The sequence below is a fragment of the Hemitrygon akajei genome, unplaced genomic scaffold (genome assembly GCF_048418815.1).
Source record: "Hemitrygon akajei unplaced genomic scaffold, sHemAka1.3 Scf000195, whole genome shotgun sequence".
Classification (NCBI taxonomy): Eukaryota; Metazoa; Chordata; class Chondrichthyes; order Myliobatiformes; family Dasyatidae; genus Hemitrygon; species Hemitrygon akajei.
The window spans coordinates 81,123-225,301 of NW_027332080.1; the positions used below are offsets into that span (position 1 = coordinate 81,123).

At 45.6% G+C, this 144,179-nt stretch overlaps 1 protein-coding gene across 1 annotated transcript; it reads right to left on the minus strand.

The window, feature by feature from the left end:
• Positions 1-17,050: 17,050 nt before the first annotated feature.
• Positions 17,051-88,810, minus strand: LOC140724352 (E3 ubiquitin-protein ligase TRIM39-like). The gene is made up of 5 exons (XM_073038802.1): positions 88,714-88,810; positions 86,945-86,967; positions 86,739-86,857; positions 75,536-75,912; positions 17,051-17,107 (listed from the first exon to the last, which is right to left on the minus strand). Exons 1-5 carry the CDS (start codon positions 88,744-88,746, stop codon positions 17,051-17,053), a joined length of 609 nt encoding a protein of 202 aa, XP_072894903.1. The 5' UTR covers positions 88,747-88,810.
• Positions 88,811-144,179: the final 55,369 nt, after the last annotated feature.

The following is a 144,179-nucleotide window of genomic DNA, read 5'->3' on the forward strand; positions in this document are numbered from 1 at the left end:
GGTGGCGTGAAACGCATTCCATTCATCTCCCACCGGACAAACACCCGGATCACCCTGGCGTCAGGCAGGTGGCGTGAAACACACTCACTTCATCCCCCACCGGACAAACACCCGGATCACCCCGGTGTCAGGCAGGTGGCGTGAAACGCACTCCCTTCATCTCCCACCGAACAAACACCCAGATCACCCCGGTGTCAGGCAGGTGGTGTGAAACGCACTCCCTTCATCTCCCACCGAACAAACACCCAGATCACCCTGGTGTCAGGCAGGTGGCGTGAAACGCACTCCCTTCATCTCCCACCGAACAAACACCCGGATCACCCTGGTGTCAGGCAGGTGGTGTGAAACGCACTCCATTCATCCCCCAGCGAACAAACACCCGGATCACCCTGGTGTCAGGCAGGTGGTGAGAAACGCACTCCATTCATCTCCCACCGAACAAACACCCGGATCACCCTGGCGTCAGGCAGGTGGCGGGAAACGCACTCCCTTCATCTCCCACCAAACACACACCCGGATCACCCTGGCGTCAGGCAGGTGGCGGGAAACGCACTCCCTTCATCTCCCACCAAACACACACCCGGATTACCCTGGTGTCAGGCAGGTGGCGTGAAACGCACTCCCTTCATCTCCCACCAAACACACACCCGGATCACCCTGGTGTCAGGCAGGTGGCGTGAAACGCACTCCCTTCATCTCCCACCGAACAAACACCCGGATCACCCTGGCGTCAGGCAGGTGGCGGGAAACGCACTCCCTTCATCTCCCACCGGACAAACACCCAGATCACCCTGGTGCCAGGCAGGTGGCGTGAAACGCACTCCCTTCATCTCCCACCGGAGAAACACCCAGATCACCCTGGTGCCAGGCAGGTGGCGTGAAACGCACTCTCTTCATCTCCCACCGAACAAACACCCGGATCACCCTGGCGTCAGGCAGGTGGTGTGAAACGCACTCCCTTCATCTCCCACCGAAGAAACACCCGGATCACCCTGGTGTCAGGCAGGTGGCGTGAAACGCACTCCCTTCATCCCCCACCGGACAAACACCCAGATCACCCTGGTGTCAGTCAGGTGGCGTGAAACGCACTCCCTTCATCTCCCACCGAACAAACACCCAGATCACCCTGGTGTCAGGCAGGTGGCGTGAAACGCACTCCCTTCATCTCACACCGTACAAACAGCCAGATCACCCTGGTGTCAGTCAGGTGGCGTGAAACGCACTCCCTTCATCTCCCACCGAACAAACACCCGGATCACCCTGGTTTCAGGCATGTGGCGTGAAACGCACTCCCTTCATCTCCCACCGAACAAACACCCAGATCACCCTGGTGTCAGGCAGGTGGTGAGAAACGCACTCCATTCATCTCCCACCGAACAAACACCCGGATCACCCTGGCGTCAGGCAGGTGGCGGGAAACGCACTCCCTTCATCTCCCACCGAACAAACACCCGGATCACCCTGGTGTCAGGCAGGTGGCGTGAAACACACTCCCTTCATCTCCCACCGGACAAACACCCGGATCACCCTGGTGTCAGGCAGGTGGTGTGAAACGCACTCCCTTCATCTCCCAGCAAACACACACCCGGATTACCCTGGTGTCAGGCAGGTGGCGTGAAACGCACTCCCTTCATCTCCCACCGGACAAACACCCGGATCACCCTGGTGTCAGGCAGGTGGTGTGAAACGCACTCCCTTCATCTCCCACCGGACAAACACCCGGTTCACCCTGGTGTCAGGCAGGTGGTGTGAAACGCACTCCCTTCATCTCCCACCAAACACACACCCGGATTACCCTGGTGTCAGGCAGGTGGCGTGAAACGCACTCCCTTCATCTCCCACCGGACAAACACCCGGATCACCCTGGTGTCAGGCAGGTGGTGTGAAACGCACTCCCTTCATCTCCCACCGGACAAACACCCGGATCACCCTGGTGTCAGGCAGGTGGCGTGAAACGCACTCCCTTCATCTCCCACCAAACACACACCCGGATTACCCTGGCGTCAGGCAGGTGGCGTGAAACACACTCACTTCATCCCCCACCGGACAAACACCCGGATCACCCTGGTTTCAGGCATGTGGCGTGAAACGCACACCCTTCATCTCCCACCAAACACACACCCGGATTACCCTGGTGTCAGGCAGGTGGCGTGAAACGCACTCCCTTCATCTCCCACCAAACACACACCCGGATTACCCTGGTGTCAGGCAGGTGGCGTGAAACGCACTCCCTTCATCTCCCACCGAACAAACACCCGGATCACCCTGGCATCAGGCAGGTGGCGTGAAACGCACTCCCTTCATCCCCCACCGGACAAACACCCGGATCACCCTGGTGTCAGGCAGGTGGTGAGAAACGCACTCCATTCATCTCCCACCGAACAAACACCCGGATCACCCTGGCGTCAGGCAGGTGGCGGGAAACGCACTCCCTTCATCTCCCACCAAACACACACCCGGATTACCCTGGTGTCAGGCAGGTGGCGTGAAACGCACTCCCTTCATCTCCCACCAAACACACACCCGGATCACCCTGGTGTCAGGCAGGTGGCGTGAAACGCACTCCCTTCATCTCCCACCGAACAAACACCCGGATCACCCTGGCGTCAGGCAGGTGGCGGGAAACGCACTCCCTTCATCTCCCACCGGACAAACACCCAGATCACCCTGGTGCCAGGCAGGTGGCGTGAAACGCACTCCCTTCATCTCCCACCGGAGAAACACCCAGATCACCCTGGTGCCAGGCAGGTGGCGTGAAACGCACTCCCTTCATCTCCCACCGAACAAAGACCCGGATCACCCTGGCGTCAGGCAGGTGGTGTGAAACGCACTCCCTTCATCTCCCACCGAAGAAACACCCGGATCACCCTGGTGTCAGGCAGGTGGCGTGAAACGCACTCCCTTCATCCCCCACCGGACAAACACCCAGATCACCCTGGTGTCAGTCAGGTGGCGTGAAACGCACTCCCTTCATCTCCCACCGAACAAACACCCAGATCACCCTGGTGTCAGGCAGGTGGCGTGAAACGCACTCCCTTCATCTCACACCGTACAAACACCCAGATCACCCTGGTGTCAGTCAGGTGGCGTGAAACGCACTCCCTTCATCTCCCACCGAACAAACAGCCGGATCACCCTGGTTTCAGGCATGTGGCGTGAAACGCACTCCCTTCATCTCCCACCGAACAAACACCCAGATTACCCTGGTGTCAGGCAGGTGGTGAGAAACGCACTCCATTCATCTCCCACCGAACAAACACCCGGATCACCCTGGCGTCAGGCAGGTGGCGGGAAACGCACTCCCTTCATCTCCCACCGAACAAACACCCGGATCACCCTGGTGTCAGGCAGGTGGCGTGAAACACACTCCCTTCATCTCCCACCGGACAAACACCCGGATCACCCTGGTGTCAGGCAGGTGGTGTGAAACGCACTCCCTTCATCTCCCACCAAACACACACCCGGATTACCCTGGTGCCAGGCAGGTGGCGTGAAACGCACTCCCTTCATCTCCCACCGAACAAACACCCGGATCACCCTGGCTTCAGGCAGGTGGCGTGAAACACACTCCCTTCATCCCCCACCGGACAAACACCCGGATCACCCTGGTTTCAGGCATGTGGCGTGAAACGCACACCCTTCATCTCCCACCGGACAAACACCCGGATCACCCTGGTGTCAGGCAGGTGGCGTGAAACGCATTCCATTCATCTCCCACCGGACAAACACCCGGATCACCCTGGCGTCAGGCAGGTGGCGTGAAACACACTCCCTTCATCCCCCACCGGACAAACACCCGGATCACCCTGGTTTCAGGCATGTGGCGTGAAACGCACACCCTTCATCTCCCACCGGACAAACACCCGGATCACCCTGGTGTCAGGCAGGTGGCGTGAAACGCATTCCATTCATCTCCCACCGGACAAACACCCGGATCACCCTGGTGTCAGGCAGGTGGCGTGAAACGCATTCCATTCATCTCCCACCGAACAAACACCCGGATCACCCTGGTGTCAGGCAGGTGGCGTGAAACGCACTCCATTCATCTCCCACCGAACAAACACCCGGATCACCCTGGCGTCAGGCAGGTGGTGTGAAATGCACTCCCTTCATCTCCCACAAACAAACACCCAGATCACCCTGGCGTCAGGCAGGTGGTGTGAAACACACTCCCTTCATGTCCCACCGGACACACACCCGGATCACCCTGGTGTCAGGCAGATGGCGTGAAACGCACTCCCTTCATCTCCCACCGAACAAACACCCGGATCACCCTGGCGTCAGGCAGGTGGCGTGAAACGCACTCCCTTCATCTCCGACCGAACAAACACCCGGATCACCCTGGCGTCAGGCAGGTGGCGTGAAACGCACTCCCTTCATCTCCGACCGAACAAACACCCGGATCACCCTGGCGTCAGGCAGGTGGCGTGAAACGCACTCCCTTCATCCCACACCGAACAAACACCCAGATCACCCTGGCGTCAGGCAGGTGGTGTGAAACACACTCCCTTCATCTCCCACCGAACAAACACCCAGATCACCCTGGTGTCAGGCAGGTGGCGTGAAACGCACTCCATTCATCTCCCACTGAACACACACCCGGATCACCCTGGTGTCAGGCAGGTGGCGTGAAACGCACTCCATTCATCTCCCACTGTACACACACCCGGATCACCCTGGTGTCAGGCAGGTGGCGTGAAACGCACTCCCTTCATCTCCCACCGAACAAACACCCGGATCACCCTGGTGTCAGGCAGGTGGCGTGAAACGCACTCCCTTCATTGGACAGCTCACATTCCAGTGCACCCCTTATCTCTAACCATAACACAAACACTCCTTCTATAGAAAGAACATTGTGTTAGCAGTGAAACAGGGTGCTGCACTGTCCCCTCCAACATTAATCATGTTGCTTTGACATTGGAATGATTTGCCACCCCTTCATGCAAAGCACACAGACTAACCCAGGTGTAAATGGCAGTGACACAGCTCACGAAGGCGATAGGTGCCACAGTCTGTTCCCTAGGTGCTCCATAGGCCAGCCTATCTCGTAGTCTCCTGTTCTTTGAGACCTCCTTACCCCATCATCTACCTCTTCAGGTTCAGAAACTCCGGTCCACATGCCGAAGCCGCCCCCGGTCTGTCACTCGTGCCCTCCTGAAACTCGGACCCCTCTGCCACTTGGCTGAGCCCCACTTCATTCCTTCCCGGCGTCCCGCTGAAATCCAGTCTGTCCACAGATAGACATCCCCCCACTCCTCCGATTTCATCTAACTCACCACTCACCGTGAGAAGGGTTAGGAATCTCTTCCTAAATCAGTGGCGAGTTTGCAAAGGCACCATTTGATCAAAACTCCTCTCACAAAACGCTGGAGGAGCTCGGCAGCTCAGGCAGCATCCATGAGAAAGAATAAACAGTCGGCGTTTTGGCCCGAGACCCTTCGGCAGGGCTGAGAAACAACGGGGAATCAGAATCAGAATCAGGTTTATTATCACCGGCATGAAACTTGTTAACTGAGCAGCAGTTAATCATGCTGCTGTTAAAATGAATAAGTAAATCAATTACAGTATAGTATACTGAATAGATTTTTAAAACGTGCAGAAAACAGAAATACAGTATATTAAAAAAGTGAGGTCGTGTCCAAGGATACCATGTCCATTTAGGAATCGATGGTAGAAGGAACGAAGCTATTCCTGAATCTCCTAGTGTGTGTCTTCAGGCTTCTGTACCTCCTACCTGACAGTAACAGAAGAAAAGCGCATGCCCTGGGTGCTGGATGTACCCAGAAGAAGCCAAAATAGAAAAAAAATAACGGGTGGGGAAAGAGGCTAGCTAGAAGGTGATAGGTGAATCCAGGTGGGTGGGAAAGGTCAAGGGTTGGAGAAGAAATAATCTGATCGGAGAGGAGAGTGGATCAGAGGAGAGAGAGAGAGAGAGGGAGGAGGGGTAAGTAATAGGCAGGTGAGAAGTAAAAGGTCAGAGTGAGGAATAGAGGAAGGCGGGGGTGGGGGTGGTCTATCGGAAGGCGAGGTCAACATTCATGCCATCACAGGGGTCTCATCGCGGCACAAGAGGAGGCCGTGGATCGACACGTCAGATCGGGGATGGAAATCACTAGTAAAATGTTTGGCCCTGGGAAGTTCTGCTTGCAACGGATGGCGTGAAACTGCTCGTCGAAGTGTTCCCCTAATTGATGACGTCACGCTCAGGATAGAGGAGCAACGCCTTATATTCTGTCTTGGTTCCCTCCAACCTGATGAGCTGAACCACAGCACCATTCTTGTCTGGTGAATCCAGATCCCCAAAGGAAGCTGTCTCTCCATCTGAATGATGGTCTTTTTGACCTCCTGAAGACCAGTTTTTGAGTAACAGTAATGATCCGCTGCTCTCCTGTGCCCACTTCCCCAGCTGGTCTCCACCCCACTGTAACCTCAGACAACCCTCACTTCCCCCACCCACCAGTTCTGGTGCCATCCACAATCTCTCTAATTGTTCGATCTGCATTCCCCTCCAAATCATTCACACACGTGACCAGCACCAGTTCACTGCAAGGAGACAGAAAGAAGTGAGAGTAGAGCTCAGCTCAAACAAAGAAGACAAGCGAAACAAAGAGCAGGAGAGTGGTGGTGGAGGGGAACTCGTTGGGTCTGGTGTCCAGAAGGAAACGGAGAGCTCTGTGACTTTCCTGGTGGGAGGGGGAGGTGTACATGAACGGGGTATCCACAGTGACAGTAAGATGAACGTGGCCAGGGAACATGAAATCGTCCAAAAAATTTCTCCTGTGTTGCTTGGATTTCCAGCATCTGCAGATTTTCGCCTGTTTGTGACCAGGAAATTCCGTTTGTTGTGGACAGAGCAAAGGTACTTGACAAAGTGGACTCCCGATCTACATTGGGCCTCACTGACGTAGCGGAGGCTGAACCAGCAGCATCAGGCAGAGTAGATCAACCTGACAGACTCACAGGTGAAGTGTTGACTCACCTGGAAGGACGAATGGAGCTGAGGGGGAAAGAAAATGGGAGCGTGTAGAACTTCCCTCGCTTGCAAGGATATGTTCCAGGAGGGGGATTAGTGGGAAGAGACGAATGGAATCCTTGTGGAAAGCAGAAAGTGGAGGGGGAAAGTAAAGATGGGAAGGTAGGAAGAGGTTTAGTGAAGATCACCATGCAAATCGATAGGTTTACTAAATCAGCCAGTGTGAATGTGTTTTGTGACCCCCGCCACCTGCCACGGTCGGTGTCTTTCTCGGGTCAGCTGTCACCTGAATGCGCCGAGGTGGACGGTGGAGGGTTTTACAGAGATGACGAGTGGCGTAGGGGTGAGGCGGGTTTACAGAATGGTGATGGGTGTAGGGTCAGAAGGGTTTTCACAGATGGTGAGGGCTGCAAGGATCGGAGGTGTTAACAGAAATGGGGAGTGGTGTAGGGGTTGGAAGGGTTTTCACAGGGGGTGTTGACAGAAATGGGGAATGGTGTAGGGGTTGGAAGGGCTTTCACAGAGGGTGTTAACAGAAATGGGGAGTGGTATGGGGTTGTAAGGGTTTTCACAGAGGATGCTAACAGAAATGGGGAGTGGGGGTTGGAAGGGTTTTCACAGAGGGTGTTAACAGAAATGGGGAGTGGTGTGAGGGTTGGAAGGGTTTTCACAGGGGGTGTTAACAGAAATGGGGAGTGGTGTAGCGGTTGGAAGGGTTTTCACAGGGGGTGTTAACAGAAATGGGGAGTGGTGTGAGGGTTGGAAGGGTTTTCACAGGGGGTGTTAACAGAAATGGAGAGTGGTGTAGGGGTTGGAAGGGGTTTCACGGGGGTGTTAACAGAAATGGGGAGTGGTGTAGGGGTTGGAAGGGTTTTTCACGGGGGTGTTAACAGAAATGGGGAGTGGTGTAGGGGTTGGAAGGGGTTTCACAGAGGGTGTTAACAGAAATGGGGAGTGGTGTAGGGGTTGGAAGGGTTTTCACAGAGGGTGTTAACAGAAATGGGGTGTGGTGTAGGGGTTAGAAGGGTTTTCACAGGGGGTGTTAACAGAAATGTGGAGTAGTGTAGGGGTTGGAAGGGTTTCACAGGGGGCGAGGGGTATAGGAACGCTTCTCCACCACTGTGGAAATGTACTTCACTTGTCGCACCAAAATGGCCTGTAACCAGCTGGAACCTGTGTTGTATCAGAGAGCTTTGCTAATAATGTTCGTGCAACATGATACCTGAGCACTTGAGTGCAGACCCGCAGCTGTGATTCAGCAGACAACGGAGTGCACCCTGTCCGTGAACTTGTGTCCATCGGGGTGACCGTAATGTCTGTGTACCTTTTGGACAAAGCTATTACCAGTTGTTTTGCACTGCTAATCGTCCCTTCTGCAAGGGAAAATAACAACACTTATGATCGATCCACTCGGTGTTAGTTGTTGTTGGTTTGGAAGACGTAGTGAAAAGCTGCTGAACACCATCTCCTACCTGGACACTCACTCTTACCTGCACCCGCAGCTTCCTCCGCATCGCTTCGCCATCTCACCACTACACCGCTCGTCGTAGGAACTGAAATACTCATTCCGTCCATTGAGTCTTCTCCACCACTCGAATTTCCCTCTCAACTCCAGACTGCTGCTTTCTCCACGTCAGCTTCGACACCGTTATTAATCAACAACCCACCATTTATTGACTTAGAGTTCGGACAAACTTGGGCTGTTTTCTCTGGAGTGAAGGAGGATCAGGGTGACCGGAAAGAGTTTGATCAGATTACGAGAGGTATAGACAGAGTAGATAGCTGCCATTTTTAACCTTCTGCGTCACAATGTCTAATTCCAGACAGCATGCATTTGGAGAGATGAGGGAGCTGTGGAATTCATTGCCACGGACGGCTCAGAGGCCAAGTCATCGGGTTTATTTAAAACAGAGGCTGATCAGTGCTTGATCAGTAAAGGTGTCAAAGGTCATGGGGAGAAGGCAGGGAACGGGGTTGAGGAGGAAAATAAAAGACACTGGGACAGGGACAGAAAAAGGAAACATTAGAGGGAGACGTGTCAAGCACAGGGAGATGGGACAGACTCCGATAGGGGTTCTTGTCCGGCACGGAGCAGTGGGGCTGATCACCGGTTCATTTTGCACTCTCGGGCCTTCACTGAGACCATTTCTCATCAGTACACGTTTTACAAACAGTACATTTCAATGTTCAAGTTCAAAGTAAATTTATTATCAAAGTGTGTTAACCAGATGTTATCGAACAATTCCGTTTCTTGTTGACAAGGCAACTTAACGCTCAACCCCAGCCTGGGGGAGGGAATGGGACCAATTCCAGAGGGGGAGTGTTGCGTGAGTCTGGGACTTTGTGAAGGAGTCCTAACTCCATCCTCTTCATTCCGCTTTTCCCTTCCCACTCCACTGATGTGTTTGTGTGTGTGTGTGAGAGACAGAGAAAAAGAGAGGGAGAGACAGCGCGAGAGAGAGACCTCACACTGCATCAACGACGTGCTCTCCCCACCAACACACTCACATTCCTCTGTACACAGCAATCCTCACCAGCTCGAATGATCCAAAAATCTTATCCCCTCCCTCCTGCACCAACTCTTTAGCTACGTGTTAAACTGTATAATCTTCTGATTCCTGCCACATCACACAGATGGCAGTCCTGAGATCACAGGACTGGAGGAGCTGCCCTTTCAATTAGCACCTCACTCCCTGAACTCACTTTACAGAACCTCGTTACTCTACCAGCCCATATCATTGTTACCCACATGGACCACGACCTTCACTGTCCCCCCTCCTGAGGAATGCTGAGCACTCGACCTGAGATGACCCAGATGCCAGCATGCAAGAGGCAACAGGTCATCGTGGAATTTCATTCTCACCTACAGAACATCCTGTCAGTTCCCTGAGCTAACAAGCCATGTATCACCACAGCTCACCACGTCTCCCCCCTTCCCTTCTCAGTCTCAGAGCCAGACTAAGTGCCAGAGACCCTGTTGCTGTGACTTTCCTTTGCCAGGTCATCCCCCCATCCCCGACTGTACCTAAAGTGATACCTGTGTTGTTCAGAGGGATGGACACAGGGGTAAACTGCACTCTCTGTTTCCCCCTTCCCCTTCCTCACTGTCACCCAGTTTCCTGTGCCGTGCACCTCGGGTGCAACTACCTCTCAAATGTCCTACCAATCACCCCTTCAGCCTCCCGAATGATCTGGAGTTCATCCAGTTCCAGCTGCAACTCCTTAATGTGGATTGTTCGGAGCTGAAGCTGGATGCCCTTCTCACAGGTGTAGTTATCAGGGACACAGGAGGGTTATTCATCTTTTAACATTAGAAAATTAATTAATATAATTTATATTTCTTCATCTCAGATACCAGAATGTGTCATTTCTTAGATGCTGGAAAAGCGTTCGATAGAGTTGAATGGCCATACTTATTTAATACGTTGCAGAATTTTAATTTTAACTTGAAATTTATATCATTGATTACATTATTATAAACCTTTGGCTTAGGTTCTTACCAATAATCAAAATTCTCCTTTTTTTCCGTTGTCCCATGCTACGAAGCAAGGCTGCCCTTTAAGTCCTCTATTATTTGACATTGCTTTGGAACCTTTAGCCGTTGCCATTCGTGAATCACCTAATATTTTTGGAATTACCTGTGGGTAAGGGACTTATAAGTTATCATTATATGCTGATGATTTGTTACTATACATATCTGACCCTGAGAGATATATTCCTGCTATTTTATCCTTCCTTGCTCAGTTTAGTAGCTTTTCTGCCTACAAACTGAATTTTAATAAGTGAATTATTTCCATTAAATATGCAAGTTTCAATCTATAAACACGTACCATTTAAAGTTGTCACAGATCATTTTATTTATTTGGGTATTAAAATTACCAAGAAACATAAGGGTTTATTTAAAGTTAATTTTTTACCTTTAATTGATCAAATCAAGCAACTTGTTACCAGGTGGTCCCCATTATCTCTGTCATTGGTTGGTGGAATTAATGCTATCAAGATGATAGTATTACCCAAATTTTTATATTTACTTCAAGCATTACCAATGTTTATTCCTAAATCTTTTTTTGATATTATTGATTCCAAAATATCCTCATGTGTGGCAGAATAAAAAGCCTAGATTAAGTAAGAAATATTTACAGAAGCTTAAGAAGGAAGGTGGTTTGGCTTTGCCAAACCCAAGATTTTACTACTGGGCAGTTAACATCAGATAATTAATATTTTGGACACAAGAATCGGTCATAGTACCTTGCCCACAATGGGTAAATTTGGTGTGTAAATCTGTACAAGACTTCTCATTGTTTTCTATTTTAGGATCTTCACCTCCTTTTGCTGTATCTAAACTGAATAAACAAATAACTAATCCTACAGTTAAACATACATTAAGAATATGGTTTCAATTTCGTAAATTCTGCAGTTTGAATAAGTTTATCTTATCAAGCCCTATTATATCTAACTTGTTTTTCCAGCCCTCTTTTATGGACCAAGCCTTTGTGTTATTGAAAACAAAAGGTATAATTTGTTTTTGTAATCTATCTTTAGATAACAGTTTTATGTCCTTTGAACAGCTATCCAGCCTAAATCTCATTTTTTTAGATACTTGCAAGTTAGAAATTTCTTGAATGTTCCAGTCTTTTCCGAAATTATGTCCAATGGACATTACAGAAAAAATTCTAGCTCTGAATCCTTGCCAGAAGGGTTTAGTAGCTATCATTTTTAATATGATCATGAAAGTACAGCCAGGAGTATCAGAAAAAATTAAGAAGAAATGGAAAAAAGAACTTCACTGTCTTATACCCACAGATAAGTGGGAGAAAATTTTACAATTAGTCAATTCTTCTTCTATTTGTGCTAAACATGCCTAATACAATTTAAGGTTGTCCAGAGGGGTCACATGTCCAAAATTTATATTCTCATGTTAATCCAACCTGTGATGAGAATGTGGAGAGGGTAAGGGGTATGCGTGGGGGGGTGGACGAGGGGTAAGTGTAGCAAAGTATGCGTACAGGACTGGAGACAGTATGTCATTGGGGAAGCGTAGGAAGACAGGGAACATGTAACTAAAATAGTGTACCAAACGGATATGGCAACCACAAAGAAAGGGGAACCTTGCCCCCGCAAGACAATGTGTCTGGCAAAGTATCTGAGCTATATACCTATTTCGAGTGTTTTGCTTGCGTCCATACTTATTCCAAGTATTTCGCGTGCTTAGCTATACGATAGCCAATCAATCGATGAATTTGAGTCGGTTACCATATTTACGAATGTAGTGCCCCGTTTTTGGGTTTAAGTATGACCTCTGTGAACCGACAAATTGGGAGCTCGCTACCTTACGCCCGAACTCCTCTCTAATAAAAACCGCTTCAGAGGTAATTTCGTGTCTCTGGTGTTTTTTCCTCAACTGAGCAGGTTAATAATATCAATTGAACAGTGGCAGATGTCATTCTGAAGTCGCTTCATTGACCCACATGTTCTGGTCTTGCCCCTGTTTGCAAAATTATTGGAAAAATATTTCTGGTATTATATCAACAGTTCTGAATATCAAATTGCAACTGCATCCTAATACTGCAACTTTCGGTTTACCAATGGTGGATAATAGTTGTTTATCCCCCTCAGCCTGGCGGATGATTGCATTTGTTACATTAATGGCTAGAAGATATATCCTATTGAATTGGAACAAAATTAATCCTCCAACTATATATCAGTGGTTTTCTCAAACTATTCCTTGTTTGAGTTTAGAAAAAATTAGAAGTGTTGTCTTTGACCCTTCAGTTAAATATGAAGAAACTTGGGGAACATTTATTCAACATTTTCATATGAGCTAAACTGACTTTTCCTAAACCTTACTTTTATTATCCTTAATTATTCGGATGGATGTGCGGAGTTATTGACGCTACTGTGTATAATTGATATAATGCAATGGCCCATGTCGGTTAGGTTTTTTTCATTGGGGCGGGGTTCTTATTTTCTACATTTCTTGCAACCACTATGAGTTTGGGAGGTTTTTATCATCTATTTGTATTTATACCTTAACCTGTTAATTATGTACTCTCAAGCTCTTTGTATTCATGTTTCATTTATGTTTGTTTAAAATCAATAAAAAGATTTAAAAAGAAAGGACTATTCTGAGGAAAGGGTGGAATAGGCGCAACGGGCCGAATGGCCAGACACGCTCCTGTTACTTATTTTCTAAAGCACGAATTTTCCTTTGCGCCTTGTTCTCCCTTGGTTTTCAGCCGTTCGGATTGCACAGGGGAGCGGTGAGAGCTCCGGAGATCCATCGGCAGCCGCTACGGGGCAGCTCCCGTCTCCCAGCAGGAAGGGACGGGTTTGCGAGACAACTCCAGACAACAGGCCCCGATCCTCGGCGGGGAAAGGCCGGGCGCCCTCCGTGTAGCTGAAACATCTCACGGAATCTCCGCTGGTCTCTTCAGCTCTGCCTTCGAAAGGATTCACGACCCGCCGGTGGTGCAGCCGAAACCCGAGGCGCAGCTCCCGGTCTCAGGCCTCACTCGGTCCCGCTTCTAAACTGCAGCCCGGCCGGGCGCTCAGCGTCCCGCCCACTGACACCCCTCAGCCAATGAGAGCATCCCTCTCCCAGCGGTGATCACTGATTGGTTGTGAGTGTCTGAGGACGGGCTGCTGCTGGGAGCTGGAGATGTCAATCACAGTTTTTTTCTCAGAATCAAAGCAAGTTCCCCGAAACTCAAACTTAAAAGTAAATTTTATTATCAGAGTACAGATAAATCACCACATACAACCCCGAGAAGCATTTTCCTGCGGACATACTTAGAAAAAGTATAGAATAGTAACCATAACAGAAGCAGGCAGTGAAAGATCAGCCAAAGTGCTGAAGGTAACAAACTGTGCAAATGAAAATATGGAGAAACAGGATAAATAACAAGAGCATGAAATAACCGCAGCGGCTGCTGATGGATCTCCGGAGCTCTCACCACTCCCCTGTGCAATCCGACAGGCTGAAGGCCAAGGGAGAACAAGGTGCAAAGGTAAACTCGTGATTTAGAAAATAAGAATCAGGAGCGCATCAGGTTGGATTTGGCGCTAATAAATGTTGAACAAGGGTTAATTTTAGTGACATTACTGCAACGCAGAAAAGAGAGACTTAGGAGGAGATGGTATGTACGACCATTGAACGGATTGAGGCAGAAGGAGGGTGAATTTTCTGTGCTTGTCCGGCCACTGAGAGACATGGACGAGGAAATGCATTTCAAGTGTTTTCAGATGTCGGGAGCAAGATTTGACGATTTGGTTCATCGTCCGCAACCATTTATTTCGCATCAGTGTCCACACAGTATGCATATAGACAGGAGGAAATGCGGTGCTACCAAGCGGACCAATCACAGTTGTTGTGGTCTGCGTTGCCGCGACGCGCAGTTACGTTATTGGAGAGGTGCCCGTCCGGCTATGGCGTAGGGTACAGTGTAGGATACGGGGCTACGCCGAACCTACGGTGTTCATTTAACGCAGAAGTATAAATCGGTCTTTAGACAGTCCATGACGCGTATTCTTATATGTTGCCCGTTTAATGTGTTTTTTGATCCCACACTAAACATAGAAATGGCCAGAATTTCCACTGAACACTTCCAGCAAAACCTTGTTCATTCCCCGAGTCTGCAGCGCGCGTAGTGGACAATCGTGGTACTGCAGGGGATCAGCAGCTCCCCGAAATAGAAAGCATTCTGAATCAGGAAGTGCAAACACGAGGAAATCTGCAGATGCTGGAAATTCAAACAACACACACAAAATGCTGGTGGAACTCTGGTGCTCCCCTCCCCCTCAACTTCTTTCTTTCTCCTGAGGCCTCCCGTCTCATGATCCTTTCCCTTCTCCAGCTCTGTATCATTTTCGCCAATCACCTTTCCAGCTCTTAGCTTCATCCCACCCCCTCCGGTCTTCTCCTATCATTTCACATTCCCCCCACCCCCATTACTTTCAAATCTCTTACTATCTTTCCTTCCGGTTAGTCCTGACGAAGGGTCTCGGCCCGAAACGTCGATAGTGCTTCTCACTATATATGCTGCCTGGCCTGCTGTGAAAGCATTCTGAATCAGGAAGTGCTGGGAGTTAACATGGCTTCAAAAGGACCGGTCGAGAGTTTGAGCGAGGAGGTAATTTGTCCCATCTGCCTGGATTTCTTCACCGATCCGGTTACACTAGAGTGTGGACACAACTTCTGTCGCTCTTGTATCACACAGTGTTGGGAAAGGGGGGAGAGAAACTCCTGCCCGGTATGTAGAGAGGTGTTTGCTGACCGCACCCTCAGGGTGAATCGGGCTTTAGGAAATCTGACACAAAAAGTTCGGAATCTAAACCTGAATCCGAAAGGGAAGGAAAGTAAACGTCACTGCGTGGAACATGAGGAAGAACTGAAGCTGTTTTGTGAAACGGACAAGACACTGATCTGTGTGGTCTGTGCAGTGGCGGAGGAACACAGAGAGCACCGCTTCAAGCCGATTAAAGAAGCTGTTAACATCTACATGGTAAAAAAAAAACTAACGTTATTTTAATACTTAATACATTTCCTTTGTCCTACATAGCATCACACGAGCCTTCATAACCAACACATCATTCTCTGCAACTTGCGCCATCTCCAACGGGATTCTAGCATCTCCGTCCCACAGCCCACCTCCGCACCCCGCAACTCTCCGCTCTCTATACGGATCGCGCTCTATGTGCTGTATCGCCCTGATCCACTCGCTCCTCCCCACTGATCTCCCTCCTGACACTGACAACTGCAAGCGGGACAAGTGCTACACCTGACTCCTAACCTCCTCCCTCGTCACCATTCAGGGCCGCAAACAGCCCAGTTCCTCCCGTTTCTTTCATGGTCGATTGTCCTCTCATATTCATTCCTTCTTCTCCAGCCATTTACCTCTTCGACCTGTCCCCTCTCAGCTTCTCACTTCATCACCCTTCCCCACGTCCCCCTTCATGTTGTCTCACCCGTCACCTGTCAGCTGGTTCTCATCCCCAACCTTTTTATTCTGGCTTCTGTCCCATTCCTTCCCAGTCCTAATGAAGGGTCTCATCTCGAAACACCGTCTGTTTATTTCCCTTGAATAGATGCTGCCTGACTCACTGAGTTCCTCTGGCATTTTGTGTGATAATCGGGTTTAATCACCTGTTTCTTATGATGCATCTTTGTTTCTATTTCCTTCACTCTCTGACTTCCAGGATCAGCTAAAATCTTCCTTAGACTCTCTCACAAAAAAGAAATCAGACTTCCAGGAAAAGGAGCAGCAACAGAAAAAGAAGATTTCTGGAGTTCGGGTGAGGCTTCCTGAGCGGAATTTCTGATATTACTGTCGAGTTTTACTCCATTTAATGCAGAATAGCCGAGTATCTCAGCTCCAGTGACCTGGGTTCGATTCTGACCTCTGTTGCTGTCTGTGTGGAGTTTGCATGTTCTCCCTGTGGCCATGACATTTTCAGACACATCCCAAGGACGTGCTCGATGAATGGTTAATTAAAGTTAACCCTGTGAGGGTGGGGGAGGGTGATGTGAATCAGGTGGGAGTAAATGTGTCAATGGGGAGAATAGGTTTCAGGAAAACGTGATGGGATTGTTTCAGAGCTGGCATGGACATTAATGGATCAAATGGTCTCCTTAATGTCATCAGGAAATACACACAGCAATACAGTAAATTAATCTTCACCTTTCATTCGACAGGAACAGTCACACAGCCTTCAGTCCCACATCACATCCCAGTTTGCCGAACTGCGCCAGATTATCACTGAAAAAGAGCAGAGCTTACTCAAGGATCTCAGGAAAGAAGAGAAGAGGATTCTCGACACAATGGAGAAAAATCTTCTAGCTCTTCAAAAGAATATAAGGGTTATTCAGGAGGAAATCAATAAGTTAAAGGAACCGATGGATCAAAAAGACAGTGTGATGTTTCTCAAGGTGAGGGGTTATATTTCAATTTGTTTCTGTCAAAGGACACTAAATGAATAGCGGTATATTTGAAATAAACACAGCACAGCGGCCAATTCTAACAAATCAATTGCCGCTGCTGGTGTCCTCATACAGATTGTTCGACCTGTATGACGCACACGTCAATCACACGAATAATCACCTTCCAAAATGTCGAAGATTTGTATTCGATCCTTTATCTGCAACATACAATCATGAAGCAATGAAACTTCAGCATAATTAATCGTAAATTAATCAGCAACTAAGCGGTTAACAAAAGATATGATATCCATCCGTCCTCAGCTCAAAACTGCCCAGAACAAAGCACGAATATGTAACTTATTCCCTTCACTATTACCACACAACCCCCACACGTGACTAGTTACCATAACAATCACGTGACACAGAATACAATGCAGACAATACTACCAAAGATAGAAAACAGATGCGTTGATCCTACACACAGCATTTACAAATGGCAGTAAACTGTTTTTCACCAGACAATTGATACAAGTATTCAGGGTTGTTGTTGTCCCAAAACTGGACTTCCACAACTTCTGTACATCCCAGGACAGAATGTAATCTTTTTGAAATCATTTACTCTGATTATAACACAGAGCTACTAATTGTGTCCTTAATTATCACATTCAATATCCTCTAAAAATCCCATTAACACCCAGTTCCAGTCACAGGCTGTGCGTGTGTCTGGTGTGGTGAGTGTGGGGGTCTCTCTGTCAATCCATGAGAACAAAGAATGTGACCCACACATCAAATATCCTGTATATCAGGTTTTTGTAAGATTAGGGAAACTTTCAATGTTTCTTTAAATTTTCAGATAAGTTTCACATTAGAAACGTGGAAATATAAACATTGAAAACCTACAGCACAATACAGGCCCTTCAGTGCACAATTCTGTGCCGAACATGTCCTTACTTTTGGAATTACCCAGGGTTCCCCATCGTCCTCTATCTTTCTGAACACAATATACCTATCCAGGAGTGTCTTAAAAGACCCTATCATATCTGCATCCTTTACTGTTGCCGGCAGCCCATTCCACTCACTCACTCAGCACTTTCTGCGTAAAATTATTACCCCTGACATCTTCTCTGTACCTGCTTCCAAGCACATTAAAATTGCGACCTCTCGTGTTAGCCATTTCAGCCCTGGGAAAAAGCCTCTGACTCTGATCAATCTTCTCACCATCTTATACAGCTCTGTCAGGTCACCTCTCATCCTTTGTCGCTCCAAGGAGAAACGGCCGAGTTCACTCAACCTACTCTCATAAGGCATGCTCCCCAATCCAGGCAACATCATTATAAATCTCCTCTGCACCCCTTCTATGGTCTCCACATCCTTCCTGTCGTGACTCAACCAGAACTGAGCACAATACTCCAAGTGCGGTCTGACCAGGGTCCGATATAGCTGTAACATTACCTCTCGACTCCAAAACTCAATCCCATGGTTGATAAAGGCCAATGCACCGTATGCCTTCTTAACCACTGAGTCCACTTGTGCAGCAGCTTGAGTGTCCTATGGACTCGGACCTCAATGTCCCTCTGATCATCCACACTGCCAAGAGTCATACCATTAATACCATAGTCTGCCATCATATTTCACCTGCCAAAGTGAACAACTTCACACTTATCTGGGTAAAACTCCATCGGCTACTTCTCAGACCAGTTTTACATCCAATCAATGTCCTGCTGTATGCTCTGACAGCCCCCCACACTATCCACAATACCCCCAACATTTGTGTCATCAGCAAGGTTATTAACCCATCCTTCCATTTCCTCATCCAGCTCATTTACAATAATCACAAAGAGAAGAGGTCCCACAACAGATTCCTGAGGCACATCACTGGTCACCAACCTCCATGTAGAATATGACCCGTCTACAAACACAATTTGTCTTCTGTGGGGAAGCAAATTCTGGTTGAACAACTCAATGTCCCCTTGGATCCCTTGCTAAATTCCATATACACTACATCTACTGCTCTACCTTCATCAATATGCTTTGTCTGATACTCAAAAAATTCAATCAGGATCGTAAGGCACGACGTGCCTTTGACAAAGCCATGCTGACTATACCTGATCATATTATGCCTCTCCAAATGTTCATAAATCCTGCCTCTCAGGATCTTCTCCATCAACTTACCAATCACTGAAGTAACACTCACTGGTCTATAATATACTGGGCTATCTCTACTCCCTTAAGCGAATGACATCTGCATCCCTCCAATCCACTGAAACCTCTCCAGTTCCCATTGATTATGCAGAGATAATCGCCAGAGGCTCAGCAATCTCCTCCCACAGTGGCCTGGGGTACATCTCGTCCGGTCTCCATCAGAAACAGTCTCCTCCCACAGTGGCCCGGGGTACATCTCGTCCGGTCTCCATCAGAAACAGTCTCCTCCCACAGTGGCCCGGGGTACATCTCGTCCGGTCTCCATCAGAAACAATCTCCTCCCACAGTGGCCTGGGGTACATCTCGTCTGATCTCCATCAGAAACAATCTCCTCCCACAGTGGCCTGGGGTACATCTCGTCCGGTCTCCATCAGAAACAATCTCCTCCCACAGTGGCCTGGGGTACATCTCGTCCAGTCTCCATCAGAAACAATCTCCTCCCACAGTGGCCTGGGGTACATCTCGTTCGGTCTCCATCGGAAACAGGCCATTCGGTCCATCATCTTCTATCAATTTCCCTGCTTCAGAATTCTCCTCTCACCTACTCACCACACCCAGCAACAGAGTACCGAACTCGATGGTCCCTCACGTGTTTATCCAGTTTCCCCATTACATTCAATCTCTGCTGTTCTGCTTCAACCACTCCTGTGGCAGCGAGTTCCTCTTCACTAAATTTCTTATGGGAATTATTAAAATCCATCTGGAATTTCATCTCCCACAATTCTTCCCATAAATAGAGGTACATCACCCCCACCTCTCACAATTAAATCCATCACTGATCTTAAATTCCTACATCTTATCACCCTGATGTCGTATCCAGATGAAAATGGACAACCTGTCCTGTCTTCCCTGTAAGTTTCATCCTCTCAGTAATGGTCTGACATTCAGAAACTTTCCCTGTAATTTACCCCGTGGTTCTGTATTGTCCGTGTCTGTGAGAGTGACTGCAGGAGTGGAATTTTCAACACCCTGTAATGATTTGGATGAAATACAGAATATGGACAATAAGTCCAAGTCTAATCAGATTTGTGTTTGATTTATTTCAGGAGGAAGCTCGTCGAAACAGGAGGTAGGACATGTTCTTTATTGAAAACCTGTATAGTTCAAAATTGCAGTTTATAACCAGCAGTTTAATATTTACAGGATTAATGACGATGTCCAGGAATTGTCAGTGACAGATGAGGCCCTACCGGTTGAAAAATTCGATCACCTTTATTTGTTGAACACAGTGCTGAGAGAAACACTTGATGCCATTAATCGAGGTAAAACTTACAAAGATTCATTTCTCCTTGTGCAATTAAGTTCCAAGTTGAAGCAAAGATTGGCTGTGATAATGGACTGAAGGGGAACTGAAGTTTATTTCACATCAACCGCACCGACTGGGAGGCATCACTGTCACATGGTCAGCTGGAGATGTCAGACCCCTGGACACGACAGCACAGGGTCACAATACAACCAATACACGGGACTGTCAAATGAACCACTGTGTTCCAATCCCAAGCAAATGCACTAACACGCCAAGACATGAATTTGAATCCTACCACAGGAGCTGGGAATTTAATACTGACTTGATGATATTGTAGGGAATAAAAGCGGGTATCAGTGCGGTGACCGGGATTGTCAGGAAAATACACAAGTCCTTCGTGCGGTGTGAGTGCAGACTCTGACTGACACAGGTCTTCACCCCAGCCCCTCCTGAACCCGCAACTGTCACTGATGTTAGATGGAGAAGTGGGGAGCTGTAGTGACAGGGGACTCATTCATCAGGGGACTGGACAGGAGAATCTGTGGACGTGAACGGGACACCCGAATGGTATGTTGCTTCCCAGGTGCCAGGGTGGGACGACTCGGATCATGTCCACAGCATTTCCGAGAGGAAGAGAAAACAGCCGGATATCTTGGTACATATTGGTACTAGTGACACAGGAATTAAAAGCAAATTGGTCCTGAAGAGAGAATTTAGAGAGCTCAGTAGAAAGCTGAGAAGCAGTACCTCCAGGGTTGTAATTTCTGGAATGTTGTCTGCCCCACGTGCCGGTGTGGGTAGGAACAGGACGTTTTGGCAGATAAATGTGTGGCTGAGAAGCTGGTGCAGGGGGCAGAGCTTCAGCTTCTTGGATCATTGGGATCTCTTCTGGGGGAAGTACGACCTGTTCAAAAGTGACGGGTTGCACCTGAACCCGGGGGGGGAACAATATTCTCTCAGAGAGGTTCGATACAGCTGTTGGGGAGGGTTTCAACTAATTTGGTGGGGGGGGGGGGTGGGAACGAGAGTGAAGGAACGCTGGGTAGGACTGATGGTAAAAATACAAAGATAGCGTGCAGTTAGACTGTCAGATAGGGCGGACAGATGCGAGTACAGAATTGCAGTCAGCAGGGTGAATATCAGTGCATTAGGGACACAGAATCAAAAAGGGTAGCAAATACAGAACTCAAAGTGTTAGATCTCAATGCATGGAGTATAAAAATAAGGTTACAGATTGTCGGGTGTGATGTTGTAGCCATCACGGAATCGTGGCTGAAGGATGGTTGCAGTCGGGAGCTGAATGACCAAGGTTACACAATGTATCGGTGGTACAGGAAAGTAGGCAGAGGGGGGTGACATGGCTCTGCTGGTAAATCAGTAGAAAGTTGTGACATAAGATATGAAGATGTTGAATCCTTGTGGGTTGAGTTATCAAGCTACAAATGTAAAAGGACCCTGATGGCAGTTATATACAGTCACCCCAACAGTAGCTGTGATGTGGACCACAGGTTACAACTGGAAATAGAAAAGGCATGTCAGAAGACAATGTTATGTAAGTCATGAGAGATTTGAACATGCAGGCCAACTGGGAACATCAGGTTGGTAATGGATCTCAGGAGAGTGAATTTGTTCAATGCCTAAGAGATGGCCTTTTAGAGCAGTTTGTCCCTGAGCCGACAAGGGAGAAGGTGCTCAAAAAGCTGAAAGACCTAAAGGTACATAAGTCACCCGGACCACATGAACTGCACCCTAGTGTTCTGAAAGAGGTAGTGGTAAACAATGTGGAGGCGTTTGAAATGATCTTTCAAAAATCATTGGTGCCAGAGGACTGGAAAATTGCAAATGTCACTCTACTCTTTTAGTAAGGAGGAAGGCAGCAGGATGACAATTATAGACCAGTTAGCCTCACCTCTGTGGTTGGGAAGAAGTTAGTGTCAATTGTTAAGTCTGAGGTTATGGAATACTTGGTGACCATGGACAAGATAGGACAAGTCAGCATGGCTTCGTTAAGAGAATATCTTGCTTGACAAACCTTTTGGAATTCTCCCACCTCCGACTCTGTGGGAATGTTACCCCATAGATCACTCATAATTGGTACATTATGACAGGCTTTCGGGTACATGGAGGCACATGACTAAATAGGGTAAAGACAGCATGCCTTCCCTTAGGGGAAATCTTGCCTGACAAATCTGTTGGAATTCTTCGAGGAACACAAAGCCAAGATAGACAAAGAATGATTTGGATGACAGAATTGTTGCCTCTGTGGCCGAACTTGCAGACGATATGAAGATAGGTGAAGGGGCAAGTAGTGCTGCAGAAGCTCGGAATCTGGGGAAGGACAGAGACAGATCAGGAAATGGGCAAATAAGTGATAGATGGATTATCGGGTAGGGAAGTTGTGCATGCTCTTTGGTAGAAGGAATAAAGGCATAGACAATTTTGTAAACAGGGAGAAAATTCAATTATCAGAAATGCAAAGGGACTTGGGGCTTCAGTTGCAGGATTCCCTGAAGATTATCTTGCAGTTTGTGTCAGTGGTGAGATTGGCAAACTCAATGTTTGCTTTCATTTTGAGAGGATTAGAATACAAGGGCAAGGATGTAATGCTGAGGTTTTATAAAGCATTGGTCAGACCACGCTTGGAGTATTGTGAGCAGTTTTGGATCCTTTCTGTCGGAAGAGATGTGGTGGCATTGGAGGGGGTCCAGGAGGATCACAAGAATGATTCCGGGAATGAAAGAGTTAACATATGAGGAGTGTTTGATGGTTCTGTGCCTGTACTCACCGGAGTTTAGAAGAGTGGCTGATTTATTATCCCTCTCAACCCTATTCTCCCGCTTACTCTCCATAACTTTTGAGACTCTTACTAATCAAGAAGTTTACTTACCAACTTCTGCTTTAAAAATCAAACAGGAGAAAATCTGCAGATGCTGGTAATCCAAGCTACACAGGTCCTGATGAAGGGTCTCGCCAGATCTCCCTGACACCTGTCTGGAGAGAGTTGATTTTGGGAGGATGTGGGTGGGTCGAGAACGGTAAGCACAGCCTCCGACTATAGGGATGTCCATTTAGGATAGAGATGAGGAGGAATTCCTTTATCCACAGGATAGTGAATCTGCCACAGGCCAAATAATTGAGTATTTTTAAAGCGGAGTGACACATACACAAATTGTTGGGGAAACAGCTGGCCAGGAAGACTCTATGGAAAAGAGTAAACAGTCGACAGTTCAGACTGAAACACTTCATCAGGACCTGTGATGCTTAAGGGTCCCTGCAAATTCATCCCACTTCCTAATGAGGGGCTGCGGGAGATGGGGTTGTGGGAAAGGGGCAAAGTGATCCCCATCTCCCATCTTTGTCCCCCTCCAGCTTCTCATTACGTCTACACACACAGTTCACCCACAGGCTTTCCACCCTCCCACACCTGGTTCTGATTCAATCTGCCGTTCATCTCTACCCTACTGGTTCCCATCATCACCTCCTTTGCTGTCTCTAACCTCCACACTCCCCCACTTCACACTCACAAATGAATGTGAACATTGAATGAAGGGTCTGTTCCTGTGCTGTACTGTTCTCTGTTCCCTGTTCAGAAGAATGAGAGGAGATCTCAGGAAAACACAAAATTCTTTCAGGGCTCGACAGGCAGGAGTCAGGGAGGATGTTTCCCGTGTCTGAGGAGTCAAGGGTCAGGAGTCACTGTTTGGAATTCTCAGCACCCGTGGGCGTGGAGGGGGGTTTGGGGGTTCTTAGCCATTCAGTTCACGGAGCCATCGCTGTACAGCATAGAAATGTGCCCTTCGACTTATCACCTCTGTGCTGACCTATTTATCCATCTACATTCATCCCATTGGCCAGCATTAGGTCAGTCTCCCTCTGTGCCTTGCCTATTGAATCGTCTGTCCTTGTGTCTCTTACACACAGAGGACTGGAGGCCATTGACCTGCAGAGGTCGGTGCTGGGGCAGGGTTGTTTGTCATTCATATTAATGATTTCGATGAGAATGTAAGTGACAAAGTTGGTAGGTTTGTGGGAGACACTAAAAATCATGGTGTAGTGGAGAGAGAAGTGGATTATCTAAGTTTACAACGGGCCCTTGATCAACTGTAGAGGTGGGTACAGTAACAATGTTTTAAAATACATTTTGCCAGGGACGTGTATCGGAAGGTGGAAAGGAATAATGGACAAATGGGACCAGCTCATTAAAGCAAGCTGGTCAGCACTAACAAGTTGGGCCGAAGAGCCTCTGTGACCTCCTGTTTAAATCCATTCACTCACCCCCTTCCCATCTTAATCCACCCCTTTCCCGCACTCGTTTCTGCTGTCCATCTCCCCTATTTACTTCTGCTCTTGAGGGAACATGTCGACCTGAAACGTAGACTGTCCATCTCTCTCCACACATGCTGCCTGACCCGCTCGGTCCCTCCAGCATTTTGTGTCTGTTTGATCGGGAAATCTCTGCCCTCCGTCCCGCGGAAAACCAACGGGGAGACATTAATTGTTCATCCGCTTTCGTCGGGTCAAACCACGGGAAAGGTTCGTGTCGGCCACCCGACTGCACCTGAGGCCCAGCGGCCTTTCCCCGATCTCGGGGCCAAGCTGCCCGAGTCTCCCCACGGTCCACGGGGCCGCGCTGCCTATATCTTTCCCCGATCCCCAGGTCGCGCTGCCCGAGTCTCCCCCCGATCCCCGGGTCGCGCTACCTGAGTCTCCCCACGATCCCCGGGGACTCTCTAATTCTCTGCTTCTCCCCCCAGTCTCTGTCACCCTGGATATGAAAACAGCGAATCCGCGGCTCGAGGTATCTGAGGATCGGAAGAGTGTGAGACGGACCGGGATCTGGAGGAATCTCCCTGACACCGGGGAGAGATTCACAAGCTGGGCTTGTGTGCTGGGATCGGAGGGATTCACATCGGGGAGACATTACTGGGAGGTGGACGTGACGGGGATTCGGGACTGGTGGCTGGGGGTCGCCGCAGAGTCTGTGCAGAGGAAGGGAGAGTTCAGTCTGAGACCGGAGTCCGGATATTGGATCATTAGGCGGTATAATGACGTCTTACATCGGGATTGTGATGTGTTCGGTGATCTCACCTTCCGCAAGTCCCGTCTCCCTGCTGGTCCCATCCCCGGGAGGGTGGGAGTTTATCTTAGTTACGAGTCCGGGACAGTTTCATTTTACAATGCGGAGACCAAGTCCCATCTCCACACATTCACTGGGAATAAATTCATGGGGAAACTTCATCCTTTCTTTGCGACCTGGGATGGAAACCAGTGGCTGAGAATCTGCTCCGGTTCCGCTCCGGGTCTGTAAACGGGTCGGGTCCCGGGACCGGCATCAGGATTAAGTCCCAGTAACTATAAACGTGCGGAGAGTTCAGCTAAATACGTGGCTAAGGAGATGGTGCAGGAGGGAGGGCTTCATGTTTCTGGACAATTGGGCTTTGCTCCCAGGAAGGTGGGACCTGTTCCGACGGGATGGTTTGCCCCTGAACTGGAGGGGAACTAACATCCTTGCGGGTAGATTTACTAGTGCTGCACCGGGGGGGGGGGGGGGGTTTAAACTAGATTTGGAGAGGGAGGGGAACCAGAGTGTTAGAGCAGATAGTGAGGTGGAGGAGGATAAAGGTCAAGCGAGGACTGCATGTATAGACAGAAATCAAAGGTTTGTACATTAGGTTGTAAATTAATTTTCAGAGCTTTAGATATTGTAGAAAATAGATTTCCAAAAATATTTTAATGAAGAACATGACCAGAACATATGTGAAAAAGTGGCTACTTCAGTTTTACACCTATCACAATAATTGTCTATGTTAGGAAATATTTTGGACAGTCTCTCCTTTGTTAAATAGTAACAGTGAACAATTTTGAATTGAATTAAACACTGATTGGCACATATTAAAGAAGAATTGACCATCTTCATTAACAAAGGTCATATTAAGTTCTCTCTCCCAAACTTGTTTAATCTTTAGTTATTAAGGGGATCTGTTTTTTTTTTTGCAGATTTATTTATTTTTATTTTCATTTATTTTGTGATGGTCGATTGATGACTTTTGAAGAGTTAATTAGCAAGTATTCTCTCTCTCATACTTACTGCAATATCTTCAGGTTAGACATTTTTTACAAAAATAATTATCTAAGTTTCCATATATGCAAGAATCTGATTTGTTGGATAATATTGTGAATGAGAATCCTTTAGTAAGAGGTTCCATTGGTAGAATTTATAATTTATTTTTAATACATTAATACAAAAAGATAACCTCCCACCTATGGTTTATTTATGATAGAAATATTTGTTGTTTCAGACATGATAGAGGGGGGGGATGAAAGGGGGAGGAGTGGCATTACGAGTCAGGGAAAACATCACAGCTGTGCGTAGACAGGGCAGCCCGGAGGGCTTGTCTACAGAGGCCATATGGGTTGTCCTGAGGAACGGGAAAGGTGTGACCACACTAATAGGGGTGTATTATAGACCGCCCAATAGTCAGAGAGAATTGGAGGAGCAAATCTGTAGAGAGATAGAAGACTGGTGTAAGAAACAGGAAGTTTTAATAGCAGGGGATTTTGACGACTGGGACTCGCACAGTGTAAAGGGGCTAGATGGCTTGGATTAAATGTTTTCAGGAAAGTTTTCTAAATCAATATATAGAGGTACCTACAAGAGAGGATGCAATACTTGATCTCCTGTTAGGGAACCAGACAGGTCAGGTGACAGAATTATGTGTAGGCGAACATTTTGTGTCCAGTGACCATAATGACATTAGTTTCAAGTTAATTATGGATAAGGATGGGTCTGGTCCTTGAGTTGAGGTTCTAAATTGGAGAAGGGCCAATTTTGTGGAAATGAAAAAGGATCTAGGAATAGTGGATTGTGATAAAAAAATTTCTGGCAAGGACGTGTTCAGTAAGTGTAAGGCTTCAAATGGCGAAATTTTGAGAGTGCAGTGTTTGCATGTTCCTGCCAGGATTAAAGACAAAGTTAACAGGCATAGGGAACCTTGGTTTTCAAGGGATATTGGCGATCTGGTTAAGAAAAAGAGAGAGGTGTATAGCAGGTAGAGGCAACAAAGAGCAAATGAGGTACTTGAAGAGTATAGAAAATGTAGGAAAATTCTAAAGACGGAAATCAGGAAGGCAAAAAGAAGACATGAGGGTCTTCTATTTACTATTTACTATCCAGAGTAAAAGGATAGTAAGGGACAAAATTGGTCCCGTAGAAGATCAGAGTGGTCGTCTGTGTGTGGAGCCTTATGAGATGGGGGAGATCTTAAACAGTTTTTTTTTTGCATCAGTATTTACTCAGGAAACTGGCATAGTGTATATGGAAGGAAAGGAAACAAGCAGTAGTGTCATGGAACATTTAGAGATTAAAGCGGAGGAGGTGCTTGCTGCCTTACAGCGAATAAAGGTAGATAAATCCCACGGGTCTGACGATATTTCCTCGGACCTTGAGAGAGACTAGTGTAGAATTTGCAGGGGCCCTGACAGAAATATTTAAAATGTCCTCAGCCACGGGTGCAGTGCAGGAGGATTGGAGGGGAGCTCATGTTATTCTGTTGTTTAAAAAAGGCTCCATTAGTAAACCAGGTAATTACAGGCCGGTGAGCCTGACATCAGTAGCAGGTAAATTATTGGAAGGTGTTCTGAGAGATCAGATATACAAGTATTTGGACAGCCAAGGGCTGATTAAGGATAGTCAGTATGGCTTTGTGCGTGGTAGATCATGTTGAATGAATCTTGTAGTTTTTCGAGGAGGTTATCAAGAAATTAGTTGAAGGAAAGGCTGTGGATGTAAACTACATGGACATCAGCAAGGCCTTTGACAAGGTCCCACATGGGAGGTTAGTTCAGAAGATTCAGACACTAGGTATCCAGGGAGAGGTTGTAAACTGGATTTGAAATTGGCTGTGTGGGAGAAGACAGAGAGTGGTAGTGGGTGATTGCTTCTCAGACTGGAGGCCTGTGACTAGTGGTGCTTAAAGTACACCTGCACTTAGAGAGGTTAAATGGGACAAGTGGGGGCGGTGCTGACCGGAAAAGACAGTGAAGATTGTTCATTAAGTTCATCTGCCATTTCTTTGTCCCCCATTACTACTTCACCAGCATCATTTTCCAGTGGTCCAGTATCAACTCTCATCTCCCTTTCACTCTTCATGTAACTGAAAACTAAACTTTTAGTATCCTGATTTATATTATTGGTCAGTTTGCCCTCATATTTCGTCTTGACCATTCTTATGGCTTTTTTCGTTGCCTTTTGTTGGATTTTAAGAGCATCCCAATAATCCAGCATCCCACTCACCTTTGCTGCCTTATATGCCATTTTCTTAGGTTTAACACAGTCCTTAACTTCTTGTCAGCCACGGATGTCTAGCCTTGCCATTTGAGAACTTTTTCTGTGGGACACGTGTATTCTGCGCCTTGTAAACTATTCCCAGATACTTCAGATACCTCAGTTCAGCCATCATCCATGCAGAATTCTCCTCCAATTCACTCGGCAAGTTCCTCTCTGATGCCTCTGTAATTCCCTTTATTCCATTGCGAGACTGATACATGTGACTTTTCCAAATCATTTTGCATATTGAAGTCCCCGATACAATTGTGACACTACAATTATTACATCCGTTTTCCAGTTCAAACTGTGAATTAATTTAAAGTCAGTCCCATAATTTATTAAAGTTTTTATCTGAAAACTATCAACCCTCCAAAGATTGTACTGAAGACTGCATTTGATTTTTCTTCAGCCTTATACACTTTACCTTGAAATGGTATGTGTTCCGACAGTTTCATAATAACAAAATATACACGACACAGAATGAAGTTTTCCAATTAGATACAAGGCATAATTAAGCATTGTGTGGGCATTTCTAAGTCGCGTCAATATCATTCCTTCCCTTGTTTTAAGCCCTTCTTCTTTAAACCCAACAGGTTTACGTATTCTGTAAAAGTGTCTGTCCTTATATCCATTATCCTACAAATCTTGCTGTAAGCCCCTAATTCTTAACACTACCAACCCTTTGGTTCTGATTTACTAAGTGGAAGGTCTATATCCACAGCTTAACATTTATCAGCTTTTGTTGCTAAACAGTCAACCCCTTCATTTCCCTCAACAGTGTGATGTGCAGGATCCATAATGTGCAGACATATAAATCAAACTTTATATATGAAATACCGTTTGAAACAAACAAACAAACAGCAGGTGGATTTCGATCCTTCCAGTAGCTCTCCTAGCTAATAAAGTTGTAAAAGCTATCATACGTTGAGCGGAAGCAGGAATAAATTGGAAATAAATTGGTAGTAAATAGCAATTACAACCTCTAATCTATAAAGCTATATCATCTGAATTTTGTCATTTACCCAGGGTATCCCATTTTCCCATCTCAGAGAATATCATTTACCATAATATTAAATAATGAAGAGCTACAAATACTGCCTTGTGGGATCTATTTCTCATAGAAACACAAACATAACATGCTGACCCGTACTTACACAGTCCGTCGAAATAAAAAAAAACTCAGAAATCTTCCCCCTCACGCCTAATTTCCATAATTTAATCAAAAGTCCTTCCTTCCACAATATATCATTTCCCTTTTCAGTATCAAAAAATACTACTATTAAGGCATCTTTATTTAATTCTGTTTTCCTAATATCATCTTCCAAACCTAAAACTGAATCTAATGTCATCTCACCCTTCCGAAATCCACGCTAATAACACAGTCTTTCCAAAATATAACTCAAGCGCTTGATTACCACACACTCCATCAGTTTACATAAATAAGACATTCACGATATCGGCCCAAACTAGAAGGATCAGATGGAGATCTGCCAGGTTTTAGAATAGGCACGACAGCTGCCATTTTCCATTAGGAAAGTAGATGACGTAACCTCAAAGCATGATTCAAAAATTTAATATTTTCACAAAAGAGAATTATATACAATTACATTTACATATCGCACCCTTTCCTGGGGACATCTGACCTGCATTATTTATTTTAAACTTGTTTTATTGCGTTTTCAAGTAATTACAGAAATAGTATATGAACAAAATATATATATATTACCCATCCCCCCTCCCCTTAACCCCTCCCCCCTAACATCCCTATAGAAAAAAAAAGAAGAAAGAAAGAAAAAAAAAGAAAGAGTGCCTGGATATTGGAAGATCCCCACATGCTCCACGGAGTTCGTAATAACTTTAGTATATATATTTATTTATTTCCCCAAATAACCAATTATTTCATCTTCGGAGCACCTATATATTAATAGACTTCCTAAATTCATACAAAGAAATCGTACATCAGTGATACTATCATTGCTACAGCTGATAATTTACTTATTATTATTTAATTATTTATGGTATTACATTGCTAAATTTCCGATTCTTGGTTGGTGCAACTGTAACGAAACCCAGTTTCCGTGTGGATAAATAAAGTATGTCTGTCTGTCTGACTTCCAACACATCTGGGTATACACTGAAAAACATATCCCTACATTGTTTAACTTCTTCACTTAAATTATCCTGATTATGAATCTCAGCAAATGACACAGTCAGTAACACAAACTTCCCTGTTTCAGTAACAATCATTTTGCCCTCATTAATCAACACTGGAATATTATGATCCCCACAAATCCCCCCATTTTCCAAATCATATCCCAAACAATTCCAAGTTTGATATCCCTTCCAATATTATCTCCATATAACCTCCAGTAAATCACCTCCTTCCTCACCACGGCCTTTGCCCTTTTATTGTTAATAATGTAACTCGGAGACTGATGCACCAACACATAAAAACTCACATTTCTCCCAATTTGCTTCTGGTCCCCGAAATAAATCCAAACTCAAACTCATAAAAACATGAAGCGTGACTGACGTTCACATAAAATAATCACCGTGTGAGTTCCCCTTTGACCGACAGCCACGTCAGCCAATGATGGAATTTTGAACACAAAATATAATATTAATGGTAAGACTCTTGGCAGCGTGGAGGGTCAGAGAGATCTTGGGGTCCGTGTCCATACGACACTCAAAGCTGCTGTGGAGGTTGGCAGTGTTGTTAAGAAGGCGTCTGGTGTGTTGGCATTCATCAACCGTGGAATTGATTTCAAGAGCTATGAGGTGATGTTGAAGCTATATTTCTACTAACCTGTACATAAGTCATTGTACCCCAACACGGCAGGGCTGTGGCCTTAGTTGGACCCCACTTGGGAGTCCTGTGTTCAGTTCTGGTGACCTCACTACAGGAAGGATGTGGATACTATAGAGAGTGTAGAGTAGATTTACAAGGATGTTGCTCTTGGATTGGAGAGCATGTCTTATGAGAATAAACTGAGTGAACTTAGTCTTTCCTTCTTGGAGCGACGGAGGATGAGAGGTGACCTGACAGAGGAGTATCAGATGATGAGAGGCTTTGACCATGTGGATAGCCAGAGGCATTTTCCCAGGCTTGAAGTGACTAACACGAGGGGACGTAGTTTAACGCTGCTTGGAAGTCGGCTCCGAGGGAATGTCAGGGGTAAGTTTCTTACACACAGAGTGGTGGGTGCTGGAATGGACTGCTGGGAGCGATGGTGGAGGTGGATACAATAGGATATTTTAAGAGATTCTTAGATAGGTACATGGAACTTAGAAACATAGAGGTTTAAACTTTGGAGAAATCCTAGGCAGTTTCTGGAGCAGGTTAAATGGTCGGTACAACATTGTGGGCTGAAGAGCCTGTAATGTGCTGTAGATTTCTGTGTTCTGTGTCAAAGACAGGCAGAGGGATTAGTTTAAATGGAACCTGGGACAGCATGGAAAGGTTGGGCCGAAAGGCCTGTGTCAGTGCCGTAAGGGAGGGGTTCTGTCCCAAACATCGACTCTATTCCCCTCAACAGATGCTGCCTGACTTGACAACGTTCTTGAAAACTTTCATTCAGTTCCGCTTAGCATTCTGTACAAAGGATGTTTTGTGCTGGAAGACAGCAGAGGAGAATCAGAAAACCTTCAGTGATAGGAGCAGAATTAGTCCATTCAGCCCATCGAGTCTGCCGCCTTTCCATCATGGCTGATCCCAGATCGCACTCAATTCCAGATATCTGACCTCCCGCCATATCCTTTGATGCCCTGACCGATCAGGAAACGATCAACTTCCGCCTTGAATATACCCACGCATTCGGCCTCCACCGCAGTCTATGGAAGAGTATTCCACAGGTCCAAAACACCTTGGCTAATAATAAAAAAAAGCTGCTTACCTCTGTTTGAAAAGGTGGCCCCTCAACTTTGTGGCTGTGCCCCACCACAGGAAATACCTTCTCCACATCCACCTTATCCAGTCCTTTCAACATTCGGTAGGTTTCAATGAGATGCCCCCGCATTTTTCTGAGTTCCAGTGAGCACAGGGTCAAAGCTGCCAAGTGCTCCTCATATTTTAACTCCTTCATTCCCAAAATCATCCTTGTGAACCTCCTCTGGACTCTCACCAATGACGACACATCCTGTCTGAGATGTGGGGCCCAACACTGTTGACAATACTCCAAGTGCGGCCTGACTAGTGTCTTATAAAGCCGCAGCATTTTCTTTTTGCTGTTACATTCATGGGGCGAGATTGGACAGTGTTGATCTACAGGGGGATCTTGGATTCCGAGTTCATAACTCCCAGATAGTGGTTCCAGTGTCAGGCAGTTATGTTGCATCTGGAGAATTGCATTCGAATACAGGAATAATGCGGAGGTTTTGGATGGTGTGTGGACAAGGCTTAAGAGGATGCTGCCTGGATAAAGTGAGATCAGACAATCTAAGGTAACTTTCTCCGGAGTGGCTGAGGCTGAGGGAGGTCTGACAGACGTGTACAGGAATGTGAGAGGCACAGCCGGGCTTTTTTCTCTAAGGAGGAAATGTCCAATGCCAGTGGGCATGTACTTCAGGAGAAAGGGGGAACACATCCTCATTGGTCCTTTTTGCACTATTGAAGTATTTTGTAATTTAGTGTAATTTTGTATCTTTTCTCTGCATAGCTGCTGTTGAAAAAAATTAGAAAAGTCAATGATGTTAAAAACCTGACTCTGAATGTTTAAAGGAGATTTGCGTTTCAAGTTTTGTTTTTCATACCCATAGTGGTGGGTGTCTGGAGTGAATGTCGGGGGTGGTGGTGGAGGCAAATGTGATAGAGGCTATTAGATACCATGTGGATGTGAGGAGAATGAAGGGATGTGTTCCTTGTGTAGGCAGAAGGGATTGGTTTAGTAAGGCATGAAGTGACCAGTTCAATTCGATCAGAACAACCCAGTGAGCAGAAGGGCCTGTTCAAGGACAAGTACTGCAAGCAGAGCAGGAAAACTGGATAAAGTGATCCCACTCAGAGAACAGACTGTGACGTCAGTGGATATACGTCGTCATCACAGTTCTCTCACCAAAGACACTTCACTGCTGGATAAAATGAAGTTTGTGTTGTTTATAACCAATGTGGTGAATTGTACTGCTCAGACATCTCATCCTGCTGAGGAAATTAAAATTATTGTGAAAACTGCAGAAAGGTATCTCGGTGTAACTGGTGTTTTGTGGGAAGCTGTAAATGAAGTTTTGTTGGGTGGGGTATCTGTATCGCAGTCTACTTGTGAACATACATAATATTATTAAAATATGTCAAGGAAATGCAATGAATCTGATTTATAATGGTCAAGACTTTAAGAATTTTATTTCTGATTTGTCAGATTCTTCCGATGTTATATCTGTTCAGGAAACCTGCACATTTTAAGTTTTTATTCCTGTGCAGGACATATATTGTCGTTTGGCTTGACAGGTTAGTTGGTAGAGGGGTGGTGTTGCCAGTTCTATAAGGAAAGGGGCAGGGTATAGAGTTGTGAATGGGACTAAAATGTATGACGCACTTGTAGGAGAAATTCTTGATTCAACAGGTATGTATGTAATTTTCTTGTGTGGAAATATTAACTTTTCTTTACTCATGGAAAATGGTTGTTGTAGTAACCATTCTAAAACCTGGAGCTCCCCGCCTGATGCTCCTTGTTATAGGCCAATGTCATTAACATCTCATTTATGAAAACTTCTGGAATGTATGTTAATCGAGAGTTTGAATTATATTTTTTGATAAAAGAGGTGATTTCACGTTTTATCAGAGGGGAATCCGGAAGGGTAGAAAAACATTCGAATCAGTTTTGTGGTTGGACGATCACATTAGGAAAGCACGGTTAAATAAAGGTGTTGTAATAGCAATATTTTGTGATATTGAAAAGGCAAATGATATTTATTGCAGGACGGCCTTCTGATTAATTTTTGAAAATGCAATTGATGGGGCTATTGTACTTTTTTCTGATTTTATTTGGACGTCTTGTAAAGGTATGGGTGGGGAGGCATGACATTAAATTGATTTTTATCTTTGGAAGATGATATTAGGAAAGCACAGTTAAATATAAATGTAGCAGCAGTATTTTTACTGTTCAAAAAGTCCGATGGTATTTATGGAAGGAAATAATTTTTATGAAATTGTGGAAATGAGGATGGAGGAGGTGATTATCTAATTGTGTAATTGGATGTCTTGTGTCAGGTACAGGTGGGCAAGTTATAGTCAGGTCGTTATGAGATAGAGATTGGGATCCCACAAGGCAGTATTTATTACTTAATATTATAATATGTGATATTTTTCTCTGAGATAAGTTTTGGAGTATTGAAATCACTATTTGCAGATGATGGCGGTTTATGGATTAGAGGGAGAAATTTCAATTTTACTGGATATAGGATGCACTCGCAATTAATAAGGTCGAACAGTTGGCAAATAGATGGGACAAGTTATGTGTTTTACAAACAGGATTAAAGAACCTGCATTTGATTGGAAATGATAGGAACTGATATGGTCAAACTCTTTAAAAGGTGTCAGTGGTAAGATTTCCAGGTATGTGGATGGATAATAAGCTGACATGGAAGCACCGGATCAGAAAATAATTGATAAATTTAAAGAATCGCTAAATATTCTCAGTTATCCCTGTGGGTATGCTGGGGTGTTACATGAAAATATTTGTTGACCAATCTTGTTTGTTTAATTGGATCTGTTCTTCATTATGGTTGTGGTTTATCGATCAGATTCATCTTCAACTTTAAATTGTTTGGGTGTGATACAAGCACAGGCTTTGAGATTGTGTTGTGGTGCATTCAGGTCTGTTTCAGCTTTACTGGTTGAAATTGTGGAGTTTGAATTTAATGTTAACATACTGGATTAATTTAAGGGGGAAGAAATGAGCATCCTGTTAAAGGTGTGTTGGAGGACTGTTGGGAACTTCAGAAGATGGGTGTTTTTAGTTTTGGGTGCCTAGGTTCTTATCACGCTTGAAATATGTGTTTGTTGGGTTGTGCAAAATGTCCCGCAGTCACATTCTCGGTAACCCCACCTTGTTTCTTTCAATGCCTTTAGTTGATTATAGGATACACGATTTAATGAAGTCTAACAATTCTGTTATGCCTGAGAATTTCAATATATACTAAGGACATTATTTAAATAGCTTAACCATTTTTCCAGAAGGAGCAAAATATAATTTAACTGGGAATGTTGCTGTTGCTGCGTTATGCGTGTATTATTGATAACAATAAAGAAACGACCTACCAGCCATTTATCAGGATTTACAACAGAATCGCTTGCCATCATTTCGTGCTTACAGTGGGTGGAGGAAATTTGTCCATGTAAAGTTTTAATTTGTTAAGAGTCCCTTTCGGTTTTGAAGAGTCTTAAAACAGGTCATTCTCGCAGCAGGTCAAATTTACTGCTGGAAACTCATCAAACATTGTTTCGTATTCAACGGATTGGATTCGGGATCTGCACTGATTTGGGGTGTATGAAGACACGGTGAGCAGTCGGGTTCTGAGGAGTCGGTGGACCAGAGGGATCTGGGAACACAGATTCATAATTACTTGAAAGTGGCGTCACAGGTAGATAGCATCGAAATGAGAGCTTTTGGCACATTGGACTTCATGAATCAAAGTATTGAGTACAGGAGATGGGATGTTATGTTAAAGTTGTATAAGACGTTGGTCAGGCCTAATCTGGAGTATTGTGTGTAGTTTTTGTTACCGGCCTGAAGGAAAATTATCAACAAAATTGAAAGAGTGCAGAGAAATTTACAATACGTTTGCTGGGACTTGAGGACTCGAGCTTTAGAAAAGGTAAGGACTTTATTGCCTTTAGTGTTGGAAAATGAAGGGGGATTTTGCAGATTTGTACACAATTATGAGTGTTGTTGACAGGGTAAATTGCAGACAGGATTTTTCCTCTGAGGTTGGGTGAGATGGGAACTAGAGGTCGCAGTTTAAGGGTGAAAGGTGAAATGTTTGTGAGGAACCTGAGTGGGATTTCCTTCACTCAGAGGGCGGTGAGGGTGTGGGAAGAGCTGTCAGTGGAAGTTATGGATTTCACTGCAGAGAAGTTTGGATCAGTACATGGACGGGAGGGGTATTGAGGGCCATGGTCCAGCTTCGTTTATAACAAATTCGGTACGAACTAAATGGGCAAAAGGGTTTGTTTGTTTGTTGTAGTGCTCTCTGACTCTGGCGGTGTGCTGTAATGGGAGAGATCCCGCACATCTGCCATCCCCACCACCCCACTCGGGATACGGTTCCCTTGTCCTCACCTACCACCCCACCATCCTCCTGGTTCAACGTATAATTCTCCGTAACTTCCGCCACCTTCAACAGGATCCCACTACCAAGCACATTTTTCCCTCCCCGCCTTTCTGCTTTCCGCAGGGATCCCTCCCTACGCAACTCTCTTGTCCACTCACCCCCCCCCCCCCCCATCCCTTCCCACCGATCTCCTTCCTGGCGGAACAAGTGCTACACCTGCCCTTACGCTTCCTCCCTCACCACCATTCAGGGCCCCAGATAGTCCTTCCAGGTGAGGCGACACTTCACCTGTGAGTCGGCTGGTGTGGTATACTGCATCCGGTGCTCCCGGTGTGGCCTTTTATATATTGGTGAGACCCGACGCAGACTGGGAGACTGTTTCGGTGAACACCTACGCTCTGTCCGCCAGAGAAAGCAGGATCTCCCAGTGGCCACACATTTTAATTCCACGTCCCATTCCCATTCTGATATGTCTATCCATGGCCTCCTCTACTGTCAAGATGAATCCACACTCAGGTTGAAGGAACAACGCCTTATATACCGGCTGGGTAGCCTCCAACCTGATGGCATGAACATTGACTTCTCTAACTTCAGTTAATGCTCCTCCTCCACTTCGTACCCCATCCCTGACTTATTTAGATTTTTTTTTCTCTCTCTCTGCCCATCTGTCTACCTGTTCTCCATCTCCCTCTGGTGCTCCCCTCCCCCTTTCTTTCTTGCTTGGCCTGCTGTGTTCCACCAGCATTGCGCGTGTGTTGCTTGAATTTCCAGCATCTGCAGATTTCCTCGTGTTTGCCATAACTTAAGAAAGCTTTTAAATGAAAACAACACGATCCAGCGTAATTTTTTCCAACATGAACGAATAGTGGCACAGTGTGCCAAATTCTAAGTCGTGTCACTGTAATAGATAGATAGATAAATACTTTATTCATCCCCATGGGGAAATTCAACATTTTTTCCAATGTCCCATACACTTGTTGTAGCAAAACTAATTACATACAATACTTAACTCAGTAAAAATATGATATGCATCTAAATCACTCTCTCAAAAAGCATTAATAATAGCTTTTAAAAAGTTCTTAAGTAGTTTACTTAAATACATTAAATACAATCGACCCCGGCACTTTAACATATCTTACTCCTGGCGGTTGAATTGTAAAGCCTAATGGCATTGGGGAGTATTGACCTCTTCATCCTGTCTGAGGAGCATTGCATCGATAGCAACCTGTCGCTGAAACTGCTTCTCTGTTTCTGGATGGTGCTATGTAGAGGATGTTCAGGGTTTTCCATAATTGACCGTAGCCTACTCAGCGCCCTTCGCTCAGCTACCGATGTTATACTCTCCAGTACTTTGCCCACGACAGAGCCCGCCTTCCTTACCAGCTTATTAAGACGTGAGGCGTCCCTCTTCTTAATGCTGCCTCCCCAACACGCCACCACAAAGAAGAGGGCGCTCTCCACAACTGACCTATAGAACATCTTCAGCATCTCACTACAAACATTGAATGACGCCAACCTTCTAAGGAAGTACACTCGACTCTGTGCCTTCCTGCACAAGGCATCTGTGTTGGCAGTCCGGTCTAGTTTCTCGTCTAACTGTACTCCCAGATACTTGAAGGTCTTAACCTGCTCCACACATTCTCCATTAATGATCACTGGCTCCATATGAGGCCTAGATCTCCTAAAGTCCACCACCATCTCCTTGGTCTTGGTGATATTGAGACGCAGGTAGTTTGAGTTGCACCATATCACAAAGTCCTGTATCAGTTTCCTATACTCCTCCTCCTGTCCATTCCTGACACACCCCACTATGGCCGTGTCGTCAGCGAACTTCTGCACATGGCAGGACTCCGAGTTATATTGGAAGTCTGATGTGTACAGGGTGAACAGGACCGGAGAGAGTACGGTTCCCTGCGGCGCTCCTGTGCTGCTGACCACCGTGTCAGACCTACAGTCTCCCAACCGCACATACTGAGGTCTATCTGTCAAGTAGTCCACTATCCAATCCACCATGTGAGAGTCTACTCCCATCTCCGTTAGTTTGTGCCTTAAGATCTTGGGCTGGATGGTGTTAAAGGCACTAGAGAAGTCCAGGAATGTAATCCTCACAGCACCACTCCCACCTTCTCCTTATACGCAAACTGAAGAGGATCCCGGGCGTGCCTGGTTTGTGGCCTCAGATTCTGTATTATCAGCTGTTCCATGGTCTTCATCACGTGCGACGTCAAGGCAACAGGTCTGAAGTCATTCAACTCCTTTGGTTGTGGTTTCTTCGGTACTGGGACAATACAGGATGTTTTCCACTGTCTGGGTACTCTTCTCTGCTCCAGGCTCATGTTGAAGATGCGCTGTAGTGGTTCTCCCAGCTCAGTCGCACAGGCCCTCAGTAATCGTGGGGAAACTCCATCCGGTCCCGCCACCTTGCTGGTACAGATCTTCCTCAGTTGACCTTCCACCTGTGCAGCCGTAATCCTGGGCGTGGGCAAGGTCTCCTGTGAGTGGCTATTTTCCTGTGAGGGAAGTAAGCCTGGTGTGGAGTTCTGCGGTGAGGATGAGATTGTGCTGTCCAACCTATTGAAGAAGTTGTTCAGCTGGTTCGCTTTCACCACATCTCCACTTATGTTTGCCCCCCGCTTTGCACCGCATCCGGTGATGATCTTCATCCCATCCCACACCTCCTTCATGCTTTTTTTCTGCAGCTTTTGTTCTAGCTTCCTCCTATACTGCTACAACAAGTGTATGGGACATTGGAAAAATTGTTGAATTTCCCCATGGGGATGAATAAAGTATCTATCTATCTATCTATCTATCATTCTATCTAATTTGCAGGTTGAGTCGCTTGTCAGGAAGGCAAATACGGTGTTAACATTCACTTCGAGAGGACGAGAATATAAAACCAAGGATGTAATATTGAAGCTTCATAAAGCACCGGCAAGGCCTCACTTGGAGTATTCTGATCAGTTTTAGGCCTCTTATCTTAGAAAGGGTGTGCTGACATTGGAGAGGGTTCACGAGAGGTTCGCATAAATGATTCCTGGATTGAAAGCCTTGTCATATTAAGAGCCAATGTGGCTCTTCATCTGGTTTAAATCATGTGTAGAATCGCGTGATCTTGTGAACACACACACACACACACACACACACACACACACACACACACACACACACACACACACACACACACACACACACACACACACACACACACACACACACACACACACACACACACACACACACACACACTGTCACATCTGCCTCCCCAGGTCTCCACTCTATTATGTGTTAGTTCAATATTCGGTTGGTTTCAAAGTGATTTCATCCTTATTTTTCTAAACTTAACGAGTACAGGCCGAGAGTCATCAAACGCTCCTCATATGTTCATTCTTTTATTCCCTGTTCAACCTCCTCAAATGTATTGAGCAGTGTTACCAAATGTAACGTTTAAGAAAGAACCAGCAGCAATAGATTACACCTGGAGTCTGGTTTTGATGTTAAAACCATTATCTTTATTAGTAACCACTTGTAATATAGTAACTTAACCAAGATAAACAAAAGTTCACAATGTTGTGTGTGTGTATGTGTAAATATAACTCCCAGCTATTGAGCTTGGGGGAATAAGGCTCAGAGTCTTGCGATGGTAAAGTAGGAAAGTTCAGTCATCCACGGAATAAATGATGGGGAAGAGATATTCGAAATGCACATTGTACTGGAGAGAGAAGGCAAGTATAAAGTATTCCACAGGTTCCACGCTGGGGAAACGAGATAACAGCCGCCGTAAATCTTGTCCGTCATCGTTCCAAACCCACATACGAATTATCACCGAAAACGACCTGTCACAGGAATATCGTCTTCCAGAGGTTACCACGCAACATACCCAGGCAAGGGTTAACACGTATATCCCACAAGATATCTCTCTCCCTCTCTCTCTCTCTCTCTCTCTCTCTCTCTCTCTCTCTCTCTCTCTCTCTCTCTCTCTCTCTCTCTCTCTCTCTCTCTCTCTCTCTCTCTCTCTCTCTCTCTCCGTCTCTGTATTTTAATCTGCACACACCGCGACAGCCTGTCACTGACGTCATAGTCCCGCCTCACTCAGGCGCTTACAGCGACAGTCCACAGTAAACGAAACCTGTGGGTTGGTAACAGCAGAGACTCTCCGAGATCTCCCCTCTTCAGAATAAATCCCATGATATTGTGTATCCCTTACAAACAATGCAATGTTGTATAATTCCAACAATTACACAACATTTATTGAATTATGATTTATTGTATTGTGTTTCACACAGCTTGTTGTCCAGGGACTGGGTTCTAATCACGCTGGGAATATGGGTTCGTTGGATTATGCAATATGTCCCACTGTCGCGTTCTTTGTAAACCCACATTGATTTTCTCAATGCCTTTAGTTGATTTAAGGATACACAATTCAAAGAAGTCTAAGGATTCTGTCCTGGTTGAGAATCTTGATTCGTCAATATATTGTGGAAAATTATTATGATATCAAAACCGAACAGGCATCTGAACAAATTACAACTTCACATGAACAAATTTCCACCACCCACTATAAGCCTAAATTGAGGGAAACAGATTCTACTATATATACTGATAAATGGTTGGTAAGTTGTTTCTTTATCATTACCTGTAATTCATGCATAAAAACAATCCCAGTTAAGTTGTAATTTGTTCAGATGCCTGTTCGGTTTTGATGAGTCTTAAAACAGGTAATTCTTGCAGTAGGTCAGATTTACTGTTGGAAACTCATCAAACATTATTTAAGACGCAGAGTATTGATTTATATTTCCACTTCTTATGGGTCCCTGCACACAGCGGTTCAGTTACAAAAACTGTTAAAATTTCAACTAGCATATCAGAAGCTAAGCGGTTGGTGGGTTAATAATTATATCGAGACTGGTAGGATAAAGGACATCAAATGAGACACTTTTACAGAATACATACCTGTTGGGTTTATGGGAGATCGGGGGTAAAACAAGAAGGTAAGTAATCACGTTGACACGACTTAGAATTTGGCACACTATGCATCATTATTCCTTCGTTCGTGTTGGAAAACATTACTCTCTGTCGTTTAGTTTTCATTTAAAAGTTTTCTTAAGTAATGGCAGTAATTTTAATTTAATTCACGGTATTGTGTCTCGTTACGTACAATCTATAGGACTTTTGAGGGGTTATTTAGGTTTCATTTGTAAAAGGAAGCAGTGAGGGATTTATGTCCCAATTCTCTACACCACACTCCAGTACAGTTAGTGGAGTGTCAACCGTCGTTTATTCAAACCCGGCCCTCGTTCTTCACTTTAGCCAATCATTCAAGGGGAAGGCGGAGACTGCTGTGATTGACAGTAGATTAGCCATCCAGCATCCGAATAGACCGTTGCCATTTTGTGGCGTCAGGCAGTGAGTTCGGTGAGCGGGAATTGGAATATATTGACATATGTACAGACCAATGAGCGAGGGGCATCCGGAGTAGTTGTTTGACTGACATCTGACGGACCCAGTGAGGTATCGACACTCCAGGACAATCCATTTACACTCCCCACCCCCTCCACCCACACGATCCCAATGTTCCGCCGCTGCTGGTCAAAGGGACAATCCGCCCGGTTATAACACCTGTGAGATGAGGCGGTGAATGTGATGAGCTGGAGCCCGAACCGGAGACACTGCGGCCGCCTCTGCCGTGTGCTCAGGACGCGGCTTTATTAATGAACTGAAGCCCCGAGGTGACCGGATATTTCACCGGCTCATCACCTGATAACGTCTGATCGGCGCAATCCCCACGGTGACAGATTGTGATTACATTAATGAATTAATATTTAACCGTATGTGGGAGTCAGCTGTCTTAACAAAGGTGACTGATCAATTGAATATGCTGCCAGTGTAAATTTGCCTTGAGACTCGTCACAGCTCCAAATCTGCACACAGCCCCACATACACATGAAGTGCGAGAATCATTTCACGGAATGGCTGTCTCCATGAAAAAAAAAATCAAAAACAGAGGTCAAAGTTCATATTGCATTTATTATTGAAGTCTGTGTAAAGGGAAAAACCATGAGATTTGTAACACCTCGAAATCCACCGGTTCCCCCAAGTCAGTGTTCAGCCCCGAATCCGCCAACACACCCACTCTTCACATATCTGCAAATCGGTGTGCACCCACAAATCTGTGCTCACCGAAAAAAACCCCACATTCAACCCTCCAGTCAGTGTGCACCCCCAAAGCAACCGACACACCTGTTACCAGCTCCTGTTTCCTTAACTCTGAGTGTCACTTTCAGAGGCTGGAGCTGGTTTCTGAGTGACAGCCGAAGAGAGAGAGAATATTTAAGAACTGTGTTCACAAAACAGCTGCCTTCTCCTGAAAAGTAGCAAGAACAAAGTTTAAATTTCAAACACACGTCCACATGCATAGTCCCCATATTCTAGTTGACATCCCCTTAAATCTACGCTCCTCCCCAAACCATCCTCACCCCGGTGTCAGTGGGTGCCCGCAATTCCACCAACACCCCCATATTCACTGACAAACCCCTATGTCTGCGCAAATCCCTGTGCGCCCCATATTCTCCAAAACGTTTCTAAGTCAGCACAATCCTCAAATCCGTGTGCAACCCCAAATCCGCTGAGACACTCAAATCTGTGCGCAGCCCTAAATACTCCCAAATCCCCGTGCACCCTCAAATGCCCAAAGCAGTGTGACCCCCAAATTCACCGACACTCCAAAATTCATATTCACCAATATACCCTGAAACCTTTGCACATCCGCAAATCAATGTGCAGACCCATTTTCATGTGAACCCCTAAACCTGCTGACATCCCCACAAGCACACTAGATTATCCCAGAGAAAGAATCATTTCAAACAGTTCACAAAATAGCTCTCTCCATCTTAAAACGATGAAAATGCAAACTGCATTCATTTTTAAAGTATTTCTGTATGTCTGCATCTCTGTGTGTTCCTATGCGTCCTCGTATGTGTCTGCCTGTCTTTTCGTGTGTCTGTGTGTGTTTGTGTCAGAGACCAGCTCGCAGACAGCGCTCGGTCTTTGTCGTGACGGCGTAGCTACTGAGAACACACGGCTATCCCGTCTACTCCACATCCCCTCCCCCGCCTCTTCTGTAGCACACAGAAAGGGAACAAACTGGCCTCTCCAGGAAACCACAAGCCTTCATCTCTGAGAGAACATTGCCGCTTTCCAAATAATGAAGAATTACACAACATCTATAATTCACTGTGAATGTCAACCGTCATCACAGTACGGGGTTGGGGCGGGGGGGATGTGGGGACGGAAGGGTGGCCGGGAAAGCGGGCGACAGAAAAGGGGGAAGATTAGGGAGGAATCTGTGGAGGAAAGAGTGGGGCAGTGTGGATGAGAACGGATGAAGAGAGGAGGACAGGGAGAAAGAGATTGAGGCTATATATATTTAGTCTCTCTCTCTCTCTCTTTCCCTCCTCTCTCCTCCACACTCCCTTCCCCCGCCTATTCTGTAGCACACAAAAAGGGAACAAACTGGCCTGTCCCGGAAACCACAAGCCTCCATCTTCCGAGAAAACACTGTCACTGTCCAAAAAACGAAGAATTGCACAACATCAGACAAATCACTGTGCGAGTCAAACGTCATCACAGTGCGGAGTGGGGGGTGTGGGGACGGGAGGGTGGCCCGGAAAACGAGCTGTAGTAAAGGAGGAACAGGGGAGAGTGTGAGAGGCAGTGGAAGCTTTGGGTAGAAAGGGAGTAAGAGACAACAAGGTAAAGGAGGAGTGAGTGAGTGGGTAGGGTAGGGAGGAATGTGCTGAGGACAAGGGTGTGTCAGTGGGGAAAGGAACGTATGAAGAGAGGAGAGAGACAGAGAGTGTGTGGAACAGAGGGAAATAGGTGAGGGGAGAGGAGGAAGAGAAAGAATGAGGGAGTGGGAGACAAGAGATGGAGAGAAAGAGACAGTGAGGGAACGGGGAAGCAGAAGTGGCAAAAGTGGGAAGGGGTGAAGATGGGGGCAGGAGAGTGGGGAGAGTTTGAGCCAAAGAGGAGGAACGAGATATTTTTGGGAAGTGGGGTGAACGCCAATGTGAAGTTGAAGGGAGTGTGTGTGTGTGTGTGTGTGTGTGTGTGTGTGTGTGTGTGTGTGTGTGTGTGTGTGTGTGTGTGTGTATGTGTGTGTGTGTGTTTGTGTGTGTGTGTGTGTGTTTGTGTGTGTGTGTGTGTGTGTGTGTGTGTGTGTGTGTGTGTGTGTGAGTGTGAGTGTGTGTGTGTGAGTGAGAGAGAGAGAGAGAGAGAGTGTGTGTGTGTGGGGGGGGGGTGTATGTGTTTGTTTGTTTTCAACAACTTTACAATCCCTGGCTCTGATCACCACACTTTGACCATGGATATCCAGTATCAATTCACTTCTATTCCCAGCAGGAAATCCTGAAAGCACATCGTTTGCTTCCCGACAACAGCCCCAACCAATTCCTCTTCATCTACACTTTATTTGGAGTCAGAGAGCACTATAACAAACAAACAAACCCCTTTTCTCATTTAGTCCGTACCGAATTGTTATTCTGCCGAGTCCCATAACCGCAGCTGGACCATGGCCCTCAATACCCCTCCCGTCCATGTACTGATCCAAACTTCTCTGCAATGAAATCCATAACTTCCACTGACAGCTCTTCCCACACCATCACCACCCTCTGAGTGAAGGAAATCCCACTCAGGTTCCTCTTAAATATTTCACCTTTCACCCTTAAACTGCGACCTCCAGTTCCCATCTCACCCAAACTCAGAGGAAAAATCCTGCCTGCATTTACCCTGTCAACAACACTCATAATTTTGTATAAATCTGCAAAATCCCCCTTCATTTTCCAACACTGAAGGGAATAAAGTCCTCAACTTTTCCTAAAGTTCGAGTCCTCAAGTCCCAGCAAACGTATTGTAAATTTTCTCTGCACTCTTTCAATGTTGTTGATAACTTTCCTTCAGGCCAGTAACAAAAACTACACACAATACTCCAGATTAGGCCTGACCAATGCAGTAAAGCCGAAACAGGGGATAACTTTACTGCACCACAACACAATCTCAAAGCCTGTGCTTGTATCACACCCAAACATAATAAAGTTGATGCTGAAGCTGATCTATAAACCACAACTACAATCAAGAACAGATCCAATTAAACAATTGAGATTGGTCAACAAATACTTTAATGTAACACCCTAGAATACCCGCAGGGATAACTGAGAATATTTAATGTTTCTTTATATTTATCAATTATTTTCTTATCCGATGCTTCCATGTCAGCTTATTATCTGTCCACATGCCTGGAAATCTTACCACTGACACCTTTTAAGGAGTTTGACCATACCAGTTCCTATCATTTCCAATCAAGTGCAGGTTCATTAATCCTGTCTGTAAAGCACATCAGTTGTCCCATCTATTTGCCGACTTCTCGACCTTATTAATTGCGAATGCATCCTATATACAGTGAAATTGAAATTTCTACCTCTAATCCATAAACCTCCATCATCTGCAAACAGTGATTTACACACTCCAAAACCTTTCTCAGAGAAAAATATTATTAATTATAATATAAAATAATAAATAGTGCCTGTGGGATCCCAGTCTTTATCTCATAACAACCTGAATTTAACATTCCCACCCATATCTGACACAAAACGTTCAATTAAAACAACTCAAAGTTAGATAGTAGCCCCTCCATCCTCATTTCCACAATTTCATAAAAATTCTTTCCTTCCATAAATACCATCTGCCTTTTGAATAGTAAAAGTACTGCTGTTACAACATCTATATTTAACTGGCTTTACTAATACCATCTTCCAAATATAAAAATGAATTCAATGTCATACTTGCCCATCCATACCTTTACAAGATGTACAAATAGAAACAATCAGAATAAATTGTAAAATAGCCCTCTCAATTGCATTTCCAAAAATTAATCAAAAGTCCATCCTTCAATAAATATTATTTGCCTTTTCAATATCAAAAATATTGCTATTACAAAATCTTTATTTAACTGTACGTTCATAATATGATCTTCCAAACCCAAACTGATTCCAATGTTATTTAAGGCAGAGATTGCTAGGTATCTGAGTAGCCAGGGTATCAAAGGTTATGGTGAGAAGGCGGGGGAGTGGGACTAAATGGGAGAATGAATCAGCTCATGATAAAATGGCAGAGCAGACTCGATGGGCCGAATGACCGACTTCTGCTCCTTTGTCTTATGGTCTTATTCTACTATTCCAAATTCCCCTCTGATAAAACGTGAAATTACCTCTTTTATCAAAAATATAATTCAAACACTCGATTACCATACATTCCACAAGTTTACATAAATGAGACTTTAATGATATTGGCCTACAAGGAGGATCAGACGGGGAGATCCAGGTTTTAGAATGGGAACTACAACAACCATTTTCCATGAGAAAAGTATTTGGCCAAACATCCAAATACGATTCAGAAAGTTAATATTTTCACAAAAGAAAATTGCACACATAACTGTTGAATCAAGATTTTCTACAAGTTCATGATACATTTTATTCCCATTCACAACACTATACTCTGCCCCTTTCCTTATAAAACTGACAACACCATGCCTTTACCAACTAACCTGTCAAGCCAAACGACAATATAATCCTGCACAGCAATAAAACTTAAAATGTGCAGGTTTCCTGAACAGATATAACATCGGAAGAATCTGACAAATCGGAAATAAACTGCTGAAAGTGTTGACCATGTAAAATCAGGCTTCTTGCATTTCACTTCAATATTTCAATCCCATTACATATCTTCACAAGTAGACTGGGATGCAGAAACCCCCACAAATCAGAGCTTCATTTACAGCTTCCCACAAAACACTAGTTACACCAAGATACCTTTCTGCAGCTTTCACAATAATTTTAATTTCCTCAGTAGGATGAGATATCTGAGCAGTACAATTCACCACATCGGTTATAAACATCACAAACTTCATTTTATCCAGCAGTGAAGTATCTTTGGTGAGAGAACTGTGATGCCGGCATATATCCACTGACGTCGCAGTCTGTTCTCTGAGTGGGGTCACTTTATCCAGTTTACCTGCTCTGCTTGCTGTACTTGTCCTTGAACAGGCCCTTCTGCTCACTGGGTTGTTCTGATCGAATTGAACTGGTCACTTCATGCCTTACTAAACCAATCCCTTCTGCCTACACAAGGAACACATCCCTCCATTCTCCTCACATTCACGTGGTATCTAATAGCCTCTATCACATCTGCCTCCCCCACCACCCCTGACATTCACTCCAGACACCCACCACTATGGGAATGAAAAACAAAACTTGAAACACAAATCTCCTTTAAACATCCTGAGTCAGGTTTTTATCATCATTGTCTTTTCTAATTGTTTTGTTTTTCAACAGCAGCTATGCAGAGAAAAGATAGGAAATTACACTAAATTACAAAATACTTCACTAGTGCAGAAAGGACCAATGAGGATGTGTTCCCCCTTTCTCCTGAAGTGCATGCCCTCTGGCATTGGACATTTCCTCCTTAGAGGAAAAATCCCGGCTGTCCACTCTGTCTGTGTCTCTCACATTCCTGTAAACGTCTGTCAGACCTCCCTCAGCCTCTGCCACTCCGGAGAAAATTACCCAAGATTGTCCGGTCTCACTTTATCCAGGCAGCATCCTGTGAAGCCTCTTCCACTCACCATCCAAAACCTCCGTATTATTCCTGTATTCGAATGCAATTCTCCAGATGTGGTTAAACTAGAGATTTATACAACTGCAGCATAACTGCCTGACAATGGAACCACTATCTGGGAGTTATGAACTCGGATTCCAAGATCCCCCTGTAGATCAACACAGTCCAATCTCGCCCCATGAATATAACAGCAACGAGATAATGCTGAGGCTTTATAAGACAGGACATGGAGAAGGACAGGACTGGACCTAGAGTTGAGATTTTTGATTGGAGAAAGGCTAACTTTGAGGAGATGCGCAGGGATTTAGAGAGAGTGGAATGGGTCAAGTTGTTTTATGGGAAGGATGTAATAGAGAAATGGAGGTCATTTAAGGGTGAAATTATGAGGGTACAGAATCTTTATGTTCCTGTTCGGTTGAAAGGAAAGGTTAATGGTTTGAAAGCGCCATGGTTTTCAAGGGATATTAGAAACTTGGTTCGAAAAAAGAGGGATGTCTACAATAGATATAGGCAGCATGGAGTAAAGGAATTGCTCGAGGAATATAAAGAATGTAAAAGGAAACTTAAGAAAGAGATTAGAAAAGCTAAAAGAAGTTACGAGTTTGGTTTGGCAAATAAGGTGGAAGTAAATCCGAAAGGCTTCTACAGTTATATTAAAAGCAAGAGGATAGTGAGGGATAAAATTGGTCCCTTAGAGAATCAGGGTGGTCAGCTATGTGTGGAGCCGAGGGAGATGGGAGAGATTTTGAACGATTTCTTCTCTTCGGTATTCACTAAGGAGAAGGATATTGAATGGTGTAAGGTGTGGGAAACAAGTAAGGAAGTTATGGAACCTATGACAATTAAAGAGGTGGAAGTAATGGCGCTTTTAAGAAATTTAAAAGTGGATAAATCTCCGGGTCCTGACCGGATATTCCCCAGGACCTTGAGGGAAGTTTGTGTAGAGATAGCAGGAGCTCTGACGGAGATCTTTCAGATGTCATTAGAAACGGGGATTGTGCCGGAGGATTGGCGTATTGCTCATGTGGTTCCATTGTTTAAAAAGGGTTCTAGAAGTAAGCCTGGCAATTATAGACCTGTCAGTTTGACATCAGTGGTGGGTAAATTAATGGAAAGTATTCTTAGAGATAGTATTTATAATAATCTGGATAGACAGGATCTGATTAGGAGTAGCCAGCATGGATTTGTGCGTGGAAGGTCATGTTTGACAAACCTTATTGAATTTTTTGAAGTAGTTACGAGGAATGTTGACGAGGGTAAGGCAGTGGATGTAGTCTATATGGACTTCAGCAAGGCCTTTGACAAAGTTCCACATGGAAGGTTAGTTAAGAAGGTTCAGTCGCTAGGTATTAATGCTGGAGTAATAAAATGGATTCAACAGTGGCTAGATGGGAGATGCCAGAGAGTAGTGGTGGATAATTGTTTATCGGGATGGAGGCCGGTGACTAGCGGGGTGCCTCAGGGATCTGTTTTGGGCCCAATGTTGTTTGTAATATACATAAATGATCTGGATGATGGGGTGGTAAATTGGATTAGTAAGTATGCTGATGATACTAAGGTAGGAGGTGTTGTGGATAATGAGGTGGGTTTTCAAAGCTTGCAGGGAGATTTATGCCGGTTAGAAGAATGGGCTGAACGTTGGCAGATGGAGTTTAATGCTGAGAAGTGTGAGGTTCTACATTTTGGCAGGAATAATCCAAATAGAACATACAGGGTAAATGGTAGGGCATTGAGGAATGCAGTGGAACAGAGAGATCTAGGAATAACAGTGCATAGTTCCCTGAAGATGGAGTCTCATGTAGATAGGGTGGTGAAGAAGGCTTTTGGAACGCTGGCCTTTATAAATCAGAGCATTGAGTACAGAAGTTGGGATGTAATGTTAAAATTGTACAAGGCATTGGTAAGGCCAAATTTGGAATATTGTGTACAGTTCTGGTCACCGAATTATAGGAAAGATATCAATAAATTAGAGAGAGTGCAGAGACGATTTACTAGGATGTTACCTGGGTTTCAGCACTTAAGTTACAGAGAAAGGTTGAACAAGTTAGGTCTCTATTCATTGGAGCGTAGAAGGTTGAGGGGGGATTTGATCGAGGTATTTAAAATGTTGAGAGGGATAGATAGAGTTGACGTGAATAGGCTGTTTCCATTGAGAGTAGGACGAGAGGACATGATTTGAGAGTTAGGGGGCAAAAGTTTAAGGGAAACACGAGGGGGTATTTCTTTACTCAGAGAGTGATAGCTGTGTGGAATGAGCTTCCTGTAGAAGTAGTAGAGGCCAGTTCAGTTGTGTCATTTAAGGTAAAATTGGATAGGTATATGGATAGGAAAGGAGTGGAGGGTTATGGGCTGAGTGCGGGTAGGTGGGACTAGGTGAGATTAAGAGTTCGGCACGGACTAGGAGGGCCGGAATGGCCTGTTTCCGTGCTGTGATTGTTATATGGTTATATGGTTATATGGACACGAGTCAGGCCACGTTAGGCCCCACATCTCAGACAGGATGTGTTGTCATTGGAGAGAGTCCAGAGGAGGTTCAGAAAGATTATTTTGGGAATGAAAGGGTTAAAATATGAGGAGCACTTGGCAGCTTTGACCCTGTGCTCACTGGAACTCAGAAAAATGCGGGGCATCTCATTGAAACCTACCGAATGTTGAAAGGACTGGATAAGGTGGATGTGGAGAAGGTATTTCCTGTGGTGGGGCACAGCCTCAAAGTCGAGGGGCCACCTTTTCAAACAGAGGTAAGCAGCTTATTTTTTTTATTAGCCAAGGTGTATTGGCTCTGTGGAATGCTCTGCCACAGACCGCGGTGGAGACCGAGTGTGTGGGTATATTCAAGGCGGAAGTTGATCGTTTCCTGATCGGTCAGGGTATCAAAGGATATGGCGGGAGGTCAGATATCTGGAATTGACTGCGATCTGGGATCAGCCATGATGGAAAGGTGGCTGACTCAATGGGCTGAATGGCCTAATTCTGTTCCTATGCCTTATGGGCTTATGCACAGAAGTCCCCTCAATCGTGATGAATCTCCTCTGCACTCTTCCAGCACAAAACATCCTTTGTACAGAATGCTAAGCGGAATTGAATGTAACTTTTCAAGAACGTTGTCAAGTCAGGCAGAATCTGTTGAGAGGAATAGAGTCGATGGTTGGGACAGAACCCCTCCCAACCGACCATGTAACCTACTCTAGAGACTGCCTAGGATTTCCTGATCGTATATCCCTCTATGTTTCTAAGCTCCATGAACCTATCTAAGAGTCTCTTAAAATATCCTATTGTATCCACCTCCACCATCGCTGCAGGCAGTGCATTCCATGCACCCACCACTCTCTGTGTAAGAAACTTACCCCTGACATTCCCTCGGTACCGACTTCCAAGCAGCTTAAAACTACGTCCCCTCGTGTTACTCACTTCAAGCCTGGGTAAATGCCTCTGGTTATCCACATGGTCAAAGCCTCTCATCATCTTATTACAATTACTTATGTACAGGTTAGGAGAAATATAGCTTCAACATCACCTCACAGCTCTTGAACTCAATCCCACGGTTGATGAAGGCCATCACACCAGACGCCTTCCTAACAACACTGCCAACTTCCACAGCAGCTTTGAGTGTCGTATGGACATGGACCCAAAGATCTCTCTGACCCTCCACATTGCCAAGAGTCTTACCATTAATATTTTATTCTGTGTTTAAAATTGACCTGCAGAAATGAACCTCTTCATCTGTGTTGAACTCCCTCTGCCACTTCCCAGTTCTGCATCCGAGGCGAGGAAATAGATTGCTGAGCCTCTGGCTAGGATCATTATTTCCTCATTGTCCACGGGAATGGTACTGGAGGATTGGAGGGAGGAGAATGTTGTCCCCTTGTTCAAAAAGGGTAGTAGGGATAGTCCGGATAATTATAGACCATTGACCCTTACATCTGTGGTGGGAAAGCTGTTGCAAAAGATTCACAAAGATAGGATTTATTGGCATTTAGAGAATCATGGTCTGATCAGTGACAGTCAGCATGGCTTTCTGAAGGGCAGATCGTGTCTAACAAGCCTGCTGGAGTTCTTTTAGGAGGTGACCAGGCATATAGATGTGTGTTGTGTAGTAGATGTGATCTACATGGATTTTAGTAATGCATTTGATAAGGTTCCACACGGTAGGCTTATTCAGAAAGTCAGAAGGCATGGAATCCGGGGATGTTTGACCAGGTGGATTCAGAATTGGCTTGCCTGCTGAAAGCAGAGAGTTGCGGTGGAGGGAGTACATTCGGATTGGATGGTTGTGACTAGTGGTGTCCCACAAGGATCAGTTCTGGGACCCCTACTTTTCGAGATTTTTATTAACGACCTGGATGTGGGGGTAGAAGGATGGGTTGGCAAGTTTTCAGAAGACACAAAGGTTGGTGGTGTTGTGGATAGTGCAGAGGATTTTCAAAGATTGCAGAGAGACATTGATAGGATGCAGGAGTGGGCTGAGAAGTGGCAGATAGAGTTCAACCTGGAGAAGCGTGAGGTGGTACACTTTGGAAGGACATACTCCAAGTCAGAGTACAAAGTAAATGGCAGGATACTTCGAAGTGTGGAGGAGCAGAGGGATCTGGGGCTACATGTCCACAGATCCCTGAAAGTTGCCTCACAGGTAGACAGAGTCGTTAAGAAAGCTTATGGGGTGTTAGCTTTCATAAGTCGAGGGACAGAGTTTAAGAGTGGCGATGTAATGATGCAGCTCTATAAAACTCTGGTTGGGCCACACTTGGAGTACTCTGTCCAGTTCTGGTCACCTCACTATAGGAAGGATGTGGAAGCATTGGAAAGGGTACAGAGGAGATTTACCAGAATGCTGCCTTGTTTAGAGAGTATGGATTATGATCAGAGATTAAGGGAGCTAGGGCTTTACTCTCTGGAGAGAAGGAGGATGAGAGGAGAAATTATAGAGATATAGTTGATATTAAGGGGAATAGATAGATAGCCAGCGCCTCTTCCCCAGGGCACCACTGCTCAATACAAGAGGACATGGCTTTAAGGTAAGGGGAGGGAAGTTCAAGGAGGATATTAGAGGAAGATTTTCTACTCAGAGAGTGGTTGGTGCGTGGAATGCACTGCCCGAGTCAGTGGTGGAGGCAGATACACTAGTAAAGTTAAAGAGTCTACTAGACAGATATATGGAGGAATTTAAGTTTAGGGAGGCAGAGTGTAAAGGTCGGCACAACACTGTGGGCCGAAGGGCCTGTACTGTGCTGTATTGTTCTATGTTATATCTATTCCTCGCTGGAATCTCTCTTTTAATTTAATTTTTCATTGAAGGCACGATACAGTACAGGAAACGTAATGCATTACATTTTCCTCCATTTTGCTTTTATACCTTACCCCTAAAAAACACCACAACGTCATCAGTGGGGCCTTCTGGGAGTTGTAGTCATTGGTCCTCGCTCGCTCCCTGTCAAAGCATGTTTCGTCAGCCACCGCAGACGTCACCGAAATAGACCCACCGAGGCGTGAAGGGGAATCACACTCGTCCTTGTGGGCGCCGAGGCCGGCGACACCGACAGAAGAGAATCGCTGATCTCCGCCATGGCGATGGAGCGGATGAGGAGGGGCTGATCATGGGCCGATTTCTTCCAGCCTCTCGTAACTCAGACGTATCACTGACCCCTGCTTTCATTGGCTGCCGTGCATGTCGCTCAAATGGGAACTCAGAGGGTGATTAGTTTATGTGAACGTCAGTCAGCCTTCCTGTCTGTGAGTTTGGATTTGGATTTATAACAGGACAGGAAGCAAATTGGGAGAAATGTGAGTTTTTATGTGATGGTGCATCAGTCTCCGAGTTACATTATTAACAATAAAAGGGCAAAGGCCGTCGTGAGGAAGGAGGTGATTTAATAGAGGTTATATGGAGATAATATTGGAAGGAATATCAAACTTGGAATTGTTTGGGATATGATTTAGAAAATGGGGGGATTTTTGGGGATCATAATATTCCAGTGTTGATTAATGAGGGCAAAATGACTGTTACTGAAACAGGGAAGGTTGTGTTACTGGCTGGGTCATTTGCTGAGATTCATAATTGGGATAATTTAAGTGAAGAAGTTAAACAATGTAGGGATATGTTTTTCAGTGAATACCCTGATGTGCTTGAAGTCAGCTGTAACAATGATAGTATCACTGATGGAGAGATTTCTTTGTATGAATTTAAGAAGTCTATTAATAATGCAGGTCGTGTTCCCAGGAAAGAGTGATATTTGAAATTGTAATTGTATATAATTCGCTTTTGTGAAAATATTAAATGTTTGAATTGTGCATCTACTTTCCTCATGGAAAATGGAAATAGTAGTGCCTATTCTGAAACCTGGCAGATCCCCATTTGATCCTTCTAGTTAAGGGCCGATATCGTGAATGTCTCATTTATGTAAACTTATGGAATGTATGGTAATCAAGCGCTTGAGTTATATTTTGGAAAGAGTGATGATAAAGTGTTTTATTAGAGTGGATTTTGGAAGGGTGAAATGACATTAGATTCAGTTTTAGGTTTGGAAGATGATATTCGGAAAGCACAATTAAATAAAGATGTTGTAATAGCAGTATTTCTTGATAGTGAAAAGGGAAATGATATGGAAGAAAGGACTTTTGATTAAATTAGGTGTGAGGGGGACATTGTATAATTTTTCTGAGTTTTTTTATTTGGACAGACTGTACAAGTACCGGTCGGCATGTTGTGTTTGTGTTTCTATGAGATAGAGAATGGGATCCCACAAGGCAGTATTTGTAGCCCTTCATTATTTAATATTATGATTAATTATATTTTCTCTGAGATGGGAAAATGGGATACCCTGGGTAAATCACAATATACAGATGACGTAGCTTTATGGATTAGAGGTATTAATTGCAATTTACAATTAATAGGTCAAACAGTGGACAGATTGATGAGGATTTTAAGCTTTCAGTCGTTAACACACTGCGTGGTTTACAAACAGCATTAATAGACTTGCACTTGATTTTAAATTATATGATTAATGTCTTGAGGAAGTGTCAGTGGTAAGATTTCTCAGTATGTGGATGGATAATAAGCTGACGTGGAAGCACCTATCAGTAAAATAATCGATAAATGTAAAGGAGCTTTAAATCTCCTCAAACATATATGTGGGTATTCTTGGGTGCAACATGAAAATATATGTTGACCAGTTATATTTGTTTAATTTGATCTGTTCTTGATTACGTCTGTGTGGCTTATGGATCAGCTTCATCTTTAAATTAAAAATGTTTGTATGTGATACAATTACAGACTTTAAGATTGTGTTCTGGTGCAGTAATGTTGTCTCCTGTTTTGGATAAACCGATTGCAATGGGACAATTGCCCTCAAAGTAACAGAGGTTCAAGTTGATGTCAACATACTGGATTAATTTGCGGGGGCAAGGAAATGATCATCCTGTTAAAGGTGTGCTGGAGGACGGTTGGGGACATCACAAAAAGAGTGTTTTTTGTTTTGGGTGGCTGTGTTCTTACCACGCTGGGAATATGGGTGTATTTGATGATACAATATGTCCTACTGTAGCTTTCTCTGTAACCCCACCTTGTTTTTTCCAGTGACTTCAGTTGCTTTTAGGTTACACGATCCGATTCGGTTCCACCTGAGAGTCTGTTGGTTCATCAGTATATTAATGAAAGTTATTATCATACAGTAACCATTTTTACAGATGAATCCAAAGATAAGTTAACTGGGGATGTTGGTGTGGCTGTTTTTGTGTGCCTGAATTGCAGGTAATGATAAGAAAAATGAATTACAGCCATTTATCAGCAGAAGAAGCAGAATTCTTTGCCAACAGCTTAGGCTTACAGTGGGTGGAGGAAATTGGTCCTTATAATTTGCTCAGAATACATTTCGGTTTTGATGAGTCTTAAACAGGTCATTCTGGTAGTAGGTCAGATTGACTGTTGGAAACTTGTCAAACGGTATTTCATATATAAAGTTTGATTTATATGTCTGCACATTATGGGCCCTGCACATCACACTGTTGAGGGAAATGATGGGGTTGACTGTTTAGCAACAAAAGCTGTTAAATATTAAGCTGTGGATATAGACCTTCCACTTAGCAAATTAGAATCTAAAGGGTTGGTGGTGTTAAGAATTCGGGGCTTATGGCAAGACGTAGGATAATGGACATAAGGACAGACACCTTTACAGAATACATAAACCTGTTGTGTTTATAGAAGAAGGGCTTAAAACAAGGGAAGGTATGGTATTGACTCGACTTAGAAATGCCCACACTATGCTTAATTATGCTTTGTATCTAATTAGAAAACTTCATTCTGTGTCGTGTACATTTTGTCATTATGAAACTGTCGAAGCACATACTATTTCTATGTGAAGCGTATAAGGCTGAAGAAAAATCAAATGCAGTCTTCAGTACAATCTTTGCGAGGGTTGATAGTTTACAGGTAAAAACTTTATTAAATTATGGGACTGACTTTAAATTAATTCACAGTTTGAGCTGGAAAAGGCATGTAATAATTGTGTTAAACCTAAGGAAATGACATATAAAGTAGCAAAGGTTAGTGGGATGTTGGATTATTGGGATGCTCTTAAAATCCAACAGAAGGCAACGAAAAAAGCCATAGGAATGTTCAAGACGAAATATGAGGGGAAACTGGTCAATAATATAAATCAGGTTACTGAAAGTTTAGTTTTCAGTTACATGAAGAGTGAAAGGGAGATGAGAGTTGATACTGGACCACTGGAAAATGATGCTGGTGAAGTAGTAATGGGGGACAAAGAAATGGCAGATGAACGTAATGAACAATCTTCACTGTCTTTTCCGGTCAGCACCGCCCCCACTTGTCCCATTTAACCTGTCTCATTACGGGTGGACTTTAGGACCCGGGGGAGCTCAGGACCCGCCGCCCGCGGCTGCTGCTGAATCCCCGGTGTTTCTGTTCGGTTGACAGATGCGGTGAACGAGTTAAAATTAATCGATCGACAATTCTCATGTCGTGTTTATTTCACTCCATAGAACCATAGAACACTACAGCACAGAAAACAGGCCATTTGGCGCTTCTAGTCTGTGCAGAAACTTTATTCCGCTCGTCCCATTGATCTGCACCCAGTCCGTAACCTCTCCCATCCAGGTATCTATCCAATTTATTCTTAAAACTTAAGAGTGAGCCCGTATTTACCACGTCAGATGGCAGCTCGTGCCACACTCCCACCACCAGTTGAGTGAAGAAGTTCCTGCTCATGTTCGCCCTAAACCTTTCCCCTTTCACCCTAAAACCATGTCCTCCCGTTTTTATCTTTCCTAATCCAAGTGGAAAGAACCTACTCGCATTTACTGTCTATACCCCTCATAATTTTGTAAACCTCTATCAAATCCCCCCTCAGTCTTCTATGCTCCAAGGAATAAAGTCCTAACCTGTTCAATCTTTCCCTGTAACTCAACTCCTGAAGACCTGGCAACATCCTAGTAAATCTTCTCTGCACTCTTTCAATCTTACTGATATCCTTCCTATAGTTAGGTGACCAGAACTGCAGATAATACTCCAAATTTGTCTTCACCAATGCCTTATACAACCTCAGCATAACATCCCAACTCCTATACTCAGTACTTTGATTTATGAATGCCAGGGTGCCAAAGGCCTTCTTTTCAACTCTGTCTACCTGTGACGCCACTTTCAGGGAATTATGTACCTGATCTCCCAGATCCCTTTGTTTCTCCGCACTCCTCAGTGCCCTACCATTTACTGTGTATGTCCTACCTTGGTTTGTCCTTCCAAAATGCAACACCTCACACTTGTCTGCATTAAATTCCATCTGTCATTTTCTGGCCCATTTTTCCAGTTGGCCCAGATCCCTCGGCAAGCTTTGAAAGCCTTCCTCGCTGTCCACAAGGCCTCCAATCTTGGTGTCATCAGCAAAATTGCTGATCCAATTGACCACATCTATATCATTGATATAGACAACAAACAACAATAGTCCCAGCACAGATACCCTGAGGCACACCACTAGTCACAGTTCCAGTCTGAGAAGCAATCATCCACTACCACTCTCTGTCTTCTCCCTCACAGCCAATTTCGAATCCAGTTTACAACCTCTCCATGGATACCTCATGTCTGAACCTTCTGAACTAACCTCCCATGTGGGACCTTGTCAAAGGCCTTACTAAAGTTCATGTAAACAACATCCACAGCCTTTCCTTCATCTACTTTCTTGGTAACCTCTTCGAAAAATTCTACAAGATTTGTTAAACACGATCTACCACGCACAAAGCCATACTGACTATCAGCCCTTGGCTGTCCAAATACTTGTATATCCGATCTCTCAGAACACCTTCCAATAACTGACTTACTACTGATGTCAGGATCACCGGCCTGTAGTTACCTGGTTTACCATTGGAGCCTTTTTTAAACAACGGAACAACATGAGCTACCCTCCAATCCTCCGGCACTGCACAGGTAGCTGAGGACATTTTAAATATTTCTGTCAGGGCCCCTGCAATTTCTACTCTAGTCTCTCTCAAGGTCGGAGGAAATATAAAGTCAGGCCCGGGGGATTTATCTACCTTTATTCGCTGTAAGGCAGCAAGCACCTCCTCCTCTTTAATCTACAATTGTTCCATGACACTACTGCTTGTTTCCCTTCCTTCCATATACACTATGCCAGTTTCCTGAGTAAATACTGATGCAAAAAAACTGTTTAAGATCTCCGCCATCTCGTGAGGCTCCACACATAGACGACCACTCTGATCTTCTAGGGGACCAATTTTGACCCTTACTATCCTTTTACTCTTAATATACTTGTAGAAACCCCTCGGGTTTACCTTCACATTATCTGCCAAAGCCACCTCATGTCTTTTTGCCTTCCAGATTTCCTTCTTTAGTATTTTCTTACATTTTCTATACTCTTCAAGTAACTCGTTTGTTCTTTGTTGCCTCTACCTGCTATACACCTCTCTCTTTTTCTTAACCAGATCACCAATATCCCTTGAAAACCAAGGTTCCCTATGCCTGTTAACTTTGCCTTTAATCCGGGCAGGAACATGTAAACTCCGCACTCTCAAAATTTCGCCTTTGAAGGCCTTCCACTTACTGAACACATCCTTGCCAGAAAAAAAACTTTTCCCAATCCACTCTTCCTAGATCCTTTTTCATTTCCACAAAATTGGTCCTTCTCCAATTTAGAACCTCAACTTGAGGACCAGACCTATCCTGATCCATAATTAACTTGAAACTAATGACATTATGGTCACTGGACCCAAAATGTTCGCCTACACATACTTCTGTCACCTGACCTGTCTGGTTTCCTAATAGGGGATCAAGTATTGCATCCTCTCTCGTAGGTACCTCTATATATTGATTTTAGAAAACTTTCCTGAAAACATTTCACAAACTCCAAGCCATCTAGTCTTTTTACAGTTTGGGAAACCCAGTCAATATGAGGAAACGTAAAATTCCCTACTATTACAACTTCCTGTTTCTTACATCGGTCTACTATCTTTATACAGATTTGCTCCTCCAATTCTCTCTGACTATTGGGCAGTCTATAATACACCCCTATTGGTGTGGTCACACCTTTCCCGTTCCTCAGCTACACCCATATGGCCCCTGTAGACAAGCCCTCCGGTCTGTCCTGTCTACACACAGCTGTGATATTTTCCCTGACTAGTAATGCCACTCCTCCCCCTCTATCACGTCTGAAACAACAAATAATTCTATCATGTATAAACCTTAGGTGGGGGGTTATCTTTTTGTATTAATGTATTAAAAATAAATTATAAATTCTACCAATGGAACCTCTTACTAAAGGATTCATATTCAAAACAGTATCCAACAAATCAGATTCTTGCAAATATGGAAACTTAGATAATTATTTTTGTAAAAAATGTCTAACATGAAGATATTGCAGTAAGTGTGTATGAGAGAGAGAATATTTGCTAATTAACTCTTCAAAAGTCATCAATCGACCATCACAAAATAAAGGAAAATAAAAATATATAAATGCAAAAAACAGATCCCCTTAATCACTAAACATTAAACAACATTGGGAGAGAGAACTTAATATGACCTTTGTTAATGAAGATGATCAATTCTGCTTTGATATGTGCCAATCAGTGTTTAATTCAATTTAAGATTGTTCATTGTTACTGTGCTGCCTTTATGGCAGTTATTTAGTTTATAATATTTTCGCTTCGTAAATTGTTAGGATTTTTTTAGTCAAAGTTAGGGTTGTTTAAATCATTCATTTGTCTGTAATACATCGCGGCTGCGATGACGTCACATCCGGGTTCGCCGCGTCTTGTGGGAAATTACCGGTTTGAGATTCACGCAAGGGTGGGGGTAACTCACTTGTGCCACCATAACGCCGGCTAGGTTTTCTCTATGCACCAAAGACACGGTGAAAGCAACGCTGTAAGTCATTAGATAATCGATATGTTGAGTTAAAATGTTAATGCCGATTCTGTTAAAAGTAACGACGGTCGGTAAGGTTTATGTTTTCGTCAGTTAAAGAGTTGGGATAGTTTGTATTGAAGTGTATCTAAAGCAGTCAAGGGAGCAGCTAGATTCTGACTGTATGCTGCACTTTAATGTAATGTAGTTATTGTAGTTTTACCTTTGCAACTATTCACAATGTAAATGTGATATTTAGAAGGAAACAAACACTGTACCAATCTTGTATTGTTTTATCAACAGTTTTCACCATACGTTAATGTGAAGAGTGAACAGTAAATGGTTAATCTTACTGCGGCCTCGTTTGCATTGGTTCTGGTTTATCTCGACGTTTACCTCGGCGTTAGGTCACATCCGAGCGAGAACGTTACAGTGAAAAAGCGGCATTATCAGGTGTTTAAAGTGCAGCCATGTCAACTCGGTCCAGCATCAAGTCGTTGTCAAAGTCGTCGTCATCCTGCGACAGGGGCAGTAGGGCATCAAGTAAGGCCACCCAAGCAAGAGCTAAAGCAGAAGCCGCCAAGGTGCGAGCGCGCTTTGCCAAAGAAGAATTAGAAGTAAAGAAGGAAGCGGCTGCCAGAAAAGCCGAAAACGAATTGGAAAGGAAAAGGGTAGAGGCACAGTTAGAAGCGCTGAAGCTAGAACGAGAAGCAGCAGCTGCCGAGGTGGAAGCAGAGTTAATAGAAGATGCCGAAGAAATGCATGATCCGGTTGACGGAAAATCTACTTCAGAAAAGATCAGATTGGAACGCACAAGCGACTATGTCCAATCTCAAATAGAATGGAAGACTCTTTCTTCCTCTCCTTAATTATTCGATAACGTCCCACTTCATGAGGAGTCTTGGAGAGGCCCGACGGCATCACGTCCATCCGAGGAAGATAATTTACCCTCGCAACTCCGCGATGAATCCAGGAATGCAAGGGCTCACGACAAGTACTTCTCGACACCGAACTTACCGGATTTGGGGAGAAGAGAGGCAAAGACCGAGTCCAGACCAGCAAATTCCATAACAGATGTACGCCCTCAGTCGCGTACCCGCGGACGTGTTCCCTCAGCCCGCACGCCACTTGCAGACGAATCCATAGCACGGTATTTCGCACGACGGGATCTCGTCACTTCAGGGCTATACCAGTTCGACGATAAACCTGAAAATTACCGTGCATGGCACACCACATTCACCAACGCTATCGACGGAGTCCAGCTCAGAGCAACCCAGGAGTTGGATCTTATGGCAAAATGGCTGGGGAAAGAATCATGCGAACAGGTGAGACGCATGCGTTCAGTGTACATCAACAAACCCGAGCTAGCATTGAAGAAAGCATGGGAGAGACTTCAGGAGGGCTACGGAGCCCCCGAAATTATCGAGGCGGCGCTATGCCAACGTTTGGGAAATTTTCCTAAGGTGTCAGCCAAGGACCACACCAAGCTAAGAGAATTCGGAGATTTACTCATGGAGATTCAAGGCGCCAAAAAAGATGGCTACTCAGCTGGTCTAGTATACCTAGACACTCCAACCGGGATTAGACAACTCGTGGACAAACTTCCATTTGGGCTGCAGGACAGGTGGTTGTCCGTTGCCTCAGATTACAAGGAAGAACACGAAGGTCGATTTCCTCCCTTCGAGTATTTCACCAGGTTTGTGTGCAAGGAGGCGAAGAAGCGAAACGATCCTAGCCTCATAGGTCCAGGAAGCAGTACAATTTACACCAAGCCAGATAAATCCACTTCGAATAATTCCAACATTACTAAACCAGTCTCAGCGCTTAAGACTGAAGTCCTTACAACTAACAACGACCCTAGGAAGAATTGCCCATTGCATATCAAACCCCACCCCCTCAAAAGATGCAGAACGTTTAGGGAAAAACCCCTTGAAGAGAGGAAGGCCCTCCTCGAGGAGAAAGGAATATTTTGTAGATGCTGTTCCTCGACCTCTCACTGTGCGAGAGAGTGTACGATCGCCGTGAAGTGCCCGGAATGTAATAGCACTAATCACGACGGGGCCATGCATCCTGGCCCGTTACCGCAAACCGACAAAGCTCCTTCACCCCCACAACAGGACGGCGGGGAGGGAGAAGCTCACTCCAGGACAACTGTTGTCAGCTCGAGCTGTACGGAAGTTTGCGGTCAAACTCAGGCAAGCCGTTCTTGTTCAAAGATCTGTCTCACTAAGGTGTACCCTAAGGGAGCCAAAGACAAGGCCATCAAAGCCTACGTAATTCTGGACGATCAGAGCAACCGCTCGCTAGTCAGTCCAGAGTTCTTTCACTTGTTCAACATTGAGAGTGAGCAGTTCCCATACTACCTTAGAACTTGCTCAGGCAACATGAAAACTTACGGAAGGAGGGCCGAAGGCTTCCAGATCGAGTCCCTGGATGGTAAAGTCCTCATCTGTCTCCCTCCACTCGTAGAGTGCGAGAAAATCTTGAATAACCGCACTGAGATCCCGACGCCAAGTGCGGTGCTACACAAACCACATCTCCACCACATCGCCAAACACATCCCAGAGCTGGATCCAGAAGCAGAAATACTCCTGCTATTAGGGAGGGATGTTCTCCGGGTACACAAGGTTAGGCAGCAGGTCAATGGACCACACGACGCCCCCTTTGCCCAACGCCTGGATCTGGGCTGGGTGGTGATAGGAGAGGTGTGCCCTGGCAACGAACACAAATCAACGGTTAACACACTCAAGACCAATGTGCTAGAGAGTAGCCGCCATTCGATTCTTCAACCCCGCATAAGTTCCATGTGCGTCCAGGAAGCACAACAAGGCTTTAGCAAGCGCAAAGTAACTGACGAGACGCTGGGTCAGTCAGTCTTTGCTCAAAAGGAGCATGATAATAAACTTGCTCCATCGGCTGAAGACGCCATCATCTTAAAAACAGAGGAAACCAAGGTCTTCAGAGACAAAGCAAATAGTGGGGTCGGCCCACTACCTTTCAGAGAACCACGCCAGTGCTTGCCAAACAACAAAGAGCAGGCAGTCAAGCGGTTCACGTCCTTGCAAAAAACCACGAAAAGGAAACCTGAGATGCAGCAAAGCATCCGATCGACCCACGAGGTACTGGGCACACTAATGGCAGAGGTCACAGCCATTATGAATGCACGACCACTCCTACCCGTGTCTTCTGACCCGGAAAGCCCCTTCATACTCTCGCCATCAATGCTCCTTACGCAGAAGGCAGGAGCTGCCCCTCCACCAGGGGACTTCTCTGATAAGGACCTGTACACAAAGCAATGGAGAAGGAACCTTCAAGTTGGAGATTTAGTTCTGCTCAGGGACAAGCAAATCGCCCGCAACAGCTGGCCAATGGCCAGGATCACTGCCACATTCCCTAGTAGGGATGGACATGTCAGGAAGGTTGAATTGAAAACTACCGACCAAGGCGATGCGACAATTTATCAAAGGCCAGTTACAGAAGTCATTCTACTTCTACCTAATGACTGATTTAGAGACTGAAGTTTGTATTAGGTTCATTGTGACCTTACGAAGGTCAAGCGGGGTGTGTGCTGCCTTTATGGCAGTTAGGTAGTTTATAATATTTTCGCTTAGTAATTTGTTAGCATTTTTTTAGTCAAAGTTAGGGTTGTTTAAATCATTTATTTGTCTGTAATACATCGCGGCTGCGATGACGTCACATCCGGGTTTTTCCGCGTCTTGTGGGAAATTACCGGTTTGAGACACACGCAAGGGTGGGGGTCACTCGCATGTGCCACTATAGCGCCGGCTAGGTTTTCTCTATGCACCAAAGACACAGTGAAAGCAACGCTGTAAGTCATTAGATAATCGATATGTTGAGTTAAAATGTTAACGCCGATTCTGTTAAAAGTAACGACGGTCGGTAGGGTTTAAGTTTTCGTCAGTTAAAGAGTTGGGATAGTTTGTATTGAAGTGTATCTAAAGCAGTCAAGGGAGCAGCTAGATTCTGACTGTATGCTGCACTTTAATGTAATGTAGTTATTGTAGTTTTACCTTTGCAACTATTCACAATGTAAATGTGATATTTAGAAGGAAACAAACACTGTACCAATCTTGTATTGTTTTTCAACAGTTTTCACCATACGTTAATGTGAAGAGTGAAAATTGATTCTGGTTTATCTCAACGTTTTCCTCGGCGTTAGGTCACACCCGAGCGAGAACGTTACAGTTACTATTTAACAAAGGAGAGACTGTAGTGGTGTGGCTACACTCAGCGCTGCAATAAACGACACGGAGTCGATAAGCTGCAGTTGCAAAAGAGGTTTATTCAAACCGCGGCCTCGCTTTAAAGCCTTCCTGGTCACGCCCTGCCCGGGCGGGAATGCTGTAGGGGGCGCGTATTCACAGTCCCGTCCCGGGCGGGAATGCTGTAGGGGGCGCGTATTCACAGTCCCGTCCCGGGCGGGAATGCTGTAGGGGGCGCGTATTCACAGTCCCGTCCACGCGTGGATGCTGTAGGGGGCGCGTATTCACAGTCCAGTCCCACGCGCGGATGCTGTAGGGGGCGCGTATTCACAGTCCCGTCCCGCGCGGATGCTGTAGGGGGCGCGTATTCACAGTCCAGTCCCACGCGCGGATGCTGTAGGGGGCGCGTATTCACAGTCCAGTCCCACGCGCGGATGCTGTAGGGGGCGCGTATTCACAGTCCCGTACCACGCGCGGATGCTGTAGGGGGCGTGTATTCACAGTCCCGTCCCACGCGCGGATGCTGTAGGGGGCGTGTATTCACAGTCCCGTCCCACGCGCGGATGCTGTAGGGGGCGCGTATTCACAGTCCCGTCCCACGTGGGAATGCTGTAGGGGGCGCGTATTCACAGTCCCGTCCCGGGCGGGAATGCTGTAGGGGGCGCGTATTCACAGTCCCGTCCTACGCGCGAATGCTGTAGGGGGCGTGTATTCACAGTCCCGTCCCACGCGCGGATGCTGTAGGGGGCGCGTATTCACAGTCCCGTCCCACGTGGGAATGCTGTAGGGGGCGCGTATTCACAGTCCCGTCCCGGGCGGGAATGCTGTAGGGGGCGCGTATTCACAGTCCCGTCCTACGCGCGGATGCTGTAGGGGGCGCGTATTCACAGTCCCGTCCCACGCGCGGGCTTTTCCCCAGCAGGCTTGGCGCCCTTTTTGGGACCGGCCTCAATGCACCACTTTGTGAGCCGGTTCGAGTGCGCTGGGAAGTGGGTCGCCACATACCCCACCCCCCAGAACCGGCGATACACACCCCAATGTCCACAGTCTGGGCCGGACTCTGTTTGGGAGGTCTGCCTCTGCACCACGATGCCGGAATCTCGACCGGCTGCGCCACGTCCACATGGGCCGGTTTGAGTCGGTCCACCGAGAAAACCTCCTCTCTTCCCCCAATGTCCAGCACGAACGTGGACCCGTTGTTCCTGATCACCTTAAACGGCCCCTCGTAGGGCCGCTGTAGCGGTGCCCGATGGCCGCCTCTTCGTACAAACACAAACTTACAGTTTTGCAGGTCTTTGGGTACGCAGGTCGGGTTCTGCCCATGCTGCGAAGTGGGTATTGGGGCCAGGTTACCGAGCCTCTCACGTAGTCTGCCCAGGACTGCTGCGGGTTCTTCCTCTTGCCCCCTTGGGGCTGGTATGAACTCCCTGGGACGACCAGGGGTGCGCCGTACACCAACTCGGCCGACGAGGTGCGCAGATCTTCTTTGGGCGCCGTGCGGATTCCGAGCAGGACCCAGGGAAGTTCGTCCACCCAGTTAGGCCCTTTGAGGCGGGCCATAAGAGCCTCTGTCTGAGGAGTCAAGGGCCGGGGTCTCTCTGCTCTCGGTCCAGCGTAAAACCCTTGGGGAGACATCAGATGTCCATCCACTTTCATCGAGTCAAACCACGGGAAAGGTTCGTGTCGGCCACTCGACCGCGCCTGAGGCCCACCGGCCTTTCCCCGATCCCCGGGGCCCCGCTGCCCGTGTCTCCCCCGATCCCCGGGGCCCCGCTGCCCCAGTCTCCCCCCCCCCCGATCCCCGGGGCCCCGCTGCCCGAGTCTCCCCCCGATCCCCGGGGCCCCGCTGCCTTGTAGATCAACACAGTCCAATATCACCCCATGAATATAACAGCAAAGAGATAATGCTGAGGCTTTATAAGACACGAGTCAGGCCGCACTTGGAGTATTGTCAACAATGTTGGGCTCCACATCTCAGACAGGATGTGTTGTCATTGGAGAGAGTCCAGAGGAGGTTCAGAAGGATGATTTCGGGAATGAAGGGGTTAAAATATGAGGAGCACTTGGCAGCTTTGACCCTGTGCTCACTGGAACTCAGAAAAATGCGGGGCATCTCATTGAAACCTACCGAACGTTGAAAGGACTGGATAAGGTGGATTTGGAGAAGGTATTTCCTGTGGTGGGGCACAGCCACAAAGTTGAGGGGCCACCTTTTCAAACAGAGGTAAGCAGCTTATTTTTTTTTTATTAGCCAGAGAGTATTGGATCTGTGGAATGCTCTGCCACAGACTGCGGTGGAGGCCGAGTGTGTGGGTATATTCAAGGCGGCAGTTGATCGTTTCCTGATCGGTCAGGGCATCAAAGGATATGGCGGGAGGTCAGATATCTGGAATTGAGTGCGATCTGGGATCAGCCATGATGGAAAGGTGGCTGACTCAATGGGCTGAATGGTCTAATTCTGTTCCTATGCCTTATGGACATATGAACACAAGCCCCCTCAATCATGATGAATCTCCTCTGCACTCTTCCAGCACAAAACATCCTTTGTACAGAATGCTAAGCGGAACTGAATGTAACTTTTCAAGAACGTTGTCAAGTCAGGCAGCATGTGTTGAGGGGAATAGAGCCGATGGTTGGGACAGAACCCCTCCCGTACGGCACTAACACAGGCCCTTCGGCCCAACCTTTCCATACTGTCCTCCTGTCCATTTAAACTAATCCCTCTGCCTGTCTTTGACACAGAACACAGAAATCTACAGCACATTACAGGCTCTTCAGCCCACAATGTTGTACCGACCATGTAACCTACTCTAGAGACTGCCTAGGATTTCCTGATCGTATATCCCTCTATGTTTCTCAGCTCCATGAACCTATCTAAGAGTCTCTTAAAATATCCTATTGTATCCACCTCCACTATCGCTGCAGGCAGTGCATTCCATGCACCCACCACTCCTGTGTAAGAAACTTACCCCTGACATTCCCTCGGTACCGACTTCCAAGCAGCTTAAAACTACGTCCCCTCGTGTTAGTCACTTCAAGCCTGGAAAAATGCCTCTGGTTATCCACATAGTCAAAGCCTCTCAGCTTCTTATTACAATTACTTATGTACAGGTTAGGAGAAATATAGCTTCAACATCACCTCACAGCTCTTGAACTCAATCCCACGGTTGATGAAGGCCATCACACCAGAAGTTTTCCTAACAACACTGCCAACCTACACAACAGCTTTGAGTGTCGTATGGACATGGACCCCAAGATCTCTCTGACCCTCCACATTGCCAAGAGTCTTACCATTAATATTATATTCTGTGTTCAAATTTGACCTGCAGAAATGAATCTATTCATCTGTGTTGAACTCCATCTGCCACTTCCCAGTTCTACATCCGAGGCGAAGAAATAGATTGCTGAGCCTCTGGCTAGGATCATTATGTCCTCATTGTCCACAGGAATGGTACTGGAGGATTGGAGGGAGGCGAATGTTGTCCCCTTGTTCAAAAAGTGTAGTAGGGATAGTCCGGATAATTATAGACCATTGAGCCTTACATCTGTGGTGGGAAAGCTGTTGGAAAAGATTCACAAAGATAGGATTTATTGGCATTTAGAGCATCATGGTCTGATCAGGGATAGTCAGCATGGCTTTCTGAAGGGCAGATCGTGTCTAACAAGCCTGATGGAGTTCTTTTAGGAGGTGACCAGGCATATAGATGAGGGTAGTGCAGTGGGTGTGATCTACATGGATTTTAGTAATGCATTTGACAAGGTTCCACATGGTAGGCTTATTCAGAAAGTCAGAAGGCATGGGATCCAGGGATGTTTGACCAGGTGGATTCAGAATTGGCTTGCCTGCAGAAAGCACAGAGTTGTGGTGGAGGGAGTACATTCGGATTGGAGGGTTGCGACTAGTGGTGTCCCACAAGGATCACTTCTGGGACCACTACCTTTCGTGATTTTTATTCATGACCTGGATGTGGAGGTAGAAGGATGGGTTGGCAAGTTTGCAGAAGACACAAAGGTTGGTGGTGTTGTGGATAGTGAAGAGGATTGTCAAAGAATGCAGAGAGACATTGATATGATGCAGGAGAGGGCTGAGAAGTGGCAGATAGAGTTCAACCTGCAGAACTGTGAGGTGGTACACTTTAGAAGGACAAACTCCAAGGCAGAGTACAAAGTAAATGGCAGGATACTTGGAAGTGTGGAGGAGCAGAGGGATCTGGGGCTACATGTCCACAGATCCCTGAAAGTTGCCTCACAGGTAGACATAGTAGTTCAGAAAGCTTATGGGTTGTTAGCTTTTATAAGTCGAGGGATAGAGTTTAAGAGTCGCGATGTAATGTTGCAGCTTTATAAAACTCTGGTTGGGCCACACAAGGAGTACTCTGTCCAGTTCTGGTCACCTCACTATAGGAAGGATGTGGAAGCATTGGAAAGGGTACAGAGGGGATTTACCAGATGCTGCCTGGTTTAGAGAGTATGGATTATGATCAGAGATTAAGGGAGCTAGGGCTTTACTCTCTGTAGAGAAGGAGGATGAGAGGAGAAATGATAGAGGTATAGTTGATATTAAGGGGAATAGATAGAGTGGACAGCCAGCGCCTCTTCCCCAGGGCACCACTGCTCAGTACAAGAGGACATGGTTTTAAGGTAAGGGGAGGGAAGTTCAAGGGGGATATTAGAGGAAGATTTTATACTCAGAGAGTGGTTGGTGCGTGGAATGCACTGCCCGAGTCAGTGGTGGAGGCAGATACACGAGTGAAGTTTAAGAGACTACTGGACAGGTATATGGAGGAATTTAAGCTTAGTGAGGCAGAGTTTAAGGGTCGGCACGACATTGTGGGCTGAAGGGCCTGTACCGTGCTGTATTGTTCTATGTTCTATCTATTCCTCGCTGGAATCTCTCTTTTAATTTAATTTTTTATTGAAGGCACGATACAGTACAGAAAACATAATGCATTACATTTTCCTCCATTTTGCTTTTATACCTTACCGCGAAACAACACCACAACGTCATCAGTGGGGCCTTCTGGGAGCTGTAGTCATTGTTCCTCGCTCGCTCCCTGTCAAAGCATGTTCCGTCAGCCACCACAGACGTCACCGAAACAGACCCACCGAGGCGCGAAGGGGAATCACACCCGTCCTTGTGGGCGCCGAGGCCGGCGACACCGACAGAAGCGAATCGCTGATCTCCGCCATGGAGATGGAGCGGAAGAGGAGGGGCTGATAATGGGCCGATTTTCTCCAGTCTATCGTAGCTCAGACTTAACACTGACCCCTGCTGTCATTGGCTGTAGTGCCTGTCGCTCAAATGGGAACTCAGAGGGTGATTCGTTTATGTGAACGTCAGTCAGCCTTCCTGTCTTTATGAGTTTGGATTTGCATTTATAACGGGACAGGAAGCAAATTGGGAGAATTGTGAGTTTTTATGTGATGGTGCATCAGTCTCCGAGTTACATTATTAACAATAAAAGGGCAAAGGCCGTGGTGAGGAAGTAGGTGATTTACTGGAGGTTATATGGAGATAATATTGGAAGGGATATCAAACTTGGAATTGTTTGGGACATGATTTAGAAAATGGGGGGATTTGTGGGGATCATAATATTCCAGAGTTGATTAATGAGGGCAAAATGATTGTTACTGAAACAGGGAAGGTTGTGTTACTGGCTGGGTCATTTGTTGAGATTCATAATCAGGATAATTTAAGTGAAGAAGTTAAACAATGTAGGGATATGTTTTTCAGTGGTGGAATGATGTGCTGGAAGTCAGCTGTAGCAATGATAGTATCACTGATGGAGAGATTTCTTTGTATGAATTTAAGAAGTCTATTAATAATGCAGGTCAGGTGTTCCCAGGAAAGAGTGATATTTGAAATTGTAATTGTTTCTAATTCGCTTTTGTGAAAATATTAAATGTTTGAATTGTGCATCTACTTTCCTCATGGAAAATGGAAATAGTAGTGCCTATTCTAAAACCTGGCAGATCCCCATCTGATCCTTCTAGTTATGGGCCTATATCGTGAATGTCTCATTCATGTAAACTTATGGAATATATGGTAATCAAGCGCTTGAGTTATATTTTGGAAAGAGTGGTGATAAAGTGTTTTATTAGAGTGGATTTTGGAAGGGTGAAATGACATTAGATTCAGTTTTAGGTTTGGAGGATGATATTCGGAAAACACAATTAAATAAAGATGTTGTAATAACAGTATTTCTTGATACTGAAAAGGGAAATGATATGGAAGAAAGGACTTTTGATTAAATTAGGAGGGAGGGGACATTGTATAATTTTTCTGAGTTTTTTTTTGGATGGACTGTCCAAGTACCGGTCGGCATGTTATATTTGTGTTTCTATGAGATAGAGAATGGGATACCACAAGGCAGTATTTGTAGCCCTTCATTAATTAATATTATGATTAATGATATTTTCTCTGAGATGGGAAAATGGGATACCCTGGATAAATCACAATATACCGATGACGTAGCTTTATAGATTAGAGGTATTAATTGCAATTTACAATTAATAGGTCAAACAGTGGGCAGATTGATGAGGATTTTAAGCTTTCAGTCGTTAAAACACATTATGTGGTTTACAAACAGCATTAATAGACATGCACTTGATTTTAAATTATGTCATTAATATCTTGAGGAAGTGTCAGTGGTAAGATTTCTCAGTATGTGGATGGATAATAAGCTGACGTGGAAGCACCTATCAGTAAAATAATTGATAAATGTAAAGGAGCTTTAAATCTCCTCAGACATCTATCTGGGTATCTTTGGGTGCAACATGAAGATCTTTGTTGATCAATTATATTTGTTTAATTTGATCTGTTCTTGATTATGTCTGTTTGGCTTATGGACCAGCTTCACCTTCAAATTAAAAATGTTTGTATGTGATACAATTACAGACTTTAAGATTGTGTTCTGGTGCGGTAATGTTGTCTCCTGTTTTGGCTTTACTGATTGCAATGGGACAAATGCCCTCAAAGTAACAGAGGTTCAAGTTGATGTCAACATACTGGATTAATTTGCGGGGGCAAGGAAATTATCATCCTTTTAAAGGAGTGCTGGAGGACGGTTGGGGACATCACAAGAAGAGTGTTTTTTGTTTTAGGTGGCTGGGTTCTTAACACACTGGGTATATGGGTGTATTTGATGATACAACATGTCCCACTGTAGCTTTCTCTGTAACGCCACCTTGTTTTTTCCAATGACTTCAGTTGATTTTAGGTTACACAATCGGATTTGGTTCTGTCTGAGAATCTGTTGGTTCATGAGTATATTAATGAAAGTTATAATCATACAGTAACCATTTTTACAGATGAATCAAAAGATAAGTTAACTGGGGATGTTGGTGTGGCTGTTTTTGTGTGCCTGAATTGCAGGTTATGGTAAAGAAATGACTTATAGCCATTTATCTGCATAGGAAGCAGAATTCTTTCCCAACAGTATAGGCTTACAGTGGGTGGAGGAAATTGGTCCTCATAATTTGCTCAGAATGCATTTCGGTTTTCATGAGTCTTAAACAGGTCATTCTGTCAGTAGGTCAGATTGACTGTTGGAAACTTGTCAAACGGTATTTCATATATAAAGTTTGATTTATATGTCTGCACATTATAGGCCCTGCACATTACATTGTTGAGGGAAATGATGATGTTGACTGTTTAGCACAAAAGCTGTTAAATGTTAAGCTGTGGATATAGACCTTCCACTTAGCAAATTAGAAGCTAAAGGGTTGGTAGTGTTAAGAATTAGGGGCTTATGGCAAGACGTAGGATAATGGAAATAAGGACAGACACCTTTACAGAATACATAAACCTGTTGGGTTTATAGAAGAAGGGCTTAAAATAAAATAAGGGAAGGAATGATATTGACATGACATAGAAATGTCCACACTAAGCTTAATTATGCCTTGTAACTAATTGGAAAACTTCATTCTGTGTCGTGTACATTTTGTCATTATGAAGCTGTCGAAACACATACTATTTCAATGTGAAGCGTACAAGGCTGAAGAAAAATCAAATGTAGTCTTCAGTACAATCTTTGCGAGGGTAGATAGTTTTCAGAAAAAAAACTATTAAATTATGGGACTGTCTTTAAATCAATTCACAGTTTGAGCTGGAAAAGGCATGTAATAATTGTGTTAAACCTAAGGAAATGACATATAGGGTAGCAAAGGTGAGTGGGATGTTGGATTATTTGGAAGCTCTTAAAATCCAACAAAAGTCAATGAAAAAAGCCATAAGAATGGTCAAGACGAAGTATGAGGTCAAACCGGCCAATAATATAAATCAGGATACGAAAAGTTTAGTTTTCAGTTACATGAAGAGTGAAAGGGAGATGAGTGTTGATACTGGACCACTGGAAAATGATGCTTGTGAAGTAGTAATGGGGGACAAAGAAATGGCAGATGAACTTAATGAACAATCTTCACTGTCTTTTCCGGTCAGCACCGCCCCCACTTGTCCCATTTAACCTGTCACATTACGGGTGGACTTTAGGACCCGGGGGAGCTCAGAACCTGCCGCCCGCAACTGCTGCTGAATCCCCGGTGTTTCTGTTCGGTTGACGGATGCGGTGAACGAGTTAAAAATAATCGATCGACAATCCTCATGTCGTGTTTATTTCACTCCATAGAACACTACAGCACAGAAAACAGGCCATTTGGTGCTTCTAGTCTGTGCGGAAACTTTATTCCGCTCGTCCCATTGACCTGCACCCAGTCCGTAACCCTCCAGACCTCTCCCATCCATGTACCTATCCAATTAATTCTTAAAACCTAAGAGTGAGCCCGCATTTACCATGTCAGATGGCAGCGCGTTCCACACTCACACCACTCTCTGAGTGAAGAAGTTCCTCCTCATGTTCCCCCTAAAACTTTCCCCTTTCACCCTAATGCCATGTCCTCCCGTTTTTATCTTTCCTTATCTAAGTGGAAAGAACCTACTCACATTTACTGTCTATACCCCTCATAATTTTGTAAACCTCTATCAAATCTCCCCTCATTCTTCTATGCTTTAAGGAATAAAGTCCTAACCTGTTCAATCTTTCCCTGTAACTCAACTCCTGTAGACCTGGCAACATCCGAGTAAATCTCTGCACTCTTTCAATCTCTCCAACCTCTCCATGGATACCTCATGTCTGAACTTTCTGAACTAACCTCCCATGTGGGACCTTGTCAAAGGCCTTACTACAGTTCATGTAGATAACATCCACAGCCTTTCCCTCACCTACTTTGCTGGTAAGCTCCTCGAAAAAATCTTTAAGATTCATTAAACACGATCTACCATGCATAAAGTCATACTGACGATCCTTAATCAGCACTCGGCTGTCCAAATATTTGTTAATCCGATCTCTCTTAACATCTTACAATTATTTACATACTACTGATGGCAGGCTCACTGGCCTGTAATTACCTGGTTTACTATTGGAGCCTTTTTTAAACAACGGAATAACAAGAGCTACCCTCCAATCCTCCGGCACTGCACCCGTGGCTGAGGACATTTTAAATATTTCTGTCTGGGCCCCTGCAATTTCTACACTAGTCACTCTCAAGGTCCGAGGAAATATCAAGTCAGGCCCGGGGGATTTATCTACCTTTATGCGCTGTAAGGCAGCAAGCACCTCCTCCTCTTTAATCTACAAATGTTCCATGACACTACTGCTTGTTCCCCTTCCTTCCATATACACTATGCCAGTTTCCTGAGTAAATACAGATGCAAAAAAACTGTTTAAGATTTCCCCCATCTCGTAAGGCTCCACACATAGACGACCACTCTGATCTTCTAGGGGACCAATTTACAATTAATTAATTTACAACCGAATGTACAAACCTTTGATTTCTGTCTATACATGCAGTGCTCGCATGACCTTTATCCTCCTCCACCTCACTATCTGCTCTAACACTCTGGTTCCCCTCCGTCTGCAAATCTTTTTAACACCCCTCCCACCCCCCGAGCAGCACTGGCAAATCTACCCGCAAGGATGTTAGTCCCCCTCCAGTTCAGGGGCAAACCGTCCCGTCGGAACAGGCCCCACCTTCCCGGGAACAAAGCCCAATTGGCCAGAAACATGAAGCCCTCCCTCCTGCACCATCTCCTTAGCCACGTATTTAGCTGCACTCTCCGCACATTTATATTTACAGGGACTTTACTCCTGACGCCGGTCCCGGGACCCGACCCGTTTACAGACCCGGAGCGGAACCGGAGCAGATTCTCAGCCACTGGTTTTCATACCAGGTCGCGAAGAAAGGATAAAGTTTCCCCGGGAATTTATTCCCAGTGAAGGTGTGGAGATGGGACTTGGACTCCGCGTTGTAAAATGAAACTGTCCCGGACTCGTAACTGAGATAAACTCCCACCCTCCCGGCGATGGGAATGGCAGCGAGACGGGACTCGGGGGAGGTAAGACCACCGTACACGTCACAATCCCGATGTAACACGTCACCAACCCGCCCGATGACCCAGAATCCGGTCTCCGGTCTCACACTGAACCGTCCCTTCCTCTCCCCAGACTCGGCGGCGACTCCCAGCCACCAGCTCCGATTCCCCGTCACCTCCACCTCCCAGTAATGTCTCCCCGATGTGAATCCCTCCGATCCCAGCACACAAGCCCGTTTTGTGAATCTCTTCCCGGTGTCAGGGAGATTCCTCCAGGTCCAGGTCCGTCTCACACTTTTCCGATCCTCAGACACCGCGAGCCACGGACTCGCCGTTTCCACATCCAGGGTGACAGAGACTGGGGGGAGAAGCAGAGAATTAGAGAGTCCCCGGGGATCGGGGGGAGACTCGGACAGCGCGGCCCCGGGGATCTGGGGGGAGACTCGGACAGCGCGGCCCCGGGGATCGGGGGGCGGGAGATTGGGACAGCGCGGCCCCGGGGATCGTGGGGGGGGGGGGAGACTCCGGCCGCGCGGCCTCGGGGATCGGGGGGAGACTCGGGCAGCGCGGCCCCGGGGATCGGGGGGAGACTCGGGCAGCGCGGCCCCGGGGATCGGGGGGAGACTCGGGCAGCGCGGCCCCGGGGATCTGGGGGGAGACTCGGACAGCGCGGCCCCGGGGATCGGGGGGGAGACTCGGACAGCGCGGCCCCGGGGATCGGGGGTGGGGGGGGAGACTCGGACAGCGCGGCCCCGGGGATCGGGGGGAGACTTGGACAGCGCGGCCCCGGGGATCGGGGTGGGGGGACGGCTCGGACAGCTCGGCCCCGGGGATCGGGGGGAGACTCGGGCTGCGCGGCCCCGGGGATCGGGGGGGGGGGAGACTTGGACAGCGCGGCCCCGGGGATCGGGGGGAGACTCGGGCAGCGCGGACCCGCTGATCGGGGGGAGACTCGGGCAGCGCGGCCCCGGGGATCGGGGGGAGACTCGGACAGCGCGGCCCCGGGGATCGGGGGGGGGGGGATTTCCGCTGGACGGAGAGCAGAGAGACCCCTGGCCCTTGACTCCTCAAACAGGGGAAACATCCTCCCTCACTCCTGCCTGTTGACTCCTGAAAGAATTTTGTGTTTCTATGAGATCTCCTCTCATTCTTCGAAACTGGGAGCAGAGAACATAGAACTGTACAGCACAGGAACAGGCTCGTCATTCAATGTTCACATTCATTTGTGAGTGTGAAGTGGGGCAGTGTGATGGTTTGAGACAGTAAAGGAGGTGATAATGGGAACCAGTAGGGGAGAGATGAATGGCAGATAGAACCAGGAGGGGGAGGGGTGGAAAGAATGTGGGTGAACTGTGTGTGTAGACGTAATGAGAAGCTGGAGGGGGCAAAGATGGGAGATGAGGATGACTTTGTCCCCTTTCCCAGAACCCCATCCCTCGCAGCCCCTCATTTAGACAGGGGATGAATTTGCAGGAACCCTTAAGCAACACAGGTCCTGATGAAGTGTTTCAGTCTAAACCGTGGACTGTTTATTCTTTTCCATAGAAACTTCCCGGACTGAAGTTCCCCCAACAATCTGTGTGTGTTACTCTGCTTGAAATATACTCAATTAGCTGGCCTCCACAGCTGCCTGTGGCAGATTCACTATCCTGTGGATAAAGGAATTCCTCCTCATCTCTGTCCTAAATGGACATCCCTAAAGTCAGAGCCTGTGCTTACCGTTCTCGACCCACCCACATCCTCCCAACATCAACTCTCTCTAGACAGGAGTCAGAGAGATCTGGCGAGACCCTTCATCAGGACCTGTGTAGCTTGGATTACCAGCATCTGCAGATTTTCTCCTGCTTGATTTTTAAAGCAGAAGTTAATAAGTAAACTTCTTGATCAGTCAGAGTCTCAAACGTTATGGGCAGGAGGCGGGAGAATAGGGTTGAGAGCGGTAATAAATCAGCTATTCTTCTGAAATCCCATGTGTACAGGCCAAGAACCATCAAACACTCCTCATATGTTAACTCTTTCATTCCCAGAATTATTCTTGTGATTCTTCTGCACCCCCTCCAGTGCCAGTACATGTTTTCCGATAGAAGGGACCCAAAACTGCTCACATTACTCCAAGTGTGGTCTGACCAATGCCTTATAAAACCTCAGAATTACATCCTTGCTCTTGTACTCTAATCCTCTCGAAATGAAAGCAAACATTGAGTTTGCCAATCTTACCACTGACACAAACTGCAAGTTCACCTTCAGGGAATCCTGCACAAGGACACCCATGTCCCTTTGCACCTCTGATTTTTGAATTTCCCCCTGTTTACAAAATTGTCTATGCCTTTATTCCTTCGACCAAAGTCATACCTGCCTAAGTTTGTACCTGTCAAACTCTACCTGTGCTACAAGATCCTTATTACGTATACTGGTGGATTCAAATAAGACCATAAGACAAAGCAGCAGAAGCCGGCCATTCGGCCCTTCGAATCTGCTCCGCCATTTTATCATGAGCTGATCCATTCTCCCATTTAGTCCCATTCCCCCACCTTCTCACCATGACCTTTGATGCCCTAGCTACACACATACCTATCAATCTCTGCCTTAAATACACCCAATGACCTGGCCTCCACTGCCGCAAGAAATTCACAGATTCACCACCCTCTGGCTAAAAAAAATTATTTGCATCTCTTTTCTGAATGGGCATCCTTCAATCATTAAGTCATGCTCTCTCGTACTAGACACCCCCACCATGGGAAACAACTTTGCCACATCCACTCTGTCTATGCCTTTCAACATTCAAAATGCTTCTGTGAGCTTCCCCCTCATTCTTCTAAACTCCACGGAGTACAGTCCAAGAGCGGTCAAATGTTCCTCATATCTTAACCCTCTCATTCCAGGAATCATTCTAGTGAATCTTCTCCGAACCCTCTCCAATGTCAGAACATCCTTTCTTAAATAAGGAGCCCAAAACTGCACACAGTATTCCAAGTGAGGTCTTACCAGGGCCTTATAGAGTCTCACCATCACACCCCTGCTCTTATACTCTATTACTCTGGAAATGAATGCCAACATTGCATTCACCTTCTTCACCACCAACTCAACCTGGAGGTTAACCTTAAGGGTATCCTGCACGAGCACTCCCAAGTTCCGTTGCATCTCAGAACTTTGAATTTTCTCTCCATTTAAATAATAGTCTGCCCATTTCTTTCTTCTACCAAAGTGCATGACCATACACTTTTCGACATTGTATTTCATTTGCCACTTCTTTGACCATTCTCCTAATCTATCCAAGTCTCTCTGCAGACTCTCTGTTTCCTCAGCACTACCGTCCCCTCCACCTATCTTTGTATCATCAGCAAACTTAACGACAAGGCCATCTATTCCATCATCCAAATCGTTGATATACAACGTAAAACGATGTGGCCCCAACACGGACCACTGTGGAACACCACTGGTAACTGGCAGACAACCAGAATGGGATCCTTTATTCCCACTCTCTGTTTCCTGCCAATCAGCCAACGTTCTATCCACATATATAACTTTCCTGTAATTCCATAGGCTCTTATCTTGTTTAGCAGCCTCAGGTGTGGCACCTTGTCAGAGGCCTTCTGAAAATTCAAACACACAACATCCACTGCATCTCACTTGTCTAGCCTACTTGTAATCTCCTCAAAAAATTTCAATGGGTTTGTCAGGCAGGATTTTCCTTTAAGGAAACCATGCTGAGTTTGGCCTATCTTGTCATATGCCTCCAGGTACTCGGTAACCTCATCCTTGACAATTGACTCCAGAAACTTCCCAACCATTTCTCAAGCTAACAGGTCTATAATTTACTTTTTGCTTCCTTGCCCCTTTCTTAAATACCAGAGTGGCATTTACAATCTTCCACTCCTCCGTAACCATGTCAGAATCTATTGACTTTTGAAAGATCATTGCTAATGCCTCCGCGATCTCCACAGCTACTTCCTTCAAAACACAAGGGTGCATTCCATCTGGTCCTGGAGATTTATCTACCCTGAGACTATTCAGCTTCCTGAGTACTTTCTCTGTCGTAATTGTGACTGCGCACGCTTCTCTTCCCTGACCCCCTTGAGTGTCCGGTATACTGCTGATATCTTCCTCAGTGAGGACTGATGCAAGTACTCGTTCAGTTCCTCAGCCATCTCCTTATCTCCCATTACAATTTCTCCAGCATCATTTTCTATCGGCCCTATATCCACTCTCACCCATTTTTTACTCTTTATATACTTGAAAAAGCTTTTAGTATCTTCTTTGATATTATTTGCTAGCTTTCATTCATAGTTCATCTTTTCCCTCTTAATGGCCTTCTTAGTTTCCTTTTGTAAGCTTTTAAAAACTTCCCAATCCTCTGTCTTCCCACTAATTTTTGCTTCCTTGAATGCCCTCTCCTTTGCTTTTACTTTGGCTTTGACTTCTCTTGTCAGCCACAGTCGCATCCTTTTTCCATTCGAAAATTTCTTCTTTTTTGGAACATATCAGTCTTGCACCTTCCTTCCTTCAGCCACTGCTGCTCTGCCGTCCTCCCACTAGTGTCCCTTTCCAGTCAAATTTGGCCAGTTCCTCTCTCATGCCAAAGTAATTTCCTTTACTCCACTGAAATACCGACACATCGAATTTCGGCTTCTCTTACTCAAATTTCACAGTGAACTCAATCATGTTACGATCACTGCCTCCTAACGGCTCCTTCACCTCAATCTCTCTAATCACCTCTGGGTCATTACACAATATCCAATCCAGTACCTCTGATCCCCTAGTGGGCTCAACAATAATCTGTTCTGAAAAGCCATCTCGTAGACATTCTACAAATTCTCTGTCTTACGATCCAGTGTCGACCTGATTTTCCCAATCCACTTGCATATTAAAATCCCCCACAATTATCATAACACTGCCCTTCTGGCAAGCCTTTTCTATTTCCTGTTGTAATTTGTAGTCCACCTCACTGCAGCTGTTAGGAGGCCTGTAGATAACTGCCATCAGGGTCCTTTTACCCCTGCTATTTCTTAGCTCAACCCAGAAAGATTCTGCACCTTCCGATACTATGTCACCTCTTTCTAATGAATGAATATCATTTCTTACCAATAAAGCCACGCCATCCCCTCTGCCTACCTGCCTATCCTTCCAATACACCGTGTATCCTTGGATGTTCAGCTCTCAGAGACATGCATCCTTTAGCCACGTCTCAGTGATGGCCACAGAATTATAGCTGCCAATCTGTAGCTGTACGACAAGATCATCCACCTTATTCCTTATGCTGTGTGTATTTAAGTATAACACCTTAAGTCCAGTATTTGATACTTTTTGATTTGATTGCACTGCAACTCATCCCAGTGGCTGCAAATTTGCTCCATCACCTGCCTGTCCTTCCTGACATCTTTACTGCTCACTATCTTAGATTTATTTCTGTTTTCCCCCTCCTCTACTCTATCATTCCGGTTTCCCATACCCTTGCCAAATTAGTTAAACCCTCCCTAACAGCTCTATTAAACATTTCCCCTATGGCTCAGGTGCAACCCGTCCTTTTTGAACAGGTAATACTTCCACCAGAAGAGATCCCAATTATCCAAGAATCTGAAGCCCTGCCCCCTGCACCCTGCACCAGTCTCTCAGCCACGCATTCATCAGCCTGATCCTACTACTCTTGCCCTCGCTAGCACGTGGCACAGGTAGCAATCCTGAGATTATTACCCTGGAGGTCCTGCTTCTCAGGTTCATTCCTAACTCCTGGAAATCTCTCTTCAGGACCTCCTCCCTTTTCCTCTCTATGTCATTGGTACCAACAGCTGGCTGCTCGCCCTCTCCCTTCAGAATATTCTGGACCCGATCCGAGACATCCCGTACCCTGGCACATGGGAGGCAACACACCATGCGGGTATCTCTACCAGGCTCACAGAATCTCCTGTCTGTTCCCCTGACTATGGAATCCTCTATGACTACCGCATTCCTCTTCTCCCTCCTTCCCTCCTGCACAACAGCGCCAGGCTCAGTGCCAGAGACCCGGTCACCGTGGCCGTCCCCTGTCAGGTCATCCCCCTCAACAGCATCCGAAACGATATACTTGTTGCTGAGGGGGACAGCCACAGGGGAGCTCTCCACTATCCGGGCATTTCCCTTCCCTCTTCTGACAGTCACACAGTTTTCTGACCCCTGTAGCCTAGGGATGACTACCTCCCTGTAGCTCCTGTCTATCACCTCTTCATTTTCTCTAATAAGCAGTAGGTCATCAAGCTGCAGCTCCAGATCCCTAACACGGTCTCCGAGGAGTTGAATCTCGGTGTACCTGACGCAGATGTGGCTATCAGGGAGGCTGGAGATCTCCCAGGATTACCACATCTGACACCCTGAACAAAGCACTAACCCTGCAGACTTGCTACCTAATTCTACAGGAATGAAACAAAGAAAGATAGGTCTACTCACCCACTTACTTCGCAGAGCATACGAACATTTTAAAACGTTAGCTAATGTGCCCTGCTGTTACCACGTCCGTCCGGGCCGATTTGCCAAGGGAGAAAAAAGAGTCTGTGCCTCGCTCTTGCCTCTTCCCGTTACCGCCTACGCCCGTTGAGCCAAAGCCCTACACTCTGCTGCCACCCACTCCGCTGCCCGCTGTATAGGGTGGTCATCTTTTTAAACTCTCCGCGCTGTCCTGCGCAGTCTCGTCGTTCTTGTGCGCAAAGTTTTTTTTAAAAAACTGCTTTCCTTCAGAATTTAGCTCCCACGCCGCCCTTCTTGTCGCAATCTAAAAAAACACTTTCAGTCGTGTATTCATCAGCCTATTCCACACTGTCCACATGAAATTCAGCAAGGCCTTTGATGTCGATGATAGACCACACTTGGAGCATTGTCTGCATTTCCGGATCCCGAATATGGGGAGGATGTCATTACACTGGACAGGAGGCTTCAGGAGGATGTTACCAGGACTGGGGACTTGGGTTAAAAGCAGAGAGTGGATAAGCTTGGGCTATTCAGCTGTAGTGTAGGATGTTCAGGTATGACCCCTTATTGAGGGAAATAATTGATAAGGAGCTTAAATAAAGTTTCTTTTTCCAAGAAATGGGAGTACAGAACCAGAGGCCTCAGATTGAAAGTGAGACAGGAAATTTTTCTGAGTGGTCTATCGGGTAACATTCTCAGAGAGACGGAGGTTGGTAAGTGGAATTTGCCCTCAGACGCTGTAGAAACAGGTAAAAATAAAATATTTTAAAATAAATTTGGGCAGGTACACAGATGGGAAATGGTTAGAGGGATGGGGGGGCAAACACACACAAATGGGCCATGCTCAAGAAGACATCTTAGTCTTGCAAATTGATGAAGTGGGCCGTGAGTTCAACATCCGTCAAACCCTCCCAGATCATCCTCCTGAGGAATCTCACCCCGGAGTCTGTCTGTGAAGTGTTGATGTGACGTCACGTCAGAGGGAGCTCAGTGACACAGAACAGACAGACTGGGTAAGGACGGCAGATTTCAATCCTAAATGGGAATTTGTGCCTATTTCTGTGGCCGTGTGTCACAGTCTGATAGTATATCCGTGTGTGTGTGTGTGTGTGTGTGTGTGTGTGTGTGTGTGTGTGTGTGTGTGTGTTTGTGTTGATTGTGGTAAATGTCCGTGTGTTGTGTATACACATTGAAGGAGAGTGTGCACATTGAAGAATTTGTATGTTGCAGTGAGTCATCACATGTCTGGTGTGTGTTGACAATATGTCACACTTGATTGAGTTGTTTAAATAAATTGAGTGTGTGTGTGTGTGTGTGTGTGTGTGTGTGTGTGTGTGTGTGTGTGTGTGTGTGTGTGTGTGTGTGTGTGTGTGTGTGTGTGTGTGTGTGTGTGTATGTGTGTGTGTGGATTGTGGTAAATATCCGTGTGGTGGCATACATATTGAAGGAGAGTGTGCACATTGAAGAATTTGTATGTTACAGTGTATCATCACATGTCTGGTGTGTTGAGTTGTTTAAATGAATAAATGACTGTCTCTGAAGAGATTGGTTTCCAGGTTACTGAGGGAAATAACAACGTGCATTGCTGAGGCTCTGACTACAATTTGCCAATCCTTCCTGTGTATGTGTGTGAGGGAGCTTTGCCAGGCCGGTTATGCTGTCTGTGCTTCTCCCGAGATGAAATCTTGACCCATGTTAATGCTTGTTGGTGTGTCCGAGCTCATTCTCACAATGCTTCAATGTAGTGGTCTGATAACCATAAGACATAGGAGCAGAATTAGGCCATTTGCCCATCGAGTCTGCTCCGCCATTCAATCATGGCTGATCCTTTTTTTCCCTCTTCAGCCCCACTACCTGGCCTTCCCATAACCATTGATGCTGTGTCCAATCTAGAACCTATCGAGCTCTGCCTTAAATACACCCAACAAGTTCCACAAATTCACCAGCTGTTGGCACAAATTTCTCTGCATCTGTTTTAAATAGACACCCCTCTGTCTTGAGGCTGTGCCCTCTTTTCCTAAACTCCACCACCAGGGGAAACATCCTTTCGACATCTACTCTGTCTAGGAATTTCAACATTCGAAAGGTTTCAATGAGATTCCCCCTCATCTTTCTAAATTCCAGCGAGTACAGACACAGAGCTATCAAACGTTCCACGTATGATAACCTTCTCATTCCTGGAATCATCCTTATGAAATGAACCTTCTGCAATGCCAGAACATCTTTTCTTAGATGAGGAGCCCAAAACTGTTCACAATACTCAAGGTGAGGCTTCACCAGTGCCTTATAAGCCTCAGCATCACAACCCTGCTCTTGGATTGAATGCTAACATTGGATTCTAAACCACAGATTAAAGTCCAGGAGCAACAGGCTCCGGGACAGCTTCTTCAACCAGGCCAGCAGACTGATTAACTCATGTGGACACAACTGAATTTCTATGTTATATTAACCAGCCTGTTGTACATATTATTTATCATAAATTACTATCAATTGCACATTGCACATTTAGATGGAGATGTGACATAAAGAATTTTAATCCTCAGGTATATGAAGGATGTAAGTAATAAAGTCAATTCAATTCAAATCTATTTCTTGTTTATTTTTTTCATCCCAATCATTCTTTCAGTTCCTCTCTGTAGATATTTAAAAGCTTCCCAATCCTCTGTCTTCCTGCTAATTTTTGTTTTGTTGTATGCCCTCTCTTTTGCCTTTACAATAACTTGTCTTCCCTTGTCAGCAACTGTTTTACTATTTTGCCATTTGAGTATTTATTTATTTTTGGAATACATCTATCCTTCACCTTCCTCATTTTCCCAGAAACTGACACCATTTCTGCTCTGCTCTCATCCCTGTCAGCATCTCCTTCCAATTTGCTTTGGCCAACTCCTCTCTCAGACCACTGTAATTTCTTTTACTCCTCTGAAATACTACAATATCAGGCTTTACTTTCTCCTTCTCAGATTTCAAGTTGAACTCAGTCATATTGTGAGCACTGCTTCCTAAGGTTTCTTTTAACTACTCACCTCTGGTTCAATACATAACACCCAATCCAGTAGAGCTGTTCCCCGAGTAGGCTCAACGACAAACTGCTCTAGAAAGCCATCACATTGCATTCAACAAACTCACTCTCTTGAGATCCTTTTCCAACCTGATTTTCCCAATTGACCTGCATGTTGAAATCTCCCATGATTATCATAACATTATCCTTTTCATCAACCTTTTCTATTTCCAGTTGTAATCTGTGTTCCCCAACCCACTGACTGTTGGGAGGCCTGTATATGACTGGTGTCAGTGTCATTTTTACTTTTGCAGTTCCTTACCTCAACCCACAAGATTCAACATCTTCCAATCCTATGTCACATCTAGCTGCTGATTTACCAGCAGAGCCACACCACCCCATCAGCCTTCCTTCCTTCGTCCGATACATTGTGTAATCTTGAACATTCAGCTCCCAACTACAACCATCCTTCAGCCTCATTTCCGTGATGGCCACAACATCATACCTGACAATCTGTAATCGAGCAACAAGATCATCCACCTTATTTCTCATACTCCATGCATTGAGATATAACACTTTGTGTACTGTATCTGCTACCCTTTTTAATTCTGCATCCCTAATGCACTGATACTCACCCTGCTGGCTGCAATTTTCTCCTCTCACCTGTCCGCCCTATCTGACAGTTTGACTGCACGCAATCTTTGCATTTTTACCATCAGTCCTATCCCTTCACTCCAGTTCCAACCCCCACCCCCACCACCAAATTAGTTTAAATCCTACCCAACAGCTTTATGAAACCTCTCTCACCGAGAATATTGTTCTCCCTCGTGTCGAGGTGCGACCCATCCCTTTTGAGCAGGTCATTCCTCCACCAGAAGACATCCCAATGATCCAAGAACCTGAGGCTCCGCCCCCTGCACCGTCTTCTCAGCCATGGTTTATCTGCCAAATTACCCTGTTTCTACCCTCACCAGCACGTGGCACAGGCAGCAATCCAGAAATTACAACCCAGGGGGTGCTGCTTCTGAGCTTTTTACCAAGCTAGCCAGATTATTTTCAGGACCTCTTTGTTTTTACTTTCTATGTAATTGGTCCCAAAATGCAACAAGTTATCTGGCTGTTTTCGCTCCCTCTCTAAATGCTGCAGACACGATCGGAGACATCCCTGACCTCGGCACCTAGGAGGCAACATACCATTCGGGTGCCCCATTCACGTCCATACATTCTCCTGTCTGTCTCCTGACAATTGAGTCCCCTATCACTACTGCTCCCCTCTTCTCCCTCTAACAACAGTGAGAGATGCTGATCCGGAAGGGGGAAGACCTTTGTCAGTCAGAGTCTGCACTCACAGGGCACATGAAGGACTTGTGTATTTTCCTGACAATCCCCGTCACCACACTGATACCCGCTTTTATTCCTTACAATATCATCAAGTCAGTATTAAATTCCCAGCTTCTGTGGTAGATTCAAATTCATGTCTTGGCGTGTTGGTGCAGTGTGCCTGGGATCAGGACACAGTGGTTCATCTGCCAGTCCCGTGTATTGGTTGTATTGTGGCCCTGTGCTGGTGTGTTCAGGGATCTGACATCTCCAGCTGACCATGTGACAGTGATGCCTCCCAGTTAGTGGGGCTGATGTGGAATAAACTTCAGTTCCCCTTCAGTCCATTATCACAGCCAATCCTTGCTTCAGCTTATAAATTAATTGTGTCTCATAAACAAGGAAAAATGAATCTTTGTAAGTTTTACCTCGGTTAATGGCATCAAGTGTTTCTCTCAGCACTGTGTTCAACAAATACAGGTAATCGAATTTTTCAACCGGTAGGGCCTCATCTGTCACTGACAATTCCTGGACATCATCACTGATTCTGTAAATATTAAACTGCTGGTGATAAACTGGAATTTTGAACTATTTTACAAATCCATACAGGTTTTCAGTAAAGAGCATGTCGTACCTCCTGTTTCGATGAGCTTCCTCCTGAAATAAATAAAAACACAAATCTGATTAGACTTGGACTTTCCACGTCCTGAATTTCATCCAAATCATTACAAGGTGTTGCAAATTCCCACTCCCACAGTCACTCACACACACCAGCAATACAGAACCACGGGGTAAATTACAGGGAAAGTTGCTGAAAGTTAGACCATTACTGAGAGGATGGAACTGACAGGAGAGACAGGACAGGCTGTGCATTACCATCTGGATAAGACATCAGAATGATAAAATGGAACAATTTAAGATTAGTGATGGATTTGATTGTGCGAAGGTGGAAAAAGTACTTCATTATGGCGAACACGAGAGGACACAGGTGCTTGGAAGTAGTACGGAGGAGATGTCAGGTAAGTGTTTTGGAATGGGTGGAATGGGCTGCCGGCAACGAAGGTGGAGGCGGATGCGATAGGGTCTTTCACAAGACTCCTACACAGGTACATGGAGCTTAGAAAAATAGAGAGCTATGGGTAACTCGAGGTAATTTCTAAAGTCAGTAGATGTTCGGCACAGCATTGTGGGCCAAAGAGACTGTATTGTGTTGTAGGTTTTTTTTGTTTCTATGTTTCTATTTATGGGGAGACCTTCAGCCAAAGATAAAATGCCAGGTGGTTCTTAATAAATCCCACAAGAAATTTAGTGAAGAGGATGTGCCACAGGAGTGGTTGAAATGGAACATCAGAGATTGAATGTAATGGGGAGGCTGGATAAACACGTGAGGGGCCAGGGAAATTGATAGAAGATGGACCTAATGGCCTGCTCATGACAGAAAATGGTACACAATCCCATGTAAAACTTATCCAAAAAAGTAGAGACAGTGAAAGTTTCCGTAATCTGACGACTGAAGGGCCTGTATTGTGCTGTAAGTTTTCAATGTTTATATTTCTACGTTTCTAATGTGAAACATAAACGAAAAATTAAAGAAACATGGAAAGTTTCCCTAATCTGACGGAAACCGGATATGGAGGATAAGTCCGATGTGTGGGTCAAATTCTTTGCTCTCACTGATTGACAAAGAGATCCTCACACCCACCGCACCAGACACACTCACAGCCTGTGATTGGAACTGGGTGTTAATGAGAGTGTTAGAGGATATTAATGTGGTAATTAAGGACACAATCAGCAGCTCTGTGTTATGATCAGAGTAAATCATGTCAGAGAAGATTGCATTCTGTCCTGGGATGTACAGAAGATGTGGAAGTCCAGTTTTGGGACAACAACCCTGAATAGTTGCATCAATTGTCTGGTGAGAAACAGTTTACTGCTATTTGTAAATGCTGTGTGTAAGAGCAACACGTTTGTTTTCTGTCTGCATTGTATTCTGAGTTACGTGTTTAATACGAAAACCAGTCAGGTGAGTGGGGACATGGTAAAAGCGAAGGGATAAGTTATGTATGCGTACTTTGTTGTGGGCTGTTTTGAGCCTGGGACTGGCAGATGTCATATCTTTTGTTGACAGATTAATTGCAATTTAATTTATGATTAATTATGCAGAAAATTCATCGCTTACATATTGTATGTTGCTGATAAAGGATCAAATATCTGTCTCCGACATTTTAGAATGTCATTCGCGGAGTGATTGGAGGTGCATCATGCAAGGAGAACACTCTGTGTGAGGACACCAGCAGCGGTAATTGATTTGGTAGAATTGGCCGCTGTGCTGTGATTATTTCAAATATACCACTGTTCATTTAGTTCAATTTGACAGAAATAAATTGAAATGTAATCCCTCACCTTGAGAAATATCACACCATCTTTCTGATCCATCTGTTCCTTTAACTTTGAGATTTCCTCCTGAAAAATCCTTATATTCTCTTGAATCTTAAGAAGATTTTTCTCCATTGGATTTAGAATCCTCGCCTCTTCCTTCCTGAGATCCCTGAGTAAGCTTTGCTCTTTCTCAGTGATAATCTGGCGCAGTTCAGCAAACTGGGATGTGATGTGGGACTGAAGGTTGTGTGACTGTTTCTGTCGAATGAAAGGTGAAGATTAGTTTACTGCATTGCTGTGTTGTATTTCCTTTTGACATTAAGGTCCATTGGGGTCCATACTACTTCTGAGACATTCCCATCAACCCCATTCCCTCAAGTTTTCCTGAAACCTATTCTCCCTCATTGGCCCATTAACTCCCACCTGATTCACACACACTCTCCCCCACCATTTAACCAGCATGTTCTTGGGATGTGTCTACAACCGTCATGGCCACAGGGAGAGCATGCAAAATCCCCACAGACAGCAGCAGAGGTCAGGATCGGACCCAGGTCACTGGAGCTGCGATACTCTGCTATTCTGCATTAAATGGAGCAAAACTCAACAGTAATATCAGAAATTCCGCACAGGAAGCCTCACCAGAACTCCGGAAATCTTCTCTTTCTGTTGCTGCTCCTTTTCCTGGAAGTCTGATTTCTTTTTTGTGAGAGAGTCTAAGGAAGATTTTAGCTGATCCTGGAAGTCAGAGAGTGAAGGAAATAGAAACAAAGATGCATGAAAAGAAACAGGTGATCAAACCCAATTATCAAAACAAAATGCCGGAGGAACTCAGTGAGTCAGGCAGCATCTATTCAGGGGAAATAAACAGTCGGTGTTTCGGGATGAGGACTGGGAAGGAATGGGACAGAAGCCACAATAAAAAGGTTGGGGATGAGAACCAGCTGACAGGTGACGGGTGAGACAACGTGAGGGGGAACGGGGGGGAGGGTGATGAAGTGAGAAGCTGAGAGGGGACAGGTGGAAGAGGTCAGGGCTGGAGAAGAAGGAAGATAATACGAAAGGACAATCGACCATGGAAGAACCGGGGGGGGGGGGGTGGATTTGGGGCTGTTTGGATCCTTGAATGTTGGTGAGGCAGGGGTTGGTAGGAGTCAGGTGTAGCACTTGTCCCGTTTGCAGGTATCGGTGTCAGGAGGGAGATCAGTGGGGAGGAGCGAGTGGATAAAAGGGAGTTATGTAGAGAGCGATCCCTATAGAGCGCGGAGAGTTGTAGTGGTGGAGGGTGGGAGTGGGCCTGTGCTTCGTGGTAGAATCCGATTGGAGATGGCGAACGGTGGGGGGATGATATGTTGTTTATGGAGGCTCGTGTCGTGTACAATAGACCAAGGGGTGAGAATCAAATTCGAGTTAGTTTTACCTTGTAGATTTTAACAGCTTCTTTAATCGGCATGAAGCGGTGCTCTCTGTGTTCCTGCCCGTCTCCACAGACCAGACAGATCAGTGTCTTCTCCGTTTCACAAAACAGCTTCAGTTCTTCCTCATGTTCCTCGCAGTAAAATTTACTTTCCTTCCCTTTGGGATTCCGGTTTAGATTTCGAGCTTTTTCAGCCAGATTTGCTAAGGCCCGATTCACCCTGAGGGTGCGGTCAGCAAACTCCTCTCTACATTCCGGGCAGGAGTTTCTCTCCTCCCTTTCCCAACACCGTGTGATACAAGAGCGACAGAAGTTGTGCCCGCACTCCAGTATAACCGGATCGGTGAAGAAATCCAGGCAGACGGGACAAATTACCTCCTCGGTCCAACTCTCGGCCTTTCGTTTCGAAGCCATGTTAACTCCCGGCACTTCCTGATTCAGAATGTTTTCACTTTCGGGGAGCTGCTGATCGCCTGCAGTACCGCGATTGTCCACTACGCGCGCTGCAGACTCGGGGAATGAATATTATGTCACTGCGTATGTTCAGTGGTAAAGAATTGTGGCCATTTCCATATCAGCGTGGGATCAGAAACACATTCAGTAGTTCCTAACAAAAATGAAAACTCGGCCATGGACTGCCTAAGCCCGGCTACGAACGGAGGGGTGTTGGGCATGGTTCTAGCAACCCCATCTCGTAAAAGCCCAGTGCGACAGAAACGTCAACTAAATCTCTAAAGGCCTCATCTCTGGGATCGGAAGGACGTTCCGCTGGAAGACGATTGAATCGTGTGGATAGAGGGGAGCCACAGGCCCGATCAAATCACGGCCCTGGGCAGAGGAATCTGGCGAGCTTGTGTCCCGGTGGCGTGATGGGCTAAAGAAGAAGCAGAACAGAAATGAAAACGGACAGAAAAGCCTGGTTCAGTCTGAGGCAGGACTGAATGGGGCAAATTCTGAAAAGAGAGGCACAAGAGACTGCAGATGCTGGAATCTCGAGTAGGAAACATGATGCCAGAGAAACTGAGCAGTGAACTACTGGGGTACCGCAAGGCTCAGTGCTGGGACCCCAGTTGTTTACAATATATATTCAGGATTTAGACGAGGGAATTAAATGCAGCATCTCCTAGTTTGCAGATGACACGAAGCTGGGCGGCGGTGTTAGTTGTGAGGAGGATGCTAAGAGGATGCAGGGTGACTTAGATAGGTTAGGTGAGTGGGCAAATTCATGGCAGATGCAATATAATGTGGATAAATGTGAGATATCCACTTTGGTTGCAAGAACAGGAAAACAGATTATTATCTGAATGGTGGCCAATTAGGAAAAGGGGAGGTACAACGAGACCTGGGTGTCATTGTACACCAGTCATTGAAGGTGGGCATGCAGGTACAGCAGGCGGTGAAAAAGGCAAATGGAATGTTGACATTCATAGCAAAAAGATTTGAGTATAGGAGCAGGGAGGTTCTACTGCAGTTGTACAAGGCCTTGGTGTGACCGCACCTAGAGTATTGTGTGCAGTTTTGGTCCCCTAATCTGAGGAAAGACATTCTTGCCATAGAGGGAGTACAAAGAAGGTTTCCCCAGATTGATTCCTGGGATGGCAGGACTTTCATATGAAGAAAGACTGGATCGACTAGGCCTATACTCACTAGAATTTAGAAGATTGAGGGGGGATCTTATTGAAACTTATAAAATTCTAAAGGGATTGGACAGGCTAGATGCAGGAAGATTGTTTCCGATGTTGGGGAAGTCCAGAACGAGGGGCCACAGTTTAAAGAAAAAGAGGAAGCCTTTTAGGACCGAGATGAGGAAAACGTTCTTCACACAGAGAGTGGTGAATCTGTGGAATTCTCTGCCACAGGAAACAGTTGAGGCTGGTCCATTGGCTAAATTTAAGAGGAAGTTAGATGTGGCCCTTGTCGCTAAAGGGATCAGGGGGTATGAAGAGAAAGCAGGTACAGGGTTCTGAGTTGGATGATCAGTCATGATCATACTGAATGGCGGTGCAGGCTCGAAGGGCCGAATGGTCTACTCCTGCACCTAGTTTCTATGTTTCTATGTCAGTCAGAATCTGTGGAGAGGAATGTACAATCGACTTTCAAGGTCGAGATCATTCATTCCGAAATGTCGATTCTCCATTTCCTTCCACAGATGCTGCCTGACCCGCTCAGTTCCTCTAGCCGCTCGATTATGTTTTCCTCCGGGTTTAAGAGAGACAGACTGGGCTGTAAAGCCGGAGTTAAGTAAATATTTAAAGCAGCTATTAAATCAGTTCATGCAGTCAGGCTCCCGATGGTTAATCCCCTATCGTGCCCCAATTTCAGCTCCAGATATTAGCTGAAAACCCCGTCTCCGTGTCCAGACTCCATATCAGAGCTCCGTGTCAAGATTCCTCCTGCTCGCTGTTCAAAGTTCACGTCTGCGCAAGCATCCCAACTCAATCTCCGTGCCTGAGTCCTGCACTTGGGTTCTCCTCAGTCGCTTTGAGTAACAGAACGAACTGGCCATTTCCGTGCTAGCTGTTCCCTTCGGCCAAAAGGGAGGGCTCACCAGTAGAAAGGAGAGTCAGACCAACATTCCCTTCCAAACCCCAAACCCGGATGCAGATCCAAGCTACTGTAAACTACCACCAACAGCCCCTGTCTCTGTCTGCCTTGGTGGACTCCGGTGCCGAGGGAGATCTGTTGGATGAAGTCACAGCTTCCCGGGCCGGAATTCCTCGGGAGCCGTTGAGTACCCCTCTGGAAGCCCGGGCACTCGACGGAAAACATCTGGCCCGAGTCACTCACTGAACAGCACCACTGTCTTTGGTTCTCTCTGGGAACCATCGGGAACAATTTCACCTAATTTCCTCTCCTCAAGCTCCTATAGTTCTTGGGTACCCCTGGATAAGCCGCCATAACTCCCACATTGATTGGTCCACTGGGAAGATAGCCGGCTGGAGTCCGTTTTGTCACTCCGCTTGTCTACAGTCGGCCCTTTCCCCTGTAAAAGCCACCGCGACCTCGTCTGCCACTGAACCCCCCGACACGTCCGAGGCTCCAGCGGAGTACAACGACCTGGGACAAGTGTATAGTAAGCACCGGGCCCTTTCCCTGCCTCCACTCCGACCATACGATTGTGCTATTGACCTCCTCCCTGGAGCTCCTCTCCCCACCAGTCGGCTCTATAACATGTCCTGACCAGAGAGTTATGGAGGATTACATTAGCGAATCTCCCGCGGCGGGCATTGTCCGACCCTTATCCTCCCCGGCGGGCGCAGGGATCTTCTTTGTGTGGAACAGGGTTGGTTCACTACGTCGGCCGTCGACTAGCGAGGCCCAAATCATAAACCATAAAGAACGAGTATCCACTGCCCCTCATAAACTCCACTTTCCAACCACTTGACGGAGCCACCATCTTCTCCAGGTGTGACTCACGAAGCGCCTGCCATCTGGCCAGAATAAGGGAGGGAGACGAGTGGAAAACGGAATTTAATATCCCTCCAGCCACTTCGAATACCTGGTCATGCCATTTGGCCTCACCAATGCCCCCGCTGATCTTCCAAGCCGTGATTAACGATGTCCTAAGAGTCTTGATTAACCGTTTTGTGTTTGTTTATCTGGATGACATCCTAATCTTCTCCAGCAGTTTCCAGTTCATGTCCGTCAGTTGCTACAAAGGCTTTGGGAGAACAAATGATTGGTTAAAGCTGAGAAGTGTGAGTTCATCCCCTGAGGGAACATCACCGAGAGCGGGCGAGTGGGAACGGATCCCGAGAAGATCCGGGCGGTGGCGGAGCGGCCATGACCCACGACACGCAGGCAACTCCAGCCATTTCTGGGCTTCGCGAACTTCTGTCGCCGGTTCATCAGGGAGTATGGTCGGGGGGCGGCGCCCCTTACCCACCTAGGACCCCTTTTCATTGGGACCCCGAAGCTGACTCAGCTTTCTCGGAGCTGAAGAGACGTGTCACCTCCGCTCCCATCCTAGTCCAACCAGACCCCTCTTGTCGATTAATTGTGGATGTCGACGCCTCCGACTCTGGGGTGGGAGCGCTCCTCTCCCGAAGTTCAGGTCCTGATCAGAAACTTCATCCCAGTGCCTTCTTTTCTCGCCAGCGGTCTCCCGCCGAATGAACTTACGACGTAGGGAACCGGGAGTTACTGGCGGTCAAACTCGCTTTGGAGGAGTGGAGGCACTGACTGGAGGGAGCGGAACATCGGTTCATCATCTGGAGCGATCGCAAGAACCACGCATACATCCAAACCGCATAACGCCCGAATTCCCGCCAAGCCCGCGGGGCATTATGTTTTGGCCGGTGCAGGTTCACCTTCACCTATCGTCCGGGGTCCAAGAACGGGAAGCCGGATGCTCTCTCCCGTCAATACATTTCCGAGGAGGGCCTTCCCAACTCTACCATTCCTCCACCATCCTGTGTAGTGACTGCCCTCGCCTGAGAGATCGAGGCCATAGTTAAAGTGGCCCAACGGACTCAGCCTGACCCTGGCAACGGACCCTCCAATCTCCTCTTTGAGCCCGATTCCGTTCGATCGCAGGTTCTCCAGTGGGGGCACACGTCTCGTTTCGCCTGCCATCCCGGGATCGATCGGACTCTGTCCCTCCTGAAGAGACATTTCTGCTGGCCCTCCTTGGACACTCCCGTTCCTTTGTCTCTGTCTGTTCAGCTTGCACCCGTGGAAAAGCCTCCCACCGACCACCTGCTGGATTGCTTCGTCCCCTACCTGTCCCGAGCCGCCGCTGGTCTCACATCACGCTGGATTTTGTTACGGGACTACCTCCTTCAGATGGGAACACTGCCGTACTCACCGTGGTGGACGGCTTCTCCAGAGCGATGCACTTCATAGCCCTTCCCAAACTCCCTACAGCTCGGAGAACAGCCGACCTTCTCGTCCATCACGTCTTCCGCCTGCACCCCTCTGACATTATTTCTGACCGGGGTCCCCAATTCGTCTCACAAGTTTGGAGATCATTTAGTCAAGCCCTGGGAGCCTCACTAAACCTGTCATTCGGACCCAAAGGCACTGAACTACCAGGAACAGGACTAGGCGTAAGAAGGAAGCAAGGACAGTGGGAAAGAAAGGACGCTGGACATGACACAGGCTCCGGACGAGACAAGGATTCCGGGCCTGAGCTGGGACTTGACGATGATAGCGGAAGCAGCACATGGAACTGGGAACTGGGAGCCTGGGCTTGGACTCCCAGCCAGAGACTGGACAAGGACCCAGAACCTGGGTCTTGCCTCGGGCTCGGACTCCAGAACCAGGCTCGGACAAGACGTGGCCACAGGACAAGGAGAGTCACTGGACTGGACGTGAGACTCCTGGACAGGACAAGGGAACCCCAGCACCGGGCTGGGCAAGGTACTCCTGGGCTGAGCGAGGCACATGACAAGACGAGAACACAACGCCGTGGCTTGAACAGGCGAAGGACCTTGGACCTGACTGGGACTGTACGAGATCCCAAAGCCTTGACTTGGTCGAGGAAGAGACAGGGACGCAAAACACAGAGCCGAGGGAGAGACAGGGACAAGGAAAACCAAGGCCCCTCCTTGGATACAGGACGTAGGCCCGTGAGTCATTACACAGAACACAGAGCCGGGACGGGACCCCTCCTTGGATACAGGACGTAGGCCCGTGAGTCATTACACAGAACACAGAGCCGGGACGGGACCCCTCCTTGGATACAGGACGTAGGCCCGTGAGTCATTACACAGAACACAGAGCCGGGACGGGACCCCTCCTTGGATACAGGACGGGACTCATTACACAGAACACAGAGCCGGGACGGGACCCCTCCTTGGATACAGGACGTGGACCCGTGAGTCATTACACAGAACACAGAGCCGGGACGGGACCCCTCCTTGGATACAGGACGTAGGCCCGTGAGTCATTACACAGAACACAGAGCCGGGACAGGACCCCTCCTTGGATACAGGACGTGGACCCGTGAGTCATTACACAGAACACAGAGCCGGGACGGGACCCCTCCTTGGATACAGGACGTAGGCCCGTGAGTCATTAAACAGAACACAGAGCCGGGACGGGACCCCTCCTTGGATACAGGACGTGGACCCGTGAGTCATTACACAGAACACAGAGCCGGGACGGGACCCCTCCTTGGATACAGGACGTAGGCCCGTGAGTCATTACACAGAACACAGAGCCGGGACGGGACCCCTCCTTGGATACAGGACGTAGGCCCGTGAGTCATTACACAGAACACAGAGCCGGGACGGGACCCCTCCTTGGATACAGGACGTAGGCCCGTGAGTCATTACACAGAACACAGAGCCGGGACGGGACCCCTCCTTGGATACAGGACGTAGGCCCGTGAGTCATTACACAGAACACAGAGCCGGGACGGGACCCCTCCTTGGATACAGGACGTAGGCCCGTGAGTCATTACACAGAACACAGAGCCGGGACGGGACCCCTCCTTGGATACAGGACGTAGGCCCGTGAGTCATTACACAGAACACAGAGCCGGGACGGGACCCCTCCTTGGATACAGGACGTAGGCCCGTGAGTCATTACACAGAACACAGAGCCGGGACGGGACCCCTCCTTGGATACAGGACGTAGGCCCGTGAGTCATTACACAGAACACAGAGCCGGGACGGGACCCCTCCTTGGATACAGACGTAGGCCCGTGAGTCATTACACAGAACACAGAGCCGGGACGGGACCCCTCCTTGGATACAGGACGTAGGCCCGTGAGTCATTACACAGAACACAGAGCCGGGAACCCTCCTTGGATTCTAGACGGGACTCATTACACAGAACGCTGAACACGACAAGACAGTTCTCAAAGCTAGGTAGCGGCAAACGGCCGGACCTACCTAGCGGAGTTGTGGACACAAAGAGTAGTTCCTAACAGGGCGAGGCTCCCGACACAGACAAGACGAGACACAGTCCCAGGCAGAGGCGAGGCGAGGCAAGGCTCCAGACACAGGCGTGGCGAGGCAAGGCCCCAGGCAAGGCGAAGCGAGGCGATGCAAGGCTCCAGGCAGAGGCAGAGCAAGGCGAGGCGAGGCTCCAGGCAGAAGCAACACAAGGCGAGGCGAGGCAAGGCAAGACTCCAGGCAGAGTCAAAGCGAGGTGAGGCAAGTCTGCAAGCAAACGCAAGGCAAGACTCCAGGCAGAGGCAAATTTATATTTAGTGACAAGCTGAACTAACTCTCTGTCTCTCCTCGAACTCAGGGGATCGACCAGAAAGTTGCTCTTGCATTTAATGTTACCTTGTCCAGAGTTCTCCCAGTACCGGGACAGGCAGCTCTCCTGGACGGTGTAACTGGGAAGCTTTTAGTGGGACCTTGTCCAGAGTTCTCCCAGTACCGGGGACAGGCAGCTCTCCTGGACGGTGTAACTGGAAGGCTTTTAGTGGGACCTTGTCCAGAGTTGTCCCAGTACCGGGGACAGGCAGCTCTCCTGGACGGTGTAACTGGAAGGCTTTTAGTGGGACCTTGTCCAGAGTTGTCCCAGTACCGGGAACAGGCAGCTCTCCTGGACGGTGTAACTGGGAGGCTTTTAGTGGGACCTTGTCCAGATTTGTCCCAGTACAGGGAACAGGCAACTCTCCTGGACGGTGTAACTGGGAGGCTTCTAGTGGGACCTTGTCCAGATTTGTCCCAGTACCGGGGACAGGCAGCTCTCCTGAACGGTGTAACTGGGAAGCTTCTAGTGGGACCTTGTCCAGATTTGTCCCAGTACCGGGAACAGGCAGCTCTCCTGGACGGTGTAACTGGGAGGCTTTTAGTGGGACCTTGTCCAGATTTGTCCCAGTACAGGGAACAGGCAACTCTCCTGGACGGTGTAACTGGGAGGCTTTTAGTGGGACCTTGTCCAGAGTTGTCCCAGTACAGGGAACAGGCAGCTCTCCTGGACGGTGTAACTGGGAGGCTTTTAGTGGGACCTTGTCCAGAGTTGTCCGAGTACCGGGGACAGGCAGCTCTCCTGAACGGTGTAACTGGGAAGCTTCTAGTGGGACCTTGTCCAGATTTGTCCCAGTACCGGGAACAGGCAGCTCTCCTGAACGGTGTAACTGGGAGGCTTTTAGTGGGACCTTGTCCAGATTTGTCCCAGTACAGGGAACAGGCAGCTCTCCTGGACGGTGTAACTGGGAGGCTTCTAGTGGGACCTTGTCCAGATTTGTCCCAGTACCGGGAACAGGCAGCTCTCCTGGACGGTGTAACTGGGAGGCTTTTAGTGGGACCTTGACCAGATTTGTCCCAGTACAGGTGACAGGCAGCTCTCCTGGGTGGTGTAACTGGGAGGCTTTTAGTGGGACCTTGTCAGGAGTTGTCCCACAGCTGGGGACAGGCAGCTCTCCGTAAAGAGGTGACTGGGATGGGTTTACATTGTGAAGTTCACTTGTTCTGAGTTATTATTCAGAGTGAACCCTTGGTCCAGTGTTTCACGTCACCCGGAGGAAGCTGTCACAGATCACCTGAACCGGTGCCCATGGATCTGCTGCCGCCTGTTAACGGATTGAACTATGCTGTAGAATTAATCCATTAACGGAGCCACGCGGTCTCTGGTTACTAAGTTGTTCCTGCTTTCCTTCTGAGACCCGTCGTAATTTGGGGTGCTGTATTGACCCGAAGATAGGTCTCGCCCCGAAACGATAGTTTTTCTATTCCATCAATGCTGCCTGTCCTGCTGGGTCCCGCCAGCATTTTGTGTGTGCATGCAGATCGCTTTTTATCGCCGACGATTGTCCACACATCGTCGTCCCTTCATACGGAAGAATGCAGGTCAAGGACAGAGTGACCCGTGTCTGATGTTAGATTAGCAGCCGTTCACTGGCTCTCTCTCTCTCTCTCTCTCTCTCTCTCTCTCTCTCTCTCTCTCTCTCTCTCTCTCTCTCTCTCTCTCTCTCTCTCTCTCTCTCTCTCTCTCTCTCTCTCTCTCTCTCTCTCTCTCTCTCTCTCTCTCTCCCCCCCCCTCTCTCTCTCTCTCTCTCTCTCTCTCTCTCTCTCTCTCTCTCTCTCTCTCTCTCTCTCTCTCCTCTCCTCTCTCTCTCCTCTCTCTCTCTCACTCACTCACTCACTCACTCACTCACTCACTCACTCACTCTCTCTCTCACACACACACTCTCTCACTCTCACTCACTTACTCACTCACTCACTCTCTCTCTGTCTCTCTCTCTCTCTCCTCTCCTCTCTCTCCTCTCTCTCTCACTCACTTACTTTCTCTCTGTCCTCTCTCTCACTCACTCACTCACTCACTCACTCTCTCTCTCTCACACACACACTCTCTCACTCTCACTCACACTTACTCACTCACTCACTCACTCACACTCTCTCTCTCTCTCCCTCTCTCTCTCTCTCGTGAACTTTACTGGCGATTGTGATCCTGTCCCGGGGAAAGTGCGGCCTCGCTACCTGGTGGCCAAGGCAGCGGCCGATTTACTGACCATTGTCAACAGCGTCATTTTGACTCGAATCAATTGGTATTGCTTTCCGTTAATTTTTCTGGATATCACCCGTGTGTGCAGTGTCCGCGATTCACTAATGTACACAGCCACAGACTGTTCTGTCTGGTTCAGCGTCACTTTCACCTTTGAACGGTTTGTCGCACCGGAAAACTGCGGATGTGGTTCTGACAACAACCGGTATACTGTTCTGTCTGAAAAACGTTCCCCGATTCTTCACATGGGAACCCTGCTGCTCAACGCTCTGACGGTCAGACACATTTTAGTGGCCAGTCGGGTCCGTAAGGGGCTGAAGGGTCAGAGCAAGGGGGAGAACCGCAGTGACCCGGAGATGGAGAGCAGGAGGAGGTCTGCGGTTTTACTCTTCACCCTCTCCGGCAGCTTCATCCTCCTGTGGATGACACTGGTTGTAAATTTCATATATTATCAAGTCTCAGGAAAAGGATTCGAATTCAGTGATTCTGAATGGATTTTTCACTACATTGGGTTTTTCCTGAGGAATTTCAGCTGCTGCACGAACACATTTATTTACGCGGTGACTCAGTCGAAATTCAGGGAGCAGCTGATCGGCGCGGTGAAATATCCGGTCACCTCGGTGCTTCAGTTCATCAATAAAGCCGCGACCTGAACACTAGCCCATGCGGCCGCTGAGTCTCGAGCCCGGGCTCTGGTTCCTCTCATTCACTGCCTGATGACCAAGGTGTTATTCCCGGGCCGATTTTCCCAGTGAAAGGCAGCTCCGGGGCATTAGGGTATTTTGTGTGGTGGAGGGAGGGGGCGTGGACGTGAGGGGTAAAGCACCGTCATGGGGACTCAGAAACTCATTGGCCCGCCATATGTCAATCAATGTACTGCTCCAGAATGCCGCCCACCATTTGGTCTGTGGATATGTCTGTCTATTCCCCTTCATGCTCAGTACCTCACTGTCTAACGTTCCCAGAGGACTGTAGGGCTAGTCTGATACTGGTTGGCTAGTCCACTGTCAGTTACTCTAATCTTCAACTTCCACATGAATAATGGTCTAACGCGAAAATACAGGGCTGGGGTATGGATAAATACTGTTTTTATTTTCATTGGTGAAAAGCCATGTCGCTGGATCTTAATCGCTGCCTCCTCTACTACCAATGACTGTCGTCAATAGCTGAAAGCTGATTATAGCTGAGAGATTAGTATCCAAGGATGCAGACAGTATCGAAAGAACACGCTGGAAGACAGAGATGGTGGCATTGTTCTGTTTGTAAAAAAAAAAACAAGGAAAATCAAACCATCAGAAAGAGGTGATGCAGGGGCGGAAGGTGTTGAACCATTGTGGATAGAGCTAAGGAACTGCAAGGTGAAAGACACTGTATAGACGAGGGGTGTCAAACTCATTTTAGGTCACGGGCCGGATTGAGCAAAATGCAGCTTCATGCGGGCCGGATCAGTCGGACGCGTGCGAACGCAGCTTTCGTTGCCTCCGTTTTCTCAGCCTGCTCTCATGTGTCTCAGTCTCTGCTATAACTACAAAGTGTTTCACTTTACAAATTCCGTTTCTTATGAAGAAGACTGCCGAATAAACACTAAAAACCCTGAAAACCTGGTACCTGAATAAACTCAGCATTAGCCATATCATACGCCATAGGCGCTTCGAATACTGGGGCCAGCTTTAATAGTAATTAGATATTATCTCGCGGGCCAAAGATAATTCCACCGCGGGCCGGATTTGGCCCGCGGGCCTTGAGTTTGACAGATACGGTATAGACCATGGAACAGCAGTAAGGATGTGACCTACAAATTAAACGGGAGATAGTGAATGCTTACCGAAAAGGAAATGGTAGAAGAGTCATGAGGAATTTAAATGTGCATGTAGATTGGAAAAATCAGGTTAAAGCTTGCTTCCTGGTAAAGGGATTTCTCGAGTGCCTTCGAGATAGCTTTTTAAGGCAGCTCACGATTGAAGCGACTGGAGGATCGGCTCTACTGAATCGGGTGTGGGGCAATGAAGCTAAAGTGATTGGAAACCTAAAAGTAGAAGAACCTTTAGGGGCAAACGAGCATAATGTTTTTGAATTCACCCTGAAGTTTGAGAAGGAGAAGCGGAAATCAGATGTGGTGGTATTACTGCAGAGTGACGGTAATCACAGAGGCGATTACAATCGGCCAGAATTAACTGGAAAGATCACCGGCAGGATCCACGGCAGGGCAGCGATGGCTGGAATTTCCGGAAGCAATTCGGAAGGCACGGGATAAATACATCACAAAAGAGGAAGAGATTTGCAGGAATGTCAATGCCAGCATAAAAGCCCAAGAGAATTGAGAAAAAAATTGCGGGAAGTTAAACAACTGGGAAGCTTACGAAAGCAAAAAGAAAACAACTAAAAAGACATTAAGAAGGTAAAGATGGAATAAGAATTTAAGCTAGACAGAGACAAAAAAAGGACACCAAGCATTTCTTCAGATACATAACGTGTAAAAGGGAGGAGAGAGTGAATTTCAGGCCGTAGGTAAACGATGCTGGAGACTTAGTAATAGGGCAAACGAAATGGCGGACTGAATCGGTATTTTAGGAATATGGGTAAAAAAGTTGGCAGATGGTGTACAGTGCAAACACGAGGAAATCTGCAGCTGCCGGAAATTCAATCAACACACACAAAATGCTGGTGGAACACAGCAGGCCGGGCAGCATCTATAAGGAGAAGCTCTGTCGACGTTTCGGGCTAAGACCCTTCGTCAGGACTAACGAAAAGTAGTAAGGGATTTGAAAGTACTGGGCGGAGGGGGAAATGTGAAGTGATAGGAGAAGACCGGAGGGGGTGGGATGAAGCTAAGAGCTGGAAAGGTGACTGGCAAAAGTGATAAAGAGCTGGAGAAGGGAAATGATCATGGGACAGGAAGCCTCGGGAGAAAGAAAGGAGGAGGGGGAGCACCAGAGGGAGATGGAGAACAGGCAGTGATGGGGAAAGAGAAAAAAAACAAACAACTAAATATGCCAGGGATGGGGTAAGAAGGGGAGGAGGGGCATTAACGGAAGTTAGCGAAGTCAATGTTCATGCCATCAGGTTGGAGGCTACCCAGCCGGTATATCAGGTGTTCTTCCTCCAACCTGAGTTTGGATTCATTTTTGCAGTAGAGGAGGCTATAGAAAGACATATCTGAATGGGAATGGGACGTGGAATTAAAATGTGTGGCCACTGAGCGATCCTGCTTTCTCTAGCGGACCGAGCGTAGGAGTTCAGCGAAACCGTCTCCCACTCTGCGTCGGGTCTCACCAATATATTAAAGGCCACACCGGGAGCACCGGACGCAGTATACCACACCAGCCGACTCACAGGTGAAGTGTCGCCTCACCTGGAAGGACTGTCTGTGGCCCTGAATGGTGGTGAGGGAGGAAGTGTAAGGGCAGGTGTAGCACTTGTTCCGCTTACAAGGATAAGTGCCAAGAGGGAGATCGGTGGGAAGGGATGGGGGAGGGGAGTTGGGGTGATAAGTGGACAAGGGAGTCGCGTAGGGGACGATCCCTGCGGAAAGCAGAAGGGGGGGGGTGGGAATGATGTGCTTGTAAGTGGGATCCCAATGGAGATGGCGGAAGTTATGGAAAATTATACGTTGCACCTGGAGGCTGGTGGGCTGGTAGGTGGAACCCTATCACGAATGGGGTGGCGGGCGGATGGGATGAGGGGCAGATGTGCGGGAAATGGGAGAGATGCGTTTGAGAGCAGAGTTGATGGTGGAAGAAGGGAAGCCCCTTTGTTTAAAAAAAGAAGACATCTCCTTCGTCCTGGAATAAAAAGCCTCATCCTGAGAGCAGGTGCGACGGAGTCGGAGGAATTGTGAGAAGGGGATAGCATTTTTCCAAGAGACAGGATGGGAAGAGGAATAGTCCAGGTAGCTGTGAGAGTCTATAGAATTATAGTAGGAAGAACCAAAGGAGAAATTATTGAGAGTAAGAACTAATTCCGCTAGACGGAGTAGAGTGGTGGTAGAGGGGAATTGGTTAGGTCTGGAATCCAAAAAGAAGCGAAGAGCTTTGAGACCGTCCGGGTGGAGGATGGAGGTATATAGGGACTGGATGTCCATGGTGAAATTAAGGCGGTGGGGGCCAGGGAACTTAAAATAATTGAAAAAATTCAAAGCCTTAGTAGTGGAACGAACATAGGTGGAAGAGATTGAACGAGGGGGGTTAAGGCAGTGTCAAGGTATGCAGAAATGAGTTCCATGGGGCAGGAGCAAGCTGAGACAATAGGTCTACATGGACAGGCAGGTTTGTGGATCTTGGGTAGGAGGTAGAAACGGGAAGTGCGGGATGTGTGAACTACGAGGTTGGTGACAGTGGATGGGAGATCCCCAGAGCTGATAAGGTTGGTGATGGTATAGGAGACAGTGGCCTAGTGCTCCTTAGTGGGGTCATGATCGGGGGGTAAATTAGATGAGGTATCAGAGGGTTGTCGCTGTACCTTCGCCAGGTAGAGGTCAGTACGCTAGACAACAACAGCTCCCCCCTTATCAGCGTGTTTGATAGTGAGGTTGGGATTGGTGTGGAGGGAGCGGAGAGGAGGGCGTTTGGAAGGAGTTAGGTTGGAATTGGAACAGGGTGTGGTGAAGTCGCAACGGTTGATGTTCCGTCGGCAATTAGAAATAAAGAGATCCAGGGCAGGCAGAAGACCAGAGCGGGGTGTCCATGAAGAGGAGAAGGGTTGACGACGGGAGAAGGGGTCATTGGTGGGGGTAGGAGAGTCATTGACAAAGAAGTAAGCTCGGTGACGGAGCCGGCGAGGATGAGTTCAGCGTCATGGCGTACCCGGAACTCGCTGAGGTGTGGGCGAAGAGGGATAAAGCTGAGGCCCTTACTGAGGACCGAGCGCTCTGCCTCAGAGAGTTGAAGGTCAGAGGGAATGGTAAAGACCCGGCACGGATGAGAGATCGGATCAGAGGGGGGAGGGAGGCTGGAAGAGTCAGTGGAGAGGGAAAGGTTGCGCTGAGAGGAAGATGGAGCCTCTGAGGGCCCAGGAGTGACGATGGCATCTGAGGGAGAGGGGATTGCAGAGTGGTGGTGGTGGAAGGGGAGAACGGCCTTTAATAAAGCCCGTTTGATTCATAGAGATAATTTTAGTTAAAATATTTTCAGAATAAAGTGATCGAAAATGGCGGAGATGAACAACAATAAAAAGAATCCGGGATTCCATAATGGGGGTAAAAAAAGAAAAAAACAACACCCAAATTATAAAGCCCGGAAAAAAAAGTCGATATCTATCGACGCAAGCCCCAGGAAAAGCATCGATGCTGTTATAGCTCTGCCTACGTGGATATAAAAAAGTAATCTCTGACTCCCTCTACCGGACATAAAGCTCATTACAGTCGACAGATATCTCAGTAAAGTTAACTTGAAAAGATAGTGTTTTTCCTATAAAACAAAACGACCTTCAATTTGAAAGTAACCTTCATAGTATTAGATAAGGGAAGAAAAACACATCCAAAACAATTCTTGAAATATTTGTACAAAGGAAAAACAATCACCATCTTTAAATTATCCAATCTATCTTTAAAACACAAGAAAAATCAAATAATTACTTAAAAGATCTTCAATAAAGCATACAGGGAAAAAAACAAACAATTAATTCATTTAAATGCTGCAAAAAGAAAAAAAAGTTCTTGAAGTACAAACTGAACTACAGCCTATCAACAGTTCTCCCACTATATCTTCTGAGGTTAAAACCGACCAAACCAGTCTTTGTCAAAAATAAAAATGAATTAAGCTAAAAACTTTCTGTGACCATCAGATCTTCCAGTTTTATCAGTCTTTACACTGCGGGACACTCAAACCATTATAAATCAATATTTGCACAAAAGGAAAAACAATCGCCATCATTAAATTATCCAGTCTTTCTTTAAAACGTAAAGAAATCGAAGCAATTACTTAACAAAAAAACTTTTAAAAAGCATACAGAAAAAAAGTTGGTTCATTTAAATGCTGCAGAGAAAAAAAAATACGAGATGGTTCAAAATTATCTAGAGACTTTCAACAGTTCTCCCGCTATATCTTCGAAGGTTAAAACCACCAAAACCAATCTTTTTCGAAGCTAAGAATACATTTTAAGGTAAAAACTTTCTATAACCATCAAATCTTCCAATTTCATCGCTTTACACCACGAGATAGTCAAATTAATATAAATTATTCAAACTTCAGATTCGCCATCGGACTCGTCAGACAAAGAGTTAATAAAACGCAATGCTTCGGCTGGATCATCAAAAATACGAACTCCAGAATTTTTAACAAAAAGCCTTAATTTGTCTGGCTATTGTAATAATGGAAAGAGCTTTTTTTGAAAAGCTAATTTCATAGAAGAGACAAATGCAGCACGTTTCTCAACAATTTCACGTGGAAAATCTTGAAAAAAAAAACGAACTTCTGAACCTTGAAATTGAAATAATCTTTGTTTTCTTGCAAGTTTAATAATGCGGTCCTTGTCTCTGAAACGGAGAAAACACACAACAACATGCCTGTTTTTACCTTCATCCAAATATTTTAAAGCACCGGTTTTCTGAGCCGATTCAAGCTCCGGGGGTTGCGAACAAACCTCCGGAAATAAAGACTGAAACATTTTATCAAAATAATCCAGTGTGTCGGCAGATTCTGACTTCTCTTTTAATCCAACAATTCGAATATTATTCCGACGCGATCGAGCTTCCAAATCCACGATCCGTTGTTGAGCCTTTTCCAAACGAGAAGAAAGGTCAGCCGCATTTCGATTCACTTCTTTAAGATCGAGGCTCAGAGAGTCAATTTCTTCTTCAAATTTCTCTTTAAGTTGAGTTATTTCAGTGCAGATACCGGAGATTCGAGATTCCAATCTCTTGACCCAAGGGGCTTCTTCCGAAAACTCGTCAGCTTTGTTTAGATTTTCCGTTAGAGGGGACGGGATTTCGTCTAGTGCTGTTCGAAATAGCCATGATTTTAACTATTGTGATACAAATTCGACTGAATAAAGTTAAGATTTGAAAGTTTGAATCGGAAAAGGGAGAGATTAAAGACGGACAATAAGCAACTAAGTCCTGCATGTCCGTAGCGGGAGGCGGAGTCCGGAAGTAATTTAGATTGAATTAAAGAAAGGATGTTTCCCATGGTGGGAGAGTTTAGGATAAGAGGGCATAGCCTCAGGAGAGAGGGGCGCCGTTTCAAAACAGAGATGCGGGGAATCTTTCAGACAAAGGGTGGTGAATTGGTGGAATTTCTTGCCACATGCAGCTGCAGAGCCCACAACGTTGGGTGCATTTAAGGCAGACATTGATAGTTTCTTGACTGGACGTGGCATCAAAGGTTCAGGGGAGAAGGCCGGTAGCTGGGGTTGAGGAGGGTGGAAAGAAAGGATCAGCCATGAGTGAATGGTGGAGCAGAGTCGATGGTCCGGTTGGCCCATAAAGTCTTATGGCTTTATGGAAATGAGGATTGAGCAGGAGACTGAGTTTTATATTTGGACGGTCGGTGCTGGTGCGGGTGGGAACCCACAACGCCGTATTTGTAACCATTTATTATCTAATGTTATGATGAATGATATTCTCTCTGAGACAGGCACTGAGGTGTGTAAATCACTATGTGCAGATGACGGAGCTCTATGGCTTAGAGGTATAAATTGCAAGTATACAGTATATTGGATCCAATTAGCAGCTAATAATTTTGAACAGTCGGCAAATATATGAGAATTTAAGCTTTCAGTCGCTCCTGAACAAGTTCTGTGTTTTATAAATGTGATTAATAGGCATGCAGTTGATTTGAAATGATATGGTCAAACTCTTCAAGACGTGACAGCGGGAAGATTTCCAGGCATGTGGATGGATAATCAGCTGACATGGAAGCGTCATAGCAGAAAATAATAACATTAAATATTCTCAGTTGTCTATATGGGTATTCTGGGGAGCTACATGAATATCATTGTGGACCATGTTCATTTATTTAATTGGATCTGTTCTTGATTATGGCTGTGCGACTTGTAGATCAGCGTCATCTTCAATTTTAAAGTGTTCGGAAGTGTTCTGGCTCAATACGGTGGTCCCCTGTTTCAGCTTTACTGGCTGAAATGAGCCAAGTATAATTGCGGAGATTGCAGTTGATATTAACAAACTGGATTCATCAGACGGGACAAATAAATTACCATCCTGTTGAAGTTGTGTTCGAGGATGGTTGGCAACATCACACGAAGAGCGTTTTCAAGTTTAGGTGGCTGGGATCTTATCGCGCTTGGAAGATGGAAATGTGGGATTATGCAATATTCCCTAATGTCACGTTCTCTCAAACCCCATCTTGTTCTGCATCCGACTAGCTGATTTTAGGTCACAGTTTAATAAGTCTAAGAATTCTGCTATGTCCGAGAGTTTGTTGGTTCATCAGTATATTTTGGAAAACTATTATGATATATTAACTGTTGCAGAAAAATCAAAAGATAACAACTGAGATGTTCCTCTGGCTGTTTCTGTGCCTTAATTACAGGTAACGACAAAGAAACAACTTACGAAACATTATATCAGTACATAGAGAAGAATTTGTTGCCATCATTTTAAGCTTACACTGGGTGGAGGAAATTTGTCCGTGTAAATATCTAATTTATTCACATGCCTTTTCGGTTTTGATGATTCTTAAAACAATGTATTCTAGCGGTCGGTCAGATTTACTGTTGGAAACTCATTGGCCCACATCTTATGAGTTTTATGGGTCTTCTTATGGGTCTCAACCTGCACGGAGAGATTGAGTTACAAAAGCTGATACAATTCCAACGGTGGATAAAGACCTTCCACCCGGCAAATCAGAAGCTAAGGGGTTGGTGGGATTGACAATTATAGCAAGACTGTTGGGATAATGAGCATAAAGGAAACACCACTGCAGAATGCGTAACGGTGAGATTAATGGGGGAATGGAGTAAAACAAGAAGGGAAAGACATTTATTCAAAAAAGAAGCAGTGAAGGTTTTATTTTCTAATTCTCTGCACCACACTCCAGTCCAGTTACCGGTGGGAATGCGACTTTAATTTGATCTGTCAAACGCCTTTTATCCAAAACCCGCCCCATTTCGTTACATTAGCAAATCATTCAAGGGGAAGGCGGAGAGTAGTGTGATTGACAATGGATTAGGCAGCCAGTAATCGACTAGATCCCCGCCGTTTTGTGGGCTGTAAGGTTGATTGGAAGCAAAGGGAATAGATGGACATACGCACAGACCAATGGCTGGACAGCGTTTCGGTGCAGGTCTTTGACTGTCATCTGGCCGGTCCAATGCGGTACTGAGTCTCCAGGACGGTGCCTTGCCCCTCACAAAACACATACTATCCTAACGTTCCAGAACTGCCGGTCGATGCGAAAACCTGCCGGGAATAACACCTGGGTGATCAGGGGGTGAATGTGAGGAGCTGGAACCCTCACTGCAACCGCCTTTGGCTTGTGCTCAGGTCGCGGCTTTATTAATGTACTGAAACACCGAGGTGACCGGATATTTCACCGCGCTGATCACCTGCTCCCTGAATTTCGAATGAGTCACCGCGTAAATAAATGTGTTCGTGCAGCAGCTGAAATCTCTCAGTAAAACTCCGACGTAGTGAAAGATCCATTCAGAATCATTGAATCCGAATCCTTTTCCTGAGACCTGATAATATATGACATTTACAAAATGTGTCATCCACAGGAGGATGAAGCTGCCGGAGAGGGTGAAGAGTAAAACCACAGACCTCCTCCTGCTCTCCATCTCCGGGTCACTGCGGTTCTCCCCCTTGCTCTGTCCCTTCAGCCCCTTACGGACCCGACTGGCCACTAAAATGTGTCTGACTGTCAGAGCGTTGAGCAGCAGGATCACAGCGAAAGGGAGGAACGGAGTTAAAACCATATCGAGCCAGTCATATACTACCCACCCGGGGTCAGTGAAAACATTGTCCCTGAGATCACACAACCACGGTACACTGTCGATGATCATCCGGGGTTCCCATGTGAAGTATCGGGGAACGTTTTTCAAACAGAACAGTACGCCGGTTGCTGTTAGAAACCCAGCCGCAGTTTTCCCGGTGCAATATTTTGTTTTCAGTTTCTGGCAGCAAATGGCGACAAACCGATCAAAGGTGAAAGTGACGGTGAACCAGACAGAACAGTGTGTGGCTGTGAACCTCAGTACATCGATAACACTGCACACAGGGGTGATGCTCAGAAAACTCCACCGGAAGTAATAGAATCTGATTTGATATAAAATAACGCTGGTGACAATGGTCAGTAGATCCGCCGCTGCCATGGCCACCAGGTAGCGAGTGGTGCAGGTAGAGAGGCCGCACTTTCCCCGGGACAGGATCACAATCGCTACTAAATTCACTGGAGAGAGAGAGAGAGTGAGAGAAACAGACACTGGGCATTGCTTGACACATTCTCCGGAAATTAACACCGGATCGAGTTGCAGCTAAAGATGTCTGTGAACGGCTGTTAATCTAGCACCAGACACGGGTCACACAATCTCTGGACTGTTTTCTTCAGTGTGGAGATAAAGCAATGTGTGGGCAATCGTCGGCGATATAAACGAGCTGAATGAGCAACAACGATCGCTGCTGATCCCGATTCCAGTCGCTGATGGGGCCGGTTTCACTGACTTAACCGTGACTGACCAGGACTCTGGAAAATCAGCATCTGATGTTTCCAAGATGAGATACAGAGGGGAGAAACACACTGAAAACACTGGAAACTGTATTAGCAAACAGAGATTGAGTGGCTCAGGTAACGGATTAATTCTACACCGCAGATCAATTCGATAACAGACGTGAGCAGATCCCTGGACACCGGATCGGGTGATCAGAACAAATTATTGACCAAAAGGCAGCGGGATACGATTGTGACAGACTCCACAGGGAGACGCGAAACACAGCACCAGGGGCTCTCTTTGATCAATAACTCAGAAACAGTGAACCTGACAATGAACCCCAACTGCCCCCCCCCCCCAGTCACACCTTCTCGGAGCTACCTGTCCTCAGCACTGGGACAAATCTGGACAAGTATCATTAAAGGCAAGAACAGCGTTTGATTCGATCCCGTGGGTTAAAGGAGAGACAGAGGCTTAGTTCCATTTGTCACTGAATATGAAAAATCGGAAAGTCGATTTGACAGGATGGATATCTCTGACGGATGTTTGTGCAATGATCATCAAGTTGGAAGATTGTAAAATGATCAGGAATAGGTTCACACCGGTAACAATCAGAAATTCCAAACATGAATCCCTCTGCTCACTCACCGGGAACTCCAACAGCGGCAATGAACACGTACAATATTTTCTCCACACTCCTGTACATTTCCAACAACGCAGACATTTTCTCTGTCCAGTGATTTGGCCCCCGTGTGTTACACGCGATCTCTCGGAATGAAATGCTGAGGCAGCACATGCCTCGGGTTTTTAATACAATTCAGTGACTCCACAGGGACAGATTTCAACAGATTTAAAAATAAAGATTTTAAATTATTTACAAATCGATTACATCAGACACGTGAAATTCCCGCGGTGACGGATGGCGATTAAACTATTCAATTAATATGAAGACCATTGGAAGCTAATTTGTCCCAACGCAGGTGACTGAACCGTCCGAGTTATCTCATCAATTAAATGTGCTTCCAGTGTAAATATGCACTTCAAAGTAACCATTGATCAGACACAAAATATTGAAGTAAATTATGCCATTGTAGCTTGTGAAATTGTATTGAATCACGAACATTACGCCGGCTGGTGTTGTCGTGGGATCAGCGCCGGACTTCGGAGCGAAGGTTCCCGAGTTCGAATCCAGCCGGCTCCAAAAAAACCTTTGTGTGTCTGTGTGTGGGTACACCCACTGTCTCTGCCTGACTCTGCCGGACTATACACGTGTCCATCTCCAATTCACTTTATCCCCTTGGTTTAGTCTCTTCTCATCTGTCTCCCCAAACTGCACAGTTCCAACCCTTCACAAAATGGCTGCCTGGACAATAAAAAAAGACAAGAACAGGGGGCAAATTGCATTTATTAGTAGGGTATGTACAAGTGAAATAACTTCAAGACTTGTCGCAGCTCCAGATCAGGAGGCACCTCTACATGCACATTAGATTATCCCAGAGCAAGAATCATTTCAAACAGTTCACAAAAAGGTTGTCTCCATTTAAAACATAGGAAGAACAAAGGTCAAAGTTGACATTGCATTTTTATTAAAGTATGGATAAACGGAAAAAAAACTTGAAATCCGACACACCTCCAGATACCCCGGCTCACCCAGGTTAGTGCTCACCCCAAATCCGCCAACACAACCCTTTGTGCAAATCAGTCTCCATCCACAAATCTGTGCTCACCAGAAAACCCTCAATGAACCTTCAAATCAGTGTCCACCCCGAAGCATCCGACACTACGAAATCCTTGTGCACTCACACATTCGCTGTCATACCCCTAAAGCTGAGCACATCCGCAAAGCTGGATGCTCCGCCAAACCCGTCCGCACCACTAGATTCACTGGCAAACCCCGAAATATGCCTGCATCCCCATTTATCTGACCAAACAATAACATGTATCATCCTGTCCTGGTGACGTCTGACCTACCAATCTCCTGCAATATTGTCACAGTATGTCCCCAGAAAATCTTTTTCGCAATCTTCACCACTTTTCTCACCACGGCTTATGCCCTTTTATACTTAATAAGGTTACTGGGACACTGATACTTCTTCACATTCCTAAACGCCTTGTCCCACTCCCTAATCGCCTCTGCACACTCCTCAGTCCACAGTGATACAGCCTTTCTCCTATTAATTCTGTTTGTAATGGGAATCACTTCCATCTCAGTTTGCTGAATAAAGTGACATAACCTTTCATTGTAAAAATACACATCTTCGTCAATATTCTGCAGGAGTTCCAGAACTACTGTGAATATTACATCTCGTACCCATTCAGACACACAAGTTGAAAAACTGTTCTTTAATCAAACCATTACCATCATTCAGCAAACAAACCCTCAGTGAACTGCGTAAAAATCTGAGCAGCAGACAACTCTTCGTGGGCGAGAACAAAATATACTTTCTCACAACTCAGTAGAAAGTTTTCCACAAGCGTTGTAAACCATAATCAGTTTTATACAACTAGCTGCTGAATCAAATATTTCTACAGCAAATCCCGCATACGGTTCATCCACATTCACAACTCTACACCCTGCCTCCTTCCTTATAGAATCTTCCCCACTCTAGCATCTTCCCCACTACTGATGTCAGGCTGACAGGTCGAGAGTTCTTTGTTTTCTCCCTCCCTGGTCAGCAGCACAGGAGCGCTGCAGGGGACCGTGCTCTCTCCGGTCCTGTTCACCCTGTACACATCAGACTTCCAATATAACTCGGAGTCCTGCCATGTGCAGAAGTTCGCTGACGACACGGCCATAGTGGGGTGTGTCAGGAATGGACAGGAGGAGGAGTATAGGAAACTGATACAGGACTTTGTGTTATGGTGCAACTCAAACTACCTGCGTCTCAATATCACCAAGACCAAGGAGATGGTGGTGGACTTTAGGAGATCTAGGCCTCATTTGGAGCCAGTGATCATTAATGGAGAATGTGTGGAGCAGGTTAAGACCTACAAGTATCTGGGAGTACAGTTAGACGAGAAGCTAGACTGGACTGCCAACACAGATGCCTTGTGCAGGAAGGCACAGAGTCGACTGTACTTCCTTAGAAGGTTGGCGTCATTCAATGTCTGTAGTGAGATGCTGAAGATGTTCTATAGGTCAGTTGTGGAGAGCCCTCTTCTTTGTGGTGGCGTGTTGGGGAGACAGCATTAAGAAGAGGGACGCCTCACGTCTTAATAAGCTGGTAAGGAAGGCGGGCTCTGTCGTGGGCAAAGTACTGGAGAGTATAACATCGGTAGCTGAGCGAAGGGCGCTGAGTAGGCTACGGTCAATTATGGAAAACCCTGAACATCCTCTACATAGCACCATCCAGAGACAGAGAAGCAGTTTCAGCGACAGGTTGCTATCGATGCAATGCTCCTCAGACAGGATGAAGAGGTCAATACTCCCCAATGCCATTAGGCTTTACAATTCAACCGCCAGGAGTAAAATATGTTAAAGTGCCGGGGTTGATTGTATTTAATGTATTTAAGTAAACTACTTAAGAACTTTTTAAAAGCTATTATTAATGCTTTTTGAGAGAGTGATTTAGATGCATATCATATTTTTACTGAGTTAAGTATTGTATGTAATTAGTTTTGCTACAACAAGTGTATGGGACATTGGAAAAAAATGTTGAATTTCCCCATGGGGATGAATAAAGTATCTATCTATCTATCTAACATTAGCCATTCTCCAATCCTCAGGAACTGATCTTGAATCGAAGGAACATTGGAAAATGATTAGCAATGCATCCGCAATTTCCAGGGCCACCTCCTTTGGTACCCTAGGATGCAGACCATCTGGACCTGGGGATTTGTCAGCCTTCAGTCCCATCAGTCTACTCATCACCGTTTCCTTCCTAATGCCAATTTGTTTCATTTCCTCTGTTAACCTATGTCCTTGGTCCATCCATACATCTGGGAGATTGCCTGCGTCTTCCTTAGTGAAGAAAGATCTAAAGTACTCATTCAATTCTTCTGCCATTTCTCTGTTTCCCATAACAATTTCACCCAATTCATTCTTCAAGGGCCCAACATTGTTCTTAACTATCTTCTTTCTCTTCACATACCTAAAAAAGTTTTTGCTATCCTCCTTTATATTCCTGGCTAGCTTGCGTTCGTACCTCATTTTTTCTCCTCGTATTGCCTTTTTAGTTAAGTTCTGTTGTTCCTTAAAAATTTCCCAATCATCTGTCCTCCCACTCACCTTAGCTCTGTCATACTTCCTTTTTTTAATGATATGCAATCTCGGACTCCCTTTCTCAACCACTGTGGCCCCTTCCCCCCCCCCTTTGAATCCTTCCTTCTCGGGGGGATGAACTGATTTTGCACCTTGTGCATTATTCCCAGGAATACCTTCCATTGCTTTTCCACTGTCTTTTCTGCTAAGATATCCGTTCAGTTAACTTTAGCCAGCTCCTCCCTCATGGTTCCATAGTCTCCTTTGTTCAACTGCAACACTGACACCTCCGAGCCGCCCTTATCCTTCTCAAATTGCAGATAAAAACATCATATTATGATCACTACCTCCTAATGGCTCCTTTACTTCAAGATCGCTTATCAAATCCTGTTCATTACATAACACTAAATCCAGAATAGCTTTCTCCCTGGTCGGCTCTCGTACAAGCTGTTCCAAGAATGCATCCCGTAGGCACTCTACAAACTCCCTATCCTGTGGTCCAGTACCAACCAGATTCTCCCAGTTCACCTGCATGTTGAAATTCCCCATAACGACTGCGACATTACCTTTGCCACATGCCAATTTTAACTCCCTATTCAAATTGCACCCAATCCATGCTACTGTTTGGTGGCCTGTAGACAACACCCATAAGGGTCCTTTTGCCCTTACTGTTCCTCAGGTCTATCCACACAGACTCCACTTCTCCTGCTCCTAATCCCCCCTTTCCAAGGACTGAATCTCATTCCTCACCAACAGGGCCACCACATCCCCTCTGCCCACATTTCTGTCCCTACGATAGCACGTATACCCTTGTACATTCATTTCCCATGTCTGATCTCCCTGCAGCCATGTCTCCGTTATCCCAACAACATCATAGTTACCCATTCGCACCTGAGCTTCAAGCTCATCCGCCTTATTTCTGACACTTCGTGCATTCAGATATAGAATTTATAACCCATTTCTCCTCTCTCTGTTTGTATCTCTGCCTATCTTGCTCCCCGAACTCCCATCGGGCTATACGCCCCTAGAATTTTGTTGTCCTTGCTAAATTAACTTATTCTTTCTGCTCATTTAACTCCATGTTCCGTCAGACCATCCCACTGTACATGAGTCCTCCTTATCACTTATTCCACCCCACCTTCCTCTACTACACACTTAATATTCCGGAACCGTGTAATCCCCACCTGTCCTTTATTCTTCATCTCGCTATCCTCTCTCACATTCTGGATCCCCGCCCCCCGCAAATTTAGTTTAACGCCCCCCCCCCCCGAAGCACTAGCAAACTTCCCTGCAAGAATGTTAGTACCGCTCCAGTTCAAGTGTAAACCGTCCCTTCGGAACAGATCCCACCTTCCCTGGAACAAAGCCCTGGAATAAATTATCTAAAAACCTGAAACCCTCCCTCCTGCACCATCCTCTCAGTCACATATTAATCTGTATAATCTTTTTGTTCCTTTCCTCACTCGCACGTGGCACAGGTAGCAATCCTGAGATTGTTACCCTGGAGGTCCTGCTCTTCAGTTTCGCACCTAACTCCCTGAACGCCCTACGCAGGACCCCCTCACTCATCCTACCCACGTCGTTGGTCCCTACATGGACCACAACATCTGGATTCTTGCCCTCCCTCTCGACAATAACCTGCACCCGATCAGAGATGTCTCGGACCCCGGCACCAGGGAAGCAACATATCATCCGAGACTCCCGATCTTCCCCACAAAATCCCCTATCCGCCCCCCTGACTATAGAATCCCCTATTACTACCGCTCTCTTCTCTTCCCTCTTCCTCTTCCTAGTCAAGGGTCCAAAATCAGTGCCAGAGACAGGACCACTGCAGCTTGTTCCTGGTAGGTCATCCCCACCAACAGTATCCAAAACGGTATACTTATTGTTGATGGGAACGGCCACAGGGGTGCTCTTCTCTCTCTGTCTGCTCCCCCTGCCTCTCTTGACTGTCACCCATTTGCCTACCTCTTGTCTTTCCGGTGTGACTGCCTCCCGATAACTCTTATCTATCTCTGCCTCTGCCTCCCGAATGATCCGTAGTTCATCCAGCTCCTGCTCCAATTCCCTAACTCGGTCTGATAGGAGCTGCAGCTGGATGCACCTATCGCAGGTGTGGTCATCAGGGACAACTGTGTTGACCCGGACCTCCCACATACTGCATACGGAGCACACCACTGCTCTAACTGTCTCCCCCATTACCTGATCCCAGATTAGTCAGAATAAATGAAAATAACCTACTGACCTGACCTTTTTACCTCCGCAGGCTCACTGATTTCCTCTCACCGAAGTCCTCTTGCTGAAAGATGAAATAGTGGCATATCTAGATAGCAGTGATAGGATTGGGCCGAGCCAGCTTGGATTTACCAAGGGTGATCTATTGGAGTTTTTCGAGGATGAAACCAGGAAGTGAGACAAGGGAGATCCAGTGGATGTAGTGTACCTCGATTTTCAAAAGGCATTTGATAAGGTCCCACATAGGAGATTGGTGGGTAAAATCAAAGCTCATGGCATTAGGGGGAAGACATTGACATGGATAGAAAACTGGTTGGCAGATAGAAAGCAAAGGGTAGCGGTGAATGGGTGTTTCTCGGAATGGCAGGTGGTGACTAGTGGGGTGCCAGAGGGCTCGGTATTGGGACCACAGCTGTTTACGATTTACGTCAACGATTTAGATGAAGGCTTTGAGAAGAACATCAGCAAGTTTGCTGATGATACTAAGCTGGGTGGCAGTGTGACATGTGATGAGGATGTTAGGAGAATTCAGGGTGACTTGGATAGGCTGGGTGAGTGGGCAGATACTTGGCAGATGACATTTAATGTGAATAAGTGTGAGGTTATCCACTTTGGGAGTAAGAACAGGAAGGCAGATTATTATCTGAACGGTGTAGAGTTGGGTAAGGGAGAAATACAAAGAGATCTAGGGGTCCTTGTTCATCAGTCACTGAAGGTGAATGATCAAGTGCAGCAGGCAGTGAAGAAGGCTAATGGAATGTTGGCCTTTATTACAAAAGGAATTGAGTACAAGAGCAAGGAAATCCTCTTGCATTTGTACAGGGCCCTGGTGAGACCACACCTGGAGTATTGTGTACAGTTTTGGTCTCCAGGGTTAAGGAAGGACATCCTGGCTGTAGAGGAAGTGCAGCGTAGATTCACAAGGTTAATTCCTAGGATGTCAGGACTGTCTTACGCAGAGAGGTTAGAGAGACTGGGCTTGTTAATGCTGGAATTAAGGAGATTGAGAGGGGATCTGATTGCAACATACAAGGTTATTAAGGGATTGGACCAGATAAAGGAAGGAAATATGTTCCAGATGCTGGGAGAGTCCAGTACCAGAGGGCATGGTTTGAGAATAAGGGCTAGGTAATTTAGGACAGAGTTAAGGGAAAACTTCTTCTCCCAGAGAGCTGTGGGGGTCTGGAATTCACTGCCTGAAGGCAGTGGAGGCCAATTCTCTGGATGCTTTCAAGAAGGAGCTAGATAAGTATCTTATGGATAGGGGAATCAAGGGATATGGGGACAAGGCAGGAACCGGGTATTGATAGTAGATGATCAGCCATGATCTCAAGATGGTGGTGCAGGCTCGAAGGGCCGAATGGTCTACTTCTGCACATATTGTCTATTATAAAACTGTCAGCAATACCTCTGTATCAAATGACCAATCACGCCAAATGACAATATAATACTGCACAGAAAAACTTAACTGTGAAAATAATTTCTTTTCCTGAATACTCAAAATATCGGGGGATTCTGACAAATGAGAAACAGACTTCTTAATGTGTTGACGATGGAAATTCAGGCTGGGATAGACTAGCATGCAGATACTCCACCCATCAGATCTTCATTTACAGCTTCCAACATAACACCGGTAACACCTAGATACCTTTCTGCAGCTTTGATAATCATTTTATGTTTTTGCCAGTAGGACGAGATGTCTGATCAGTGCAATTCACCACATCCATTATTAGATAGATAGATAGATAGATAGATAGATAGATAGATAGATAGATAGATAGATAGATAGATAGATAGATAGATAGATAGATAGATAGATACTTTATTCATCCCCATGGGGAAATTCGACATTTTTTTTCCAATGTCCCATACACTTGTTGTAGCAAAAACTCATTACATACAATACTTAACTCAGTAATAATATGATATGCATCTAAATCACTAACTCAAAAAGCATTAATAATAGCTTTAAAAAAAAGTTCTTAAGTCCTGGCAGTTGAATTGTAAAGCCTAGTGGCATTGGGGAGTATTGACCTCTTCATCCTGTCTGAGGAGCATTGCATCGACAGTAACCTGTCGCTGAAACTGCTTCTCTGTCTCTGGATGGTGCTATGTAGAGGATGTTCAGGGTTTTCCATAATTGACCGTAGCCTACTCAGCGCCCTTCGCTCAGCTACCGATGTTAAACTCTCCAGTACTTTGCCCACGACAGAGCCCGCCTTCCTTATCAGCTTATTAAGACGTGAGGCGTCCTTCTTCTTAATGCTTCCTCCCCAACACGCCACCACAAAGAAGAGGGCGCTCTCAACAACTGACCTATAGAACATCTTCAGCATCTCACTGCAGACATTGAATGACGCTAACCTTCTAAGGAAGTACAGTCGACTCTGTGCCTTCCTGCACAAGGCATCTGTGTTAACATCACAAACTCCGTTGTATCCACCAGTACAGCATCTTTACTGAGAGAACTGTGATGCGGACATATATCCACTGACCTCCGAGTCTGTTCTCTGACTGGGAACACTTTATTAAGTTTAGCAGTCTAAGTCAGGTCGAACTTTTTGCAAGGTCTCTGCAAAAGACACACCCAACTGTACTTTAACCTGTTGAACTGATCCGCCTCTATTTTCCTAAAGCAACATAGTTGCTGTTTTCACATTCCCACCTCTCTCCATGACTGAAATTCACATTAACTAATCATCTCATTTGACCGACAGGTTCCTCTGCCAGTGACAGCAGGGACAGTGAAGGGTCTGAACTACGATAGGCCTGGTGGAAATCTGCCCCAAACTCAGACCCTCCTTGTCTGCTCTATCGCTATGGCGGAGTTCAGCGATACTGCTGTCGGTGGTCGGCGGCCGCGGCATCTACAGGGACGGGCGTGGCTCTCCGTCCACACCTCCGAGTGTCTGTCCCGGCGATGTTTGCCAGACCTCCCTCAGCCTCTGCCGATGCAGGGAAAATTGCACCACCATCCGGCAGCAGGCATTCTGGGAGTTATGAACTACGATCCTCCACACTCCTGGTGAATCTCCTCTGGAGACCTCCTGCACAAAATATACTTTATTTAGAATGCAACAGTTTAAGAAACATACCAGGTCAGGCACAATCTCCTGAGAGGAATACTGTCGAAGTTTCGGAAGACACCCTCCAGTTTCAGCACTGAGAGTGGCCCTTCCAGGCTGCCCTGGTGCTCACCAAAATTGTCCCATCTGCCTGCGTGTGAGCCATTTCCTCTGGGCGTGAGTTAGCTTGAATAGTCACATGGGCACAGGTGCTGAAATGTTATTTTCCCTGCTGCAGGAGTCTTTGACTAAACCTTTCCTATCCTGTACTTAATCACAATGCCTTTTAAATTTGTATCAGTACAGGACCACAAAGGAGGTAGTGTTTAGTCTCTTATCGAGCAGTAAGGTGGATTATTTACTCAGAGCCTGGTAGGATATACTGTAGATTATTGAGAGAGGCAGGAAATGACATCACTAGTGACTTGACCAATATATTTGTGTTCTCTGTAGCCACGAGTAAGATCTCAGAAAAGCGCTGATCAATCTTATTCTGTTATTTACGAACGGGGATGGATAATCCTGGAAAATATAGAGTCACGTTAGGGGTAGACACGTTTCTGGAGAAGATTATTAGGGATTGGACGTAGAGTTATCAAACTCCTCACACATCAACATACCCATCGTCTCCTCCAGAGTGTGATAGTCTGTTTCCCGACGGCCCTTTCGGCCCGCACCAGGACCATCCCTCCCGTCCATGTACCTGTCCAAATGTCTCAATGGAACCTCATTTCTCCACTTCCACTGGCGTCTCATTCCACACTCACACTGTCCTCTGAGTAAAGAAGTTCCCTCACATTTTACCCTTAAACCCTTTTCCTTTTACCCCGAACTTATGACCTCTTAGTCAGGCCTCACCCAACCTGAGGGGGAAAAGCCGCAGCTTCGGTGCGACGAAGACCTTTGGATCTTTCTCTCCAACTCGGGCACTCAACTCCTGGAAACATCTTTATAAATGTTCGCTCTAATCATTCAAGGTTCTTGATGTTTTTTCGTGTAGATAGATGACCCTGGATAGACACACGGAGCTTGGAAAAATAGAGGGCTATGGTAATCCTGGGTAGTCTATGGTAAGGACAGGTCCAGTACAGCTATGTGGGCCGAAGGACCTGTATTGTGATGTAGGTTTTCTATGATCCAAACTACACACAACACTCCAGGACATTTAGACACCTTCCTTCATCAGTCAATGTACAGAGGACAGAGGGTGGGGTGTTATGTTGCAGTTGCATAAGATGTGAGTTTACATTGAAATATTGTGTTTAGTTTTGGGCACACTGTTGCAGGAAAGATGTCATTAAGCTGGAAATAAGGCAGGGGAAGTTTACAAGATCATTGTTGGGTCACAAATGACTGAGTTATGAGCAGTTTGGATTGTTTTTCTTGGAATGTGGGAGAGCGAGGAGCAATAATATAGAGGTGTCTGAATCAAGGAAGTTTGCAGATTGTGTGGATGCATAGAAACTTTTTTTTTGCCGGGATGTGGAATCAGCAACTACAGGGCACCAGATTGCGAGAGGGCAGAGATTAAATACAAATCAGTTGCTCTATGTCTCTCAGTCAGACGGTGGTAAGTTTCGCACATCATGCCCACTGGGGCACAGACCACTGCCCCGAGTTCTCTGTGCTGTGCCAGTCTTTCACGCTGTCCCCAGGTGCAGCCAGTCTTCGTGGTGGATACATCCTTTCTCAGAGATGAAGACTTTGGAGCTTCTGTGGCTCTGGGTTTTTGTGGGACTGGATTGCTGGAGTTAGGATGTCCAACTCTACTCCATTTGCATCCGGGCTTCGGACAGTGCTGGAACATTGAATATGTTCGAACACTGAGGTCCCTCTCCTGGCCAGCCTGCAACCATCTCCCTGCAAGAGCTGTAAGATCAAACACGTTTCTCACAATACAACGCATTTATTCACCCTATCTATACCCTTCATAATTTTGTATACCGCTGTTAAATCTCCCCTCATTCTCATACGCTCCCAGGAATAAGGTTAAAATACCTTGAGATTATTTTTGATTCTGCTCACCAAGGACATGTCATGTCCCGTTTTGGCTTTTCTAATCACCTGTTTAAGCACTTTCTGCTCTCTTTGTATTCGATGAGGCTCCAGTCCGATTTAGCTTCCTGAATCCCTTCAATTGTGCTGTAGAAGGCTCTATTATCACAGATCTGCTTGTATATGCAGCTGCTTCCTGCGACCATATTTCATTTTCTCCTCGCAATCTGGTTTTACACTGAGACAAGCTGTACCCTCGCCCTCCGGCTGCTGTGTCTGAGGAGGGCGCGCTGCACTGTTCTCGGTCCCAGGGAAGGATTCCCGTCACTCACTGAGACCAGCTGTACCCTCGCCCTCCGGCTGCTGTGTCTGAGGAGGACGCGCTGCACTGTTCTCGGTCCCAGGGAAGGATTCCCGTCACTTACTGAGACCAACTGTACCCTCGCCCTCCGGCTGCTGTGTCTGAGGAGGGCGCGCTGCACTGTTCTCGGTCCCAGGGAAGGATTGCCATGACTTTTACCGACCCCTCAAGTGTTTCTTTGTAGAGTGGGAAATTATTCCTTAAAATTCTGGATCGGAGCCGGGATCAGTAAAACCAGGGAATCCTTCAGTGTGGACCCGGAGTGTGAGAGAGTTTGACGAGAGCGCTGCCTTTCAGTTCTGTTGCTCATGTACCGTTGGAAACTGGTGGATGTGTTAAAGCTCAGGTGGAGCTGGAAGATGAGGGGCCGCTCTCTGCAGTCTGTCACTCTGACTCTGTCTCATCCTCCTCCCAAGTCTGTCTCTCCGCACCTTCCTCGGGCAGGTCGAGGCTCTGGGTATAACAGGAGACAGCAGCAGTCAGTTTGTCACTGAGCAGCCATCTGAGTGAAGCAGCGTCATGTCCGGTGGAGGGAAAGAAGGCAAAGGACTGGGAAAAGGTGGAGCAGACACTTTTAACTGTTCTTTGTTAATATCCCGTGAAACATCAAACCAGCCATTTCCCCCTGTCTCCTACTACCACATTTCAGGCTGCGGCAGTACATGCTGAGGGACACACTGAGGCTCGGTGTAGCCGACTGTGTCCCTGTAGAATGATGTGAGTAGAGATGTGCACAGTCCAGCTCTCATCAGCCTCATCAGAAAGTGCATATCTGTATTGTAATCCATTTGTCACTCTGTGTCCCTCTTCCCCAAATGATCAGGGTCTCCCTGTAATCTATAATAAACTTACTTAACTGGTATTTAACTCTCTAAACTTCCGGACCCTATACTACTTTGCATGTCGCCCAGGTGGTAATGCAAAGATCCTCTTTCCTCGTTCTACTTATGTTGTCGGAGCCCACATGCACCTGCCACTGCAAGTTCCTCTACAGGGCAGATAAGGCGTCCCGAACCCGGGCATAGACAGGCAACACAGTCAGTCTGTGACTCTGCTACAAGGTCTTCCACCATATCCTGTGTACATCAGTAAGCAGGGGCTACAGTATGCTCAGGTGTAACTTGCAGGCTAGTGGTGGGATGGAGCGCCTCACGTCTATTCTATTAGGTCTACCGACACAGAAATAATTCCGGACATTGTCCGTGGTGTAGTGGAAAAATAACTTAAATATTAAAAGAGGTGCAGCTTGTGTTCAATGATGCAGATAATGAAACACACTGGGGAATATAAAAATTTCGAATCCCCATCACTTACATCTATACACAGCTGCTTCTTTTTCTGATCTCGCATACTGCCAAGAACAGAATAAATAAATATTTTTGTTAAAACATCGCGCATGGAGGTAAACATACGCATAACGTAGTTAAACACTCAACAATATTCTGAATAATGCTGCAAATAAACGTTCAGTTTTCTGTTGTTCCGAGCAGGCTGTGCACAACAAAGAGAATTATTGCGCATCACAAATCAGATTAATTACAGTCAGAAATAGATGTTGTTAACCCCTTGTGGTTCAGCACATGCAGATATATGGGATACACCACACGTTGGTATAAAATGACAATAGGACACATTATTATTAAAGGTTTTATAATAATTTTATTTGTTGCTCTGATAGGAGTAAACATTCCAACGAAGCTTTCTCTGCAGAAGGGGAAGGATGTGAAACACAGACTTGATGAATCTGCCCAAAATATCCACTAGTCACATTCAGACTCTTCTCTGTGACCTCCTGGAGAACCACTTCCTGGATTGGAACTGCAAGACAGCGGACACGAACAGACACATTGAGTGTGAAGCGGGAACGTCAGAACGGTTACGGGCTCTTGTATTCAATATACAAAATGGTCTGTACTTTCAAAGCACGTGACTGACCACTCTGATGTTGTCAATGCTTCTCTGGATCTCAGCTCACTGAACTGGGATGAGGATATCACTGCAGACCAAGCTGCCGAAGTCATTACTATTCCAGGCGCACCGTTGACCATGATGATAATGTTGCCTCTGGAGCCTTCACACTGACCACAGTGGTAACGTTAGTGTGTCCTGATAATTCCCAAGACACCCAAGTTTGAAATTCCTCCTCTCTGCGTAAAATTCAATTTGAGAATTATCAAATGAGAGCTCTCCGCTGTCAGCTGATCGTGAATATCTAGCTCAAAGGCACCTATAAATGGTGTACATCAACTATTCTCAACAGGGTCCATTTGGCTCCCTTGGGGGTCCTGGCACATTTGAAGGGGCCACCGACTGAAAACTGTCAGAAGGGGAGCCCCAAGGGCTTATGGGGGCCCTGGTAACTGAACCGATGAAATACCGAAACAGCAAACTGCATTGGAGTCAATAGATTCCCTCCTATTTATAATTTCTTTGCAACACACCGTTTGAATTCGGTACAACTGGTACATTCATTGTTTAAGCTCTTCCCACACAGCCTCACTTCAGAGTCAGTCGCGATTCAGACTGCACCGGGTCAACGTATTCAATCAAGGGTTCTCGCATCCATTACCGCCGTCCTTCATTCTCCGACGATCAGCATGTCTTGCTAGGCCTATTTTTGTGCCTAGTAACTTCAAAGTGTATGTGTTTGGATATATCATACGTTAATGTAGCTTGTGAAATTTGTTTAATACTTCATATGACGTCACCGAAAAAGAAAATCCCTGGCTCCGGGTGACAGCATTTTTTGTCAGTGATGTGTCTGTATTTCGCGCGCTCATTCCCGACTCAAAAACGTTTAGGCAGCCTTCCCAAACCACTTCCCAGTCAATGTCGTCAATTCAGCGAGGGGAACAAATCAAAATCATTTCGGTTTCATTTCTGGTAGTTTTAGCGAATGCATATGACAAGGAAAATTAAAAATATTGTATTATTATGCATTTATACTATGTTATTTGCTAAATCAGTTAAAAATTGTAAATTTTCACGGTAATTTGGAAAATTGGCTGTATAATTTAATCATCCAGTTTCAAAAAGATATTTGAATCAAGAATGATCTGCCGAATAAATTTACAACACAGTGGGAAAAAGCCCAATTTTTTTTTATTGCCTTTCCCTCAACATATTTGGTTGAGAGCGGATTCTGCGAGGTGGCTTCCTTGACAAAATCCAGGAACGGAATTGATATCGCAACAAGAGGTGACCTCCGACTGTCATTGTTTAAATTTGAGCCCGATATCATGAAACTTGCAAAAAAGCACCAAGCTCAAGGATCACATTAGGCCTGACAGATGTTTAATTTCATACAGTCGTTTTTAAAGTTTTGTCCAGTATGTCAGAATGTTCAAGTTTTCTTGGTGTCCAATAATAAATGATTTCCTGTCTATCTGTTCGTGTTGTATCCCCGTTTGAAAGGGGGGCCCTGGAACCTGAGAAGAGCTCCTGAGGGGGCCGTGGCCAAAATACGGTTGAGAATCACCGGTCTACAGTCATTCCCAAGAAATCCATATTTTAAATTGCTCCTCTCTGCGTGGAATTCAATGTGAGGATTATCAAATGAGAGTTCTCTGCAGTCAGCTGATCGTGATTATCGAGCTCAAAGGTGTACATTACTGCTCCATTTGATTTCATTTATCTAATGTCAATAGACTGCAATTTGATAAAGTGTATCTGGTCTGGATTCTATGCAGATAAGCCACTGCACACCGGATTGCAAATGATATGAAATGAACACCAAGAGAAATAACCGGATACTTTGTGTCTCAGACTGGACGGATATGTTTTGTGATGCGTCACAGGGTTCAGTTCAGGGGTATAAGTAGTTGGAAAGAATATGACACAGCTGTAAATCTGTCAAGAGCAGGCTGTCCTCAATAAGTGAGAGATCGTGCCGGAAAGGTACATGTGATGGAGGTCACCAAGAGATATATGACACCTCGGGGAGAGTTAAATGCCTCAGTGGCTGAGATGAGCCAGACTGCACAGAGAACAGCTGTTGTCCTTGTGCTGCACCAATTTTCTTACTTTTCAATAACCTTTTTCATTGAGTTGCTTGGAGTGTTCCTTTGTCTTCACGATGTAGCTTTTGCCAGGACACTGTCTCAACAGCAGCTGGACTTGCCAGATGCAAGAAAGCCAGGAATGGCGGAACAGTCTCATCGAACAGAGAACATAGAAATTTGCAGCCCTTCGGCCCACAATATTATGCCACCACAATGCTGTAGCCTGCTCTAGAGACTGCCGAGAATTTCCCTAAAAGACCCTGTTGTATCCGGTTGCACCACTCCCGCCAGCAGTGCATTCCACGCAGCCAGCACTCTGAGTGTGAAAAACCTACCCCTGACACTATTCCCCTTCAGATAAATGCCAACATTGAGTTTATCTTTTTACCGCAGTCTCAGCTAATAAAATAACCTTCTGGATGTCTTGCATGAGGAGTCCTATGTCATTCTGTACCTCTGATGGTTGAACCTTCTCCCTGTTCAGATTATAGTCCGTACTATCGTTCCCTTTACCAAATGCATGATCATGCATTTCTCAACAATGTCTTTTATCTGCCACTTTTTTTGCCTATTCTTCCAATTTCTCTAAGTCCTGCTACAAACACCTTTCTTCTTCACCACTACCTACCCCTCCAATTATCTTTATGTCATCCGCAAACTTTGCAACTAACCCTTCAATTCAATTGTCTAAATCGTTGATAAAGAATATGAAAAGTAGCGGTCCCAATACAGACCCCTGAGGAACAACACTAGTCTCTGGCAACCAACCAGGAAAGGCCCCTTTAATTCCCACACGCTGCCTCCTGCCTGTCAGCCATTCCGCTGTCCACGTCAATATCTTTCCCGTAACGCCATTGGATTTCATCTTGTTACGTAGTCTGATGTGCGGCCCCTCATCAAATGACTTCTGAAAATCCAAGTGAGTGACAACCTCTTCCTCTCCTTTATCCACAAAGCCTGTTACTTCCTCAAAGAATTCGAACAGGGAAGATTCCTTTGACGGAATCCATGCTCACTTTGACTTATTTTATCATCCGTCTCCAAGTACCTCGAAAGATAATCCTTAATAAGATTCCAACTCTTCCCCAACCGTTGAGGTCAGGATAACTGGCCTCTCCTTCCCTTTCTTTTGACTTTCTACCTTCTTAAAGAGTTGAGTGACGTTGTCCCTGTCCCCTCGGACCATGACAGAATCAATGATCATGACCAATGCATCCGGTATCTCTTCAGCAACCTCCCTCAGGAATCTGAGATGTCGTCCCTCTTGTCCCCGTGACTTATCCACCTCAGGACCTCTGAGTTTGCCGAGAACTTTTTCCTTTCTATTAGCAATGGCACTCACACTCACACAATGGCTCTTTGACACTCACAGACATCCGGAAACATAGCTACTATCTTCTACAGTGAGGGCAGATGCAAAGTACACATTACATTCATCTGCTATTTTTGTCCGCCATTACTATCACACCAGCATCATTTGCCAGTGGTCCAATATCAACTGTCACCTCCTTGTTATGCTTTATATAATCAAAACAACTTTTGGTATCCTGCTTTAGATGTACAACTGTCAATTTGAGAACTTCCTTCCCTGTGGGACCTACCTATATTGCGCCTTGTGAACTATTCCCAGATATTCAGCCATCTCAGCTCGGCTGTAATCCCTGTCAGTATCCCGCAACAGTCCACCTGGGGATGTCCTTTCTCATGCCTCTGTAAATTGCAATATTCCATTGCAATACTGATACTGTATGTGTGAGTTACGCTCACCCTCTCAAACTGCAGTATGAATTCAATCATATTATGATCACTGCCTACTAAAAGTTCATTTATATTAATCTCCCTTATGACATCGGGATTTTCCGCGAGCAGGCTCAAGCAAAGCAGCTCTAAAATGCCATCTTGTACGCATTCAGCAGATTCCCTCTCTTGTGATTCAACACCAACCGGATTATCCCGAACCCTTTGCATATTGAAGTCCCGAATTACAATTGTGTTATTACCCTTATTATCAGAATGAGAATTAGGTTTAATATCATCAGCATGTGACATGAAATTTGTTAACTTAGCAATAGCATTTCAATGTACTACATAATATAGAAGAAAAATAAATAAAATAATAATTTAAAAAAATGAGTAAAGCATTTAAATTATACGTAAATTGAATAGATTAAAATCGCGCAATATATGAAGTGAGGTAGTGTTCAAGGGTTCAATGTCCATTTAGGAATCAGATGGCAGAGGGGAAGAATGTATATTTGACTCGCTGAGTGTGCGCCATCAGGCTTCTGTACCTCCTAATTGATGTTAACAGTCAGAAATCGGCATGCCCCGGGCGCTGGAGGTCTTTAGTAGTGACATTGCCTTTCTGAGACACCGCTCCTTGAAGATGTCCTGGGTACATTGTAGGCTAGTACTCAAGATAGAGCCGACTAAATTTGTCACCCTCTGCAACTTCTTTCGGTCCTGTGCAGCAGACCTCCCCCCTCCCCATACCAGACATTGATGCAGCCTGTTGGAATGCTGTCCACGGTACACCTATAGAAGATATTCGTTGATATACCAAATCTCTTCAAATTGCTAATGAAGTATAGCCTGTGTATTGCCTTCTTTAAAACTGCATCGTTATGTTGGACCAGGATCCTCTTAACACCCACTTCTGCTCCCTCTATTGGTATTGATATCTGTTCCTTCATATTACCATTCCGAAGGTTGCAATCAGTTTTTCATCGTACTGACGTTGAGGGCAAAGTTGTTACTGCGACACCACTCCTCCAGTTAGCATATCTCACTCGTGTCCGCCCTCTCGTCACCGCCTGAGATTCCACCAACAATGGTTGTATCATCAGCAAATTCATAGATGGTATTTGAGCTGTTGCAAACCACACAGTCATGGGCATATACAGAGTAGAGCAGTGGGCTAAGCACAAACCTTTGAGGTGCGCCTATGTTTAACGTCAGCGAGGAGGAGATGTTATAACCAATCCGGTCTTCCGGCTATAAAACCAAGGATCCAATTGCAGACGTAGGAACAGAGCCCGAATTCTGTAACTGCTCAATCAGGATTATGGGAATTAAATGCTGAGCAATAGTCGATGAGCAACATCCTGACATGAGTGATTGTGTTGTCTGCGTGGCCTAAAGCTGTGTGAAGAGCCATTAAAATTGAATCTGTCGCTGAATTATTGTAGCGACAGCAAACTGCAACGGATCCAGGTCTTTGCTGAGGCAGGAGTTCAGTCTAGTCATGAGCAACATCTCAAGGCATTTCATCACTGCAGATGTTAGTGCCACCGGGCGATAGTCTTTAAGGCAACTCACTTTATTCTATCTAGGCACTGGTATAAATGTTGCCTTTTTGAAACAAGTGGAAGTTTCTGGCCGTAGCAGTGAGAGGTTGGAAATGTCCTTGAATGCTCCCGGCAGTTGGTTGGCAAAGGTGTTCAGGGCCTTACCAGATTCTCCATCGGGACCTTCTACTTGTAAACCTGCTGGATTATGCTCGGCTCTGTCATACCGGTCCCCAGTAAACGGAAAAAATCAGAGAACAGTACAGCGCAGGAACAGACCGTTTGGTAGATAGGAGCAATCTCCAGATGCTGGAAATTCAAACAACCCACAAAAAACGCTGGTGGAACACATTAGGCCAGACAGCATCTATAAGGAGAAGCACTGTCGACGTTTCGGGCCGAGACCCTTCGCCCTTAATAATCCTGCCTGGCCTGCTGTGTTCCACCAACATTGTGTGTGTGTGTTGTTTGGTACATAATATTGTGGCAAACAATCTGAAAAGAAAATGAGTAAACCTCAAACCTAATCCTTTTGACCTACACAAAGTCTAGCTCACTCCATCTCCCTCATATTCATATACCAATCTCAACGTCCCGTAAAAGGCCCTGATGTATTTACCTCCAGCACTATATTCAGCATCCAGCACTCTCTGTGTAAAAAACATACCCCTCACACCTCCTTTCAAATTGCCCCCTCTCACCTTCGATGTATCAGACAATTCCACCCTGCGATAAAGACAGTGCATGTCTGCTCGATCTGTGCCTCGCATAATGTTACAAACCCCCATCTGATCTCTCCTCAGCCTCGGCTGCTCCAAACAAAACAGCCCAAGTTTGTCAGGCCACTTATCTTAGCACATGCCCTTTAAACCAGACAGCATCCTGTTAAACATCTTCTGCTCCTGCTCCAATGCCTCAAAATCCTTCCTGTACCGGTTCATCAAGAACGATATGCAATGCTCCAGATGTGGCCTAACCTGAGTCTTTTTAAAGCTGCAACATCACCTCTTGAACTTTGAGCTCAATACCTCAGCTAATAAAAACAATCATTTGATCAGCATCTTAATCACTGATTGACCTGTGTTGTCACTCTCAAGGAGCTATAAACCTCCACCTCAAACCTCTCTGCTCAGCAACATTGTTAAGGATCTTCCCCCTAAACTTTACCGACTTGCGTTTGGCCTACCAAGGTGCAAAACCTCATTTTTATCTGTGATCAGCTCCTTCTCCATTTCACTCTCCTTATTAGCGAATGATCTAAATTGCGCTGTATTCTTTAACAGTATTCTTCACAATCCACAACTGCACCACTCTTGGTATCATTCAAAAACTTATTAAACCACCCATCTACGTTTTCATCCAGGTAGTTTTAATATTTCACAAACAGCAGAGGTCCCAGCACAGATCCCCGCAGAACACCACTATTTACAGACCTTCAACTCGAATAAGTCACTTCAAATACATCGCTCAGGCTTTTATCAAGAGGGTCCTTGTTAAATGCTTTAGTGAAATCCATGCAGACGATATTCTCTGTTCTACCTTCATTAATCACTTTTTGTCAATGTGTTAGAAAACTCAACCAAGTAGTTAAGACAGGACCTGTCTCACACGAAGACATAATGGCTCTCATTAATTCGGCCCTGGCTTCCGAAAGCTCATATATGTTATCTTGAAGAGGTTTCTGTGGCAATCTCTGTACAACTGACGTCAGACCGACCGGTCTATAGTTCTCCGGATTTTCCCTTGTTCCCTTCGTACATACAGATATAACACTCGCCACTCACCAGTACTCTGGGTCCACGTCTGTACCTGGGAATGACTTGAAGCTACTGGACAAGACCACAGTAATCTCGTTTCCTGTTTAACTCAAAAACTTGGTTTAAACCCCATTCAGGCCCCAGGAGGTTATTGCCCTTAATACTCATTAGTAGACCCGATACCTGCTCCTCCTTGACCTCCAAACTCCCGAACATTGTTGTACATGCAGCACTGTCTACTGGTCCACGTCTTTTCCCTTTGGGCAATACTGATCAAATCCCGTGGATTTAAACGAGATACAAGGCGGGAGCGGAACCAAAGTGCAGGAACAGATACATGGGAGAAGGAAGAAACAGGGAGTAAGGGATGGAGAATGACTTAATTGCATTTAATTTAATGCTAGGAGCATTGTACGAAAGGTGGATGAGCTTAGGACATGGATTGATACCTGGAAACATGATGTTGTAGCTGTTAGTGAAACATGGTTGTAGGAGGGGTGTGATTGGCAACTACGTAGTCCTGGATTCAGTTGCTTCAGGTGTGATAGAACCGGAGGGTCAGGAGGAGGAGGTGTTGCATTGATTGTCAGAGAAAATATTACAACGGTGCTCTGGCAGGATGGATTTGAGAGTTCGTCTAGGGAGACTATTTGGGTTGAATTCAGGAATGGGAAAGGTGTAGTAACACTTATAGGGGTGTATTATAATGGGGAGCGAGAATTAGACGAGAAAATTTGTAAGGAGATAGCAGATGTTTGTAGTAAGCACAGGGTTGTGATTGTGGGAGCTTTTAATTTTCCACACATAGACTGCGAAGCCCATTCTGTTAAAGGGATGGATGGGTTGGAGTTTGTAAAATGTGTGCAGGATAGTTTTTCGTTTTGCAGCAATACATAGCGGTACCAACTAGTGAAGGGGCAGTGTTGGATCTCCTGTTAGGGAATAAGATAGGTCAGGTGACGGAAGTGTGTTTTGGAGAGCATTTCGGGTCCAGAAATCACAATGCCATGTGTTTCAATATAATTATAAATTAGGATAGGACTGGACCCAAGGTTGAGATTTTTGATTGAGAAAGGCCAACTTTGAGGAGATGCGAAAGGATTTAGAAAGAGTGGATTGGGACAATTTGTCTTATAGGAAGGATGCAATAGAGAAACAGAGGTCATTTGCAGGTGAAATTTTTACAGAATCTTTATGTTCCTGCTTGGTTGAAAGGAAAGGTTAAAGGTTTGAGAGAACCAAGGCTTTCAAGGGGCATTGGAAACTGGGTTCGGAATAAGAGAGATATCTACAATAAATATAGGCAGCATGGAGTAAATTAGGTGCTCGAGGGATATAAAGAATGTAATAAGAATCTAATAAGAAATTAGAAAAGCTAAAGAAATTACGAGGTTCCTTTGGCAAGTAAGGTGAGAATAAATCCAAAGGGTTTCTACAGTTATTGTAGCGTTCTCGCTCGGGTGTAACGGAACCCGAGTTAAACGCCGAGGTAAACCGTCGTTAATGAAAACAGGGTCACAGTAAGATTAACCATTTACTGTTCACTCTTCCACATCAACGTATGGTGAAAACTGTTGATAAAACAATACAAGATTGGTACAGTATTTGTTTCCTTCTAGATATCACATTTACATCGTGAATACTTGCAAAGGTGAAACTACAACAACTACATTACATTAAAGGTTCCTTTCATCGTACTCACTTTGAGTGAAAGGTTATTACTGAAGCACCACTCTTCTAGTTAGCATATCTCACCCCTGTACGCCCTCTCGTCACCGCCTGAGATTCCACCAACAATCGTTGTATCATCAGCAAGTGTATAGATGGTAAATGAGCTATGCCGAGCCACACTGTCATGTGTGTATAGAGAGAGTAGAGCAGTGGGCTAAGCACGCACCCCTGAGGTGCGCCAGTGTTGATTGTCAGCGAGGAGGAGATGTTATAACCAATCCGCACAGGTTGTGGTCTTCCAGATATAAAGTCAAGGATCCAATTGCAGACGTAGGAACAGAGCCCGAATTCTGCAACTGCTCAATCAGGATAATGGGAATTAAATGCTGAGCGATAGTCGATGAACAACATCCTGACACGGGTGTTTGTGTTGTCCATGTGGTCTAAAACTGTGTGAAGAGCTATTGAGGTTGCATCTGTCGCTGAATTAATGTGGCGACAGCAAACTGCAACGGATCCAGGTCTCTGCTGAGGCAGGAGCTCAGTCTAGTCATGAGCAGCCTCTCAAGGCATTTCATCACTGCAGATGTTAGTGCCACCGGGCGATAGTCTTTAAGGCAACTCACGTTATTCTGTCCAGTTACTGGTATAAATGTTGGCTTTTTGAAATAAGTGGAAGTTTCTGCCCATAGCAGTGAGATGTTAAAGATGTCCTTGAATACTCCCGTCAGTTAGTTGGCACAGGTTTTCAGAGCCTTACCATGTGCTCCATCAGGACCTTCTACTCGTAAACCTGCTGGATTATGGTGAGCTCTGTCATACCGGTTCACAGTAAACGGAACAAATCCGAGAACAGTACAGCGCAGGAACAGACAGTTCGGCCCATAATATCATGCCAAACCATCCGAAGAAAAATTCAGTTAACGCCCAAAAACTAACTCTTCTGACCTACACACTCACTCACTCACTCCATCCCCGTCATCTAATCCATTTGATCCTAACTTCCAAAACATAACATATTTTTCTTTATCTTCATGACTAAATTTTTCACTTCTGTGGGCATCCAAATTTCTCTTCTCTTTCCATACCTGTCCATCCCTCTAACAGGCAAATAACTTTCCTGTACTCTGTGCAATTAATTCTGTAAACACTCTCCACATGACCGATGTGAATTTGTCAGAAGAGAAGTTACTTCCAATGAACTGCTCTTAGTTCCTGCCTCATACCCTCGTAATTTGCCGTTTTCCAGTTTATAAATATCCCATCCTTATATGTAGCTATCTTGGAAGTGAGGGAGTTGTGGTCTCTGTCACCTTACTGCTCACCCACTGAGAGGGCATCTGAATAGGTTCATTATCCAACAGCAGATAGTAGTAAAATCCCATTAGCTTGATTGCAACCTTTCTGTTCCTGAGTTCTACTCTAATGGACTCAGTGTCTGAACCCTCCACTATGTCTCTCCTGAGTGCGGCTGTGATATTCTCCCTGATTCGTAGTGCAACTCACACCTCTTTTACTTCCTTCTCCAGCTTTTGATTAATCACGCATCCCTGCCCATCTCTCAACCAAATCTCTGTCATGGCCACAGCATTGTATCTCCATGCACTGATTAACGTTCTATGTTCATCAACTTTTCCCTGCATTTAAATACACACCATTCAAACTATATATATATATATATATCTCATCATACCTATTTATTTGATTTTGCCTGGCCGTACTTTCACTGATAACTACCTTTGTGTGCAGTCCTTCAAAAAGTGACCTGGTGTTACGATTCCCGGCCCCCTGCAATACCAGTTTAATCCTCCCGAGTAGCATTAGCCAACAAATTAGTCCAACATTAGTCCAGCATATTAGTTCACCTCCAGGTCAGCTGCTAACCGACCCTCTTCTACAGGTCACTCTTGCCCAGAAATATGTTCCATTGATAGAAGCTTAAACCACTGCCCCCTTTACCGTCTCCTCAGTTTCTCATTCAGTTGTACTATCGTACCATTCTTAGATACACTAGCCCATGGCACTGGGAGTAATCCAGAAATTATAACCTTGTATGTTCTTCTCTTCACCCTATTTCCTAACTCTATATACTCCGCCTGTAGAACCTCTTCCCCTTTTTTTTACAACGACATTGGTGCCAATATGCACCACGGCCTCTGACTGTGCACTCTTCCCCTTCGAAACATCTTGCAGCTGCTTCATTACATCTGGACCCTTGCACCTGGGAGGCAAGGCAGCATCCTGCGTCTCTTTTGTGGCCACAGTATCTTCTGTTTTGTACAGCTAACTACCAAGTCCCTTATGCACTGCCTAACTATACCCTTCCCTGCCACAGGGGGAACCACGAGGGTTTCTCCGCCTCATTTTGAACTTAAAGATCTTCGTAGAATCAGGTACTGGCAAAAGTTCACTAAAGTGATGTGGACTCGGTCTGACTTCTGAATAGAAGGTGATCGCACAAGTCTGACGTCGCAGTACTTCAGTGGTGTAAGGGAAATTACAGTCCTATGAGAGATCAGATGTCAAAAGTAAATTGGAAGGCGGGCGGAACAGGCAGGGCTGATAACAGATCTGAAATTGCAGGGGTTTCCGGGAAACACGAGGAAGATACATGACAGATGAATTCGAAAAAAGTAATAAATATTCATATTGCTAAATTTGTCAAAAGCAAGCTAGCATGCACTATGAAGTTCGTTAGAAAACTACACATTGAAAAATAAAAGAGAAATGAGAATGGATTTAAGACTGCCAGATAATGAGGTCTGAGACAGAATAAAGTGGAACAACGAGATGGTAGATGAACTAAATGAGTATTTTACATCAGTCCTCACTGCGGAAGACAGGTTGAAGGGGGTTAGGTAATAGAAGTGAGTGCAGTTACTATTACAAAGGAGAAGGTGCTCAAAACGCTGAAAGACCTAAAAGTTCATTTGTCATCCGGATCAGATGATCTGCACCCTGGAGATTGTGGAGGCATTAGTATAGGTCATTCAGGAAACATTGGGGTCCAGCGTGTTTCCGGAGGACTGTAAAATTGCAAACGTCTTTCCACTCTAGGAAAGGACAGGGGCAGCAGAAAGAAAATTATAGGCCAGTCAGCCTGAACGCAATGGTTGGGGAGATGTTTGAGTCAATTGTTAAGTGGATGTTATTGTGTACTTTACAGGTAAGTGGTTAATTAAATGTAATGCTGGTAAATACATGGTTATGCACGTTAGTGGAACAAATAAATGAGTAGACAGTTTTCGACATGGAAAGAAAATACAGGAATCAGAGAATACAGGAATCTGCAATGAGTCTTGAAAGTCCTTGTGCAAAACATCCTGAAGGTTAACTTGCAGGTTGCGTCGTCGGCGAGGAAGGCAAATGCACAGGAACAACACGCTGGATGAAATCAGCAGGTCGGGCAGCATCCGTGGAAACGAGCAGTCTATGTTTCGGGCCGAGACCCTTCATCAGGACTGAAGAGGGAAGGGGCAGCGGCCCTATAAAGACGGCGGGGGGAGTGTGGGGAGGAGAATTGTGGGAGGTGCCAGGAGAAAAAACAGTAAGAGGAAAGATCAAGGGGTGGGGGAGGGGAAGCAGGGAGGGGATAGGCAGGAAAGGTGAAGAAGGAATGTAAGGGGAAAGCACTATGGGTGGTAGAAGAAGGCGGAATCACGATAGAGCAGCTAGGCAGCTGCAGGAGGAGGCAGAGTGAAACTGGGATGGGGAAGGAAGGGGGAGGGGATGGTGAAGACACGGCAAGGGTTGGGGCTGAGGACAGAGGAGGGTAAAGAGTGGGAGATCTCAGGAGGAGAGGGGGTTTGGGATGTTCAGGGGGAGCGGGGTGAGGGGAGGAGGAGGGATCAAAGGGAAGGAGTGTGGCTGAGAAGTGGAAAAATTGGATCAGCTATGATTGCATTGGGCAGCAGACATGATGGGCCGAATGGTATAACTCTGCTCGTTTGTCTTCCGGTCTTTCCGTCTTATAAATACAAACAAAAGGCTAATTGGCAGATGGATGACGGGTGAAGATGGAAACTTCTGGCACATAGATTAGAGAAACATACAAAATGCTGAATGAACTCAGCAGGTCAGTCTCCATCCATGGAGAAGAATAAAGCGGCGACGTTTCGACTCGAGACCCTTCAGCAGGACGGGAAATAAGGGGGAAGACACTGTAGGAAGAAGGTGGGTGGAATGAGTCCAAGCTAGCAGTTAAAGGATGAGACAGTTCAGGGTAAATGTGGGATAATTGGAGAGTGGAATGAAGTGAGAAGCTGGGAGATAATTGGCGAAAAGGCAAAGGGATGAAGAATGGGAAAGTGGAGTGGAGAAAGAGAAGGAGGGAGAGACGAGAGAGGCGAAACGTAGGTGACGTGAAGAGATGAGGCAAGAGGGAATCCAGACGGGGAATGATAAAAATAAAACAGAGAGGGAAGGGGATTTTAAAAATCACTGGATTAACAAAATCAGTGTTTATTCCTACAGGTTGGCCACTAACCGTCGGAATATGAGGTGTCCAATCAGAAATTTTACTTATCGCGGCATGAGAGGAGGAGGTGAAACGACATGTCGGAATGGAAATGGGTCATAAAATTCAAATGCTCGACCACTGCGAAATCCTGTATATTATGAAAGGGGCAAAGGAGTTGCTCAAAGCGGTCCCCCAAACTATGTCAGTCTCACCGATGTAGAGATGCCTGCAACGGAACTACCTAATATAATGGATGGCACCGATAGATTGGGCGAGGTGACGTGTTCCCTCACCTGGGAATATTGTTTGGGGTCCTGAATGGGCAGGGGTAGCACTGCTGGTATGTGCCAGTAGGGAAATCAGTGGGTGGAAAATATGCCGAAGGAATCACAGAGAGAGTGGTCCCACTAGAAAACGAAGAGTGGTGCGGGAGAGGGGAAGTGAAGAGACGATTGGTGGGAGAATAGGCGGAAGTGATGGAGAATGACGTGCTGGATGCGGAAGCTCATGGAGTGGCAGGTAAGTACTTGGTAAACTGCATTCCTGTTGGAGAGGAGTGAGGATATGTTCGGGACGGGTGGCGGTGACATGGGGAGTGTGCGAGTAAGGGCAACAACAATGGTAGCGGAAGGGGAACCCGATTCCTTGAAGAAGGGTCCGGGACGATTTGCAATCAACAACACTCTACGCGGGACAATGACTGACAATTTGTATCAATTACTCAGTTAATAAATCATGTTGGTAAATATTGTTCTCACTACCAGAAACTGAGAGCACAATGAGTGAGTCTCCTTCAGCCAGTGCTTGACGCAAGGAGTAGACGAAGCGAAAAGGAATCTCGGAACATCTCTGTTGACGGAGGAAGAAGTTTCTGTCTACACAGCGTCGGTTCCAGTTAACCAGCAAACTTCGGAGTGACCCTGTGAGTTCTCCTGTACCCGGATATCAGATCGCCCAGTCGCATTGGCTTCCGGTTCATAATGTGGTCAGTATTCACGGGGGTTGATTAATTAGTCTTGTGTTCCCTCCTTCGGTATAGACAACAAAGGAGATCTGCGGAAGGCAGGAAAGCCACCCGGACCAGATGGTGCACAAACCAGGGGAATGAAAGAGGCGGCTGAAGAGATCGTGGAAGCATTAATAATGATCTTTTCAGAATCTCTGGAGACTGCAATGTCTCCGGAAGACAGGAAAATTACAAATGTCATTCCACTCTTCCGGAAGGGACAGGGGCAGGAGAAATGAAACATAGGCTAGTTAGTCTGCCCTCAGTGTGTGGACAGCTGCTGGGGACGATGATGCAGGGTGAGGTCTCTGATCACTTGAAGGCACATGATAAAATAGGCCGTAGGCAGCAGAGTTTTCTCAAGGGAAAATCTTACCTGAAAACCTTTTGGAATTCGCTGCAGAAATGAGAAGCAGCACAGACCGAGGTGAGTCGGTGAATGTGCGCTTGATGCTCAGAATGTCTACGGCAAAGTGTCACGCGTGTGGCCTCTTAACAAGCCATGCGATCGCGGTAATGCAGAAAAGATTCGAGCATGGATAACACATCGGCTAATTGGCAGGAGGCAAAGCTGGAGAATACAGGAAGCCTGTTCTCGTTAGCTGCAAGTGTCCAATTGTGTTCATAGGGGTCTGTGGCGGGGTCAATTCTTTTTACGTTGCATATCAATGATCTGGATGATGGTTTTGTTGCAACGGTTGCAAACATATCAAGATGTCGAGGGGCAGGTTGTTTTTACGAGGTGGACAGGCTGAAGAAGGACTTGAACAGAGAACTGGCAAAGAATTGACAGATGGAATACATATCGGGAAGTTTATGGTCATGCACTTTGTTAGAAGAAATGAAAAGGTTGATGATTTTCTAAATGGAGAGAAAATACAAAACTACCGAGTCGCAAAGGGACCCGGCAGCCCTTGGGCAGGATTTCGTCAGGGTTAATATGCAGTTTGTGCCTGTGCTGAAGTAGGGAAACGGGATGTTAACCTTCGTTTCAGGAACACTAGAATATAAAAGAGAGGATGTAATGCTGAGACTTTAGAAGCACTCGTGAGGCTTCACTTCCTGTAAGTGAGTAGTTCCCGGTGCACTGTCTTAGAAAGAATGTGCTGAACTGGAGAGGGTTCAAAGGAGGTTCCCGAAAATGATCTCTAGTCAGCGGAATTCAGAAGAATCAATGCTGCCCTAATGGAAACCTATTGAATGGTGAAAGGGTTCAATAGAGTGGATGTGGAGAGGATGTTTCCTGTGGTGGTCGAGTCTATGATCAGAAGACACAGTACCAGAAAGGAAGGGTTTCCTTTTAGAATGGAGATAGGGAGGAGTTTCTGCAGCCAGAGAGTGAGGAATCTGTGGAATTCTTTGTCGCAGGGAGCTGTGAGGACTAGTCTTTATGTATATTTAAGGCAGAATTGACATATTTTTAATTGGTAAGGGGCATGAATGATATGGTGAGAAGGGAGTAGAATTTTGGTCGCAAGATATCATGGCACCAGTCATGATAAAATGGCGGAGCCTACTCGATGGGAAAAGGGCTTACTTCTTCCCCTATGTCTTGGAGTCTTTTGATCCAACCGATAAGCTCAGAGGAGCAGGTTTCAATTTTTTTGTGGTCATAAGACTACATGATATACGACGAGAAGGAGGCTATTCGGACCATCGAGTCTGCTCCGCCATTCAATCATGGGCTGATCCAATTCTTCCAGTCACCCCCACTCCCCTGCCTTGGCTAATTAAGAACCTATCTATATCTGCCTTAAATGCACCCAATGACTTACTCTCTACAACAAATCCTACCGATTTACCACCCTCTGACTGAAGTGCTCTCTCCGCATCTCTGTTCTAAATGGACGTCCTTCAATCCTGAAGCCGTGCCCTCTTGTCCTAGACTCCCCTACCATGGGTAATAACTTTGCCATATCTAATCTTTTCTAGCCGTTTAGCATTCGTAAAGTTTCTTTAAGATCCCCCTTCATTCTCCTGAATTCCAAGGAATACACCTCAGAGCTGACAGACGTCACCCATACGGTAACCGTTTCATTCCTGGAAGTATTCTCGTGAATCTTTTCTGAACCCTCTCCAATGGCAGTATTTCCTCCTTTCCAAAATACGGAGCCCAAAACTGCATACAATGCCCCAAGTGTGGTCACACGAGTATCTTATAGAGCCTCAGCATGACATCCCTGCTCTTATATCCTAAACCTCTGAAAATGAATGCTATCATTGCATTCGCCTTCTTCACAACTGACACAACCTGGAGGTTAACCTTTAGGGTATCCTGCACATGGACTCCCAATTCCTTTTAAATCTCTGAAATTTGACGTCTCTCCACATCGAAATAATAGTCTGACTCACAACTTCCCTTTACAATTCTAAAATTTGAAGTCTCTCTAAATAGCTATCATTTATAAATAGTTAATGAATGCTCGCATGTCGCCTAATGATAGGGTTCAACGCACCAGGGAAATAGAACATCAACATTCACTTTCAGGTGATCAATGGAGTCAAATTTATTATCTAGTTAATAATTCATCTGTCTGAGCACGCCATTCCTTAACTCAGTTTAAGATAGTACACAGGTCCCATATGTCCAAAGATAAATTGGCGCGAGTTCTTCTTTTCTCTAATATAAGCCCTATTTGTGACAGATGTCACGCAGAGGTGGCTACTCTGACTCATATGTTTTGGTGCTGTGTAAGCTTAAATAATTTTTGGAGCGATGCGTTTATAATACTATCCAATGTTATAGATGTGGATGTTCAACCCAATTCACTTACGAAAATTTTTGAGATTATTCCAGAGGAGCAGGTAGAGTTTCTGCTTCCACTCAACGTGTGATGGCCTTTTCAACCTTACTGGCTAGGAGAGCTATCTTGTTATACTGGAAAGATTCTAATCCCCATACTGTTTTTATTGGCTCTCCTACATTATGTCATGTTTCAGTTTGGAGAGATTAGAAGCCGGACGTTTAAATGCATCGTTTAATTTTGAGCAAGTCTGACGACCCTTTATTCAATTTTTCATATGATTGATTGATTGATTTATTTATTTATTTATTTATTTATTTATTAGTTTATTTATTTTTCTTTATTCTCTTTAGGGAAAATCCTTATTTTCTGCGAAGCTTCGGAGGTGACTGGAAGGATGTTTTCTCTCTTTCCCTTTCTTCTAATTTTATCCTCAAATGGACTGCCCAACCTTTCTTTTCTTTTCCTTTTTTGTTCCTTTTTTTTGGCTCCAGTTTAGTTTAGTGTTTTTTTTTCCGTTTATTAAATAAAATTTCCAATTTTTTTTACGATTTGTTAAAAGGAGTTTCTTGATTATATTGTATATGTAACAGCGTAACATTATACTGATCTGATTTTAACAATATATACGTACTTTGTATTATCTGCTTGCTAAAATTTCTCCTCTGATTTATACATTTTTGCTGTATAGATATACATTTATACAATAAAACGATTGAAAAATGAAATGAAATGAAGACTCTCCCCCATCGAAATAATAGCCCGGTTGTTTATTTCTTCCAACGAAGTGTATGGGCAAACATTTTCGAAGTTTGTATTGCATTTGCCACCTCTTTGCCAGTTCCCTAAAATACCTAAGTGTCTCTGCAAACTTTCTATTTCCTCAACATTACCCGCTCTTCCACCTATCTCTGTACTATCGGAAAATTTAGCCACAAGTCCATTAATCGCATAGTCCAAATTATTTACATACATTGTAAAAAGCAACGGTCCCAAAACTGATCACTGTGGAACTCCACTGGTAAAGGGCAGCCAGCCAGAACAAGGATCACTTTACTCCAAAGCTCTGCTTTCTGCTGATCAGCCAAAGCTCCATCCATGCTGTTTACTCCCTTGTAATACCACAGGCTCTAATATTGCTAAGCAGCCTCATGTGCTGCACTTTGTTAAAGGCTTTCTGAAAATTCAAGTACACAACATCTACTGCATCTCCTTTGTCCACCCTGCTTGGAAACTGTAGTACGTTAGTCAAGAAAGATTTTCATTCCAGGAAACCATGCTGGCTTTGGCCTATCTTGTGTGCCTCCAGGTATTCCATAACCTCATCCCTAACAACCGATTCCAAAATCTTCCCAACCACTGATGTCAGGCTAAAAGTCCATAGTTGCCTTTCTGCTGCCTCCCACCCTTCTTAACTGGCGGAGTAACATTTGCAATTTTCCAGAAATCTGGTACAATGCCAGAATCCATCGATTCTTGAAAAATCATTAGTAATCCCTCCGCAATCTCCAAATGACCAAAGCATATCAACTGTTAATGACCAAAGCATGGCAATTGTCAAGCAGCTCGCATTAATGTATTTCAAAGCGTCAGCATTACGTAAGTACAAAGACCAAGCCCCTGCTGATCACGCCACATTCGTGACTGGTAAGTATAAAGGGATACTTGTTACGTTGCGATTCCGGACTATTCTGGCACGGAAATGTTACTGAGATGAGGAGAACATCTAAATCATTCTACAACTATTATATTGCATTTAGCGTCTGATGCTGATATTCAGAGACAATAACATGAAACATAACTGCCGTCGAAGCCGAGGCAATAATGATGAATTTCGGATTATATAATAATATATTTTTATATATTATGTATGTTTTAATACAATGCAGAGATTTTGTCAACAGTTTGCCCACTGCACGAATCAGATTAATTCCTGTTCAAATGCTCAAATACCTTGTAATCAGCCATAGTTTATTGAAGTTTTATGACATCCCAGTCAGAAGTCTTTCCATGAAGATATTAATAAGTTGATCCCTGTTCCTTAATACCCGCTGATGACTGGAGAGTGAGATTCTGAAATAGCAATCGCTTGAAACTCAAATCAAATACTCTTCCAAATCGGTGAGATTCATTCCTGTTCGTAGGCTTAGATACGGTGTAATCAAATACAATGGATTGAAATTTCACGATATCCGAGTGAATTACATTCCTTGATGATAATAATAATTTAAACCCTGTTGCCTTACTTCCGCAAATCGTTTGAACAGTGAGATACCAAAACACGGTCGCCTGAAGCTCAAATAAAATACTATTTTAATTAATCGTTTTGAAGTTTTGAAGCTGCAAGAAGGAATAATTCTGTTTGCATTTTATTTGCAAATCTTTCCCGTCGCTACAAGCAGATACTTTACGCCATTCTTCAGCTCCTCCCTGAATTTTCTCTGTGTCAGGCCATAGATACACGTGTTGGTGCAGCAACTGAGAGAAGACAACATAAACCCACATACCTGCAGGATGAATGGCGGTGAGCTGAAATATCTGTCGGTGTAGAAATAATTTTCGGATTGCCAGCTCACAGAATACACAGCATAGGGCATCCAAAATAATATGAAATTGGCTGAAAGTGCGAACAACAGTATCATAGACTTTCTCCGGTTTGCTATCTCCGGATCATTACAATTTTCACTGCTTTTTCGCAGTACCTGACGAACTCTATTTGTCGCTATGATACGTTTGACGGTTGAAACATTAAAGAGCACAATTAAACATATTGGTAGTAACGGTGTTATGATGATGTCAAATACCTCGTAGACTTTCCACAGGGGTGATGTGAAATATTCAGCTGTAGAAACACAACGCCATCGATCCATTGAAAAGTAATATGGAATTGCCTGGGCACAACACGCTGCACTCACTGTTGCTACCACCACAGTCGCTGTTCTCTCGGTGCAATATCGGTTCCGCAGCTTCTCACAGCAAATGGCGACGCACCGATCAAAAGTGAAAGCTACCGTCAACCAAACAGAACAGTCCAAGCTGGCGAGACTCAGGACATGTAGCAGAGAACACGTCGGAGTTACGAGCAAGAAATTAGCAAATGAATACATATAATTTATCCTCTGTAGTATAATAACAATGATAACCACCATCAGATCGGCCACCGCCATGGCCACAAGGTAGAGAGTGATGCATTTGGACAGACCGCACTTCCCGCGGGACAGGATCACAATCGCCGTTAAATTAACTGAAATAAATTATTAAAACATACCATCGGTAACCGCAGA

Excerpts from the sequence above, each read along its gene's own strand:
- LOC140724352 (XM_073038802.1), bottom strand. The coding sequence starts at position 88,746 with ATGGATCAGAAAGATGGTGTGATATTTCTCAAG. Across the intron at positions 86,858-86,944 it reads GAAGCTCATCGAAACAGGAG|AATCAGTGATGATGTCCAGG; the intron begins GTACGACATGCT and ends TAATATTTACAG. Across the intron at positions 17,108-75,535 it reads CCATTCCCATCGCCGGGAGG|ATAAAGGATCGAATACAAAT; the intron begins GTGGGAGTTTAT and ends TGTATGTTGCAG.